The 104,618-nt window shown below is 39.1% G+C and overlaps 2 protein-coding genes across 3 annotated transcripts; one reads left to right on the forward strand and one right to left on the reverse strand.

The window, feature by feature from the left end:
* Window positions 1-25,921: 25,921 nt before the first annotated feature.
* On the reverse strand, window positions 25,922-87,219 carry hs2st1.S (heparan sulfate 2-O-sulfotransferase 1 S homeolog). 2 transcript variants are annotated; one of them, XM_018259548.2, is made up of 8 exons: window positions 86,598-87,219; window positions 72,979-73,058; window positions 45,346-45,584; window positions 37,257-37,342; window positions 36,476-36,614; window positions 34,975-35,072; window positions 29,259-29,416; window positions 25,922-27,456 (listed from the first exon to the last, which is right to left on the reverse strand). In XM_018259548.2, the coding sequence occupies exons 3-8, from the start codon at window positions 45,532-45,534 to the stop codon at window positions 27,230-27,232; spliced, it is 897 nt and encodes a 298-aa protein (XP_018115037.1). In that variant the 5' UTR covers window positions 45,535-45,584; window positions 72,979-73,058; window positions 86,598-87,219; the 3' UTR covers window positions 25,922-27,229.
* A 159-nt stretch (window positions 87,220-87,378) lies between these two features.
* Window positions 87,379-98,484, forward strand: selenof.S (selenoprotein F S homeolog). The gene is given in 5 exon segments (NM_001347150.2): window positions 87,379-87,527; window positions 89,816-89,983; window positions 94,312-94,375; window positions 95,600-95,649; window positions 96,002-98,484. Coding segments are annotated over 5 exon segments (462 nt in total). The 5' UTR covers window positions 87,379-87,479; the 3' UTR covers window positions 96,134-98,484.
* Window positions 98,485-104,618: the final 6,134 nt, after the last annotated feature.

Raw genomic sequence — 104,618 nt, forward strand, 5'->3', positions numbered from 1 at the left:
TTAAACTTTTGGTACTGTTACTGATAGTAGTTCAATAAGATCTAGAGGGCCGTAGTTTCCTATTCTTTCTGTATAGAATGCTGAGCACAAAGGTTTAGATTGATGCTGATACAGATGGGGTCTAGTGTAGCCCTAGTATGTGTGAGGTACCACTTCAAGGACAATATTAATTTGATTCCAGGATTCATAATTGGCAGTGTTACAGTTAACTAGTCAGTTGTTCCAAATAAAGAAACAGGCTAAGTCCTAATACTGTATCACAGTGTATATGATTTGGGTTGGTGGAAGTTACTGAATATAATGAATAAGGGTTATAAATGCACCAAGCGGTATCAGTTTTCAGTTTCTAAGGAAATCAAATGTTCGTGCCTTCATTAGGAGAAAAATAAATTGGGCAGATTTTTCCTATTAATTCCTACTGCTTTCAACATACGCTAACTGGGAAAAGGAGCCAATTCTTCCCTTCCTCTCGAACAGCATATGGCTCTAAATTATAAATAATCAGCAAGCACTGATATTCGCTTTCCTTTTGCACCATCTAGAGGCGAAGGAAAAAAAAGTCTCTCTAATCTGACATCTTGCATGTTCCACGTTGTTCTTACCTGTTTGTGTCTGCTTAAAGGGGACATTTCAGGTATGTCAACACTTACAAAAGGGCAAAGCACTTTAATATATCTGGTACATCATGTAGCGCATCAACATACAGCCGCGCATAGATCAAAATGCAGAAGCCTCTGACTGTCTGAAATGTCTTAGGGGCCGATTCACTAAGCTCGAGTGAAGGATTCGAATGAAAAATACTTCGAATTTCGAAGTATTTTTTGGGTACTTCGACCATCGAATGGGCTACTTCGACCTTCGACTTCGATTCGAACGATTCGAACGAAAAATCGTTCGACTATTCGACCATTCGATAGTCGAAGTACTTTCCCTTTAAAAAAAACTTCGACCCCCTACTTCGGCAGATAAAACCTACCGAAGTCAATGTTAGCCTATGGGGAAGGTCCCCATAGGCTTGCTAAACTTTTTTTGATCGAAGGATTTTCCTTCGATCGTTGGATTAAAATCCTTCGAATCGTTCGATTCGAAGGATTTAATCGTTCGATCGAACGAAAAATCCTTCGATCGATCGAACGAACGTTTGGCGCTAAATCCTTCGACTTCGATATTCGAAGTCGAAGGATTTCAATTCGAGGGTCGAATTTCGAAGTATTTTTTACTTCGAAATTCGACCCTTAGTGAATCGGCCCCCAAGTGTAGTTGTTTATTGTATATCTCTAAATAAAATATTAGCACAGGTATGAGACCTGTTATCCAGAATGCTCAGGGCTTGGGGTATTCCAGATAATGGATCTTTCTGTAATTTGGATACCTTAAGCCTACTAGAAAATAGTTTAAACATTTAACAGACTGCTTTTGATTTCAGTGAGGATTAATTATATACAGCAGTGATCCCCAACCAGTGGCTCGTGAGTAACATGTTGCTCTCCAACCTCTTGGATGTTGCTCCCAGTGGCCTCAAAGCAGGTGCTTATTTTTGAATTCCAGGCTTGGAGACAAGTTTTAGTGCATTAAAACCAGGTGTACTGCCAAACACAGCCTCAATGTAGGTTCACATTCCACATAGGGGCTATTAAATGGCCAATCACAGTCCTTACTTGGCATTTTTCATGCTTGTGTTGCTCCCCAACTCCTTTTACTTCTGAATGTTGCTCACGGGTTGTAAAGGTTGGGGATCCCTGATAGGGATGTAGCGAACGTCGGAAAAAAAGTTCGCGAACATATTCGCGAACTTGCGCAAAAACGCGAGCGGTTCGCGAACGGTTCGCGAACCCCATAGACTTCAATGGGAAGGCGAACTTTAACATCTAGAAAAGACATTTCTGGCCAGAAAAATGATTTTAAAGTTGTTTAAAGGGTGCAACGACCTGGACAGTGGCATGCCAGAGGGGGATCAAGGGCAAAAATGTATCTGAAAAATCTGCCTGTGTGTGCTTGGAAGAGATAGTGTAGGGGGAGAGCTGTTAGTGATTTCAGGGACAGATGATAGTAAGTTTGCTGGCTAGTAATCTGCTTGATACTGCTCTGTATTGGAGGGACAGAAGTCTGCAGGGATTTGAGGGACATTTTAGCTTAGGTAGCTTTGCTGGCTAGTAATCTACTGTTCTCTTTAAACAACTGCCATACGTTGACCTTGTAGGCATTGTTTGCCCAGTTTTTTTGGACGCAGCCACTGAAGCACAGTTGCCATAAAAAATATGCCATATAAATGCTGAAAATAGTAATTTTTCGCCATACGTTGACCTTGTAGACATTGTTTGCCCAGTTTTTTTGGTTGCAGCCACTGAAGCACAGTTGCCAGAAAAAATATGCCATATAAATGCTGAAAATAGTCATTTTTTGCCATACGTTGACCTTGTAGGCATTGTTTGCCCAGTTTTTTTGGTCGCAGCCACTGAAGCACAGTTGCCAGAAAAAATATGCCATATAAATGCTGAAAATAGTCATTTTTTGCCATATACGTTGAGTCAACGTATGGCAAAAAATGACTATTTTCAGCATTTATATGGCATATTTTTCTGGCCTCTGTGCTTCAGTGGCTGCGGCCAAAAAAACTGGGCAAACAATGCCTACAAGGTCAACGTCGTTGACCTTGTAGGCATTGTTTGCCCAGTTTTTTTGGCCGCAGCCACTGAAGCACAGAGGCCAGAAAAAAATATGCCATATAAATGCTGAAAATAGTCATTTTTTTGGTCGCAGCCACTGAAGCACAGTTGCCAGAAAAATTATGCCATATAAATGCTGAAAATATGCATTTTTTTGGTTGCAGCCACTGAAGCACAGAGGCCAGAAAAATTATGCCATATAAATGCTGAAAATATAAATTTTTTTGGTTGCAGCCACTGAAGCACAGAGGCCAGAAAAATTATGCCATATAAATGCTGAAAATATGCATTTTTTTGGTTGCAGCCACTGAAGCACAGAGGCCAGAAAAATTATGCCATATAAATGCAGAAAATATGCATTTTTTTGGACGCAGCCACTGAAGCACAGTTGCCAGAAAAAATATGCCATATAAATGCTGAAAATAGTCATTTTTTGCCATACGTTGACCTTGTAGACATTGTTTGCCCAGTTTTTTTGGTTGCAGCCACTGAAGCACAGAGGCCAGAAAAAATTAAACCAGTAGGGTTTGCACCCTAGTTTGTAACGGTGGCGGAGGGAGGAGGAGGACGCTAAAGGACAGCTGTGTGTGGAGTCATGAGGCTTGAAGAGAAGGACAGCTGCATAGAAGTCAGAACAAGTCTTCCGGCGTGCAGTAACCCTCCGAGATCCACCCCTCATTCATTTTAATAAAGGTCAGGTAATCGACACTTTTGTGACCTAGGCAAGTTCTCTTCTCAGTTACAATCCCTCCTGCTGCACTGAAGGTCGTTTCTGAGAGCACACTTGAGGCTGGGCAAGACAAGAGGTTCATGGCAAATTGTGACAGCTCTGGCCACAGATCAAGCCTGCGCACCCAGTAGTCCAGGGGTTCATCGCTCCTCAGAGTGTCGATATCTGCAGTTAATGCCAGGTAGTCCGCTACCTGCCGGTCGAGGCGTTCTTTGAGGGTGGATCCAGAAGGGTTGTGGCGCTGCCTTGGACAGAAAAACATTTGCATGTCTGACGTTACAGACTGGCCAAAGGGCTTTGTCCTTGCAGGTGTGCTCGTGGCAGGATTACTGGCACCTCTGCCCCTGGAATGTTGATGAGTTCCTGAAGTGACATCACCCTTAAAAGCATTGTACAACATGTTTTGCAGGCTGGTTTGTAAATGCCGCATCTTTTCGGACTTGTGGTATGTTGGTAACATTTCTGACACTTTATGCTTGTACCGAGGGTCTAGTAGCGTTGCGACCCAGTACAGGTCCTTCTCCTTAAGCCTCTTGATACGGGGGTCCTTCAACAGGCATGACAGCATGAAAGACCCCATTCTCACAAGGTTGGATGCAGAGCTATCCATCTCCGCTTCCTCATTATCAAGGACTGCATCATCCACGGTCTCCTCCCCCCAGCCACGTACAAGACCAGGGGTCCCCAAAAGGTCACCACTAGCCCCCTGGGAAGCCTGCTCCTGTTGGTCCTCCTCCTCCTCCTCCACAAAGCCACCTTCCTCCTCTGACTCCACTTCTGGCACCTCTCCCTGCGTTGCAGCAGGTGCCTGGGTTCGTTCTGGTGATTCCGACCAGAAATCGTGCGCTTCCAGCTCCTCGTCACGCTGGTCTACAGCCTCATCTGTCACTCGTCGCACGGCACGCTCCAGGAATAAAGTGAAGGGTATTAGGTCGCTGATGGTGCCTTCGGTGCGACTGACCATATTTGTCACCTCTTCAAAAGGTCGCATGAGCCTGCAGGCATCGCACATAAGCACCCAGTAACGGGGGAAAAAAATCCCCAGCTGTGCAGATCCAGTCCTACCACCCAGTTCAAAAAGGTACTCGTTGACGGCCCTTTGTTGTTGCAGCAGACGTTCCAACATAAGGAGCGTTGAATTCCAGCGAGTCTGGCTGTCAGAAATCAAACGCCTGACTGGCATGTTGTAGCGCTGCTGAATGTCAGCAAGGCGTGCCATGGCTGTGTAGGAACGTCTGAAATGGGCCGACACCTTTCTGGACTGGGTGAGAACGTCCTGGAATCCTGGGTACTTGGAGACAAAACGTTGGACTATTAAATTTAACACATGTGCCATGCAGGGCACATGTGTTAAATTGCCTAGTCTCAACGCTGCCAACAGATTGCTTCCATTGTCACACACCACTTTTCCGATCTGCAGTTGGTGTGGGGTCAGCCACCGATCGGCCTGTGACTGCAGAGATGACAGGAGTACAGATCCGGTATGGTTTTTGCTTTCCAGGCACGTCATCCCCAAGACAGCGTGACAACGGCGTACCTGGCACGTCGAATAGCCTAGGGGGAGCTGGGGGTGCACAGGTGTGGAGGAGGAGAAGGAGGACCCAGCAGCAGAGTAAGAAGAAGAAGAAGACGAGGTAGAGAGCGATGGAGGAGTAGAGGTGGTGGCAGAACCGCGTGCAATCCGTGGCGGTGACACCAACTCCACTGTTGTTGTTGAGCTACCCATTCCCTGCTTCCCAGCCATTACCAAGTTCACCCAGTGGGCAGTGTAGGTGACATACCTGCCCTGACCATGCTTGGAGGACCATGCGTCAGTAGTCATATGGACCTTTGGCCCAACACTAAGTGACAGAGATGCGGTAACTTGGCTCTGCACATGTTGGTACAGGTGTGGTATTCCCTTTTTAGCAAAAAAATTGCGGCTGGGTACCTTCCACTGCGGTGTCCCAATTGCTACAAATTTGCGGAAGGCCTCAGAGTCCACCAGCTGGTATGGTAAAAGCTGGCGGGCTAAGAGTGCAGACAAGCCAGCTGTCAGACGCCGGGCAAGGGGGTGACAGTCAGACATTGGCTTCTTACGCTCAAACATGGCCTTCACAGAAACTTGGCTGGTGGCAGATGACTGGGAATGGGAACAGGTGGTCAAGGTGGAAGGCGGAGTGGAGGGTGGTTCAGACGGGTCAAGGAGAGCAGAGGTAGAGCAGTAAGATGCTGGACCAGAAGGAGTGTGGCTTTTAGTTTGCCTGTTGCCTTTGAGGTGTTGCTCCCAAAGTGCTTTGTGCTTGCCGCTCATGTGCCTTCGCATAGAAGTTGTACCTATGTGGCTGTTGGGCTTACCAAGGCTCAGTTTCTGACTGCACTCATTGCAAATTACAATGCTTTTGTCAGAGGCACACACATTAAAAAAATCCCACACTGCTGACTTTTTGGAAGTGTGCGATCTGGCGGTAACAGTAGAAGTTGGCGGCATTGGCGGCAATGGCGGGTGCGTTGGCCGGCTGAACACAGGTGCCGATACATGTTGTTGCCCTACTGATCCCTGCGGGCTGTCCTCCCTGCTTCTTCTAAGTCTTATTCTCCTACTGCCTCTCTGACTCTCCGTCTCTCCATCTGAACTACCCTCCTCTTGCTCTCTTCTACTAGGCACCCACAAAACATCAATCTCCTCATCATCATTCTCCTCAGATGCATCAATTTCTTCTGACACATCACAGAAGGAAGCAGCAGCGGGGACCTCCTCCTCATCACTCATTATGTCCATCTCTATCGTGTTCTCTGCCAGAATTAAATCTGGTGTAAGGTCCTCATCTCCTTCATCTTCTTCTGGCAATAATGGTTGTGCATTACTCAGTTCAAGAAACTCATGGGAAAATAACTCCTCTGACCCCAGTGAAGAAGGGGCACCGGTGGTGGAGGAAGTGTTACGTGGGGTGGCCATAGCAGTGGAGGATGAGGAGGATGTTGTGGTAAAGTTAGAAACGGTAGAGGATGGGGTGTGCTGTGTAAGCCAGTCAACTACCTCTTCAGCATTTGGGAGTTCAGGGTCATTGGCTTTTTTAAAACTGGGCAATTTGCTAGGGCCACAGGATTGCATAGCAGCACGGCCCCTAGCACGGCCTCTGCGTGGCGGCCTGCCTTTGCCTGGCATTATTTTTAAAAAAAACAACAACAACAACAAAAACTCAGTTGGTTTTTCTGGAAACGATAATACACACAGCTAGATGGCGGGTTGAAGAAAACAGTGTGCAAATAATGCCTACAAGGTCAACGTATACACTACTACAGCGGTGGATACGGATTACGTAAAATATATGAATGCTGCTTTAAAAAAAAGTAACTCAAGTGGTTTTTCTAGAGACGATAATATTATCAATATTTAGACAAAATGTGAACAAGCTCACACAGCTAGATGGCGGGTTGAAGAAAACAGTGTGCAAATAATGCCTACAAGGTCAACGTATACACTACTACAGCGGTGGATACGGATTACGTAAAATATATGAATGCTGCTTGAAAAAAAGTAACTCAAGTGGTTTTTCTAGAGACGATAATATTATCAATATTTAGACAAAATGTGAACAAGCTCACACAGCTAGATGGCGGGTTGAAAGAAAACAGTGTGCAAATAATGCCTACAAGGTCAACGTATACACTACTACAGCGGTGGATACGGATTACGTAAAATATATTATGGCTGCTTGAAAAAAGTCACTCCGGTGTTTTTTCTGGAGACGGTAATATTATGGATATTTAGACAGAATGTGAACAAGGTCACACAGCTAGATGGCGGGTTGAAGAAAACACTGTGCAAATAATGCCTACAAGGTCAACGTATACACTACTACAGCGGTGGATACGGATTACGTAAAATATATTATGGCTGCTTGAAAAAAGTCACTCCGGTGTTTTTTCTGGAGACGGTAATATTATGGATATTTAGACAGAATGTGAACAAGGTCACACAGCTAGATGGCAGGTTGAAGAAAACAGTGTGCAAATAATGCCTACAAGGTCAACGTATACACTACTACAGCGGTGGATACGGATTACGTAAAATATATTATGGCTGCTTGAAAAAAGTCACTCCGGTGTTTTTTCTGGAGACGGTAATATTATGGATATTTAGACAGAATGTGAACAAGGTAACACAGCTAGATGGCGGGTTGAAGAAAACAGTGTGCAAATAATGCCTACAAGGTCAACGTATACACTACTACAGCGGTGGATACGGATTACGTAAAATATATTATGGCTGCTTGAAAAAAGTCACTCCGGTGTTTTTTCTGGAGACGGTAATATTATGGATATTTAGACAGAATGTGAACAAGGTCACACAGCTAGATGGCAGGTTGAAGAAAACAGTGTGCAAATAATGCCTACAAGGTCAACGTATACACTACTACAGCGGTGGATACGGATTACGTAAAATATATTATGGCTGCTTGAAAAAAGTCACTCCGGTGTTTTTTCTGGAGACGGTAATATTATGGATATTTAGACAGAATGTGAACAAGGTCACACAGCTAGATGGCGGGTTGAAGAAAACACTGTGCAAATAATGCCTACAAGGTCAACGTATACACTACTACAGCGGTGGATACGGATTACGTAAAATATATGAATGCTGCTTGAAAAAAAGTAACTCAAGTGGTTTTTCTAGAGACGATAATATTATCAATATTTAGACAAAATGTGAACAAGCTCACACAGCTAGATGGCGGGTTGAAGAAAACAGTGTGCAAATAATGCCTACAAGGTCAACGTATACACTACTACAGCGGTGGATACGGATTACGTAAAATATATTATGGCTGCTTGAAAAAGTCACTCCGGTGTTTTTTCTGGAGACGGTAATATTATGGATATTTAGACAGAATGTGAACAAGGTCACACAGCTAGATGGCGGGTTGAAGAAAACAGTGTGCAAATAATGCCTACAGGGCAAATAATGCCTAAAAGGTCAACTTATACACTACTACAGCGGTAGTAAAATAAAAAAAAGTAAAATAAAAAAAAAATGAATATTAAAAAAAAAAAATTAAAGTTGGTGCTGCTGAACTACTAGGAGCAGCAGATTAGCACACCAGTCCCACTCCCCAACACTGCTAGACTAATAGCACTGGGCTCTTATAGTAGTAGTAGTAGTAGTAGTAGTAAAACAACAAAAAAATAAATAAAAGCAGTCCTTACAAGGACTACTGTTATTGCAGCAGTCAGCAGATGAGATCAGAAGCAGGACAGCTGCCCACTGCAGCTACATACAGAGCACTGCAGTAGAAGGTAGATTACTAGCCAGCAAAGCTACCTAAGCTAAAATGTCCCTCAAACCCCTGCAGACTTCTGTCCCTCCAATAACAGAGCAGTATCAAAACGATTACTAGCCAGCAAACTTTCAACTGTCCCTGAAATCACTAACAGGCAGCAGCTCTCTCCCTACACTATCTCTTCAGCACACACAGGCAGAGTGAAAAAACGCTGCAGGGCTTCGGTTTTTATAGGGAAGGGGAGTGGTCCAGGGGAGAGCTTCCTGATTGGCTGCCATGTACCTGCTGGTCTGGGGTGAGAGGGCAAAAAAAAGCGCCAACAATGGCGAACCCAAAATGGTGAACGTCGCGCGACGTTCGCGAACTTCCGGCGAGCGCGAACACCCGATGTTCGCGCGAACAAGTTCGCCGGCGAACAGTTCGCGACATCTCTAATCCCTGATATACAGTATATAAATAGTTGGGATCAAGTACAAAGTATTTTTTTATTATTACAGAGATTATTTGGATAAAAGGGAGTCTATGGGTGATGGCCTTTCTGTAATTCGGAGATTTCTGGATAATTAGTTTCCAGATAACAGATCCCATGCATGTATTATATAAATATACTAAATTGATATAATTTTAAAACTACTGAGAGTGGCATAACTAATGCACCCTGTGCCCCCCCCAGGGCCATCGTTAGTATCTTCAAACGAAAAAAAAACCCCTCATTTTACGAAGATGAAACTAAACACATGGCGACATTCTGGTGCATATTCTTGAAAACTTTCATCTCTCATTCCTAATATGTTTATTATGTAAAAAATTAATTGAGTTCTTTAGACCTTGTCACATGTAAGCAACCCCTTCTGACAGCAGCATGTACAGTTGCCTGTTTGCATCTCAGTCATCCCCCCATTCCTTATTCAACATTTGTTAAAAAACAAAATAATGCAGTAACATAGGAAAATCAACATAAAAAACATGCATTTACAAAATAGATGTATTCTCTCAAATAATAGAAGTATATCAGCTTGTAGAATTCTAGGAAACAAAGCGCAGTTCTAAAAATATACACAATTTTCACCTGTACATAAGTCAGAATAATCATTTAAACAACTGGCACAGCAAACACGGTGTTTACTGTATACATGCAATTTGTTTCCAGCCAATGCTGGACTCTCTCAGTACTTGGATGAATACAAAAAAAGCCTCTTTATTAAAGGTTACTATAGTGATGCACTCCAAGCATATTCATATAAGCCTTTCTTAAGGATGCTCCATCTGACCCAGCATGACACACAGCACAATGACACAATAATTAGATCATGAAAAGGATGAAGCTGTTTAAGAATTAAATGACACTGATTACACTTGTGTGAAACCTGCACTGCTAAATGGAAGCTTGTTCTTGTAATAAACAGAAACTCTCCTCCTACATTAATATATAAGGCAGTGCTATCCAACTTCTATGGTACAGAGGGCCTGAATTTTTCCAATCTACATGGTGGAGGGCCAATAACGGAAGCCAGTGTTAGCCACTCCGATAATGAAAGCAAGTGTTAGCCACTCCGTTTTTTTATTTTGTTACCGCAAAACCATGTCCACATTAATAGCACACCAAAAAACCAAATGGTTGGTGCTCACTGCAGGGATCAGGGAACTAGGGGTAGGCAGAGTAGGCGGCTGTCTAGGACACCATCATTGAGGGGCGCACTTTTTTCAAGTGTTTATTTAATAATGTTGTACACTTTTTTTATTTAAAAACCATCATGGTAAGGAGGGAAATGGTAATGCAGGACAGGGGGGCACTGATTGAAGCTCTTTTTTACCTGCCCTGGCAAGGATATCACTCATATGTAAAAAAAAGCGAAGTCATATTAAGACATACCCATAAACCCATATGCCTCCTCCTCCCCTGTGTATAATACAGTACCCCAGCATATGATTAAACACCTTAGGGGCCACTAACAATAATTTTCAAATGCTAACAAACCCCCAAAACAAATACCAAAGTATGACACAAAGTATGTACTACATACAGTGACACAGTGCTGGTGCCCCATTAGCATTTTGAATAAAGTGTAAACAGGTGAACAATGTGGGCAGTTCACAGGTGTGAATAATGCAGGGCATTAGTCTGAATTTGAGGTTTAGACAATGCAGAGGCCAGTTAATCTCTACCTTTTAAATCTACATATGGTAAACAGACACAGCAGGCAGACTTTGATGTGGAGGGCCACATGAGGGGGGGTCGTGGGCCGCCAGTTGGACAGCCCTGATATAAGGTTATAACAAGTCGCTATATGAAAGCAGGCCATGATCCTTGGAAGCAGCTGATTGCAGGTATGGGATCTGTTATCCATGAAGCTCTGAATTACAAGGAGGTCATCTCCCATAGAGTTCAATTTAACCAAATAATTTACATTTTTAAAAATGATTTCCTTTTTTTTCTGTAATAATAAAACAGTAGCTTGTAATTGATGGCAACTAAGTTGCATGAATCAATATTTGTGCTAAATCAATTCTTTTGGGTTTAATTAATGTTAGTAGACATAAGGTAGAGAGATCCCCTATCAAGAAAATACCAGGTTTGTTGCCAACCTGGCTGTTTGTAGAGATGTTTTAAAGGGCACCTGCTGCCCTAAAATATTTTCCCCCGATAAAAGTTCGGGCTAATAGAGCCCACACTCCAGTCGGGAGTCTAAGGAACCAGACAAGTCCCTCCCCTGTTTTTCTATATATGACATCATCCAGCCCAACTACAGGCTGGAGAACACCGACTGGTTGAGCACCCTTTGCATCCCTGGAAGAGGAGGAGGACCCAGGGAAGTGCCTGACTTTGGAGCCAAATGCACAGGGTTACAGACAGAGCTGATAAAAGGAGCCCTTGCTGCAGCAGCCAGAGCCAGAGAGAGGCAGCAGGAAGAGTGCAGCATGTAATGGACAGATTTGAGTTTCAGCCTAGAAGGAAAGGGTGCCCTGTATTGTGTTCAGTGGATGAATGTCAGTTGCAACTCTTGTGTGTCCCTGGTGTGAGGACAGGCGTTTCTCATGAGTCTGCCATGTGGGAGCTACAGCCTCTATCCTAAAGGAGAGGTACATTGGGGCAGGTAGCACTGCCTGGGGAATAAAGAACTCTGGAGAAAAGGGGCATTTCATGCGAACTGAACTGTGTTGTCAACCTGGAGTGGAGAGAGACTGTGCTAGTTCCTTAATCCACGTTTCCCCAGTGTAGGAATATTATTGCATTGCGCTGTTTAACCTATTCTCTTATTTATTCTTGATATGAAGTTTCTCTTGGTTTACTACAAACTGTGTGTTTTATTTTCCTAGAGGAATTCCCGTGAGGAGTGATCCTTAGTGCTCACTAGGTGGAGACACTGCGCTGTAAATCCTAGTTCCCAGTATCTTTCATATGCAAAGAGAACTCAGGGCTCTGGATTGCAACGGGTTACTCACTATTTAAAATACAATATAACCATAGGGTTATAGTAGGTTTTTTTAAAAAAAAAAATTGTCACCACCAGTGTTAGGACACTCACACTGGAAGGGAGCTCTCGTTTCAAGCAGCCATGTTGTGCAGTGCACATGTGCATAATGAGCTTCTGATATCACATGCATGCATGTGCCCCAAAATGGCTGCTTGAACCGGGAGCTCCAACCCAGTCACAGATGGAGGGGGGGACAGAACCAGCACTGTTTTGAAATATTAATGGAAATTGTGTTTATTGTCTTGCATTTGAACACTGTCAGAAACATTATAGTACATTTATTTGGCCTGTACAAGAATTCCTTCAGTAATAAAGCTAAATGTAGGGCTCCTGCAGCACATTAAAATTTACACATCAGGGTACAAATTGCACAACTTCCAGTCAGTGCCTATCCTACCTATGTACCTTCAGCACACTAAACTCCTTCCTAATGCCCCTGTGTCTCACCAAACAGTTCCCAGACATCCTCAGGGTCTCAAGCGTTCTTGTACACATTGTTAATTTGCATTCTTTTTCCATTGTATTTTTAGGGCAACTGCAAAACATTCAAAATAGCCCCCTGCCGCATGTGTTAAATTGCCACCACCATTCACTATCAGCACTGAGGCTTGTCAGCCAGTCATAGCATAAAAACACTGAGCAATGCGTGAGCAGGCTAATTCTGGTGTTTGGGCTCTCAGGAGAATGTCATTTTACACTATAGAAGACTGGATGGGGTGATTTTGGGTATTTTGGAAAACACCAAAAACATGGCTTGCACACTCCTGTGAATCATAAGCCAATCTGTAAGTAGCACAGTTCACAGCCCTTACAGCACATTGTGCCCCAAGAACTACTGATGAGTGCACCACTTCTAACCCCTTATACCAACCTTGGTGGCCCTGTAGGTTGGTCTAGTCCCACTCTCTTAAATTGTTACCTGTACAGAAAATATAAAGCAAAATTGATTACAATAGGCACTCGTGGGCAAACCCACTTGGAATTCTTCCTCTCAAAGCTCATCCAGATTGCTATGATTCATTCTGGATGCATTGGAGATGAACACAGCTCTGCATTAGGGTCTGTCTGGCTTGATTGCATTAATGGAGGCGCACATCTAGCTTTCTCTTAAACAGAGAATATGAGGCCAGCTGCTCATGAATTGAAGATGAGCTAAAGTGGGTCAGTAAAGGCCATTGGTATCACAAGGTATCCAATCACTTATTTTTTCCTGTATTTTAAAATGCCTTTTACTGATCTCATCCAACCTAGTGTGGGAGCTTTTTAGAGCAAATGGCACTGCCTAGCAAAGGAATGGAAAGTATTATGCAACTACTTTTTAAAAAAAATTTGGATTTCTCATTAGAGCCGTTATGGCTGACCCCACACATATGAATAAACACAAATCTGGTGATCAATGTTTTTCTGTGGAGAATAAGGTATGCCATTATGATTTACTGAACATTAATAGAAATAAACAGATGCTAAATGCTAATTAAATCTAAAATACATTGACCTTTGCTAGGCAGAGATGGTAATTCATGTAACTAGGGAAATGGAAACTTTTTTTAAATCTCCTATTCATTCTTAACAGTAAGAGTGGCTTATTTTTGAACAGAATAAATGAACGATAAACCAATACCAATAAAGTTATTAACTAAAGCAGCCTGTTCATAGAGTTTTTAATCTGGTCCAATATTTGAGTTTAAAGAAGGAAAGTGCTGCCATTGGCTAAATGATTCCACATGTGATTCTCACAGAGTCTTATTATTGTGAATCTTTTTGCAATACACAGAGTTTCATTTGGGTGATTGAATTGGTTTTGCTTTCTTTTTAATTCAGACATGCATTACAATTGCTATAATATATGTGGTTTTGCCTGCGCTCAGTTATTGTGAAGGGGTCTGTACTCACACAGACGCATGTATGCGCCGAACGCAGATGAAATGCAACATGTTGAGTCCCACCTATGTTTGGCGCTTACATGCGTCATATAACATGTTGCATTTCACCTGCGTTCGGCGCATACATGCGTCTGTGTGAGTACAGCCCCCTTCACAATAATTGAGTGTGTCTACTCCTGCACTCCCCTACGGCTAAATGGAAGAAAGCGCAATGCAGAGGAGCGCAGGCAAAACCGCCCATGTGTAAGAGCCCTAATACACGACCGCCTGGGATACTTTACAAAAAGTCTCAGTGTTGTATAATATGTTGGTTGAATGGCTGCAATTACCAGATTGCATCTTTATGTGAACATGACTGACTGCCCTATGAACACTAGATGGCAATATGTGAATGAAAGAGAAGGTGGATCCCTTATTCAGCTGTTCCCCTGTATATGCAGCTACACCAGTTTGAAGAATCTTAAAAGAACCGGATAAACATATTTTAATCTGACAGATTTTAATGTATTCAATAGAATGGAATGGAAAAATAATGTATATAATAATTGTTCCTCTTGTAGTTTCATTTGCTACTGATGACATCTTTGATAGGACAACTCTTCTAAGATTTCTATATTGCTTGATGCAAACTTTAGTCCTGTTTGATACAAGTGTTCTGTGTGTTTTCCAAAAAAACTGTGTGTTAGTGCCTAGATAGAATAGTCATCCAGTCTGTAAGAGTAACTTTATAGAAATAAAGCTGCTTGTGAATGGGTCCCCTGAGACTCTGTTTGAGGGACACTATGTCACATGGTTTCCAAGAATAGTAGGTATAGGGTCTATGTCAAACAGTGTCAAGAGAACTGAGGGCTACAGACAGTTGAGAGTCATTTCCTTATGATGATCTGTATCCATGTGATGATCTGTTCAGTAAATGTGTGAAAAATGTGTTCTCTGGTGCATAGTGTCAACTTCATGGGCCATGATTGGGTAGCTTCTCACTGGCTAATTAGGTGCTCCCTATCCTCTTTTTGAGAGACGAGAGGATCTAGGAGAATCGGTTGGAATTTTGACAAAAAAGCAAACTAGTTGCCAGTTTCCTATGGGTGCTGCTGGAAGATATGCCGGGATACACTGGGTGAGCGTGCCAAGAATGTTTTTAGAAGGTTATAAGGGGGTTTCTGCTTATGGTTATTTACACTTGGTGTGGTGTCAAACCAACAGGGAAGATTCATGTTCTGAGATTACAAACTTGAAATGGTAAAGACGCAGGAACAGGCAGACTAGCTGCTTAGTGTTTTTTATTAACACGACATGTTTCAAGCACAAGGCTCTTCATCAAGAAGAAGACATCACTTCCTCCCATGTTGGAATCATTTTAATATTTTATGTTCTGAGATTGGTTTTCTGATGTTAATGTGGTCTGAGCATCTGTTTCACTGAGAGTATATGAACTTCAAAATGACCTGTTGTTTTGGACTTGAAAGTCTCAGGTACAATGTGCCATCTGCTCAAACAACATTAATTCCCACAGACTGTAGAAATAAATCAATACCATTAATATATGAATCCATGAACGTGCCAAGCAGCTGCTTTCAATTAAACTGAGGCTGGGTGGAGAAACATTCCACCCCTATCCCTAAACACACCATTCTCTCTTGGAGGGAAATAATGCTTCATTTCGGGTTAAGACATTCTCTACTTGGTGTAGATGCATGAAAAGAAACAAGCAGCTGCATTTACATGGCATGTTGGATCTGTATATATATTTATATCTGTTTATTTATTTATTTCCCAAAAGGAAATGTTCGATTTATCTATGTATCCAATACTTTCCTATTTTCCATGTGAAGACCTTATTTACTGCCTTACTAGGACGGCAGAAATTCAGGGGCGGCAGAAATTCCAGGGTGTCATGCCGCCCAGCCGCATTAAAGTCAGTTGCGCATGTGCAACTTCGCATATTCAAGAAATGGGAGGGAGATGCTGAGGGGGAAGGGGAGGGAGACTTAAAGGGGAGGCAGAGGGGAAAGCAGAAGGGGAGGCGGAGGGGAGAGAGATGCGGATGGGGGAAGCAGAAGGGGAGGCGGACAGGGAGGGGAGAGAAATGCAAAGGGGGACACGGATGGAGAGGCAGAGATGAGCAGAGATGGCCTAGGGGCGCGCCGTTTTTTAATTTGGTGCCTGCCCCACAACTTTGTAGTTTTTGTGTCAAAAAGTTGCACAATTTTATGGATTCAGCCATACACTCAGATTTTTTTCAAATCCTGCTGAAAAAGGCTGAATCCTGAATGTAGTGCATCCCTTATTGCAGTTGATCTGGCCAATTATAAACAAATATTCAAGTTTAAACACAATAAAAAATGCAAAGTTTGCTACACTTCTTATCACATATAGCAACCCATCATCAGGTAGCATTTCCAGATCAACTTTTTCCATGCAAATATCTTATTGGTTGCTATGAGTTACCGGTCCTAAGCAAAAGTTGTACCTTTTATTACACATAGAGCAAAGGGTGAGCTTGCCAGAGAAATTAGTATTCCTTTGTATAGAATTTGTAGGGGGCATCATTATCAAAAAGTGAAAATAGAGTTCACTCTAATAAGTATTCCTCTAAAAATCCTTACACTTTTTTTGCATATCCTATAGGATGCAGGGGACTGGGGGGGGGGTTATAAAGGGGGATTTAAAAGACCAGTAACCTAAAAAAAAACATTTTTAAAAATTAGTTTTTACTGAACGAAAAAAAAAGCACCAAGGCAGTTTTAACTTTAAATGCGCAAAGTCTTTATTAAGAAATTACTTACTGATTCTCTACTTGCAGTCCTCTTCAGAAAGGCGACAGGGCGACAATCCATTGTGCGGCGCTCGGTTTCTTTTCCCTGCCATCTATAGGAGATAGCCAGGTAGGAGAAATCGAGCACCGCACGATGGATCGTCACCGTTTCTGAAGAGGAGTGCAAGCAGATAATCGGTAAGCAATTTCTTAATAAAGACTTTGCACATTTAAAGTTACAACTGCCTTGGTGGGTTTTTTTTTCGTTGAGTAAAAAGAAATCTTTTTTAAAAAAAATGTCATGTTACTGGTCCTTTAAGGATCGAGTGCCTAATTCTATAGGTGTCATTCCTGTAGGGCCAGTAACACTAGAAAAATTAAAGTGCCCTATCAGTATTTGCTTACTGCCTTATTTGCCATCATTTCTCGGAAGCGAGACATTTGTATTTTAATATAGCTTTTCTGGCAGTTCATATATATTTATTTTGAAGACTCCATTAATATAATAGACTGAATAGGATTTTGTGAGTAAATTGGTAAAATATATCTTTAGGGAAGGGTTGCAGTTTTTTTGTCCGCCTAATATCCTTTAACTCTAAAACAAGTGAGAACATCTGACTGGAAGTGAAGGACGTCAAGACATCCAATAATAAGTATTAATGTATCTCCTCATACAGCCCTTGTTGCTATTTGAATACAATTTTAGCAGGAGGACAATTTATAAGGGTGAAATATTGATTACATATAAAAATTCTGAGATGAGCCAAGAGAAAATACTCAGCTAAGTGTGACTCTCCAGTCCAGGAGATCAATTTTTCATCTGGAATGATCAATATTGAAAACAGAAGTTCGGCGGCAGTTTGTTACTCTGAAGACTTCGGCTATTACAGAGATATTACACCTTAATGCAGTTGTATATCAAATACACTTTTATGGATCACTGCATTCATTTCATGAACGAATCCCAATTTTAGAGCATTTTAAAAATATATTACCTTGGGGGGTCATCCTGCTGTGAATCATTTGTTCTATTTATGGAGAAATGCTACGGCGTAGACGACTACTGGAGAGGACACAGAGGGAATCAAAGGAGGGAAAGTATCTTTTTGGTGGTTAACGGTCATAGTGGGAATTCTTGAGTCCTATTTTTAAGAACTGAACTAAAGCATAATGTTTGGGGCTGAAGATGAACCAGAATTTAATATTAGAAATCTGTGGCTAAACTGCTTTCATTTTTATACAGTTCCGATTCCTTTGTGTACTGGATGTGTCCAATGAAAATGTCATCGTGGATAGCTTAAGTAATTGCAATGACAGCACTAGTCTCTATCTCTTGGCTGCAGGCAAAACATGCATTTGTATAAGTATCCGTATAAATGCCACAGACCATCAGCAAGTATAATGAGAGTCCATTGGGTCCCTTGTCTTCAGTCTCCATGTTTTTTAAAGGGATACTGTCGTGGGAATTTTTTTTTTTCAAAACGCATCAGTTAATAGTGCTGCTCCAGCAGAATTCTGCACTGAAATCCATTTCTCAAAAGAGCAAACAGATTTTGTTATATTTAATTTTGAAATCTGACATGGGGCTAGACATATTGTCAGTTTCCCAGCTGCCACAGTCATGTGACGTGTGCTCTGATAAACTTCAGTCACTTTTCTTCTGTACTGCAAGTCGGAGTGATATCACCCCCCCACACACACACACACACACAGCCCAACAACAGAACAATGGGAATGTAAACAGATAGCAGCTGCCTAACACAAGATAACAACTGCCTGGTAGATATAAGAACAACACTCAATAGTAAAATCCAGGTCCCACTGAGACACATTCAGTTACATTGAGTAGGAGAAACAACAGCCTGCCTGAAAGCAGTAGCATCCTAAAGTGCTGGCTCTTTCTGAAAGCACATGACCAGCCTAAATGCTAAATACACTTGCTGGTTCAGGAATGACATTTTATATTGTAGAGTGAATTATTTGCAGTGTAAACAGTGTCATTTAGAAATAAAAATGACATCTAAAAATCAATCCTTTAAGGTTCCAAGTCTCACCCTCATCTATCCACACTTGGCAACCAGTCTCGCTGCAGTTTTAGTTATTTTTCCAGGTGAAGTCATAACCCCCAGGCAAGCAATAATATTTACATGTGTGCCAGGACCAATCAATATGCAAAACAAAAATTGTAAACTGTTTGCCAAAAGAAAGAAAATGGAATTCTAGGCAAATTTACACATGCACGAATTAAACATTTTTAATGGTTTTAAAGTTTTTTGTACATGTATATTATACCTGTCTTTTGTCTGGTTCTGATTTTTGAAGCATTGTAGCAGAAGACAGTTCTCCAGGTCTGTTAATCAGCTGGCTTCCGCTATATTTTATTCTCTGAGAATGCAGAGAATAAGAACAGCTAGGCAAAGACGTGATTTTATTTACAAATACTGTAAATGCTAAACCATATATTTTCAATGAATGTATAGTGGAAAGTTGCTTAGAATTAGATGTTTCACTATTCTTAATAGAGTAATTGGGGTGGAGATTCCCTTTAACAGCTAGACTAACTTACCTGGTGCTATAGAAACACTATAATAAATATTTAATGATGGCACCTGGGTCTGGGCGGGTCACAAAAGGGCTGGGGCCCACTGGGTTTTTCCCGCTATCCCGTCTGCCCAGACCGACCGTATGTTGCACTAAACAGCTGCCATATCATCGGATCATACCTACTGATCCTGAGACCCGTAGGATGAGGATGATGCACCAGGTTGATACCTTTTTCAATGAAAATGAGTACGAGCTTGGGGTGTGCGGTAAGCAATTATAATTAAGGCAGATTTAACAAACTAGCAACCCCTCAGGGATTAAACATTTCATTCTCCTCTAAATATATTATTAATAAAAACTGAATCTAAGAATTAATCTTCTTTCTGGGCATTGATGACCTTGAAATTAAGAAGCATTTTCAATTTTAAGTCAGGAGTCAAGGAGAAGAAAATAATTCAAAATCCCAAATATTTCAAAAATATATTCGTACAGGCATGGGATCCGTTATCCAGAAAGCTCCAAATTATGGAAAGACCATCTCCCATAGACTCCAATTTATCCAAGTAATCCAAATTTTTAAAAAATAGTTTCATTTTCTCTGTAATAATAAAACAGTACCTTGTACTTGATCCAAACTAAGATATAATTAATCCTTATTGGAAGTAAACCCAGCCTATTGAGTTTATTTAATGTTTACATGTAGTAGACTTAAGGTTTGAAGATTTAAATTACAGAAATATCTGTTATCCAGAAAGCCCCAAGTCCTGAGCATTCTACATAACAGGTCCCATACCTGTATACCACTGTGTACATAAATAGCATGACCAAAGGATCTGTTTTTCTTAAAATGAGACAAGTCTGTACTACTGATCTTTTATTACCATTGTCATTGCCTTGAAAATGAAATCCCGAAAGGCTCTTGATGTGATTCAGCATAATAGGATACAGTTATGGGATCCGTTATCCAGAAAGCTCTGAATAACAGAGACAGACTCCATTTTATCAAAATTTTTGAAAAAGGTTTCCTTTTTCTCTGTAATAAAACAGTAGCTTGTACTTGATCCCAACTAAGATATAATTAATCCTTATTGAAAGTAAAACCAGCTTATTGAGTTTATTTAATGTTTATATGATTTTCGCTAAGGTATGAAGATTAGTGATGGGCGAATAAATTTACCAGAAATTTGCGGCGAATTTCCGCATTTCACCCACGGTGAATAAATTCGCAAACTGCAATGAAAATTTGCAAACTGCGGCGAAAATTAGCTGGTCGAAAAATCCGCTGCATCAAAAATCAAAGAATAGTCGTGAATAGTGGTGCACAAAATTATTCAGACGCCCATTGACTTTAATGTATTTAAACAAAAAAGGCGTGCGCATAACAATTGATGCGGGCATCAAAATAATTTTGACGCTCATTGACTTCAATGTGTTTTATGAATTTTTCGTGGGACAAATTCACCCATCACGAATGAAAAGCCAAAGTACAGAAAGATCCGTTATCCAGAAAACCACAGGTCCTGAGCATTCTGGATGACAGAATTTTGGCTGTTGTCATACTCTTGTCTGACATTGTAACATATTGTAAGAACCTTACAAATCACACATTTCGGAGCAATAACCAGCAGAGCCGCCAGTTGGATATCCAATTCATTTGACTGGGAAGTAATTTGCAATTTTTGTACAAACGAGTACGAAAATAAAAACATAGAAAAGCCTGATTGAAATCACTAAGTCCATGTAGATACATCTGTGCATTATTTACAGCTTTTTTATTCCGGTTTGAAATGCTAATATTTAAAACACATTACAAAGCACTTTAGTAAAAAATATCCTACAAGTAAAAGTGTGGAAGTACGAAACCTTATACCACAGCTCAACTGGATTTGCATTGAATTGCTAAACACTGCGATATACAGAGATAAAAGCAGGGACCCCACAAAACCAACAAAGGAACCAATCATGGCAATGGCAATATTATGTGTTTTCATCCCTGCAATCCTCTATGGCAGCAGTTGACAGTTTTAAGTTTCTTCACTTGCCTGATACAGCTGGAAAGAAAAATGAAAGGGAACATATTACAGTTCAGAGACCTACCTCTGTGCTTTGGTAGTTGTAGGTAGTAGCAGACTTGGCTTTACACACAGAATGATTACCCTAGAGGAGAATATGGTTCAACTGTATTGCACGACTTTGTGCTACTTGCAAACGTTTTCTCTGGAAGCTGAAATGAAGTGAGGGGAATCAGCTTTGTGACCCAAAACTTGGTTCGTGATCATATATGCACATTATCTTAATTACTATTTTCTATTGTAGGAAGAGATATTACATTACTAAGGGGGGGGGGCTTATAGGAAGCCACCCAGACAGCATGGAAACCCATTTTGGGATCCTGACCGACAGCTTAAGAATTCTCTCACTGTTGCATGAAAGATTTTCAGCCGTTTTGAAACCCTATATATACAGGAAGCATCTCAATTATATAAGCAACTCCAGATAGATGGAAACATTGGGCTGAAGAAGCACACTCATTATACATTGAGGGGCAGATTTATCAAGGGTCAAATTGAAAATTTGAATTTTTAAATTTTATATTTTTCGAGTTTATTTTAGTGTAATTCGACTAGGGAATAGTCCAAATTCGATTTGTCTGTTTAAGAATTCGAATTAGACTATTCATCGTCTAAAACCTGCCGAATTGGTGGTTTAGCCTATGGTCGACCTATGGTGGACCTCCTACAATCAAATTGAAGTGGTTTGGTGGACTTTTGAAAAAACAATTTTTGAAAAAAAAAAATATATTTTTTGGTGAAAATTCGCATTGAATTTGATTCGAATTTACAGTTCGATCCTATTCACCGTTTTAAAAAAAATATATACATATATTTTTTTTATAAATTTTTCAAAATTCGAGTTTATGAAAACCCTTGATAAAGGGTTGGTTATGAAACCCTTGATAAATCTGCCCCTTAATATTTCATCAATTTAATCAATACAATAAAAATGACAATATGGCAGATTCTCATTATATTTAGAAAGTAATTGTCCTGACAGTACAAGGCTTAGGGGCAGATTAATTAAGGTTTGAATGATAAATTAGAATTTTCAAAAAAAAAATTTGGGGGTCAAAACTCACAAATTCAAAAGTCACCAACTCGAATTTGAATGTGAGATTTATCACACCTTGACCCTGGAAACAGTTAAATTCAAAAATTCTCCAGCTAAAACCTGATGAGTTAATTTACAAGTCATTGAAGAGAAAAACGTGCGTTACCGCTCCTTCTCACCGCATGTTATACACACAAGAAACTGTCAGCTTGTAAAATGTTGGGTGCTGGAATCCTTCGGCGTCTCAGGCTGCATTGGTTTGTAGACAGAAAGAAGAGGTTCCGCACACCAGAGTAATATAAAAACCTCAAAACTTGATTCATCCATTGGTAAAAATTGGCACATAACAGACGTTGCTTGACGCGTTTCGGGCGCATGCGCCCTTAATCATAGGCATAGAGGTTTATGAGGTCTATGCTTATGATTAAGGGCGCATGCGCCCGAAACACGTCAAGCAACTTGCCGATTTTTACCAATGGATGAATCAAGTTTTTTAGTTTTATATTACTCCGGTGTGCGGAACCTCTTCTTTCTGTCTTCATTTACAAGTCAGTGGCAGAGGTCTGATGAACCATTTGAAAATTTGAATTGCCTGACAAGAGTTTTCTTCAGAGAAAAAACTGGAATCGATTTGAATTTTCAGGTTGTTCATATTCTATTGAATATTAGACTTTCGAGTTTTCTTAAATAATCTCCCATACAAATTGCAAGTACCTTCGAATGTATTAGAGTTAAATAAAATTCACATAACTTCGGAATTCCTCCTTTGATAAATCTGCCCCTTTGAAAAATGTGATTTTTTAAATAAATTGTGATTGGTTGAATTTCGAGTTCATTGGAGTTATTTAAAACTCCGATAAAAATTGGACCAATCTAAAGTTATTTAAGAAAAATCTTACAATTTTTCAAAGTTAGGTAAATAGGATCGACTCGCAAACTCAAATCTTGAATGTCAGGAAGGCTGCAAATAACTCCAAATTTACCCCAGAAAGTCTTCCATGGGCTTAAACAGCAATTCGGCAGGTTTAAGGTGGCGGATAGTCTAATTCTTAAAGCACCAGTGTATAATAAATTTCGATAAATTGAATTGAATCTTAATAATTCCCTAGACGAATTTGACAGTTTTGGCCATAAAAGATCTCGAAATTCGAATTTTCACTTTGAACCTTGATAAATCTGCCCCTAAGTGTGTGCACAACCTCTAACCCCCTTGGGTTAGGCCTTGATACTTGGGTTTTCAAGCTAAAAGCTGCATGCCCTGTGACAAACTGTTCAATTCTTTTGTGCGCGGTTGTTAAAAATGGTGTACTCAGGTCAGATTTGATAAAAAAAATGTTGTGTTTTCACACAAAATTCTTTGTGTGCACCACAATTTATTATGTGCGCTGGCCTCAAAAATTTTCTCGTGCACACACCTTAGAGCGAACACTGCCAACTGCCTGCAGTGCCAACAACCCAATGTATTAGGACAGTGATCCCCAACCCATTGTATGTTGCGCTAAGTGGCCTCAAAGCAGACGATTATTTTTGAATTCCAGGCTTGGAGGTAAGTTTTGGTTGCATAAAAACCAGGTGTACTGCCAAATCACAGCCCTTATTCAGCATCCCCAGGGACTTTTTTTCATGCTTGTGTTGCTCCCCAACTCTTTCTACATTTGAATGTGGCTTAAGGGTAAAAAAAAGTTAGGGAACTTCTGTATCAGGGGAACAAGCAATTAAATCCAACTGGTAGATCTCTCCTTGCCTAAAGCTGGCCATAGACGTGCAAATTTACCTTCACATTGGACGAACCATCTCCCGACCTGCCACTAACCATTCAGATGAAATAAAGTAGAAAAAGAACAGACTAGATAATGTTCTGCCCCTGACAGCAATCGTACAAAAGATAGGTCCCACAAAATCTGGTGACAGTCTCACATTGATATCGTCAGATATGCAGAGATCTTATTGGCTGACAGAAATTTTCTAACCTGTCTGATTGTCTGAACGACCAATCTCCACGAAGAATGTCGGAACAACCACACATGGCCTGAAAATCGCACAAATCAAAGATTTGTACAATCAAATCTTTGCGTCTATGGCCAGCTTTAGCCACTATAGTCTTACTGCAGATTGGCAACAAGAATTTAGAAAACAGGGGACTCTCTAAAGTAGCCGCAATCTTCCTTTTCTCATAGGCGGATACAATCTCTCTGTACAATTATGTCCGCATAGGTATTCACCCTGCATTAAGAGCAATTCTGTTGCAGAATTTGTGGGCTTACTGCCTCTATAAAGGGAAAATAAAAATCCAATTTCTGGACAGTGAGAGCATCAGATACTACTTTGCCTGAATGTGCAGAGGATACACGAGTGCTCACAAATTGATTTACATTGTGCAATATACCAACATGCAATGTTCCACATCTCTGGCATTGTGCTATTTATACTTTGACATGTAGTGGCTTGGGCACGATTCACACTTATGCATTTTGAAATAGAACACAAATGAGGACCTTGACTGATTGCCATGATGCCTCAACAGGGGAATTATTATCTAGCCAGCTATTGATGCTTAGGTTCTCTAGATAAATGGAGCGAGTACACAGCAATTTAGAGCTATTTTATTATGTACAGCAGTGGGATGGTCAGTTTCTAGCAAGTGACTATTAATTATAGCAACTAAATGAATGTGAGTACAGATAAATGCTTTTCCATGCCCAGCTGCTGCTGATTACTCTCTGCAAGTGAAGTAAAGAAAGATACGCAGAATAATGGAGAGGTATGCATTCTATTTATAGGATAAAGGAACAGTAGCCTTACAAGATAGTAAACTACATCTCTAATGGCAATCAGATGTGAAAGAAATAAAAAAACTAGTATTAAAAGCAATTGTATAAAGGTTATGGCACTTGGGGCAATTGAGTGAGTCTTGTCACCTGAGCGGTTTCCTACTGACTGGACAGGTGACCACTAGGATTCACTACCCTTTCATTACTTTGGTGATTATTTGCACCTTACGAATGAATGAGGGCTGGGCTGTATTTGTAGATAGCAATTGTTCCTAGGGTGGCTGTTTGAGGAGGTGGCCCACAGATGCCAATGTATAGTTAGTTTTCTGGCCAAAGATCTATGTGACACTTTCATACAAATACTTCAGTGCATGTGCAAACTTTATCTGCAACCACAACCCAAGTGAAAGGATCATGACACTAGATGCTGGTTTTGTGTGCAGACTCATAGTGGGAAAGTTACATTATGAGGAACCTTGAGCATTCTTGACTTCAGTAAAAGTAGGCTCCTCTTATAAAATGTTATCTTTGTTAGGGTTGGCATGTCCTTTAATCCGATGGCAGATTTGAGTAGGAGGGGCCTGTATTGTGCATGTATTTATTGGTAAATGGGGAGCATTCAGCATTCCAGTCCCTAAAGCAGAAGTGGCCTGAAATACATCCTGGAATGGGGGAGATTCTCAGTGCCTGCCCAGAGGGGGGAAAAAAACTCAGGCAACAAAACATATGCAATAGAACTGTATTCAATTAACCTAAGTGTCGGTAATATCAACACCTAAAAATACAACAGTGCTTTTTGGTGCAAGTAAGGTTTTATACATGTAACTAATCCCCGTGTGGTCTGGCATTGGTCTCCAGGACCCCTTTTAACTAGTAAAGTTTCCTCCTAATATAGAAAATGGTAGTTAAAATTAGGCACATAATTATTTGGTCACAAAGATGAACTACACATTCAACCTGGGTACCAGTAGTAAAGGTTAAAGAAAAACTACTACTCAAAGTGGGCCCATCAGCCCAATGGGTGCTCTTTTATAGAAATGATAGCGATTGTGAAGCAACATTTTTTTTCAAGGTACAGTTCACTATATGAACCCCTTTCATTTGGCATTTCTGGCCTTTTAATACTCACCTGGTCTGCTTTAGTTTATTCAATTAGTTACAATCAAATCAGCCCATTGAGAAGGAAAAATAATAATAAATTGCAGAGATCAAAACATTCAGTTTGCTATTGCCCCTAGTGTTTTGCTTACAGTATGATGGTAGTATTTATTTGTGATATTAATAATTTCTCAACAGCAACCCTTTATCAGAATGCAAACAATGGTAGAGCAAAAAACTGTAGAGACGGTGCCATTGTATTGACCTGTAAATGTACACAGTGCTAAAACCCAGGCAAGCAACCCAGCAATCCCCACACTGTGTGTATAAGTGTTAACATTTCCAGGAGTGTCCCATGTACACAGTAATATATGCCACTACAATTGGGGTCTGTTTATGGAAAATAAACTAGAAGATAAAAATTGTAATGGGGTATATTTCCCTTCAATTGCAGAGACAGTCTCTGATTGGCCTAACCCTGTAAGGTGTTTTGAAAACCCGCTACAGATACGACCAGTCTTAATGACAGAACCACCAAAGGGTTGTTCTGAAGCAGGTAGAGGACATGATCCCCAGAAATGAGAACACCACCAGCACATCATTCAATCCTAAACCAGTCTCTCTTTAAATGAAAATAAAAAGTGACTTTGTCTGTACAGTGTATATCTGGCATTTTCCAGTGTTCATTTGCTAAAGCAAGTCCACGTTTGTTTCTGCTCATGGATGTGATCTCTTGGCAGAGTTGTTTAGCTGGATATCCCGTGAAGGTCACAGTTCCTTAGTGGTGAATATTTGATATGGCTCATTTGATGACAACCATACCAAGCTACCAATGAACCGTCTCAGCGGCACAATTGCCACGTCTGTAGGCATGAAATTAAGTCCTAAGAACAAATGGTGTAGTCGATTAAACATATACTGTGCAGTGTCTTCCTTAGTTCGACTTTGGGTAAATCTTTTCATAAAAAAAGTTCTGTGCTAGAACATACAGTTCTCCGTCTTTTTCTCGTACTGCATGTGCTCTGACAAACTGGAATTGCTCTAGAGCAAATTCATAGAACTCATTCTCCATCTTCCATATGTCGGACTGCTGCAGCTTTGCAGTTGTCTCTTTCGAAGGGGCCTTCTTTTCTGTTGTTTTTCGGAGATGGGATTTCTTCCCTTGAGGACATGAGAGAACAGAAGAAATAGTTAGAAAAGTGGAGACATATCCTGGCTGAACATCTAGGCCAGTGATCCCCAACCAGTGGCTTGTGAGCAACATGTTGCTCACCAACCTCTTGGATGTTGCTCTCAGTGGCCTCAAAGCAGGTGCTAATTTTTCAATTCTTGGCTTGGAAGTAAGTCTTAATTGCATAAAAACATGTGTACTGCCAAGTAGAGCCTCCTTTAGCCTGCAAGTCCTCATAGGGGCTACCAAAAAGTCAATCAAAGCCCTAATTTAGCATGCCATGGGATTTTTTTCATGCTTGTGTTGCTCCCCAACTCTTTTTGCATTTGAATGTGGCTCATGGGTAAAAAAAGGTTGGGGACCTCTGATCTAGACATTCAAAAGTATTTCATTCGTGGGGTATCATAGTTCTAGTCTATAGCTTTTATTGTCATTTTCATTTGTCTGAATGGAAATACCAGGATTTCCTTATGAATAATGTTCACATTTTTAATCCAATAAAACTCAAGAAGTTAGGAATCTGCTATCTGTAAATACAGTAGTCAGTCTGAGCAGAAGTAGACCAAAATATATATAGTTGAGTAAACAGGTCCTCACTCAGTTGCTTAGAGGAGCCCATGGGTGTTGAGTGTTAAGAGATGTTATTAAGCTTGGTAATGGCCAACAGATGACCACTCCTATTTGGTTTTTAGGCCTAATGAGATAATTAGAGACACAAAAACATTGGACATGTGAAAGGGTGTCCAAATATTTGAATAAGGGTTTCCGGATAACAGATCCCATACCTGTACTATCTTTGTTCCTGTGTTTTAAAGTCTAGGAAATAAAATGTAACTATAATTAACATTTGCAAATATGTTGTTGGTTAAGCATATCTTGGGAGTCTACTTTTCACTGACAAAATTAACTAAATATGTTATTTGTCCAAACGTGCCCAAAAATTTGCATTCAACTATAAGTAGCACATGCAATCCTTTATGCTGGGTAATAATGCAGAGAAAATGGGTTGTTTTTGCTGGTAACATTATAGCAGAAAACCATTATGAATTGTTCCTTAAAAATAAAATTAGGATTAATGCACTTTTATTACACAGACAGATATCTATGAAATGTCAGTGGAATAAATTAGAGACATTAATGGAAACGAGTGATACAGGCATAAAAACACAGGCAAAAGCAATGTAAATAAAGAAAAGGCCATGAATAAAAAAGGATCAGAGACATTAAAACATTTTTAAAATGGGATTTTTCTTCCAAATGTTTTAACTGAATTATGGCTCTCCTGTGAGTGAACAGGGATACGCTCCAGTATTGTTGGCAAAATGCCCTAGTCCAAGACATTGCCATGACTTAAAAACACAAAAGGGAGTATGAAGGGGTCTTGTCTGTCCGAGACCAAGGCTTTGAAAAGGAGAATGATAACATCATGGATGCAAGGACAAAACACCTCAGGCCAAAACAAAAATAGTACAAGAGAAAAACTGGGTAATATGCAACAAAAAGTCTTAAGTTTGCCTGCAACTAGTAACCAATAGTAACAGCTGATCAGTAAATGCTGCCTGTTAATTGGCTGCTATGGGTTACTACACAAACAGTAAAACACAAGACCAATTGTTACATTACCACTACCTTTTATATCTGCTGTGTGGTCAGAACAGAGAATTTGTTTTTCCCTAAGACTGCAATTAGCATACATTGAACAGCTGAACAGTACCCTATCATAAATCCAAGAAGTGCCTTGTTAAAAACATTAAAATGACAAATGTATGTAAAAGTATTGTTCCATGTGTACCTGAACGATAAAGCTCTGTTGCACCCCTGAAGAATCTGGGTAATGCTGCTTCTAATAACATGATGAAGTCTTCAAGTTCCTCTGTGACTCCTACTAAAAAGTATTCATTTACAAGGTTGTACTTGGCTTGCTCCAAAGCCCATCTGCTCCCCACATTCCTGAAATGACAGTTTATAGAGATCTGTTCAAACATAGGGAAAATGGATTTATAAATCGACAATTTAATATGCTGGGCAGTCGGTGCAACAGAAGAACCTATTTTTCTCCATTATTTTGCATCTCCATAACTGTTACTATGGTAACTGTTGTACTAAAATAATACAACTGCTAGGACAGATTTTTTTTCCAGTGATAAAAACAGAATCAGAAGAATAGCTGGTAATATTATTTTATACGCCTGCTCTCTTGTTGGGTTTGTTGTGGCACAAAATATTTCAGCACAAGGGAAGCGGACACAATTTCATTTCCATTATCATGCTAGCATTGCATGGATTGGAACAACACGCTTATAATAAGCAGCTGAAATAGCTTTTTTTAGGTATGAAAGCAGCTTTTTATTTATTTATTTTACTAATGCTTTGATTAACCTTCCACCAGAAAGACTGAGAAGCTACCATTCCAATCTGACATTCAAAATTAGTATTCTTAATATGGCACGCAAAAGTATAAAAATAAAATACATTTCTTATCAATGTTGCAATAATGAAATCTATATAACTATCTATCCAAGGAATATTTTTTTTTATTACTTTTATTTTACACACACATGTACATAATTGTGGGATGTGATTAAATGGCTAAATGATGCAGATGTGTCTCTTTCTCTCTATCTGGTGAATGAGGACCGTGTTCATATGACATATTGTAAACCCTATTATACAACGGGGTAAATTAGCATCTATAGTTCTTATTTATTGAATTCCTAAATATGGGCCCCACCATCAGAATAACAGGAAGTAGAGACAAGCTCTAACCCCCAGGATCACAATATTATCTGTCCATGTATAAACAGATGGTTGGACAATGGTGTCAAAATCAGATAGACATCTGCGCATGCATGCCACATTTTTTGAGTAAAATTACAAGGCCTTATTGGATGGTGGTATTGGTCTACAAAAAAAACAAGAAAGCAAGTAAAATATAAGGTACTATTGCTCTGCACTGGTAAAACTGGTGTGTTTGCTTCAGAAATACTTTTAAAGTTTATATAAATAAGCTAATGTGTAGCTAAGGGGCAGACATTCAAAAGGCACAGGATACATAGCAGATACCAGATAAGTTCAGTAGGATACAATTGTGCTCTACAAAGCTTATCTGTTATCTGCTATGTAACCTGTGCCTTTTTTCTAGATAAAATGGAAACCCCAGTGGCTACACATAAGCATATCTATATAAAATGTAGCAGTATTTCTGAAGGAAACACAAAACTTTTACCAGTGCAGGGTTAAGGTGGCCATACACAGGCAGATAATGCCAAAATCGGTCGTTTAGACCAATTTGACAGCTAATCTGCCGTGTATTGAGGCTTCCGACAGGTCTTTCCACTCGATATCTGGACATGATATTGATCGGGAAGGTTTGATTTTTCTCCTGACCGACCCATTGGAGCCCATTGCGCTCGTCGTAACCCGATCGTTCGGCCATGGGGCCGAACGTTCACATTACCACCGATACAGCCCTGCCGTTAGTGGCATATTGGGGAAAAGATCTGCTCGTTTAGCGGATCTCGTTTGGTGGCCACCTTAACACTACATTATATTTCAGTTACTTTTAAACACTTTCATTTTCTAGTGTTACTGTTCCTTTAAGATTGATTGAGAAGGGGACTGCTCCCTGAACTCAGCACTTATGGGTTCAAATGAACTGATCTGATAAAAACAGGCTAGCTTTGCCTTGCTAGCTTTAAAACAGTTGCCTCCAGATGTCATGCAGGAACCCATGTGAAACAAACATGCAAACAATACTCATATGCAATATTGACAATGTATTCTTTTGTCTATAGGATACCAGTTTGTGACTTTATAAATTGCAATCAGCATTCCCAATTAGCCATTATATTAGATGCCCCAGATACTCAGGCTAGACCTAGCCATACCAGCCTTTGTTCTACTTTTTTCATGGCATGACAAATCCCACTGCTTTATGGTTGTTACTATTGACTGCCCCCACCATACAGACATAGTTGGGGAGAACTAAATAACAATTATTTGTTTCTCTGTGTAAGATCCCATAGACAGCTGCATAATTAAACCGTTGTTCACAGAACACCACTGTTTTAGATGGTGGGCGGCTGAAGGGTCACAGAGAACCCTCCTGTGTCTGACAGGGAGTTCCATGCGGCTCCAAGAGCAACCCCATATTAACAGACTATTCTACTTCTGTTTCAGGTAGATCAGTACTAATTTATCTATTAGCAGATGCAAACAACCAAGACAAGTGTAATTTCCATGCTATGGAAGAGTGACACACAGCCACGAGAGTGCCGTTATTAATTCAGCCTCCGCATTGGAATAGTCTGCACACAGCTGGATACTAAGCAGTAAAACCTTCCCACTTATTGGGAGTCTAATGAGCTCCTGATCTTTCATAAATATTTAAATGAAAGTGTTAAAAATTCATTAATATCCTGCTGTCTGTTTACAGAGAGTTTGGCTAATTAGTACATTTCCAGCTCACAAAAAAAGATTCGATTCAATCCTGTCTCAAGCATTTACTTAAGGGCCTACATTCTGTTTGAAAAGGGGCTAGGTGATATTTTATTTTCTAAGCAGCTTGTTCGTTTTGAACAAGCGAGTCACTAAAATCAACAGTTTGCTTTCTGTGTTCAGAACTCAACCATGGCAGCATGTGGAAAGAAATGCATGAAATATGTATTATTCTTCCAATCACAAGTCTAAATATAAGGGGGAGATAGAAGCAGCTTATCTGCCGCCCCCTGTTGATCGATTGAATCTGCTTTGCCCACAGAACTTTAGCAATACAAACACCAACAAGGCATGTTAGGATCACATCATAGGGCAAAGCAGAGGACAATAATCCAATCCATAAAAAATACTGAGACAGGACCCTAAGAATTTCTGGGGAATGATAACTCTAAGTAGCTCAGAATCCTCTTTTATGCCAACTGCAGTACCTTTGGCATGGGTCATCTGGTATTATTGGTGTTGCCATCCTGGCTGCAAGTGAGCATTAATGACATCTGTTTAGTGAAGGTGAACTAACCCTTTAAATGTGCAGCAATTTGTTGCACCCACCCATGTGACATATAAGTAAAAAACAAAACAAAACACAATTCAACACAATTTTGGTTTTGGAAACCTTAAAGAATGCTAATAATGATAAACCTTAGGGAAATTAATGTAAATGTATTCCTGAGACGTTAATTATGTAAAGTTAATTACGTAAAGTTAATTACTGTTTTAATTTAATTATTTTGCCTAATTTGAAATATTAAGTCAAAATGATTAGATTTTCTTTAATGCTATAGAGGTGTTATAACTCAACTTAAAGGGTTGGTTCACCTTTAAGATAACTTTTAGTGTTTTATAGAATGGCCAATTGTAAGCAACTTTTAAATTGGTCTATTATCATTGTTTATTTAATTGTGTTATAGTTTTTTTTAATTTGCCTTTTTCTTCTAACTCTTTCTAGCTTTCAAATATGGGTCACTGACCCATCTCAAAAGAGAAATGTAAGGCTACACATTTATTATTATTGCTACTTTTTATTACTCTTCTTTCTATTCAGGCCTCTCCTATTCGTATTCCAGTCTTTTATACAAATCAATGCATGGTTGCTAGGGTAATTAGGACCCTAGCATCCAGAACGCTGAAATTGCAAACTGGAGAGCTGCTGAACAAAAAGCTAAAAAACTCAAAAACCATAAAATAATAAAAAAATTAAAACTAATTGTAAATTGTCTCAGAATATCCCTCTCTATGTCATACCAAAAGTTATCTCAAAGGTGAACAACCCCTTTAAAGATTCAACTTAGCCTGCAGAGACAGTTATTTTCTCTCTCTTCCAAGATCAGCGGTTTCTACTCTAAGTGCAAAGGCACACAAGACAATTCCATGCAGTATGATTCCCAGCCAGAGGGTGGCCAGCAAGACACTGGGAATAGCCCTTCCAATGGCTTCAATGGTTATTGCCTGGACATTGCCAGTGAACTCATGAGTCAGACAGTTATTATACTGGGAATCACCGGGTGTAATTTCCCTAAAAGCTGTCATGTTGAAAAAGAATGGCTTAAGAATGACTTAGCCCATGGGACTGTGCTCTGAGGCCAAAACTGAGCACTTAATAGCCCTGGACCTAGATCCATACAGCCTCAATAATTTAGGTTACTAAAATAAGACATGTTTTTATCTGTATATTATTTATGTATGCAATTATTATATATTTTGAATTGATTACTCTAAATAAGCTGCTGCTGAGTCCAACTGTAGCAGAGTGGTGTTCTCAGTAAAGAAATGTTCCTTTCTCTTCACATAAATTATTATGTATAACAGATACTCTAGTCTAAGGCAAGTTTAATTGTTAAATTGGCAATGTATGTTTATTTCCTAAAGGGAATCAAATATATAGTATACTAGTGGTTCGTGAATCTGCCAATAGAGCCCCTGATTAGCCTCCTGATTAGGGCACACGTTAAGATTCGGGGAGATTTAGTTGCCCGGCGACAAAGCGCCTAATCTCCCCTTCCTGCCGGCTAGAATCAAAATCGCTGGCGGGATGGCACTCTAAACGATTCGTTTTCCAAAGTCGCCTGAAGTTGCCCCACGAGGAAACTTTGTGTGCCTTCGGAAAACGAAGCGCTCAGAGTGCCATCCCACCGGTGGTTTAAATTCTAGCCAGCGGGAAGACTTTTTGGGGAGATTAGTCGTCTGAAGAAGAGGTGCTTTGTAGCCGGGGCGATTAAATCTCCACGAATCTTAGAATGTGCCCTTATCCTAAAGTGCCTGGAATCGTCCCCATATAGGAAATCACAGTTGTAAATAGCATTCATTTACCTAATAACGGTGCAACATTTTATCAATGTTGTTTTAGCCCCAGCAAGCAACTATACAGTCACATAGAATAAATCTATTAAGGCCTCACTAGGTTATAGTGCTTTAAATGTTAGCAATGGAATCCAGAAAATATAGCAGGATTATTGATCCTTTATCAGCACAAGTCCTATATACATGATTTATGTATTGCAAGGAAAGATACTTGCTTCTTCATACAAGCACAAAAAGTGGTTAGAACTCTTACATGAAAGAATATAAATACATATCATTTTCTTGCCTGAAACTGCACTTGTTTGAAAAAGCAAGAACACGGTTCCCACAAGAGGTTACACATGCTTTTGCTCGGTGATGTAAGGCTAGACATTGCACTGCATGACAATGTATGTTGCCCACATTCTACCCCGTATGCCTATATCACGACAAGTGGAGAAAAATCCTGAACACGGGAAAAACAAGTCATCTTGATCAATTTTTTTCCTGCATCAAGCATGGTCTCCGCTTCTGCGGGAACTCATGGCCATACTGTGGAACAAAAACACATCACAGCAAACGCATGTCTACGCGCTTGAATTTACAGAGCCTACTGCTTGATGTAGCACTCCCTAGCAGTAATGCTAATCCTCAGAACAAATGGAGACTTGTTAAATCCAGATGATTGTGATAAGGTGCTTAATTAACAAGGTAAGCCAGCTTTATCTTCCTACCAGCATTCTGAGCTGTGGCCACAGAAGAACGGGATCTGAAGCCAAAGTTTCTCTGGAGCGCAGTCAGAGCCTCCAGCTGCTACGCATTCATCAAAGGTCTGGAAGAAAGATAAAGATGTACCGTGAGATAGATATTCAAGCCTGACACACATTTAACCCTCTCCAGATAAAAATGTTTACAAGCATAAATGCAGCTCCCAGGAAAGACAGTATCAGAAAGACAAGTGTTTCTCAAAGTTCACCCAAGGGTGGGTGAGTTTCTGTAGCAGACATTAGGTCACAGCTACCGAGACAACACAACTACACTGCAGCTCTCTGCGCTCCCTGGCAACTAATGGCTAGGGATGTTGGGAATCTGTAATCACAACAGCTAGTAGACTATTAGAATGAACTTCCTGTGTTGGCATATTACAGGAAGAAAATATGTCAACATACCCACTTAACCTTGTGATAGTCGTGACATATCTCCATTTCTATAGGGAAAAAACACTATATGATTTATGTTCATTGGTTTGAATTTGTTTTCCCATTTGGTTTGTCACTTTTGTATTGAGCTTTTCATTCATTGGCTAAAACTAAATGTGATGTATTTTATGTATTTTAATTGGTCGACACCCCTTTATAAGGATTGTACCAAGGGGAGACCTGTAGCCTATGAGTACGTGCCCATTTAGGCACGAAACACATTAGGCTTCTTGTATGCCCTGATAAAGTCTTTTTATTTGATTAAACCTGAGCTACTGATTTACTAGCAAATGGACCTCACCCCACTTTGAATTCTACTGGGGAAGGGGCTGCTTTGCGGCGTTTATACAAGCCAACAATCGTCACTTCTGGCATTAGCCTTAGGTTTCCCTAAATGTAAACTCTACTTACAAGAAGACTATTGTTTACTTTTAATGGTGTGAGCCATCATCATCTTGTCAGTAATAAATGATCCTACTATATAAAGTGCAGTGTGGGGGGGGGGGTCTTTGTAATATTTAGCCCTCTGTACCTGAAAAGTAGGTGCAGAGATTCTGCTCTGAGCCCTAATGAAAAATGAGGAATCAACTGCCCAGCTTTACACCAAAAAAACCCAAAAAAACTCATAATTCAAACACTCGGTTATGGGTAAGATCCTATAGCTCTTCAGCATTGCCTGCCTCTTTGCTTGCACTCATTCAGCTTAGTGATCTATCTAACCTCAAGATACCAGCAGCTATTAAAATACAACTACAAGTCTCTTTCTAGCTGAAGACTTTTGGGGAATGCTGGGAGTTGTAGTTTAACCAATCCTGGAAGGTCATGGGACCCCTCTATTTTGCTTGTTTCCACTAACATCTTATAAGGTAACAATTTCACATATCAGATGGACATTGCCAGGTGAGAAACATTGGTTTTTCATTGATGCTTTCTTTCCAAAAAGAAGGACTGTAAGCAGAAAATAGAGGCTACATAGAAAGCCGACAGGCACAAATATCAAGTGGTTAGACTTTATTGTACAAGGCTCATTAAATACCTTTTTATCTCCCTGCTTACGCCTCCGTAAACCTGGTCGATAGTCATCACCAAAGCGCAGGAAATAGTAATAGGAGACAAGTCTTTCGATAGGATCTCTAATCACATTTATGTAAATAGGTTTCTTTTTAACGCCAAATCTAAAAAGCACAACAAGACAGGTCAGTTAAGGTTGAGAAAGCAGAAGACTATTAGGTTCCTACTAGGTTGTTATTATTTTAACTTCTATACAAAGCACCAGCTTATTCTGCATCACTGTACAATGGATTAGGAGAGAAGTACAGACACTACAATAAAATAAAACAAACCTTTTTGCAGGCAATAGGACAAGAATAAACAATGCCAAGACATGAGGTATCTAAAACCTTGGCTTCACTGTGAGAAGCAACCTTTAGCTATAGATTACTTGGACACTGCTGCACAACAATGACATTAACAGGTATACTGTAGGTGGCTTGAAGCTAGAATGCTAAAAATGTGATGTGACAATTATTGCTAAACTACATCTCATGGAAGTCTATGGAGGCCTTCGGCTGTAGGGGAAAATGGAGTATTGAAGTTCAGCAGATCAAGAGCACCAGGATATACGCATCCTTGTTTTAGAAAATAATTTATTATACTGTATTCAGTATCTCATTTTCAGAAGCTGAACACTAGAGGGCACTGGGGTGCAACATCAATGGCCATTAAACTGAGTGTAGCAACTCCCCAAAGTAACAAAATATTAGCTAAAGTCTTGCAAGCAAGTATCCAGCAATCTCTTACAAGACATAGTTACATACTTTGTAAAATCCAAAAAGGAAATGTGTCCATGATAGAAGCCTGGTTTCATCTCTCTCCAAGAACTGACATTCTTCACAAAGCGCATCTAGAAGAGGCAAGAATTGTTTTAATTCCTTGGATGTAATACTGCATTAAATGCTTACCTGAACATATGCAAACTCATGGCTGTACTTCTAGGTTTATATTAGGATTACAATATTAATGGGGAAAGAGATATTATGGGGTGAAATGCAGTTGGTCTTAGTGTATATTATGAATCTGATTCCAGTATACCCAACTGGGGTATGTACCGAGTGTAGAACTGCCTTCATATTGAGTCAATTGATAAGAAAGCACAGCAGTAGGTATGTTCCCTCGGGACCCCCAACTTCCAAGGACTGTCCTGAACCTGTGGATAAGCCATTACCTTAATGCACAGCGGTTAAATGTGCAACAGAGTAATAATGTGACTTCACTTCAAAAGCCTACAAGTACTGAAGAGGGCTGAAGTCAATGATTTGTTTTGGGATACATTGGAAGCTTGTTTGGTGAGGTCGCCAAGTAATCATATGCCCGATATGCCCACCAAAGGCGGGCCCTAGGGCCAATCGGATTACAAAGAAGGAAATAAGCACCAGTGAAACAAGCACTAGTCGATGTGGTCCTCAATTGGACAGGAAAGTCCAACCTTCCCGATCAATATCTGACCAATATTTGGCCAGATATCAATCGGGGAGGCCTGCCAGAGTCCACCATACATGGGTAGATAAGCTGCCAAATCAGTTTAAAGGACCTGATCAGCAGCTTAAATCTTTTGTATGGCCACCTTAAGGCGAGCTAGAGGGGTTGCTGGGAGAGGGGGACAAGTTAAGGGCCAGGGTACATTGGAAGCCGGCCAGCGGCAGAGGACAGTTCAATACAAAGTACATTGCCAGTAAATTGAAATACAGTGAAAAACCTGTGGGTGGCAACCCTAATGGCCACCACTGTTTTCAATGAACTTGGACAGTTATCTCAACATTTGCAATTTATTTATTGAGATTTTAACACAGTAATATGTCTCTGTGAAAGAAATATAGGAATATTTTTAAAAGGAAAAATGTTGGAATAATCCCATATGAATTGAGCTTCATTTGGGGTTTTGAAAAAAAAAATCTTACATTTAATCCTTCCTCCTAAAAGACATTCCAATTTTATTTTAGACATCAAAATGAATTATGAATTAGTAATTCATAATTTCCAGTCTCTGCGATTATAACGGTTCCTCTCTTATACAAATGTCCAAATTTCCAATAGCAGGCTCAGGCTCTCATTAACACGCCTTGGTCTTCCAGCACAGCCTTCCTGTCCAAGTGCACTCACCAACCTGGCATATCTTTTATATAGTACAACATTTTAAAACAACATTCTTCAGGTGCGCTATAGCCCTGGAAACAGAGGGCCACACTAGAGTAATGTGAAAGGCAGGTTGCTGTAACACAGTGGTTGTCAAGCCACTTCACAGCTCAAGTCCCACTTGAATGTTCAGTCTTTAGCCAGAGTCCCCCTTGAAGATCCAACCCCTTAGCTAAAGAAATTGATACAAGGTAGGGATGCACCGAATCCTGGATTTGGTTCGGGATTCGGCCTTTTTCAGCAGGATTCGTAATTGGCCGAATCCTTCTGCCAGACTGAACCGAATCCAACCCCTAATTTGCATATGCAAATTAGGAGTGGGAAGGAAATCACGTGACTTTTTGTCAGAAAACAAGGAAGCAGAAAATGTTTCCCCCTTCCCACCCCTAATTTGCATATGCAAATTAGGGTTCAGATTCAGTTTGGTATTCGGCCAAATCCTTCACAAAGGATTCGGGGGTTCGGCCGAATCCAAAATAGTGGATTCAGTGCATCCTGAATACAAACATAAGAAAGTACTGGTATATCAATGATTCAGCCATTGTCCCAAGGATATCTAGGACAGCAAATACATATTCACTCCAAATCTCACTCTGAGGCTGAGTGATCATGTATATGGGTGAATCTATCCCTGTTTTGCTTCATTGAAAAATTTGCGAAATGGTGAAAATTCATGCAACGCTTTTTCCAATCCACACAACTTCTTTTGTTTTTTTGTTTTTTTTACCTATCGCCAATAAACTTCAATAAAAAAATCTATACATGAAGGAAGTAAATGAAGGGCAATTTCACTGCATACAGACAGGTTTCTTATAAAAAAAAAAAACTGTACAGATTTTTTAATTGAAGTATATTGGGGAAAGGTTTCTGTTTTAGTTAATAAAGTAAAAATGGAATTTTATTTTTGCCTTTACATTATCTTTAATGTTTCCAATTCCAGCTGCAGGGACAAAGATCATGGAGTCAGATTTAAACAGATAAACTGGGATTTGGAGGATTTTTGCTGCAGCCACTGGTTCTGGAGAGTTGGAGAAAGTTTGTATCAAACAATACAAAAACCACATTAGATTACATGCCAACACAGGACCCAGTGCAGTCTGCATATTCTGATTAATCAGTTTTGCTGTAACTGCTTCTATGGCAGATATAATTTGATTTGTGCTGTTTTGATAATTTATGACGATCCCTAAGCAGCCCAGACCACACTGAGCATGTGCATGGTCTTGGTCTTGCAAAGATGTTTAACAAAGTTACAAGATGGTGACCCCCCTGTTGCCAACTTTGAAAGCATAAATAATTTGTTTAATGAGGCATCTGGTGCAGAAAGTTCATATTTATGTTTAGTATGCAAAATACAGCATTTCTAGCATTATTCTATTTTAGACTTTAGTTTACCTTTAATCAAGGTTTTACATGCCCTTTATGGGAGCTGTCATTTGTTTATGAGCTGTAAAGCACATACGTGTACGCACAGGTTAAACTGCACAGCATACAGAGGAGAAACTCTATAAAATCCCGTTATATTCTACAGAGCTTATCTACTATGAAACATGAGATTTTCTGCTTTGAATGACTGCCCCATGGCTACACAGCAGTTTGTTTATATGAACTATAGTAGTATTTCTGAAGAAATCACTTTTACCAGTACAGGGCAACACTACATTATATTTTAATTACTCTAAAACACTTGTAGATTTAGATGTCGCTGTTCTTTAATGGATAAGCTTAGAGCAATAGGAGTCACCCCAAGGATATCAGTACATCAAATAAGGTAAATGTGTTTAATAATCTATTTTCGATGTTATTTCAGATCTCACATTTATGCAATGAAGAGATGCAAATCATCCCTCCCAAACCCTCCCTCTGTCAACAAAGTTCCTCATGAGTTTCTTAAACTTAGCAATTGCCAACTTGCAGCCTGTTGCTCAACTGCAATTCTTAGCATTGAAAGCATATCAGAAATTGCAGCTGAACAGAAGCATGAGGGAGGAGTACATTTTGGCCCAACAGGACAACTGGACATTTGTTACCTCTTTGAAAACTATGAAACTGTAACTTGAGGCAAGTAGAGTGGCAAGGCAGAGGTTGTGCCGGATATTTCTCTTTTCCTGTTTTCTGAACATTTAATTTTGTATGTTTCCTATAAAATTATCTACACCAGATGACGTTTTCTCATAAATTATTAGGTAAAAGTCACAGCAGGAGAACCTAAGAAAGATAATTGCCTGCAATATTCTACCAAACAGAAAAGTCCAGTACAATAAGCAGGACTACCAGAAATGGGAAATATTCTAAACATCAACAAAAAATAAATAGGGATTGTGATTATTGATGAAACCCCACTATATATAAATCTTTATGTTGTAACATCACCTGCCCATTCTTAAGAAGACCCCCGACCAGAACTACTGAGCACTGCAAGTCAATATACGTGATTTAGTAAATAAGAGGAAGGAAAGTGAACAATCTACAAATGCAATAGGAAATATGCATATGGCCAGTACCATGGAAAAATTGCAAAAATCCGTGAGAAGCAAATGTGAATTAAAGCAGCCAGTGAAGAAATGGCATCACTCAGTCAGCTCCAGACTTTAGAACCTACTGAATTACCACAAGGCAAACATGTAATTGTATAAAGCTTGCAAACTGTGAGAAGACCAAGCACTCTGAAGTAAGACATCCTTATTTATGTCACGTACTAGAACACAATGTGACTGAGCTTTTTTTATTGTGAGACTGACAATATGATAGCAGATGTTGGGACAAAGTCACTACCAATATCTAAAACTGAAAAAAGGTCAAAACAATGGTGGGACACACGTGAGAGAATTTGTTGAAATTGGGTGTTAGACTAGTGTGTGTATATTGTCAGTTAGCAACAAAAACCTTCTCACTTGTATTCTGTGTTCCTGGAAAGTCTCCAAAATGTGATATCCTTTCCTCTGCTTGTTGTAAAGAGAATAAAGTATCAGCCATGCTTGCAGCAGCATCTCATTGCTCCTGACTATCCTCGAACCTTTAATTTACCCCCACACTCTGCTAACAGATTATAGGTCCAGATATATATACCCTTTTTCATTTGTTTGTTGTAAGGAAAATAAAATATGAGCCATGCTTGCAGCATCATCCTGATGGACCATGTCTGTAATGGCACCTACATATTATCCACATTCTGCTAACACTATGTCAAAAAAGGGTATTGCCAACACAGAAGTACTGGCTTGTTCCAGTCCAAACATTTTACATTTCCGTTGCGCTTCACACTGGACCACTGTATCAACTGTATTGAGGAAACCATGACTATTTTACGAACCATTTCACAACCTCCCTCGGGCTCAGGTGGCTACAGATAATATTGTACAAAACTTATTTTCATACGATATTCAGTGTGTGACAAGCCGGGCATTATCAACAAAAGACTTGGATACAGGCCCGGATTTGTGGAAAGGCCACCTAGGCCCGGGCCTAGGGCGGCAGGAATTTAGGGGGTGGCATGCTGTCCAACCACACCACATTGGTTCAAAAACACTGGGAATGCGCTGGAGATACAATCATTTTTAAAATTTCCTTTGCACCAATCCCCATTGCTCCTGTCCTCCTAGAGGGGAAAGGGGCAACGAACGGTAGTGGGCCTAGGGGCGCCCACTATGTAAATTCGGCCCTGCTTGGATATCGGCTGGCTTGTCGATTGGACTGGCCAGAAAATTTGGATCTGAAGGCACCTGAACATTGGCCATTGTTAGTGCTGAATCATCAAGTAGAGGTAGAATTCTACTGTTTCTACCTATATATCGGACGATTCAGCTCTACATGTGTGTATTAAAATGAACGATCTTTCTTGCAAAGGTAATTGTAACATCTATGGCCACCTTTACACAACCACTCCACCACCTTGTTCCTATGTGCATACATGCACCGATATTATTGTACAAAACTAATTTTCATACGATATTTGGGATTTGTATGGCAGGAGAAATGCCGACCAAAATCATCAGAAAGCTGGTATATCGGTCGGCTTGGCGGTCGCCCAAGGCGGAAAATTTTGATTGGGATCCTTTAAAGGCACTTGAACATCGGCCACTGTTAGCTTTGAATCGTCAGATACAGGTAGAAATTCTATTATGTCTACCTCTACATCTGACCATTCAGCTCTACACGTGTGTATTGAAATGAACAATCTTTCTTGGAAAGATCTATTCCAGGAAAGATCGTAATTTTTACGTCTATAGCCATATGTAACATGATGGATTCTGGCAGGAATTAATGTACTACTGCTTTCTATAGGTGGTGCACAAATATTCTGGAAAGCAGAGAGACTTGAAATCCCAGAATTTATCACTTCACAGTGAAAGAAGGTGATGGAGTAGTTGTAATACTGTCTAAGGGGGACAGGTTAAAGGATCAGTAACACCAAAAAAATGTAAGTATTTTAAAGTAAATAACATATAATATACCGTTAGCATGCACTGGTAAAAGCTTTGTGTTTGCTTCAGAAAGACTTCTATAATTGATATAAACAAGCTGCTGTGTAGCCATGGGGGCAGTAATTCAAGCTGGAAAAAAAGGCACTGGTTACATAGAACATAGCAGATAAGACATGTGGAATACAGTTTTATCTATCTGTTATGTAACCTGTGCCTTTTGTCCCTTTTTCCAGCTTGATTGGCTGCCCCATGGCTACTCAACTATAATAGTCTTTCTGAAGCAAACACTACAGTTTTCCTAATGCAGAGAAACAGTATGGTATATTATAATTACTTTGATACACTTTCAGTTTTTGGCATTTATACAAGCCAATCTGAGGAATCAGGTGTGTTTGATGTTTTTTAGAAAATCGTGTTTCTACACATTTTCTACATAACCCCAAATGAATGATCTCATGTCATAAATGTGGTATATTTTCTCTTCAAGGTCCAGCAGATAGTTTGTTTTTTTAGGAAGGAAAGGCTAAAAGTAAGTAAGCTTTTTTCAGAAAGGTCTATATAAATACACCAGTAAACCCTCAAAGCAATGCTGCTCTGAGTCCTCTGTCAAAAGAAATACAGCTTTTCTTTCCTTCTGTTGTTTACACATGGGCTTCTGTATCAGATGTCCTGTTTTCAGCTTAAACCTCCAGGGCTAGGGCTTGAACATGTTTAGTTTGCTCCTCTCTCCCCCTCCCTCCTCATCTCCCTGCTGTAATCTGAGCCCAGTGCTATGAGTGAGCAGGGAGAGACTCGGGCAGGAAGTGATGTCACTACAAGGTAATATGGCAGCTGCTATCCTAAACAAACAGATATAACTTGTAGAGCTTTTTACTCAGGTATGGTAAAGCATTCTGCAGAATAATTATAGTGTTACAGTCTATTGGCAATAAACTGCCTCCGTAGCTTTCCTTCTCCTTTAAGTGGTACATAAGACCTGGTTAAAAGGAGACATATTGTGTAAAAAACAAGAATAAGCCAGTGCATTATATTTGTTTAAATCTAGGAGGAAAGTGGTTTAAAAAGTGGTGTTTGGGTAGATTTATTAAAAATTACTGCAAAACCCCTTCTAGTCCTGCCCATCTATTCAGCCTCTTGCAGCCTCCTTTTCCAGGCTATGCAGGGAGCTGGTGGCACTCTGCACTGAGCATAGGAACCAAACAGAAACTAGACTGACCTGGTTTGGGAACTGAAGTCTGTTTTTGCTTGTGTAAATGCAGGGCTGTGATTGGCTTTTCCCTTCCTATTATGCTTCTGGGAGGGTCTGTTAGGAAATACCAACCCCTCATTTAAAACATTTTGAAGATAATATTAACTTTTTAGCTCAAAGTAAAACCAGCACCATATATTATTCATTACCTACAATATAAGGTTTTTTTTTTACTTATGCTATAGGTCTCCTTTAAGGGCAATGGGGTGTCCCTCTGAACAGTTAAATAGTGTTTTTCTTAGATACACAAACACACTTGAACACTGATAAATCAGCAAATCCACTGACAATAGCTTAAGTTCTACAAAGGCATGAACATTTTAAATACATATTTATGAACTTTAAAAAGCAATTTCCCACAAGATCAATATGTACATTAGCTATATTTGGACTGAAACTGGTATTTTATAAATTGCTGATGTAAGAAATATGTGCCTGAGATCTGTGGGGAGTGAACTGTAGATAAATGGTTTATTCGTATTACTTCAGGAGATGGGGAAAAGATTATGCAAAGACATCAGTTAAATCAGAACACTGGATTTGCTATATTGTGTCATCCTTGTGGTTAGTGTTCTTTGGGTTGCTGGATTATTACATACTGCAAGAACACAACAGGGAGGTGAATAATGTAGCAGTTGAATGTGTGCAAAATGTGTGCAAAGGAAACACAGAAAACACATTCATTTATACATAAAAATTAAGAATTTGACCAATTTAAAATAGTTACCAACGGTGAACTGCCCACACCACCCCCCATGGTTAACCAAGGCTGGTTTTGCTTCCAATACAGATTAATTATATCTTTGTTGGGATCAAGTACAAGCTACTGTTTTATTATTACAGAGAAAACAAATTATTTTTAAAAATTTGGATTATTTGATTATAATGGAGTCTATGGGAGGTGGCCTTTCTGTAATTCGAAACTTTCTGGTTAACGGGTTTCCGGAAAATGGATCCCATACCCATACAGACGTTTTTCACCGGCAGAAAGGAGAATCCACTTTGTGTGACATCCCCAACAATATTACATATTCATCTTACCTGATCTTGAAGAGACATGACTGGATTATTTTTCGTAGTGTTTATGTGAAGCACATGGTATTTATTTTTTGCACACAGATCATAGGCAATATTTGTAAAGGAAGTGCTGGCAGTCTTTGGAACTCTGTTGTAAATTATTAAAAAATCTTCATCATCATCAAGCACAATTTCTTGTCGGGTGCCATCCATTGAATGCCGCTGCTCTATTTCTCGTACTTCATGACGTGCGATCGCCCTTTCTGAAATGAAACCAGAGAAATTACAAATCTAGTGTGATAATGGTTTAAATGAGAAATTTTACAACTGTATTTTGTAATTTTTTTAAGATGGCTATTAACTTTATGAGGCAACATCATGGCCTTGTTTGGCCATTCATTTGATGGGTCACATCAGGCTGGTCCGATTGCTGGCCTGGGTAGACTTTTGGATCATATTGTTGCCCCTAGGACACCTGCCGAACAAGAACCGCACCAATGGGGTCCTTGTTTTAGCCTATACTAGTTGGGTAGGTTCTACAGAGGGCCCCTTTTACAACCCAATAATGTGCTGAAATTAATTGGGGAGACTTAGATGCAGCTTTTATTATGGCCATCTTAACCGACAGCACTAGGGACAAGTGAAAAAATGCCCATATACTTTAATGGATAGTAAAAAAAAATGTTGCACAAAAATTGACGTGGAAAAAAAGCGCCCATTGACTTCAATGCTTTTGTCAAATTTTTTGGCATTTTCTGGAGAAGCAAAATGGGAGCAATTCGCCCATCACTAGACTGTATGTAAGCGTTCAACATGATAAAATACATTCAGTATTGCAATTACATCTTTGTACATGGTTTGCAAAACTTTATTAGACATGTACATTTTTCAAATATTTTCTTTTATTTATTTTAAGTAAATGCAGACAAACTATAATCCATTTTAAATCATTAAAGTTATAATCCTAAACAGATTATAATTGAATTAAATAGGGAGCTTGGGAAAACATTTCTTGGCATAATTAAGTTACAACATTACATTACAAAAGAGCGTTTTTAAATTCAGTGTTAAGAGAATTTATTTTTACTCTAAAGACTGTATATAGTTAATAAGCTTTTGACAGTATAGCGCTCAATTAAATTTCTGCTTTGCATAAAGCAACACAATATTGAGACAAAGCATAAGTCAGCGCGGGAGAAGTGGATAATTAGCTTTATTTGGCAACACTTGGCACAAGCCCTGGCAGTTATTTCAGGCAGCTACCTACATTTTGCTGTAATGCATTCATTTTTTTTGTTACTAAAAAGTCAGTTGAAGTTTTCTAAATTGCACCCAGCTGAGCTACAAGTATTTTTTTCTGGTCATTAAAACAAAACAAATCGTAAAAACAAACTCCTTGATTTCTGAGCCAAGAACTGTAATGTGGGCTGTAAGACATCTTTAGGGGACAGTGTTCAAAGCATGAATTATCTTTTATTTTTTAAAATCTGATAAGAACAATGAAGTGTAACTGTTTACAGAAAACGAGGACATGGAATGTGCATAATTCTGCCTATGGTGTCAGACACACAAGCTATCACTCGGTTGTCTCAGGTCAAGTTTGAAGATGTTATAGATGATTCTTAAAGGGATACTGTCTAATAACCCCAAGAACAAACCCCTAACAGGCTTACATCCCACAGGTAGCATAGGGCAAGCAGAGAATGGCACACCCAAGCAGCACTGGGCAAGCAGAGAATGGCACACCCAAGCAGCACTGGGCAAGCAGAGAATGTAACACCCAAGCAGCATTGGGCAGAGAATGGCACACCCAAGCAGCATTGGGCAAGCAGAGAATGGTACACACAAGCAGCACTGAGTAAGCAGAGAATGGCACACACAAGCAGCACTGGGCAAGCAGAGACTGGCACACACAAGCAGCACTGGGTAAGCAGAGAATGGCACACACAGGGTGGGAAGGCAGAACAGATTGGGAAACAGGGAAAGCTATCATTCTAATATGTACTACATACAGTGACACAATGCTGGTGCCCCATTAGCATTTTGAATAAAGTGTGAACAGGTGAACAATGTGGGCAGTTTCAGTCTGGGTCTCAGGTGTGAAAAAGTCTTTGATCCACGGAGCACTAGACCAGGTCGGAGATTAAAATATTTCCATTTATTGAAGATTAAATGACATACATGAAAATCCACTAACAGTGCATCAAACACAGTCCATTTTGGGTCTCAGGTGTGAACAGTACAGGCCTTTAGGATATAAACAATAGAGGTGTCACAAATGTGAACAATACAGGGGGATCACAAGTGTAAACAATACAGGGGATTAGAGTCTGAATTTGAGGTTTAAACAATGCAGGGGGCAGTTAATCTCTGTAGTGATACCTTTTAAATTTTACATATGGTAAACAGACACAGCATGTGGGGGGCCACAGAAGGGGGGGTCGCGGGCCGCCAGTTTGACAGCCCTTGTCTATATCATGAAAACTCTATTATGTCTATGGGGAGAAAACCGGAACTGAATTAGAACAGTTTTGTCTCCTTAAATAGTATTTTGCATATACATATTTTTTTGCAATCAAAAAATAATGTTTTCTTGTGCAACTGAATCTGGCTCAATATCTGGTACCAACATCGCTATTAATAAAGAGGAAAGATGTCAAAGACAGGAAGGCTGGTATAAGTGAATAACCACACATGCCTCTATGGCTGACCATATGTGTCCAGATTTGGATGGGAAGTTTGGCCGATTTAGACTATGCTGCTTTACCATCAGGGCATGTATTACCAGTCAAGAGACCTATAATCCAGCAATCCTTGTGGATCAAGGATTATCAAGCCTGATGAAAAACTTTTATAAACCAGCCTCAGCTTTGCAGCAGTTGGTCTGAAAGTAACACACAGGGCCAGTGGATCAGAGTACTGTTCAGGTCACCCTTTGTATGGCCACCTTAAAGGAACCGTAACACCAAAAAATTAAATTGTTATAAAGGAATGACATTGTAATGTACTTTTGCCCTGCACTGGAAAAACTGGTGCATTTGCTTTAGAAAGACTACAGTAATTTATATAAACAAGCTGCTGTGTAGCCATGGGGGTAGCTATTTAAGTTGGAAAAAAGGAGCAACGGTACAGGGTACAGAACAGACAACCGATAAGCTCTGTAGTATGCAGTGAGATTCATCAGAACTTATCTATCTATTGTGTATCCTGTGCTTGAATGGCTGCCCCCATGGCTAAACAGCAGCTTGGTTATATAAACTATAGTATTTTTTCTGAAGCAAATACACTGATTTCATTTTTTGGTGTTACTTTTCCTTTAAAGGGACAGTTCCATGTAAAAATAAGAATTGGGTAAATAGATAGGCTGTGCAAAATAAAAATGTTTTTAATATAGTTAGTTAGCCAAAACTGGAGTGAAAGGATGTCTAACATACTAGTCTGAACACTACTTACTCTTTGGCAGCTAGCAATTTTATTGTTTGCCCAGCTAGACCAAATCATGTTTTGGTCATGCAGTCTGAACACTGCCATGTTTTCATTTATTTACCAAGGTATAAAAAGATTCAACAGAAGTTAGGTTGATACTACAGAATAGTCACAGAAAGAAACACTGTACAAATCTTTCGCAATGCACATGAATAACATGAAAGCGGTCACATCAAGCAAACTAACAGCACATATTCTCCTTTAATGATAGTGAAAAGATGTTTGTTATTGTTAGTGACTCTACAGGAAAAATAATTCAATTGTTATAGTCAGGCGTATTACTACTCCAGAGAAAGATGGTGACATAAGATTGGGTAAGTTTGTCAGCAATATAGCATCTCACTGTGGTTTTCCTGATTTTGTACCCATTAAAGAGTTTTCTCTCAAAGTTCAAGTTTAAAAACAGTGTCAAATAAATTCTGTAACAACAATTATTTCATAGGACGTAGAATGCCACAATGGAGAAAATGTCAAACCTTGAAGGGGAAATTATGATTCAGGGGATATGGAAATAGGACATTAAACATCAACTTTTTTAACAAAGAGAGCAAGAACATGGTGACATTTTACCCAGTAATTTGTATCCCACAGGATTGCAGATTGCTTTTATGTGTAGCTTGATGTCCTTTAAAAAAACAGTTTTTCATATATTTTGATTGGCGTAATGTAACAGGAAAAAATGTTAAAATATAATTCATACAAAGGTAGAAAAGGAAGAGGTTTCGCACAAACTGAAGATACATGGAGCATAAAAGTCACTAAGAAACAGGCCTGTGAAGAAATGAGGCACACAAGCTCCACAGCAGGAACAGGAGTATTAGAAATATGCAAAGCTGGCATTTTTTTTTTAAACAATTAAATTACTGTATAAACAGATACATTCCGGTGAAATTGCATCATAGTTGATTGGCCAGAAAGTAAATCTGGTACATCAGCTGACCAAGAACTGCATGTGAGAGAGGAATTATTAAAGAAAAATTATTTCATAGGAAGCAAAATGCCTTATCACACTAAACCATACCAGTTATGATAACTGGTTTGGGGAGGAGTAAGTAACTGGCTTAGTCTGGTTTGTCTATCCATTTAGATGGATATCCATTTAGATGGGGAGGAGTAAGTAACTGGCTTAGTCTGGTTTGTCTATCCATTTAGATGGCCAGATTGGACAAAGATCTACTAGTTTGGTGGCATTTTTAATTTCTACATTCCATTTTTGTATGTTCAGTTAATGAGCCACGTTTACAAAGCCTGCAACTCTAAGAGAATCTCAAATGTTATACAGATATGGGACCTTTTAAAGAGAGAGTGCCTGGGACCGGGTCATTGCTGATAACAGATCTTTCCATAATTTGGACTAAAATCATGTTCCAATAAGGATTCATTATATCTTATTTTGGATCATGTACAAGATACTGATTTATTATCACAGAGGAAAAAGAAAATCATTTTTAAAAATTGTATTATTTGGATATATATGGGAGACAGCCTTTGCATAATTCGGAGCACCATACCTGTAGTTCTAGATCGCCATCTCAAGGGTTGCAAATTGCCTATCACTGTTTCATACATCAATATATTTAAATGGATAATCAAACCCTCACATTTCTTTGTAATGTTTACTACATGTATCGGGATACTTCAAATATCCATGGATGTAACATACAACCTAACCGTTCCAACCTGCCCTAGGAAAGTAAAGTTACACTGAGACACACCCTCTAACTCACCAAACAGTCTCAGCCAAGCCACACCATTCAAGGGTCTGCAAATTGAGAAGCATCCTTATTTTTTTATATATATATATATATATATATATATATATATATATATATATATATATATATATATATATATATATATATATATATATATATATATATATCATACCTCCCAACTGTCCCTTTTTCGGAGGGACAGTCCCTCTTTTGACAGCTCAACCCGAAGTCCCTCATTTGTACTGGAAAGTCCCTCTTTTCTCTGCACTGAACAGCCAGAAAAATAAACAAAGTTTCTCACTCAATTGGCTTTTAGCAGAGAGCCCAGAACAACTAACAGGTGCAAATAAGATACTTTGTAACAATTTTGAGACACAAAAACACAGTTTAGATAAGGAGAAATATTTTCAAACTTTCATAACCTGCCAAATTTTGTAAAACAAACAAGGTAATTAGGGGGTGTGGCCACAGAAAGGGGTGTGCTCAAAAAGGGGTGCGCTACGTGCGGAAAAAAATTTTTTGTCCCTCTTTTTAATTCCAAAATGTTGGGAGGTAGGATATATAATTATGCATACTTTTTTGTTCACCCAAGCCACATGTGCAAAGATGGCACCCATGGTAGACTATTAAACTATGACATTAGTAACTTGCCTTATGGAGAAGATGGCCAAGAAGTATGGAGCTATAGCAGGTATGCGTCTGGTACAATGGTGCAAACTAAAGGGTCTTCCGCTATACCTACCGCTTTGCTTTCTCTTTTGTCTCTCCTTGTTAAAACTACAGGGGCTCAGTAAAAACCTGGTACATTTAGTCCTTTTGCATTATTAGGATTTATTAGAATGTTTCTGTTCATGCGATTTCCTATTCCTTTTTATTTCAAATTCAAATCACCACTAACCAGACCAAGTTAAAATTTCTATTATAGTCTTGTGGATCAAAAAATATTTCATTCACAAACAACTAAAAAGAAAGACTGCTATTTTACTCTGGTTCCATTAAGCAAATCAATAAAATCACTAGCAAGACCTTTTTTGTCTCTACATAATTTGGATCACCATTATTTTATACTCCTCAAAAACATTTCAGGGTTGGTCTGCTATGAAATTAATTTATGCTAGCTAAGCTACTGTGAAGAAGTACAAGTACTATTTCATTATTACAGGAAAGAAAATTGAAGATTGTATTAATAGGAATTTGCTGTATTTATGCATTTTCTAAATAACTGGGGTAATTTAGGAGCGTGGGCAAAAGTGGGAGAGCACGCCCCTTAGTGCTCATTTGCTAAGCACTTGCACCCTCTCTGCCTTCGGCACACTGCACTGAGCGTCAATGAAAAATCTGATACTCAGAGAGAGAAACCAGAGAGCAGCACTAGTACATGCAGCTCAGCCCTGTCCTTAAAGGAAAACCTTACCCCCAGCGTACCCCAGTGTAGCGACAGAGATCTGCCTCAGAGATCACCTGACCAGAAATACTGCAGCTCTAACTGTAACAGGAAGAAGTGTGGAAGCAAAAGACAGAACTCTGTCTGTTAATTGGCTCATGTGACTTAACAAGTCTAGTTTGTTAGGTATGTTTGTGTGCACAGTGAATCATACGATCCCAGGGGGCTGACCTTATTTTTTAAAATGGCAATTTTCTATTTATGATTACCCAATGGCACTAATAAACAAGTATATTATTATGAAAATGGTTTATGTACATGAAGCAGGGTTTTACACATGAGCTGTTTTATATCTTTTTATAGAGACCTACGTTGTGTGAAGGGTATTGTTTTCCCTTAAAGGGGAACCATCGCAAAAATGAAAATTTAATATAAGAAACTTTCTAAATATAATCAATTAGAAATTCGGTACCGTTTCTGAATCAAGTTTATATTCACATCTTCATTTAAAGCATCGGTCTCTATTCTTCTGTTTTCTTACAGAAGTTGGGTGTCTGATTTCATTGACAGTTAAATCCAATATCATTTTTAGGGAGGACTCCCTTTTCTGGTAGATGTGTTAGAGCTCACTCAAAATCTACCAAAATAACTGACTTTGGCACAAATGCTGCATGTAGAGAGGATGTATTCCTGGTGATTTCAAAAGAATGAGCTCAAATACATCTTCTAGGCAAAAAGAGGCTGCATTGGACCCAATTGTCATTCAAAATCAGACTCCCAACTCCGGCATGAAGAGAGAATGAAGAGAGACAGATGCTTAAATGGGGAGAGCGAAGATTAACGCAATGATTTCAGAAATGGGCCAGAATTAGTAACTAATTATATTTAGAAAAATCCTATTTTAGTATGATGAATCTTATATAAAATTTTCATTCTCACAATAGTTCCGCTTTAAGTGGAAGCCCCCTTGCAGGAATCCTTTCGCTGCACCTCTGAATGACACACAAGGTTAGGGCAAGTAGGGGGTGGGTGAGAAAATGTCTATTTGCCGCCTTCTTTCTCTAGGGGCAATATTTATCAAAGGTCAAAGTTAAAAAAATGTCGAACTTCGAATTCAAAAAGACCAACCGAATGGTCGAAGTTTTTTGGGGTCGAAGTGGGCCTAATTAGAATCATACGATTTGAAGTAGCGCTACTTCGATTCGAAGTTTTTTTTAACTTCGACCTTCGATCTCCCAAACTCCCCCAATTGCCTCGTTACAGGTTCTAGGAGGTCCCCCGTAGGCTAGGCTAAAACAGCACTAAGAAAGTACTTAAAAAAAATTCGACCTTCGAATTTCAAAGTTTTTTTTCAACTTCGAATCGAAGTTGGACTATTCGATAGTCAAAGTACCCAAAAATGACTTCTAAATTCGAAGTTTTTAACTTCGAACCTTCACTTCGACCTTTGATAAATCTGCCCCTTAGATCCAAATACCATGTTGCAGGTCTCAGCCGTCCAAAATAGAGTGCATAGGCCTATGGCCATTTTCAGACAGCCAAACACAGCATGCAAAGTGCAACAAAATGGCCAACTGTGGCCTGTATAGTTTCTTAAAAGTTGCCCAAAGTCCCAGGAATACAAAACAATTACAAACAAAACAGCTTGCTTTCCAATTGCCTTATGGTTAAATACTGATCAATATATTTTATCATCCTGCCCAGTGGAGCAGCATGGCTAAGATGCACCCAAAACTGAAAGAATTCCAGTTGGGGTTCTCTGTATAGTTATCACTGACATTTACTCAGGGATAGTAATAAATGTGAGGTGGGTAGCAGCAGGGGAGGTAGAAGTGCAAAAGCTCACAGATATTTCATTGTACCCCTCAAGGCCAGTCACATTACCAAAATTATCGGAAGTCCATGATATGATTGTAAGAGTAAATTGCAAATGGTAAAGAAAGCCTGTGCAGAAAATGTGGGGTTATCATGTAACATACAAATGAATGTCAAATACGTTGAATAACCTTTTTTAGATATGCCATCTCCAACAGAATAATTCCAAAGATTTTAGGTAGGAAAAGAAAGTGTTGCATTTATAACATCATTCTGCACACAGTAAATAATCTTCACCAGCCAAAAGACACACCTGGTGATCTGCGCTACTGGTGTGTGAGAAAAATGAGCAGCGGGCAGGATTGAATTCCAGCTGGGCAAGAGATCATTAACCAGAATCTAATGCAGCAGCTGGCTGAAAAATGTTTATCTAGTACTGCTGAAATGCTGCCACTGATTCATTCACCTTTTAGATTCAGCACAAAATGTGATATATGCTAAATAATCATCACTTCTAGCAAAGCGTTGCCAGGATTAAGCCTAGAAAAACTCTGAATGCCAGGTTTGCTGCTTGACTATTCAATTGGTGTGTGCTACAGTGATAGGAAATGGAAACACGAGAGGAGATGCTTTAACGCCATTTACATTGATTACTTTATTATAGTACAGCTACAGCACATGGATTATAAAGGCATGTGAACACTAGGGTTGCCACGTGTCCGGTCTGATCCAGACAGCCTGGTTATTTGAAGAGCTGCCCGGGTCAAAACTGCCTGCCTGGTTTTCCAAATTAGGAAAACTGTCAGGATTCCTAATGACTGAATCAGCGATCGGCCAATTGCCATGTCATAGCCCATCCCCAAGATCACAACCTGCCCCCGGCACGTCACTCCGCCCCCCTGCCTGGAATCAGATCAGGGAAAAGGTGGCAACCATAACAAACATATAATACATATTTATATAGATCTAGAAAGTTATTAGATTATTCATCAGCCCTGGTAAATCTTAAAATATCAGATCCATTCAATGTACAGATGTGCTACAATCCATTTCACCAGCAGCCACTATTATTAAAATAAAATGACAATATCAAGAATAATCCTTAAAGGGGGCCGGTCACTGCGACATACAAAGCTGTATAATAAAAGTCCTTTGCAAATTAAACATGAAACTCAAAATCTTTTTTTTTTTTTTCTTTTTAATTAAAACATCCATACCTGTTATAAACATTACAGCTGTCAATCATAAATTGCTCTACTCAATGCTGGGGCAGGCAATTCATTTCTATAGTGCACTTCCTAGGTGTTACTGCACTTCTCACATTTCCCCACCCTCCTCACCATGTAAATGTGTAGCTTGTGCATGGACATGAGCATCTAGTCCTCCATTCTGGCACAAAAAGAACATATTTTGCATGATACAAATCTTGCCTTAACAACAGAGTTGGGCTCCTGTCTGTTTGCCATGACTGGAAATTCCCAGACTGAATGGTATAAGATTTTAATACATTTATATAGTGTAAGTAAAGTTTATTTCACTTGACTAACATGACAAAAAAATAAATTGTAATTATTTCTTAGGGAAAGAGGTCCCCTTTAAGTACTATTAGTGAAAAACATAACATATATAAAAAAAAGAGCAGCAGCTAGCTGCACACATTTAACAGCTTGCTATTTTGGCAAATGCAAAATATATATGTTAATATAAGGGGCACTTTGTGAGGTACAATCTAATTACAGTCGTGATTTTGCATTTCACAATCCATAGCAGAAGAACAGATAAGACGTTTTATCTCCAAAGCAAGTTCTCTGCTTGTTCCAACTGCATGTCCTATTTTTACTACTGATCCAAGTAAGTTAACCACGTAGGACTAATTGCATGTTGCAGTGGGTTTCATATTATTCATATTCTATAGAAATCAGCAAAAAAAATATATGCAGATTTGCAGGTCTATGTCTAGTAAGTAGCATTCTTACATAATAGAGAGAAAACATCAGCTGTCACATTTCAGGTAATATCATTCGTATTTATGTTGGCCTCTTCTGGCATTTCCCTAAGGATCAGTCCACACTAACATTATATTTGTTGTCATGTTCTGCAGTAGCCAGGGCTATTTCCAGGACATAAACATAAACCAAGCCTTCGGTTATAAAGATAATTAATATTATTATTATTTTGCAATAGCCACATAATAGGATTGTTCACTGTAAAAATAAATCTGCAATTTTTATAAAATAGGGAAAGCAAATCAATAAGATGTCTCCTGGATTTACTTTTAAATGAATATAGTAGACAATGTTGTATCTCAGGTTTTATAAACCCTTGCAGATTCTGTATTGGGTTATTTCCTAGCCAAGAAGCGATTCATCCAGAGTATGTTGAACAGTTACTGCTTCACTTTAAATCATGGCCCGCTAGGAAATGAACTTAACACTAATAGGTTAAGGAATAAGCAGCATGTCAGTTATAAGTCATCAGCGATTAGAAACTCTGGTAGTGATGCATATGCAAAGCCAAGTGCATCTTAACCTGCACAAGCTGCACCACTTAGCAGGGCACACATAATCCAATAAATCGCTATTGCTTACTGCAGGTGAATGAATAGATTTCTTTCCCACGGGAGTTCTCCCTCTTCTCTTTCTGGTCATTTGGGCTAATGTAGAGAATCTATACCAGCTGACACATTCTGATAAAAGAAGTCTTTTTTATTTTAAAGTAATTTTAAAGAATTATAAAAGTATTGTAGGTTGGTCATCCCAATACTAAATATTCAGTATGACTTTCTGCTGTAAAGCTTTTATCAAAAGGGTTGTATCTAAAAGTATTAAAGTTGCCACCTGACCCGGTTTTTTGAAGGGCTGGCCTGGTCAAAACTGCCTGCCCAGTTTTCCAAATTAGTAAAAACGGGCAGGATTCCCTATGATTGACGCAATAGCTCTGCCCCTGATGTCACAGCCCCACCCCCTTGTGTACGTCCCTGCCCCCTGCCTGTATTCAACTGGGCCAAAAGGGGGCAACCCTAAAAAGTACATACAGCACAACTAGACTATAATGAGTTTCAGGACAAAGACACACATAGCATTTTATCATGTCAACAAAACTGCATAAAGTTCTTTGCCATTGCGGATGCTAAGATATATCAGATAAGATATAGCACTCAAACTTCGGATTAGTATAAAAATATCATAAAACATTTTTCTGAAGATAATTCGGCAATTTGTTTTACCTACAGCAACTCTCACCGTCTGTAAAGGCAGGGAATTTTATGCTATTTTGTGGTTGAGACAAAACAACAAGTGTCATTGCTCTTAGTGGTAATTCATTGTGGATTACATGAGGTTTATTTAAAGGGGACCTGACACCTAGACATAAAAAAACTGTATAATAAAAGTCCTTTTCAAATTAAACATGAAACCCAAATACTTTTTTTTATTAAAACATCCATACCCGTTATAAACTTGTCTTAAAGTCTCAGCTGTCAATCATATATTACCTGCCGATCCTCCATGTCTTATGCAGAGAGGCGGGGCAAGCAATTACTCTCAATTTCTATTCTGCACTTCCTAGATGTCACTGCACTCACATCCCGCCTCCCCCCTTTTCCAACTAATTGTGTAGCCAGTGCATGGACATGGGTATCAGGTAGGAATGCACCGAATCCAGGATTCGGTTCGGTATTCAGCCAGGATTCAGGCATTTTCAGCAGGATTCGGATTTGGCCGAATCCTTGTGCCTGGCCGAACCAAATCCGAGTCCTTAAAATCATGTGACTTTTTGTCACAGAACAAGGAAGTAAAACATTTTTAGCCGCACACTTCTCTTTTTCCCTCCCCCTCACTAATTTGCATATGCAAATTAGGGTTCCGATTCGGCCAACTCTTTTACAAAGGATTCGGGGGTTCGGCCGATTCTGAAAAAGTGGATTCAGTGCATCTCTAATATCAGGTTTCTCATTCTTTTGGGATGATGCAAAGCTTGCCTTCTTAACAGCGTCTTCAAAATGGCACCTGCCTGTCTGCTGTGACTGAATTCAAAGACTAAAAACACAAGATTTCAGTAATTGTTATAGTGTAACTGAAATGTATTTTGCTTTACTAGCATCATAAAAAAGGATTTGGAATTATTTCTTAAGGGAACCGGCCCACTTTAATGGTGGTAGCCTTTACCATATGAAATCATATCACAATTTACATGGTTACATAGTATGTTCGGTTTAAAAAAAAAAAAAAACATGTCAATCAACTTCAACCTTTTATATCTATATAAAAACTGCCAAATTGCATCTTTATAGTTTTCTGCCGTTAGGAGCACCAGCCTAGGGTTACAGGTAAGTAAATATAAGCTCCTAGCCTTTCCTTCTCCTTTAATAACTTGGTTTTTGATTGAATTACTTAATTGAATTAAAATGTTAAAAAAAACTTGTACTGCATATTTATTGTATCTTTTCTCCTCAGGCTTTTTAGCAGCTCTCAAGATCAGTAACAGCAGAAGCTTATTTATATGCCTCCAGCTAGCAGCAGAAATTGAACAAACACAGGGTTATGTACCATGGAAAAGCTGGAGCCCCCACCTTAATTCCCAAAACTCAAGCAGTTTTGTTTGTTTCCCTGTACAGCAGCCAGTGACCATGTAGATTTGTATCCACAGACCCAGTGCAGTCTGCAGATTCTTTCTGCAGTCTTGCTGCATAGGCTTCTATGGCAGAAATTATTTGATTTGTGCTGTTTTGATCCCTAGGCTTAACCCTTCCAAACAGAAGCCCAGACCACACTGAGCATGTGCGTAGTCTTGGTCTTGCAAGACAGTTACAAGATGACACCCCCCTGCGGCCAACTTTGAAAGCATAAATCATTTGTTTTATTACGCTTCTTAATGTTAATGTTTATGTTTAGTAAACAAAATACAGCATTTATACATTATTCTATTTTAGACTTTAGTTCCCCTTTAATGTGTTCAGACTAACACCTTGTCTGTCCTTAGCCCTCCATTAATTATCTGTGTCAGCCAAACACCCCTATTCATCTACAAATGCTGCAGCAGTGTCCTTGAGGGTTAAGCATGTAAACATTGCCCAGAGGGTTGGGTACTTGTCTGCCCCAAGCAAGAAACAGGTAGGTCAGGGCAGGTAGATATATAATTAGTTTCTTGATAAGTGTAAGGAAGCCTTTAAAATGGATATTGACGTTCTCCTGTAAAAATCTGTACTATGTCAGTATCAATTTAATGTTTCGGACAGCTCCAAAGGGAAAAGGAAACGAGGCAAAGTGGCATTTTGAGTAAATCAGTCTATTATTGAATATTACTGAGTGATGATTTCATTAGGTATAGTAGGAGAATCTGCTTAAGTCTGGGCCCTACTGCCAAGAATGACCTTTTCCTCCCACCCCCTCCTTTGTATTGATATAAATGATTTAAGTATTTGCTGATCTAAGACAACTTATTATCTAATAAAATGGTGAAGCATCTATCTAAAGATAAATGTCGGTATTAAACCATGAACAGTTTTCAAAACGCAACATTTAATTTGTTGTTTAGCACTTAATCAATAGCAAATAACTCATGGCTGTGTTTATTGAGAAGTAGTCAAACATTTTTTTCTGACAATGTGGATGGCTGTTCTACTTTGGCTGCACAGGCAAAGGCAGTTCACTTTTTCAGTTCACAGTTCTTTTGTTTAAACAATTTTTAAAACCCCCACCACTACCCACCCACCGTTTCCTAATTCCAGCTCAACAAGCCTAGATGCAAAATGTAAAAATGATATACTGTACATTTATGTCAATTAATAGCGATAATACTCTGCCATCTCTGTAAAATTTAGCATTATATCCTCCTGTCCCATTGATGAAGCCAATAAATACTAGGGGCATGCTTCTCCAACAAGGCAACTAGAAGTAACTGTACAAAGAACATATATAAATGAATCAGATTTGTTACATTAATTTTAATGAGCTACACTATGAAAGAGAACACTACTATGTCCTCTAAACACAATCATTAGGTGTTGGACGTGTTATCCAGAATGTTTGGGACCTGGGGGCTTTCTGTAATTTGGATCCTCGTACCCTAAGTCTGCTAGAAAGTCATGTAAACATTAAATAAACCCAATTAGGGTTCGAATAAGGATTGCCTTTGGTTTTGCAAAATCAGGCACAATGCAAATGATTGATTTCTAAACAAACTAGGTCCTTAATGCATTATTTGCAACTATTACAAAACCAATTAGGCATTTAAAGAAAAACATAACAGTTCTTACCTAAAACCACTTTTAGATAACTGTAATTCAACATGAAGACACGCTTGTCAACAGAGACATAATTGTTTTACATAACACTGAATCTTGCTGAACACCTTGACAAGCCATTATCAATTTGAAGAAAATAATGAACACTTGATAAACTCTCTTTCATACATTCATGACTTTACCAAGTGGAATTGGAAAAAGAAAAAAAAACTGGATTAAGACATTTTACAAGATAAAGCCTGTAAGGGCTCAGAGCTCTAAATGAGAAAAAAATATTATCTTGCCGAGCTGAAGATTTGCTTGCGTGACCATTTTTTCGGTTTTACAGCAGAGGTAATAAAGTGGGCTTAAAATAAAATGACATTATTCTTAAAATGAAGATTGCTTTTACTGATGGAGGAAAAAAACTGCAAATAGAGATGACACACTTAACTGGATGACAAATAGGGCTGCGGCTATGTTAGACGAATGAGTAGGGGCGATTTGATGGCTTTGGCATTTCTATTGCATTTTTATATGAACTGGTACAAGAGAAAAAATGTTGTGACCATTTCACATTTACAAATAAGAACTCTGCCAGCTGACAAAGGAAAGATTCAGCCAACAGTATGTGAAATAACAAAACATACTAACTTTGTAACTCATTACCGATTAATTTCTGTGCTTAAAATGTGTAATATTCTTTCAAATGTTGTTAATAAAATAACATTGTCTTTACAGATTTTGTACAATTATATCTACTGTAAAAGCAAAAGTACCAACGTGTCCATGAAGGGTGGCCTGAAGCATCAGAAAAAAAAAAAAATCTTTCTTGCACTACGGACAAAGAATTCTAGAGGGATAACTATAGTAGAAAACCTACTCATTGGTCAAAAGAGAAATGGTGTAGCAAGCTGGACGTTTACTTTTTTATTCTTTAACTTTTGACACATACTCCAAATATAACAGGGCTATAAACAGGGCCACTCCTGCCATGAGGCAAGGTATGAAACTTGCCTCAGGCAGCAGCCAGTTACAATATGGGGGGGGGGGGCACCGTTTAACTTCGTTTAACTTTAGGAGCTGAATTTCTGGCTTTAACCTGGAGAATCGGCTCTGCTAGTGCAAAGAGCACTATTGCACTCATTGCACTAGTGATGCTGCCCCCTTTGACCCACTCCAACGTGGACGTTTTAAGCGCGGAGCGGAGAGATGGCATCTGGTCTGCAACCCCAGGATTGCCCTTGCCTATAAATTGCCACCAGCGCAGTCAAATGCCTGAACATACCTTTGCTTTGGAGTCAATCTGAACCAATGCCAGTAAAACCATTGAAATTTTATATTTGCACGGAATTATCCTGTGTGATTCAGATGTTAAGGAACAAATGCTATGTACTATTGCAATAATCTCTCTATTTGACCAGACTGCTAAATAATTGAACTAGTTATGTGTAAGTCAAGTTTTTCTAGACCCACACCCAACCCAGACTTCCCCAATGATGTCACAAAAGGGGTGTGCCAGGCGCAAGTCTATAAAACAGGAAGCCAGAAGTAATGAGCAGGGAGAGCAGGCAGAAGAACTCAAACCAAAACAGCCCGCGACCCACAAGAGGAGCAGCGAGGTTGGTCCAAACCAGCCCGACCCGCTGGCCTGCACATGACTAAATTGAACCTCATGTATACAGAGGTTTAAAGGGCAAAATAAATGTACTAGATATGTATAAACAAGCTATTTTGTGTTTTCCATCCTGCAAGAAGATAAAGGGATTAATAAATGCACAAAGCTTGCTGCAGTTCTCGAAATGCAACCAATCAGCAGGTAGCATTTAATGGCTTCTTTCATGGCAAATATCTGATTGGTTGTTGTAATGAAAATATACACGTTTAATCTACATTACCACTTTATTATTCATAACTTGATACTTTCAGGAAATGAGAGTAAATCAAATACTTGATGCATCTATTGCAGCCTGCACGTGTTTTTCCCTGAAAGCAGTAAGTGCTAAAATATTCCTATTATTATGCATCACTCCCAGGGGAAAGAGGCTGGTATGATTTATCGGTTTCTTCATGTGTATATCTAATAGAGGTTTGACAACTTAAAGAGCAACATCACATTCTATTTAGAAGTTTGGGCTTCTGTCACACTGTAATTACAAGGACAAGAAAGCATATCATACTCCCTGTCAATCTATATTTTGACAGAACAAAATGGACAATTATTAAATTTGTATAATATATATATATATATATATATATATATATTTATTATAATATAATGCTGCAATTACCCATGTAAGACAATTTGTTGTCTGTCTACTACAATTGTCCAAGCATTGCAGGCTTCACACCACTAACCAAATATATGTCCTTGGATTCCTCTAGGGTTTATCAAGGTTTGGAACTATGGGCTATGCTCAAATGGTTAAGGTAAGCAATTATAAATGACATGCCTAACATTTTGGTACCCCCAGATATTATACCTTTAGTTCTCCTAAAAGGGCGAGTCACCATGTGCTTGGCCTCTTTGGATCCGACTTTTGAAGTAGGAGTCTGGAACGGAGTCTGAGGTGGAGGTAGGCCTCAGTAGGAGCAACTAGACCTTATTTTATCTTGCTGTAGCAGAGTTATGATAAGGTTAGCTAGTGAAAAGCCTGATGCTCCAACAATTAAAGTAGAAGGATTAGGAAGTCCTGAGTACAACCTGGCAGAGTAGAGACTCAAGTGTACAGACTTAGGGGCAGAGTTACAACACAAAGGATTACACTTGGAGGCCTTGTACTCAGAGTTTGGACACTTTCGAGTACGCTACCCTTTCTCTACTAATACAGCGAGGGCCCATGCTGAATGAGTATGACCATGAAGAGAAATTGATAAAGACCTGCATCTCCTACAAAAACACACATACAAAAATATCAGGGCATTTGCAAATCAGGGAATGTGTTTCCAAGTTTTTCAGTTAAAGGGACACCTTATTTTAAATGTCAAACAGAGAGGTTAAGGTGAGGAAGCCCTTCACATGTCTAATAAACCAGTGGCCATTTTAATTTGCATGTCTCCATTATTCTTTGAGCCAAAGTAAAACATTTCATATTTGGTTTTGAGGAAATGCTATTACTGCATTCATTGCATTATTTTATAATACCGTTTGTTACACTAGAGTAATCAGTGCAAAATGATCTGGAGGTAACAGAGCAGTAAATATAAAAGAGCCTTTCAGATAAAGGGTGACAGAACCTGCTTCATATTATATGACATCTATCTGCTACAATGACCATATATGTACACTCCCTTCCATGAAGCAAGAAAGAACTGTGGATTTTTCACAAAACAGGAGGCTCAAAAAATTGTTGTTAAATAATAACTATTTAAAACTTTTACTGTATATCGTATCTGCAATTGCTGCTTTTGCATTTTTGTGTTGCACCTACTTCTTTGGCCTTTGTTTTATACAAAATGACCTTTCTTTAGGGTACCCTTTGACATATCATGCATATTTCAACTAAGGTTTACCAGATGAAAAATATGATTACATAGAAAACATTTCTGGCTATAATGTGATGTAAAACATAAAATACAAATTTGCTTATAAAATAAAGGGAATCTTAAAGAGGAATAAAGACTACGATATACTTTTATTACACAATTATGCTTTCTGGTAACAGCTGGATGAATATTTGTTCTACAAAAGTAGGACTTTCATGTCCATCATGATACTAATGAACACTACTGGCACATTGTAAAGCTGTGATTAGACAGAATGCTCAAACACCTCACCAAAATGCACACTGTAGTGTCATCACAGAAAGCACTCAAGCTCTAAACAAGTCTGACTTGGGGTTATCAGAGATAATTCTGTACTTAACAAGTGTAGCCTTTTTATGTAAAGACTCAAATTCAATTTCTGCCTTGAAAAGCAAGATTCTAATTGCTATGACAGAGGCCAAAGGGATTTTTCCTGTGTAAGTATAAATGCAGCTGTTTTATTCTGCTTTTTACAGTGCTTCTGCTGGAAGCTAATCAAAAGAATTGCTGTAAGGTCTGTTCCAGTGAAATAGCCAAACTCACCCATTTTCATCCATTTCTATGTACTCTGCATGTCATAATGTTGTTAAAAAAATGAATGGATCCATTTGAGTGATACATGCATTAAAACATCTTCTGGATCACTTGCCATCCTCAAGAACAGCCATCCTAGGCTCAATATTCATAGGAGATGGTGCAGACCTCTTAGCATTACAGTTTTACAGGCCAATGCATTTCTATTAAATGGTTTCTGAGAACTACTTTTAAAAGTATCTTAGCAAACATACCCAAGTCATTTTGCCTAGCTCCCAGCATAGAATATTTGGACAATAAATAAAAGGCATTGTTATGAAGATGGCAGTTTACATCCATTAATGCTTGTTATGTATTTGAGGGGCTACTTTTGATATTCCCGTTTAAAATATCAGAACTGATGGCAGTAATTTTGTCCCTAAAGTCCTAAACATATGGACAATGCCGGATAGTGATCTGCTTGCCGGGCCTATACCCATGGGTCAGGTGAGTTTGGGCCAACCTTGATGCACCATTTGCTCAGGTTGAGCTCTTCTGCCTGCTCTCCAGTCGGTGACCATACACTGCAAGCTTCCTGTTTGCAAGAGAACCTGTTTCAGTCTACTCATATACTGAAGCCTGGGCCAAAATTCATCTTTCAACAGGGCAATAATCCCAAAAACACAGCCAAACAGTGGGAGTTGCCGAAATGAAAACTTTACCCCCTAAATAAATAAACTAAATATATATATTTAAAGAGATACTGACACCAGAATATAACCTTTTTTTATACCTATCATAACATTGTCTTTGAATGCTATTTATAATTGTGCCATAAAAGTATTTGCCTGATGCTTTTACATTAACTTTCTTAACCTCATGTTCCTCTACGAGTGTGCTGCCATATTTGTGCAGCAGTAGAAACTGTTGACTCACTAGGAAACTTCGGGCAACTTCAGAAAACGAAGCGCCACATGTGCTTTAGCGCAGACCACTTTTCATTATAGCGGATGGGAAGACACGCAAAGGCAGTTCGGGGAGATTGTCGCCCAGAAGACGAGGCGATTAGTCGCCAGGTGACCAAATCTCCCTGAATCTGCTCATGTGGACTGACCCTTAGCAGTGAAGGCCTGTACCTCCATCTTCTTTTCTGCTGATTCACTGCACATGGTCTGTACTAATGTCAGTTACTGAGCTCAGACTGATGTCAGTTACTGAGCTCAGGGACCGACCGACTATACAGTACACATAGAATACAAATGTTGCAATATAAGGCAAATCAGTAATTAATTCAGATAATTACTACATGACAGCCCAGAAACCATCGGACTTTAATAAGCAGTCCATAGATTACACTCACCGAGCATGTGAGTGTCGCAGACACTTTCCAAGATGGTGACCCCCTGTGAAAAGTTTGAAGTCCTGGATCATTGCTGCTATTGAGATGCTGAAACTTTAGGCTGGAGCAATAGGTTCAGTATATTAAATAAGGCATTTTTAGCCATATTCATTTTTAGGGATTAGAAAGAAGGAACAGTCTGGTTGGCAAAACAGTCAGGTTTAGGAACTTCAAGTACCGTAACAATTACTTACAAAAGCAGAACTATCAAAGAAAAACAAATCAACACAACCTATAGGCAAATATTGCCCTTTTACATCGCTTACGTGGAACCCCCAGAGTTGTGATGGCCTGTGTGCTTACCCAAAGAACACCTGACCAGAAATACTGCAGCTCTAACTGTAACTTTGTCTTTTTTCAACCCAATTTAACTATGTAACAGGAAGAAGTGTGGAAACAAAAGACAGAATTCTGTCTGTTAATTGGCTTATATGATCCAACATGTATGGCTTGTTTGTGTGTACCGTGAATTGTAGGATCCCAGGGAGTGGCCCTTAGTTTTTAAATGGCAAATTTATATTCAGGATTAGTCAGCACATACTACTAAAAAATATTTTATTATAAAAATGGTTTGTTTACATGAAGCATAGGTTGACATTTGCAATATATTTTTTATAGAAACCTACATTGTTCAGTTGGTACATGTTTACCCCTAAAAGTATAAAGATGTAACTGCTGAAAAAAAGGCTCATCCCACAATTCAGATACATTTTAAGGACAAGTTAAGAAAGTAGCTAAAAGACTAAGATTTTCTTCGGAATAGGCTCAATAGGTATTCCCCTGTGCCAATTAAAAATAATAGAAGCAAATAGTGGCAAAGCCAAGCTTTATCTTTATCTAAAAGATGGAAAATTATAAAAAGGATCCTGTAGGCTAAATGTGAACATTTAACATGCAAAAGAACTTTTCTTGTAGCATTCTGAATTGCAAATAACCAATTGCAATTGTTCCATTAGAATGATTTCATGAAATTACTCTTATTAAAGTAATATTTTGAAAAAATATAAAAGAATGCAAACATTATGGCAATGGCCCAGAAAAAAATTGGATACAGGAAAAATGAATGTGATCCCACTGCCTTTAGATTTCCAAGTAATGCAGTAGCTAAGGCCAACTGGGTATTATTAGCAGGAAAGAGGCAGATTACTGGCAAAATGTCAGCTGCTAACTCCAGTTCTACAGGGAACATTTCCTGAAAGACAAATGTAGTCTGTACTAAATAACTAAACTAAACATTGGGACTCTTTAAAACAGGACAGCTGGGGGTGGGAATCAACAATTTAATCAATGAAGAAAGATCTTATATTTTACCCCTTACAGCTGAAATTATCATCGTAAAAACAACCATGAATAAAAAAAACTTACAAAGATAGATATATATAGTTTATGATAGTCAATGATGATAGTGTATTGTGTAAAATTTCAAAATTTTCAAGGCCTTCTAGAAACCATTTAAAGCAATTCATTTTTAAAAAATAATTTCCTTTTCGCTGTAATAAAACAGTAACTTGCACTTAATGGTACTTAAAGGAACAGTAACACCAAAAAACTAAAATGTTTTAAAATAATGGAAATATCATGTACTGTTGCGATGCACTGGTAAAATTGTTTGGTTCACTACTATAGTTCATTTAAACAAGTTGTTGTGTAGCAATGGCGGAAATTGAAAAAGGCTATATGGCACAGGTTAAATATTGGATAACAGATAACACCATTATGTTCTACAGAGCTTATCTGCTATCTGCTGTGTAACCCGAGCCCTTTCTCTTTTGAATGGCGGCCCCCATTGCTACATAGCATCTTATTTATACTGAATAAACAATAGTAGTGTTTCTGTAACAAACACAGCAGTTTTACCAGTGCAGGGTAACTCTGCATTATATTTTTATTACTTTAAAACACTTACATTTTTTGAGTTATTGTTCCTTTAAGCTGCATGAATCCATATCAGTAGCAAGTTCTATTAGGTTTACATACCTCCCAACTGTCCCGTTTTCAGCAGGACAATCCCGCTTTTGACAGCTCAAACCGCAGTCCCACATTTGTACTAAAAAGTCCCAACTTTCTTTGCACTGCCAGCCAGAAAAAGATACAAAGTTTCTAACCTGTATATATGTAACAAATACCACTATACTTCTGTTAGTGACAATTATTTATATGATATTAGCCATCTCTGGTAGCTGACCTCAATTTATATGTTTGTTGAAAGGGTTAAAGGAACAGTAAAAAGTCAGCACACTTGTGCCCGAAAATGCCACATTTTAAGCAAATATTCCCACTTGTTTTAATTGGGTAATTGAGGTCAAATAGTGACATTAAAAGAGGCACAAGCATCTTAAAAATGCACGCTACTTTACAGATCCTCTGGAATGAAAGGGGTTTCCCCAATCAGGCAATCAGCAGGGCTCTCCTCCACCCTCAAAAAATGACAATATCCAAAAGAGATTGCTGTATTCCTCAAAAACCTCAAGGTTTTGAGGGGGAATAAAACAGATAAAATAATATATAGTGCAGTATTTCAAAATAAATGATGATATTTTTAGTGAATTTGCTATGTTCGATAATATTTAACTTGTGTAAAAGTTCGTAACTTTAGTGGTGCTAGAGGTATATCGGCTATAGTCCTTATTTATATATCCAAGTTTTGACGCCCGTGATGTTTTAGAGTTCTAGTTGCATAGAAGCCCACACGCTGATCCTAGTGTGTCTGGCAGGTGTTTATACTTACAAGAAGTAAGTTGATACAGGCATATGAAATTTGAGCGTCTTAGTCCGCTTTCATTCTTCTTAAAACTTTAGTGGATAAAAAGCGCTCATTTGGATGAAGCCATTCGGCGAAACGCGTCAGAGATAGAACGAGAGTGTGGAAGCTTAGATATATAAATAGCCGAAATACCTCTAGCACCACTTAAGTTACGAACTTTTACACAGGTTAAATATTAACTCCTGATGGTGGTGATTTTGATGGTGATGATTTTTTATTCACGTTTGTTTTGATTTTTTTTAAAATCCATTTAAAAAACATGAAAGCGAGTGTTTGGTGGACGACAGAGTATGCTCTACAAAAAAAGTATACAGTAATGTGGTTAGCGATCAATACAGAGACAAAAAAGAATGTTGCTTGAAAGAAAATACCTTTTTTTCAACAGACAAAAATAGGATCAATACACCTCTTCTCTTCATAGCTATTCCAAATGTGACCATTCAAACAAGCACTTTTACATGCATTTTCTATTCACTAAGCACTGCCGGGACAAAACTCACTGCAGATTGTGTTTGAATGCTGACAAAGTGTTATTTAAGCTGCTTTTGGAATGAAACCACAGAAGAAATCTGACTCAAGTCAAATAGGCCATATTCCATCTCCCTTGATTAGCTTTCATTTTATTTATTAAATAAGGAAATTAGCATTAAAAATGTTGCAGTAACTATTTTCTTAGGAAAAAACATATTCTGGGACTGTTTGATTCTGCTGCACTACATGTTGGCAGTTTATATGTAGGTCAATATACCACAGCAAACTGAAACCACAGCATTATGGTACTTTAGAGTCAGTACCAATAATTTTATGATGTACAAGCACTTAAAGGAACAGTAACGTCAAAAAATAAAAGTGTTTTAAAGTAATGAAAATATAATGCAGTGTTGCCCTGCACTAGTAAAACTGCTGTGTTTGCTTAAGAAACACTACTATTGTTTATATAAATAAGCTGCTGTGTAGCAATGGGGGCAGCCATTCAAAGGAGAAAAAGATCAAGTTACACAGCAGATAGCAGATAAGCTCTGTCTGTCTAATGGTGTTATCTGTTATCCATTAGTTAACCTCCACAGCAGCTTGCTTATATGAACTATAGTAGTGTTTCTGTAGCAAACACATCAGTTTTACCAGTGCAGTGCAACACTACATGTTATTTTCATTACTTTAAAACACTTAATTTTTTTGGTGTTACTGTTCCTTTAATGCGTTATAACAAAACCAATGTTATTATTTAGATTTCACTAAATTGTAGTCAATACTTTATAAATCACACATAGGTGTAGGGAATTTGTGCAAACTCCTTGCTCTTATCCCTGTAAGGGCAGAAGCACAGAGCCTGTGTCTGTGTGCTGTAAGCTGTTACCTAGCAACCAGCGATTCAGTGCAGTATGAAGTGACAGCAGCCAGTGAGTGGCAGGCAGGAAGAGGAAGTCACAGATACTGGCAAAAGAAGAGAGCCTGGCATAGAGAGCCGCATGGTGTACAGAGAAAGAGTCCAGAGAGCTGCTGGTGGGCCCAGAGAGCTGAGAGGCTGCACCAAAAGCATTCGTTTGCATATGGTTGGCACAGGGAAGCCACATACTTTGTCTGGAAAGACAGAGTGTGAAAGGAATACAGACTGGAGGAACAACCAGCAGGAGATTCCTATCCGAGCATCCAAAGGGGCTGGTAGTTGCACTGTATGCTGGATTCGCCTGAAGAGAGCTCTAAAGTATCCAAAGAGGATTTGGAATGAGTATCCTGTTTAAAGGGACAGTAACCTAAAGAAGCCCTTGAAGATAAAGACACTGTTATTGAAAGGACATTAAAGGACTGTATCTTTTTAGTTAGACAGATTGCGCTAGCAAAGTTAGTTAGTTAGTTAGGCCCTATTGCCAGTGGTTAGGAGTGCTGCATGTATTAGGTGCCCATTTATTTTAGATAAACAGTTATTCAGTTTAACCAATAAGGTGTGTGTGTTATTACTGTATTCCTAGTGGGGCCACCCATAGGTGCAATGCGCTAGTAAGTACCAGGTATCCATTCTCTTCCCATACCACTGCAGAGTGGCTCAGGCTTGTCCCGTGCCATGAGGTAAGCTCCACAAATGGAGTGTAACACCGACAAAGGGGTGTCAAAAGGGTTACATAGGCTTTATATTTTTAATACAGACACATATATGCTGTGAGTCGCATTTAAAGGAAAACGAACCCCCTGAACAATGTAGGTCTCTATAAAAAGATATTGCATAAAACAGCTCATGTGTAAAACCCTGCATCATGTAAATAAACGCAATATAACATAATGTACTTTTTTAGTAGCATGTGCTATTGGGTAATCCTAAATAGAAAATTGCCATTTTAAAAAATAAGGGCTGCCCTCTGGGATCATAGGATTCACAGTGCACACAAACAAACCAACCAAACCATACATGTTAGGTCACATGAGCCAATTAAAAGACAGAGTTCTGCCTTTTGCTTCCACATTTCTTCCTGTTACAGTTAAAGTTGTAGTAATTCTGGTCAGGTGATCTCAGAGGCAGCACAGAGACCATCACGAAATGGTGATTCAAGGCAAGAGATGTAAAAGGGCAATATTTACTTAAATATATATTCCAGTTTGGCAATATGTTGGCGCTATATAAATACATGTTAATAAAACTTCAGCAAAGAAACCCCATACTTTGCATTTTGTGCCAAAAACAGCCAAGTGTGTTCTCACCAAAAAGGGGGGGGGGTTCCTGCCAAGAGGCAAGTGCAATAAGGTCTACCTTTGGGCCACTCTGCCACCAAGTGCAAGAAAGGCTACTTCAGAGCAGAAAGGACACCTGAAACGCTGTTGGTGCCGGAGAAGACACAGTGGGTCTGGACGCAAAAGAAGGAGGGTACTGCCTGTTGTAGGGGCTGAAATTGACCTGCGGATTTCAGCAGGCTGATTTTGGCCCTGTGAGGCCATAGCCTTTAGTAAGTCTGTATAACGATGCACAAAAATCAACCAATGCCTTAACAATCATGCAAGCGAGGCAGACCTCACCGTTTCATAAACACTACACTACACTACATGTATCCTGCATTAACAATGCACCTAAAGACTCCTTTATGTGTTAGTGGGTTTTGGCGTGGATTTGACTGAATGTTCTGACATATAAATGATTTTGATTAATAAGAGGAGTGTTCAGGGCTAACATAGCAATTGACATACGGTTGAACACTAATTTTATGTTTCCCGTGGGGATCGCTTCAAAACTGCATCAACTCTGGGAAACAGTTAAATTCTGGGGCAGGTTCTATTGTATTTATAGGTGTAAAAAAAAAAAAGCCACTGATATTTAGGTAATGCCCCATAGAGCTGATGCACAGCCTACAGAAAAATGCAGGGATCTGCTTTCTTCCTTGCCTGGAACCAATGCATTGGCTCAGGCACACATGGCAAATTTTAATGTGGAAACTGCGAATATGCATTTTGGTAACAAAACCCCCAATGTGTAAGGGTGATGCAATGGTTTTGGGTGCAGGCAAGGATGAAGCCCATTGCAAGAGTAGGGATTAATTTAGCCGGTGTGGCATTATCCTAACATTCTGTTAAACTCATTAAACACATTGCCTAGTTGCTGGGTTTACCTCTATAAGAGAAAATGAATGAAACTCTCGCTGGATTAAACCAAAATGCTGCACACAACAACCCTTTTTGAGTCACAATGAGACAGTAAGGTATGTATGGAGCCATATGTCCTCCATAGGAAGGCATGCATTTGCTCAAATTAATTACTCTGGAAACTTAAAATAACCAGCAGTATTCATTAGTCCTGCAGGTAAAAGTTTTACATTTTAATTAAAATCCAAAGTCCCACATTTTTAAAAAGCTTTTTACTTGGGCCAATTAACACCTTTATTCAAACATAACTGGGAGATGCTAGAATAGGTTCTTGGTGTTCATATGAATGCCATTTTAAGCAGTTATTTATACTAGCTAAAAGAATAGCAGCCCTTGGCTCCACAGTCACAAGCTTGAAATAATTCACCCCTGGCAGTCCTTACAGTGCTTATGAAATACAGTCAAAGAAAGAATTGAAGGTAACAGCTCTGCTCACATCTGAAGGAATACTGATGCTGCTAATTGAGTATGGGTCTGTGTGAATATTGACGGTCTCTATAGATGAACATGATTTGAATATCTGTGTGCTCGAATCTGTCTGAAAGAGGATTGTTATAATTAACGGATGCCAGCCCTGCTGGCATGTTTTGTATAGACTTAAAGGTGCTGTTCACCTTCCAAACTTTTTTTTTTAAAAACATTTTTCAGTGGACGTTACTCTGTAAACTGTTCTAATTTTCTACATTAGTTCATACATTTCTTATGTTTGACCCTGCTGGATATAATCTCTGAGTATAATTAAAATCAATGGTTATATTAAATAATGGTTATAATGCTGCTGGGAAATGTATCAACTAATGTAGCAAATTGTAACAGTTCAGAATCTGCCAGACTGAATTATGAAGAACATCATGCAGACAACAGAAATAACTCACTGGTTACCTATATGAAATGCAGAAGTGGTATCCTCACTTATGTAATTTACTCTAGTAATAAAACAAATCTGCTTCATGCAGAATCAAATTCCTCAGCTCAAGTCCTGACTTGTTAATTCATGTGCAGTTCACAAACCCTGCATTTCATCTAAATGAGCCAGTGGAACACAGTGCTGTATATATGCAAGGAATGCTTTCCCCTTGAATTTCTAACCAGCAGGTTAGTTGAGTTTAGGTTAGGTTATCTGTTAAACAGAAAATATTACACATCAGAATCACATTAAAATTATGACAAAATATATCCACCACTGTCTGAAGTCTGTCCTACTACCTGGCCAAACTCACACCTGGGGCGCAACGCCTTGGCTTGAACACATCCAACTCGCAGGTACCACACCTTTTTTGTCAATTCTGTGTATTAGAATAAGAAATATAAAATAAGAACAGTAGAGCCACAATAAAATTATTCCATGAACGTAACAACATTTCCAATGTAGCAGAGGATTCCAGCTAGAGTCCTGCAGTGGGTCAGGTACCCGCGAGTTACCCACAAAAATCTGAGGTACCCTGCGGGTGCACTTGCGTTTTAGTGTTCACAATTTTATTTTGGAGCCCATTCAGAAAGGAGGATAGCAAGGAAGCTGCTAATACTAATTCACTTAAAGGACTTGAATCACCACGTAAAAGCATTAATTTATTTATTGCCTGAAACTGCCAACTCTGTCTGAAAGAGCTCAATTGGCAGTTTAAATCTGCCCATGTACGGCCAGCTTAAAGGGGACAGAGTTACTACATGAAGACAACAGAAAAGCTACACTGATTGGAGGAGAGAGAAAAAAAAAGAGTACTAGGTGTAAGAAGTTGGATGGTAAGCAAGTACAAAGCAAGCAAAAAGCAAGCATCTGTGCTAAAGCTATTAAATAGGAAGGGAGATGAAGAGGATGATATATTGTAGGATAAGGACAAAAGTTGCCTTAGGCTGCACAATGGAAAGAGGGCAGAGAGAAGCAGAGGCTTGTGCATTGGGAGCTGTAGTAGTAAATATTCTTTCCAGCTGCCTTACACTGCCATGTGCACATCCAGACAGCATCTTTTTTTTTTTTTTTTTCCTTTTCCACAGCACCAGCTTACTGTGGTCTGGACCAAATAGCACAGTATTACTGCACTCCAGATGTATGCACGTCAGTCCTCACAACACCATTAAGGAGTTTTCTTCTCACCAAATAAATAGCCATTTCAAGTATACATTATCATTATTAAAATACAGAAAATATTTTACAGAATCACATTAAATTATGATGAAGTATATCCACAACTGTCTGAAGTCTGTCCTACTACCTAGCCAAACTCACACCTGGGGCATGAACCCACCCAACCCACAGGTGCCACACCTTTTATCTCAACCCATTCTTCAATACTTAATCTCATCTGTGTATTAGAATATGAAATATAAAATGAGAATTAACAGTAAAGCCACAATTAAAATTATTCCATGAATATAACAGCTTTTCCAATGTCAGGAGACAAATTAGCTCTATAAAATTGATCATAAGCTCAGTATGCCTAAAAATGTTTAAATGATTGAGGTGAATTCCTACATTCGGGCCGTAGACTTGCCCACACTTGTTATAGTATGCCACTGTGCTATGTGGAATAGCTTCCATACCCATTCGTGCAGGCTTGAAAAGAGCAATCAACTGTAATGGAGGTACTTTCCAGCTGTCATCTTGCAGCATTTATACTTTAGATAACAAAGCTGCATTTGATACACTAATTACAATCAAGTAAATGGGTGTTAAATGTACTTGGCATATTGGTTAAGAATTCATATATTATATGCACAACAAATAATGTTACAGATGCTAATGTAAATGCAGTATGTTCAAGTGTATTAAGTGTAATTTAGTTGAATGTGGTAGTAAAGTCATTAACCTCAAATTCAAGGGAAAAAGAGTAATACAAAAGCTTCCAAAATGAGACCATATCTAAATTAAAGAAATACCCTTTGCATAGCAGATAAAGGCATTTCAGTAACCTTGGGAAGCTCTCAATGCACTTTATTCAGTATTTGCTTTACCTATCCTCACAGATTCTCTGCTGTGGTGACATCTTTCTTCCTATCCAGTCATTTTTAAATTGTTACCAGTCCAAGTCAGAAAACACATTACATTATTAGCATTTCCCGTAACAGCTGATAATCAATATGCCATATCTGACAAGATTCACGGGATTGCATTCTAACCAGGCAAGGCTGTTTTCTCCTCAAAGATTGATTTACGTCAGGCTGCTTTCTAGAGACAAGCAGAATGTCTCTTTGTGAAATCAATTATTTTAATCAAGGTCTCTGTTTGTGCAAAGTTAAATATACTCCAAAGGGGGCTTGCTGGACACAAACTGGCAAAAAACACATGTCAAGCAAACAGATTGCAAAGGTTATTCTGCATCTGGTCACTCTGCAAAGAAGCAGCACGTTTCAAACATGAATTCACGTTGTGAACCACAAGTATTGTGGGAAGAATACTACAAAAGGTATTGAATTAAATATGACATAAGGCAGGTACTGTGAAACAAATACATATCTTCCAAAATGAGCCTGTGTCATGACTAGGCTACTAAATCACAGATGGGAGGAGTGCGGCCCATGGTGTGTTAGGTCCGGAGAGCCCAGACACCGCCAGTCTGATGCTGGTCCGAAGTATATTCTTTATGGTTTACTTAGACCAACTTTACTGCATACTTAAGCTGCCAATAGACACAAAGATCCGATACGGATAAGATTTTCGGATTGTGTGTGGAGTGTCCCGACATCTGTCGTGCCATGCGATCAGACAGGTTAGAAAATTTCTGTGAGCTACCGATAATATCTCTGCGTGTATTACCGATCTGACGCTCTCCAGTGGGAGACTGCCGGTGGAAACGGAGAGCTGTAGTTGAAGTGCAGTGAATGAGGTGAAGGCTGAATTAGGTGCAAGTCTCTAGGGGGCGGCGCACTTTCATTCCCGTGGGGTCCCCCGTCTCTCCCCGTCCACTATTGTTCCCCGCGACCCTACCTGCAGCGCCATGGAAAAGCTAAAATAAAAAAATCGGGAATACCAGGACTGCGCTTGTTCTCATTTTATAGAAGGGACGGTGGAGGGCTCCCCTCTGGGTGATCCTCCATCCTGACCTCTAACAAATCCCCTCACTAGGCCTCTGGTAGAAGACACGCATCCCAGTACACGGAGAAAGTCTCCCCGGTGCCAGTCAGATTAGAAGCCAGGAAGTATATTATCCCAAAACGCTCTGCCCGCTTGGTTCAGGAAAAGGGTGCAACTTTCCTCAATCAGGTCACCGGTATCCTGATATCTATAACTCGATTTATAAAGAAATGAGGAGAGCACTCTGCAAGCAATTAATGCTGTGGTTATCCTTTTATTAGTCGACTACTTGTACACGACATGTTTCGGGCCTATATGCCCTTTATCAAGTGTTTCAGATTAGAAGCCGTCAGCAGGGAGATTGAGCGGCCGGTAACTTGTCATGTTCTAACATCGTCTGATCTGTTCTTTTTTAACTGAAGGTTAGTGGCAGGTTGGGAGATGGGGACGTCCGATCGTTCGATGATTCGAACGATCAGATCTTTGTTTCTATGGCCAGCAATAGTACTCACTACTTTTAAAAAACACATTGCCCGGCAAATTTTCAGTGCACAGTGTACAAAAGAAAAAATGCAAGAGATTCAGGAAAATACAGCAAACTACCTGGGACATTGTGTGCCGGATAACTGTGTTTACAGCACTGGGAATAATAAGCACAGCATAATAAAAATAATTCACAATGATGAAAGGCAGTGCCAATAAGAAGAGACGGTTGGAGCTAAAGCCAAATAACAGCAGAGAAATGAGGGAAGTCCGTCTCCCATAGAATCCATTTCTAATTTGTAAAAAGTATTTCATTTTTCTCTGTAAAAATTAAACAGTACTTTATACTTTATGTTATGGTAAGTATGCGGAAACAATCCATATTGCTGGCAACAATCCTACTAGTTTAATTCATGCTTAAGTGATTTTAAGCAAACATGGTATAGAAATGCATATTATGGAAAGATCCCTTATGCAGAAGGTCCCCAGGTCTCAAGCATTTTGCTTAATAGATCCTATTACTGTATTAATTAGACTAACATTAAAATATAGAATATGTTCACATTCACAATGCAAGCCAGACAAGTTAGAATCGGTTTTGGAGGCAATCAAGCCCTAACTCCTAAAATTGATGCCACTTGGGATCTTCATCTTGCATTCAAATGTTCCTAAACACTTCCACAGGCTCAGCTTTTGTTATAAAATATTGTACAATTAGATTGTTGTAGTTATCCAAATCAGATTAGAATGAGCCATTTGTTACAACTTACAGAAACAATTCTACTAACTATGCAGAGCGGTAGGAAGGAGCTTGCTATACGGAGCTCACTTTTTATTCTTGCACTAGGACGGAGCGTATACAGCTTATAAATAAGCACTCATTAATAGGGACATTGGATCAGTCCAGCACACTTTCCATTCAGCTAGGGCCTAAATGTGATGGCACCATTTTAAATATATAAATGCTTGAATATTTTATGTAATTCAGAGTAGAGCATTTTATTGGATTCATTAATTTCTTTTATAAAGTTTGATCCTTATCACTAGAAGATAAAATTAAAATAGAAAAAAATTTCAACAGCCCATATATTTGATACTTTCTACTAAATATTTTCTAAACCTATGATTTACAGACTTCATAAGGCCCGTCTGTTTTTATTCGTTTGTCTTTAAGTATCTAAAAAATGATACAAAAATCTGCAATATCTCAAGATGCAATAAAATTTGAAACAACTGATCAAAATTATCACATAAATGAAGGGCCACTTCAGATTATGGTGACTATGATGGTGTGAGATCCCAATACATTCCCACAGTTTTGTTGCTTTTAGAGTAAAAGGCACATCATGTGTCACCCTTACATTTAGAATAAGTGTAAGTTCCTGAGCATGGGTTGAAGTTGTTCGGCACTGTATGCAACTGTGATGTAGTCAGTTTCCAGCATATAATTAAATATATTTAATTAAGCAGCACAGAAGTTTTCCTATAATGCAGATTGGAATATATGGAATCCAAGGGAGTAGAAATTACCAAAGTATCAATGTTACTTTAATGCAGTTTGGCAGGTATAAGCATGAAGGGGCACATCTAAGTAAAATCCTTCGACTTCGAATATCGAAGTCGAAGGATTTTCCGTTATTCCTACGATCGAACGATCGAAGGAATAATCGTTCTTAAATCCTTTGGATCGAACGATTCAAAGGATTTTAATGCATTGATCGAAGGATATTCCTTAGATCTGGAAGCCTATGGGGACCTCCCCCATAGGCTAACATTGGCCTCGGTAGGTTTTAGGTGGCGAACTAGGGGGTCGAAGAATTTTTTAAAGAGACAGTACTTCGATTATAGAATGGTCGAATAGTCTAACAATTTTTAGTTCGAATCGTTCGATTCGAAGTCGAAGGTCGAAGTAGCCCATTCGATGGTCGAAGTAGCCATATTCGACCATTCGAAATTCAAACTTTTTTTCCTCTATTCCTTCACTTGAACTAAGTAAATGGGCCCGAAATGTTACCTTTAGATGAACTCTATGTAATAACTATTACTTAAACTGTAATAGCTCTACAGGGTAGGGACCTCCTTCCCACTGTGTCCCTTACCACATAGCACTCAATGTCCTTATATGAGCTATGTGTATATTTATTGTACAGGTATGGGAGGTATTATTCAGAATGCTTGGGACCTGGGGCTTTCCAGATAATGGATCTTTCCATAATTTGGATATTCATACCTTAAGTCTACTAGAAAATCATTTAAACATTAAATAAACCCAACAGGCTGGTTTTGCTTCCAATAAGGATTAATTATATCTCTGTTTGGATCAAGTACACACAGTACTGTTTTATTATTACAGAGAAAATTTTTTAAAAATTTGGATTATTTGCATAAAATGGGGTCCATGGGAGACGGCCTTTCTGTAATTCAGAGCTTTTTGGATTACGGGTTTCTGGTTAATGGATCCCATACCTAAATACTTATTCATTATACTGTACTTTTAAGCATTGTATGGTGCTGTGGCACCTTAACAGCGGCTTATGAATAAAGTTATACATACAGACATACATTACACGCATTTAATTTGTACACATTTTTCAGTGAAATCATCATAAAAGTGAGATGATGTCTCTGCAATTTGTTTGTTTAATAGTGACCTCAATATAGAATATGCACCTGTGATGTTCAACAGCACTCAACTGCACTTGTGCAAAGTTATGAAAGCCTCAATTACACCAAATGAACATTCCTCGCTATGCCTAATGCACATATGACAGAGCCTTCTGAACTGCTAATGCACGGAGATAAATCAACAGCTGCAAACAGAAAGGAACGCAATGCATCCACCTCTTTCCATGCTAGAGTCAAAGATGTAATGTGCCTCTATAGGAACAGATAATTCATTTCATTTAGAATTTCAAGGGGAAGTATTCACCTTTTCAACATTAGTTCAACGAATAAGGTTTGTGGCAAGCATACAATATTTGCCTATTGTTTTAATTATGAAATATCTATTTTTTATTTATGGAGTTAAACATGGACAAACTGAAGCTATTTTGCTTTTAGTCCTTGTAAGGAAAATAATGATATTACCTGTGTACAGACAAACTTACAAGAGATGGTTAAGGGAGTGGGTAGTGAACTGGCAGTCGAATTATCTACTGCACAAGGACCTAATATGGTGTAGTTTTAACTCCATGTTTGCCATTTTTAGTGCAGGAAATGACAAAAAAGATTTTTCATGATTAAAACAATAGGTAAAAAATATATTTGCCACAGGCCCTATCAAATTAAGGGTCAATAAGAAATAAAAGTGCCCCAAAAGCATTTACATTTAATGTCCTTTAGTATGAGTTCTATAAAACTCATGACATAATATGTTTGTTTTGAAATACTGATATTTTGTCTGGTAGGTCTTTTATAGTCAGTTAATGAACAAGATAAAATATACATAGACTTTCAGATAAATGTTTTAAAATAATCCTCCTCATATTATCCTTGTTTTTGGTTATTGCTTTCAAAAGCAACAGCCAGGGTGGCCAAATGACAACTGCCGTACAAACAAATGCACACTGGTGTCATCAGGGCGGTATTTGCCAAAAGGGCTCAGGACAGCTTGTGACTGAGGTGGCAGCTTTAGTGAAACTGCCTTCAGATGCCTATATTGTAAATAAAATTAGTGTATGTGGGGGGCCTACATTTTTGCCAACTGGCACATGCACAGGAAAGTCAAACAAATGGACAGGCCTAAAAACAATTCTGGGGCTTAACATTAACTATAGGACAGAAAGCTTTAAAATTGCGCCATGACTTTACTCTAAGGCAAATTCAGTAAATACCTGTACAACTATGATGCATGGAAAGACATTTGGCTAATCCTTGCTCAGAACAAACCCACACCCAACAACCCATTCAATTGGGGACCCACAAGGTTCCAAACTTCGGGGGCCCCCATGCGAATGTGTGAACACCATGCACGAAAGCAGGCGCCTGCACAAATGCTGGCACGCCCCCACAGATTATTGTTTGGTTTTGGGGGCCGGCAGATCAGAGGAGTGGGTCTGGGCTGGGCTTAGCTCCATTAGCTTTTGAAAGGCATATTGTGCGATAACATACATTTTAAATCACAACAAAAGTAAGTATGTATATGTATAGTTTTCTGGACTTTTTTGCACTAAGGTTAGTATATACTGTGCTGCTCACATAACATTCAAATAGTCTAAAATGAAATTGCTGTAAATATAATGCATGAATTCCCAGAGGCTCCTGGAATGCCACTTAAGACGCAAAGATAAAGTCAAAATTTTTTTTTGTACGATCGTACCATGTTCACACTTCTTATTACCCTGAAGTCACTATAAGGGTGAGAAATCACAGAGCTACTAGTAGCAGCTACTTCTTGTTGCTACAAACTGCAAAAAAAATTAGCCATAAGACAATCCTGAGAAGTGCCTTTGCTAAAACACATGCAGTGCCTTAATAAAGCCAAGTATAACTATTGTCTATTTTTTAGTCATGATAAGTAGCTGCTGGACTCTTACTGATTTAGTCTTGTCACTATATAAGATCATGCACAAGGCACAATTGGTGAACAATGTCAAATCACACCTATATTATTAAAGGGATACTGTCATCAGAAAACATGTTTTTTTCAAAACGCATCAGTTAATAGTGCTACTCCAGCAGACTTCTGCACTGAAAACCATTTCTCAAAAGAGCAAACAGATTTTTTTATATTCAATTTTGAAATCTGACATTGGGCTAGACATTTTGTCAATTTCCCAGCTGCCCCTGGTCATGTGACTTGTGCCTGCACTTTAGGAGAGAAATGCTTTCTGGCAGGCTGCTGTTTTTCCTTCTCAATGTAAAGGTGGCCATACACGGATAGATCCGCTCGTTTGGCGATGTCGCCAAACGAGCGGATCTCCCTCCGATATGCCCACCTTGAGGTGGGCAATATCGGGCTGATCCGATCGTGGGCCCTAGGGCCCAACGATCGGATCCTTCACGTTCGCAAACGGGCGGTCAGATCGCGGGACCGCATCAACGAACAGATGCGGCCGCGATCCAACGGGATTTTTAACCCCATCCGATCGAGATCTGGCCGACTTTCGGCCAGATGTCGATCGGGGAAGCCCGTCGGGGGCCCCCATACACGGGCCAATAAGCTGCCCACTCGGTCTGTCGGCAGCTTTTATCGGCCCGTGTATGGCCACCTTAACTCAATGTGTCTCAGTGGGACATGGGTTTTTACTATTGAGTGTTGTTCTTAGATCTACCAGGCAGCTGTTATCTTGTGTTAGGGAGCTGCTATCTGGTTACCTTCCCATTGTTCATATGTCTGGCTGCTGGGGGGGGAGGGAAAGGGAGGGGGTGATATCACTCCAATTTGCAGTACAGCAGTAAAGAGTGATTGAAGTTTATCAGAGCACAAGTCACATGACTTGGGGCAGCTGGGAAATTGACAATATGTCTAGCCCCATGTCAGATTTCAAAATTGAATATAAAAAAAATCTGTTTGCTCTTTTGAGAAATGGATTTCAGTGCAGAATTCTGCTGGAGCAGCACTATTAAATGATTCATTTTGAAAAAAAAAATTTTTCCCATGACAGTATCCCTTTAAGAAATACATTCTTGCTGCCCAGGTAAGATAGCAGTGTACTGTGTCTAGTAGGATTGTCTGTTTTTGTTTTTTTTTTAATTTTTATTGAAACTACAGATTTAAGCACATCCATTAAAATAATGAAGTAGTGTGGTATTCAGAAAAACTAGACTCCATGGGGCAAAGAAATTCATCAGGAAGAAATGGTTCAATACTGATCAACCTAAACTGACTTTTAAATCTATCTCAAGATCTTAATATATTTCTGTACTAATGAAATTAAACAGCTGCTTCAGCAAGAAAATGCAAATATAGATGTTAAAAAGCTCAAGTGTAGCTGCCAATAGCAACCACTCAGACAAGACGTTGCTTTAATTTTCTAAGTAGTAAACTGCTATTGGCAACTGCACTTGTGTAATTTAGCACCTATATTTATAAATCAACCATGCAAAGCGAGTGTCCGGCACTAAACTCATGTGGACTGAAAGGCGACAATATAAATCGAGCAGGCTTCAATGGTGCATTTTTTTCCTGCACAATGTAACACATTGCAAAGGGACAGAATATTTTTTTCTGTAAAAGGTGGGTCTGTTTACACTTGCATAGCTTTCTAATGAAGATATTACAAGGCAAATGTGTAATTGACAGTTAGCAATTTCAACCCTAGAAAGTTTTTGTCAGCTTGCGGTTTGAATGATGTATAAAACTGCTGTTGTCTCGTTCTGTCTGGTTAAAGCCCTTGTAACCACTCGCCATAGTCCATTTTTTGGGTTATAAAAGCGTTAAAATAATCTGGGGAGTGTGAAGTATGAAATCACAGGAACATGGACAGTTGTTGCAATTTTGTCACCCAGAACAACACTGGCTCCAACGCAGGTATCAAAATACCAGAAAACACTGTTCAATGCAGGTCACTGAAATTACAGTTTGCTAGTCAAGTGAATTGCTCAATCACTGCCTCCTTCTGCATTTTAGTGTGATAGTATGATACAAATGATTTACACACAGCTGTTTCAGTGACCTGTTATGCATAGGTATTTGTCACCCATGCAGGAGCCTATTTTGTAAACATGACAAAACATTCCACACAGGATAACCTGGAGACAGACTCTAAAAAAAATAGAAATCTTAACATTTTTCTGCCAAATTGAATTTAAAAGTTCACTGAGCATAAAGTGGTGGTTCACCTTTAAGTTGACTTTTAGTATGTTATATAATGGTTAATTCTAAGCAATTTTCAGTTGGTCTTCATTATTTCTTTTTTTATTGTTTTTGAATTATTTTCCAGCTTTCAAATGGGGGTCACGTCACCGATCCCATCTAAAAACAAATGCGCTGTAAGGCTACAAAATGTATAGTTATTACTACTTTTTATTACTCATCTTTCTATTCTGGCCTTCTCGTATTCATATTACAGTCTCTTATTCAAATCAAAGTATGGTTGCTAGGGTAATTTCAACCCTAGCGTCCAGATTGCTGAAACTGCAAACTGGAGAGCTGCTTAACAAAATACTACATAACTCAAAAAACACAAATAATAAATAAATTAAAACCAGTTGCAAATTGTCTCAGAATATCACTCTCTATATCCCTTTAACCCTTTGCCTATCATTTTGTCAGAGAAGAAAAACTAAATATTCTATATTCAACAGCGGTAACCAACCAACAAAACACTATGCCTTGGATGCAAAGGCAGCTAAACCCTTGACACAGGTCCCAAACAATGACCAATATAACAAAAATACTGAATCCGTTAAACATAAAGTAATATAAATTAACAGTATTCTCTAGTGTTAAAGGTGCAGTGTAGCCACAGCTAAGAAATACAAGACTAGGTATACATTGCACAACTTTAACAAATAGATTACAACATTTTGATCTAACAAAGGGAGCTTCCAGCTAAATCATTTGAAACTGGACATAGAAGGGTTATCACATCACTTGATTATTAAACTCACAATTAGAAACATGCCATTAGTAGGGCTGTTGTAGCTGAACACACATATGTAATCAAACTGAATTAATTAATATTCAACAATATAATATTATAAGCAAAGTTTAAAAAAACCTTATGACCATCAGATTCAGGGCTTTGATCATACAGTTAATGCATCTAGCCTTTTCTTGAAACAATTCAAAATACCGGACGGAAAAAAAACTCCTTTTGATGGTTATTTCCACAGCTTCGTTGTTCTTACACTGACTGGCTGAATATGAAACTTCCCTTCGTCTCAATGTATGCCTCTTTTCCTCTAGTAAGATGCACTGATGTATAACAACTGAAGTGATTTATGAATAAAGCCCTTAAATAGTTTAACACTGATAGAATTCTCTTTAAAAACCTGTTATCTGGGGGAAGCAATCCCAAATTGGCCATCCCATTATCATAGGCAAGATCCTCCATTGCCTTACAGAGTAACTTTTCTCTGGACTCACTCCATATTGTGCTCTTTGCCTGTATTTTAAAAAAATAATCTATTTGAAAAAAATGTTTCTCCAATCACCCTTTATAAGACATTATTCTTATTAGGATTAATTTCAATTGAAAAAAAGACAACTGTCCATCAATTCAACCCCTTCAAATGATTCACAGCATTCACAACATATAATGTAAAAGTACACACACATACACTCATCCAAATATTTGGAATTAATGGAATCTGTCATCACATTATCACTCGACAGAGCATTCTGCAGCCTCGCTGTGAAGATCCATTTGTATTACTTCAAGTGAAAGTTTAGTTCATTAAGTCTAAAGGGGTGTCCTCTTTGTGTTCTGTTCTTTTCGATATTAGTGTGTCTAGAATATCCTCTAATGCACTAAAGAGTAATCTTGTCCCCTTACAAATGCCACAATGAACACCTTTTGCAACTCTCAGACTCAAAGCCTAGGACATGTGCTGTGCGAGTCAATATCATCATACTCCGTGCACATGTGCATCAGGATGTATGGGGTGTAGGTTGGTTATAAATTAGCCAATACAAAAAATATTTTATGAACTATAAGCGGCGACGACCATCACCCGTATAACACAGTGCTTTTCAGTATATACAAAACTATAGCGGGTGGGGGACCCAGGAAGGAACAGAATATAACCAAACCACATATTTTTCTTTAGAAACCCCTTCCATTCAACAGGGTCAAAACAAAGGTAAGTATAAATAGGCATTCTTTATTTTCACAAATATAGCCATAGCCAATAAATAGACCAAAAAATACAAAATATAAAAACATTTAAAACATAACAATACGGCACCACCCACAGGTTACCATGTACTTGTTCATCAGAAATAAAGATCTTTTCTAATTACTTTGTATTTTTTATCTGTGAACTTTTTTCTAATATTGAAGTATAAAGTTTCATTTTTCACCTTCTGAAGCTTTAGGAATCTAGGAAGGGGGGGGGGGGTCGCCGATTCTTTAGCTATAACTTGATACATTCAGTTGATACATTTGTTATCTTTGTCCCTGAGTTATATTAAGGGTCTGGCCAAACGAGCAGATTAGTTGCCCCAGCGACAAATCTCCTCTTCTTTGGGGCGACAATCTCCCCGAACTGCCTTCCCTCTGCCCTCCGCTGGCTAAAATGAAAATCGTGTGCTTCTTCTTCCAAAGTCGCCCGAAGTTTTCTCGTGAGGCAACTTCGGGCGGCTTCGGAAAACGAAGTGCTGTGTCTGCCTTCCCCCAGGTGATTTTCATTTAAGCCGGCGGAGGGCAGAGGGAAGGCAGTTCGGGGAGATTGTCACCCCGAAGAAGAGGCAATTTGTCGATGGGGCAACTAATCTCCCCGAATCTGCTCGTTTGGCCAGACCCTAAAGGCATTGATGCAATGATACAATAGTTGCTAATATTGCGCAGATACTGCTGAGAAATGTATCAACTAATTGTATCAACAAAATGTAGCAAATTGTAACAGTTCAGATGCTCCTGGATCACTGAGCTGCCAGACTGAAATGCCAGCGACATGATCATTAAACTTTAAACTTACATTTTGAAAAAATGGTAAAAAATAATAGATGGAAAGCAATTGAAAAAAGTATTTGTTTGTGGAGAAAAATCTGTAAACTGAACTGAAAAAAAAGTGTCTCTCCGGAGGTTCATTTTACTTATCCACACAATTTGTTGAGGTAAGAATCAGAAGGGGTTTTCCATATAACAATATGAACACAGGTATATTTTCATAGTCCATACTAGTTTTTCTGTGGTACTTATAAGGTTTGTTTAACAAATAAATAAAAGGTTGCCTGGTTTAAAACAAACAGTTCTGAGCAACTATTCCATATAAATTTAATTTAATTAAAGGCTTTACGTTATTCATGCATTGAAAACAGTATTTTTCTGCACTGCTGGCTCTGGCGCTTGAAACAATGTTAGCAGAAGGAAGCCTTCCATGCTTCTTCATAGGTCTGGTGTCTTCTGCTACATTCTTTCAAGAGTCAGAACCCCAGGGACAGACGGATACTAATTTCAGTAGCACATACATTACACATAACTTGAATAATTTCCTTTTCTTTAATGAGGCAACATTTTATTTTTGGGGTATTGTGATGGTGCCATGTGTGTCAGTAACAATGCTGCCCCCATACGGCCCTCCAGCTGTCGCTCAATTACAAGTCTCGCGACTTTAGGCAGTCGGGGTGCAATTGCCACTTTACAGCTGGAGGGCTGCAGGTTGGACACCCCGAATAAATGAAACAGGGAAGATGCATTCCAATCATCGCGTGTGCTCTTACCAAGCTTCACCCTGGAGTCCTCCAGCTTCTGGATTTGGTTCTCCAGGAAGAACATTAAGACCCCAAAGGTCAGCACTGCCAGCAGCTGCAACTTGGGCGGCATCATAATCCGTAAGAGCCCCATCAAATTGATCTATGGCACCATAACGTGGGCATCAGGAGTGAGGCAAGAGCGCTGCGCCGATATTCACACAGACTTGATACCGAGGCAATGACAAAGAGCAGCGTGTGCCTCAGTCACCATCAGCTTCAAGCATCCCCGCTCCCAACCTACAGTCAACACCCGCCGCTACTCCGGCGCTAAACTGCAGCACAAGCTGCGCCAGCCCATTGCGTTGCACGTCACCAAGCCCCGCCCACAACGTTTTACGTTTGAAACGCACAGTCCACCCAGTTAGTAGTCCTTCCAGGTGGTTGTTGCTAAGCAACAAACAACAGCACCCTTCTAGTTTTTCATTGGTTGTAGCTGGGCAATAGCCGACTGCCGGAATTCAAGTTGTTCTCAGACAGATCAATGATAGGATTGGTAATGGTTGCCTAAAGCTTAGGACCCGGACTGAGGTAGAGCTGTCCAGAGTATGCCTGCAAATGTCTTGTCCCAGCCAGAGAGCGATGCAGTGTAGCAGTACTGTCAGCGTATTTAGACGTTCTGACTGCTCTATTACTCCACATACACATCTTCCGCTCGTATTATCTGCTACTGAAAGCTGTAGTTTTACTACAACTGGTGTGTCGACTTTGTGGCCACGTTCTATACCTTTCCCTGCTGTGTTAAATAAACATGAGTCGTGCCAGGGTTGAGGTCAAGTAGTAGTTCCTGCTGAACAGGCGCTTATAAAAGCTGCAACTTGTGGGAGGGGCTTAGCAGTGCCTGCTGGGAAGATGGCGGCGGAGAGGATGCTGCTGTGGCTGGTGGCTGTTCTGCAGGCGGTAAGTGCTGCAGTGTTTGGCCGATTTCTTTCTTTGCGGCTGAAGGGTTTACGCATTTGGGTGTAGAGCTGCAGTCTCCGCGGTGCTGAGGCACGTTAGTGGGCGCGGAGCCACACCATTGAGGGAACTTCGTGAGGTGACGTGGCCCAGAGCTGCTTCCTGTATGTACCGGCTGACCACGGGTCTCCATTCTCACACGCTGCTTTATATTGTGTGTGCGCAGCGCGAGCAGAGAAAGGGGCTCTACTTTCTTTCGGAGCAGGGACAAAGTTAGGTGTTCTACCAGCCATAAACACGTATATGAAAGAACCAGTAACACCCCAACAATGACATCGTTTTCTATGCACCTTAGGATAATGTTGCCCTGCACTGGCAAAGTATGTGTTACTTCAGAACTGCAGCTTTAGTTTATACAAATAAGATGGGGTGTAACTATTGGGGCAGCCATACAAGTTGACTATATATATATATATATATATATATATATATATATATATATATATATAAAGAGAACCCTCATTCATATTCATATAATATAAATATGTATTAGGTGCTGTATCAACAGACACAAACGTTTAAAAAAGATATTCTCTTTGGTGTTATATTGTAACATACAGTTACTTATATTGCACAACATTTGACTGACCGGATGTTGGGAAGATGGCAGAAGTTGTTTAACAGTTTGCAGTTGGTCATCATTTATCCTTTTTTAAAAGTTCTTTAGCTTTTTTTCTTAAGCCAGCTCTCCAGTTCGGTATTTAAGCAACTATCTAGTTGCTAAGGTCAAATCTACCCTAGCAACCAGGCAGTGGTCCAAATAAAAATCGTAATAAAAAAAGTAACAATAAAAATGACATTCCAATGTCCCTTAAAGCGATACTGACACGTTCCTATGAAAATCAAGTAAATGATGCATCCGGAATAGTTTACCTCAAAGCCCCCCGTAAACCTGCGTTCACCCGACCCTCCGACACTGCTAAATGATCTTATGTACCGTTTCAGTGACGCTGGGCTGGGGGTGATCCTTCCATAGGATGATTACGAATTACAACAGGAATTCAGCCTATGGAAGGATTGCTCCGCCCCCAGCCCAGTGTCACTGAAGCAATACGGAAGATCTGTTAGTAGTGTCAGCGAGTCGTCTGCACACAGGTTCGTGGGGCTGGGGCGGCTTTGAGGTAAACTATTCTGGGTGCAGCATTTACTTGATACTGAGACGTTCCTATGATTTTTATAGGAACGTGTCCGAATCGCTTTAAAAGGATACTGTCATGGGAAAACATGTTTTTTTTTTTTCAAAACGCATCAGTTAATGGTGCTGCTCCAGCAGAATTCTGCACTGAAATCCATTTCTCAAAAGGGCAAACAGATTTTTTTATATTCAATTTTGAAATCTGAAATTTTGTCAATTTCCCAGCTGCCCCCAGTTATGTGACTTGTACCTGTACTTTAGGATGGAACTACTTTCTGGCTGGCTGTTATTTCTCCTACTTAATGTAACTGAATCAGTCTGACTTGGCTTTACTATTGAGTGTTGTTTTTAGATCTTTTAGGCAGTTATCTTGTGTTAGGAAGCTGCTATCTCGTTACCTTCCCATTGTTCTGTTTTAAGGCTGCTGGGGGAGTTGAGGGGTTATATCACTCCAACTTGCAGTTGGTGACTGAAGTTTATCAGAGCAGAAGTCACATGACTGGGGGAAGCTAGGAAACTGCCAATATATCTAGCCCCATGTCAGATTTCAAAATTGAATATAACAAAATCTGTTTGCTCTTTTGAAAAATGGATTTCAGTGCAGAATTCTGCTGGAGCAGCATTATTAACTGATTCATTTTGAAAAAAACATGTTTTCCCATGACCATATGTATTCCTTTAAGGAACATGTCTGAAGCCACCTTGATCCCAGCAGTACTCAGCCAGTCCCAACATTATTATTATGGTTGCAAGTCACACTGGGCAGGTGGCAGTGTTATCTTTCCATAGGCTAGAGTACTGTTTATATTTATATTCTAACATATAGCAAGATCCTTCCAGCAAAGTTTGAATGAAGGAAGAACTACATTGCCTGCAAACTATGGGGATGGTATAGGTTCTGCTGGGCTGGTGGTGGCTTAGGGGCATTATAGACTGTGTGTTCTGCTGTGTGATTAGTAATTCTGACCCATTCTTTATAGTTTTAGGAACATGTTGGCATCTCTTTAATTATTTTTATGAGAGAGAGGAAAAAAACTTGACCTGAAAACGCTTTAATTCCTTTAAATATTAAATCTACTTAATATTTTTTTTTTAGCTGGCCTCTTATGGTGCAGAGCTCTCTTCAGAAGCATGCCGAGATCTTGGCTTCTCCAGCAATTTATTGTGCAGTTCCTGTGACTTGCTGGGACAGTTTGGTCTAAATGAGGTCAACTCATTCTGCAGGCAGTGCTGCCAGGAAGAAGTACACCTAGAGTCTAAAAAGGTATTATTAAAACCCTTTGTGTACCCTATTAAATATGTTTATATTGCATGCTGAAGGAAACTCTGGGCTGTTCTGTTTTGCCCACCCCCATGGCCAAATATAAGCAACTTTGCGATAAATAGCATGATACGATAGTTGTAAAATAAACTTTTGGTATCGGGATCTCTTTTAAAAAAAAAAAAAAAAAACTAGACAACGCTGCTTCTAGTGGCCAAATTAAATAAAGAAAATGTGCAGAGATCTGCATATTTGTGGTGCAGCATCGGACTGACGTCTCTGGGGCCCACGCCCTTAGTGCTGCAAACATTATACTGCCTTCCTCCTTAACAGCTGCTAATGGACTGAGGGAGTGTTCACAGCATCCACTGGTACTGGGTCAATGGGGCCCACAAAGGCAGTTTTTATTTCCTGGTGTCCAGCCTGCCCAGTCCAACCCTGTTGTGGTGGTTTGAACTCCACTGTATTCTGCCTGATGATAGCAGTGGTCAAAATTGCCACTCAGTAGCTTAAATGAATTGTTCAGTATAAAAGTAAAAACTGGGTAAGTAAATAGGATTTGCAGAGTAAAAAATGTTTTCAATATAGTTAGCCAAACATGTAATGTATAAAGGCTGGAGTGACTGGATGTCTAACATAATAGCCAGAACACTACTTCCTGTTTTGCAGCTCTCTTGGTTTCCACTGATTGGTTATCAGGCAGTATCCAATCAGTGACTTAAGGGAAGGCCAAATGGGCCATAACTGTTTGATTTTGAATCTGAGCTGCATGCTGGGGATCAATTGCAAACTCACTGAACAGTTATGTCCCAATTGGGCCCCCTTAAAGGAGAATTCAACCCTTACATCCACCCCACGTAGACCTCCCCCCCCCAGCCCTACTGTCCCTCCGGGGAAAGCCCCATACCTTATACTTACCCCTCGGCGCAGATTCAGGCATCTGAGTTCCACGCAGCCATCTTCCGGGTCTTCATGTCTTCTTCCCGTACTTTGGCGATTTTCGTGAGAATGCGCAGTTGTCGCAAACGGGCAAATTGCTCCAACTCCCAATCAGTTTACCGAAGACCCGTAAGATGGCTGGGTGGAACTCTGATGCCTGAATCTGCGCCGAGGGGTTAGTATAAAGTATGGGGCATTTCCCCAGGGGGGCAGTTAGGCTGGGGGGAGGAGGAGGGAGGTCTACCTGGGGAGGGGGGGTAGGGTTTTTATTTTTTTATTAAAGGGTTGAATTCTCCTTTAAAGTCGCTGACTAACTCAGAGTTTGAGCGCTCAAAAGCAGGAAGTTGGGTTCTCTTATGTTATACATCTGTTCACTCCAGCCTTTATACATTACATTTTTGGCAAACTAATTATATTAGAAATATTTGTTATTTTGCACAGCCTATCTATTTATCCAGTTTTTATTTTTATACTGAACTGTTCCTTTAAAAGTTGCAGTTGAACCACAGGTGCAGAGCTCTGAGTTGGTAATCAATACATTTCACATACTAGAATTTTATAACAAACGTTTTATTTTAGGGCTAATTAAAATAATATCCCTAATTTGTCTGGTATGATCCATTAGTTCATTATTGTATCCAAGCTTGTTTTTAGCTAGAGATCTAAGAATTCCTTAATAGCCACACACACAGCCATCTGTTTCATTTGCAGCATATACATGCTATTGTAACATTGCTGCTTGAGCACGTCTGTGCCTTCTTAGCAGACAGGATGGTTTATTCTGCACATTTTTGTCATTGTTATGTGATGATGTGGTGGCAACAGAAATGGGCATTCACAAGTGCACTATTGTCTGTGGAACTAGTAATATAATTACATTTCATCTAGTAACAGTCAGCCATTCACAGTTCTAAATAAAGCTGATTGAATCCAATTATATTGAGTGTAAAAAGCGCAGCTGCTAGTTGTATGAATCTCTGCCATTCTTGTTATGGCACAAGTACACTTGATTATCTATAAATACCAGGGACAGAAGGAGAAAAGAACCACAGAATTATTTTTCACATTTGAGACTCTCTCCTGTGACACACAAAGCACTGAACACATTTTAAACACAACACTCTTAGCACATGTGTTTTATCTGGTTGTCTGAGCATTTGAGTGTCTTGCCAAGCAAGTGTAAAATGTTGCTTAGATTTATCATAATGCAGTTTTTATTCACAATACAACTATGCATCGGAAATGGAAATATACTGCTGGTTAGATGTTCAAGTATATTGATTTTTAATTAATCACTGGTTGTCTTATTGAAGAACAAGTCCCTATTGGAGGATTTTTTTGTGTTAAAGGGGTGGTTCACCTTTAAGTTAACTTTTTAACGTTTTACTTCTGATTCTTTCCAACTCTCAAACCCCATTTAAAAAACAAGTGCTCTTTAAAGGGGTGGTTCACCTTTCAGGTAACTTTTATTATGTTATAGAACAGCCAATTCTAAGTAACTTTTCATTTGGTTTTCATTATTTATTTTTTATAGTTTTATAGTTATTTGCCTTTTTCTTCTGACTCTTTGCAGCTTTCAAATGGGTGTCGCTGACCCCCTTCTAAAAAACAAATGCTCTGTAAGGCTACAAATGTATTGTTATTGTTACTTTTTATTAATGATCCTTCTAGTCAGGCCTCTCCTATTCATATTCCAGTCTCTTATTCAAATCAATGCATGGTAGCTAGGGGAATTTGGACCCTAGTTACCAGATTGGTTAAGATGCAAATTGAAGAGCTGCTGAATAAAAAGCTGAATAACGCAAAAACCTTCAATAATAAAAAATGAAAACCAATTGCAAATTATCTCAGAATATCGCTCTCTACATCATACTAAAAGTTATCTCAAAGGTGAACAACCCCTTTAAGGCTACAATTGCATTGTTATTGCACTTTTTTATTGTTCATATTAATATTCAGACTCTCCCCTAATTATATTACAGTCTCTTATTCACATCAGTGCATGGTTGCTAGGATAAGTTGGGCCATAGGAACCGGATTATAGAAAAACAAAATTAATGTACTCATGCATTTAAAGGGATCCTGTCATTGGAAAACGTGTTTTTTTCAAAACACATCAGTTAATAGTGCTACTCCAGCAGAATTCTGCACTGAAATCCATTTCTCAAAAGAGCAAACAGATTTTTTTATATTCAATTTTGAAATCTGACATGGGGCTAGACATTTTGTCAATTTCCCAGCTGCCCCCAGTCATGTGACTTGTGCCTGCACTTTAGGAGAGAAATGCTTTCTGGCAGGCTGCTGTTTTTCCTTCTCAATGTAACTGCATGTGTCTCAGTGGGACATGGGTTTTTACTATTGAGTGTTGTTCTTAGATCTACCAGGCAGCTGTTATCTTGTGTTAGGGAACTGCTATCTGGTTACCTTCCCATTGTTCTTTTGTTTGGCTGCTGAGGGGAAAAGGGGAGGGGGGGTGATATCACTCTGACTTGCAGTACAGCAGTAAAGAGTGATTGAAGTTTATCAGAGCACAAGTCACATGACTTGGGGCAGCTGGGAAATTGACAATATGTCTAGCCCCGTGTCAGATTTCAAAATTTAATATAAAAAAATCTGTTTGCTCTTTTGAGAAATGGATTTCAGTGCAGAATTCTGCTGGAGCAGCACTATTAACTGGTTAATTTTGGGGAAAATTATTTTTCCCATAACAGTATCCCTTTAAATAAAAAAAAACTGAATTTATTGGCACATATTAAAATCCATTAGACCCCACAAAAAAAACAACACATTTCATGCCTACCCAACACTTAAATCATAGGTCACTAGAGGTCACTCATGCATTGATCTATATTTATAAAAGGTTCCCTGATTGGCTACACTGTGTTTGATTTTTGTTCCTAGGAACCAGATTGCTGAAATTGCTAACTGGAGAGCTGCTAAATAACTCAAAAATCACACATAATACAAAATGAAAACCAATTGCAAATTGTCTCAGAATATCACTCTCTACATCATACTAAAAGTTAACTTAAAGGTGAGCAACCCCTTTAAGGGGCCTTCTAGTGCAGGAGAGATAGGATAAAGTTTGCCAATCGGTTTTGCAGAATTCAGACCTGATATTGCTTAAATGCATCTTCACCCATGGTTTAACCCTTGTGATGTGTGTGTGTGTATGACTTCCTTGTCTCAGCTGGAGCTGGCATTCATTGGGTAGAGATTTTTTTTTCGCTAAGTAAATAGTCATTAGCTACCAGTTGCATGCAATTTAGTTTCCAGCAGCCACCTCACTGGAGACACTGGAACTAAACGGATGTGGCCTTGTCTGTTAATATTTACTCTGTCACAATGTATACATCCTTTCTTAAGCTTGTTGTTTTATTTTTATTCTCTAGAGATATCCAGGTGCTGTACTTGAAGTCTGTGGATGAAAATTGGGACGGTTTCCGCAAGTCCAGGGTATGTACAGATGAAATATTTGTGTAGCTTGAATGGAAATGGTGTATTTGATTTCCCTTAAAGGGAAGGGCTAGTCGGTGGCAGTTAGTCAAAACCAGTAACAGGAGAGGATGGGCTTCAGATTCAGGCTTGTAAATGGATAGTTTGTGTTAATAGATTATTAAAGTGATACTGACACCAAAACAATTTTTGTTTCAAATATTAATCTACAGTAAAAGTTACCTATAGGTCACGTTGATCCTTTTTTGCTGATTGTTCTGCTTTTGTAAGTAATTGTCACTTGAATTTCCTAAACCTGACTGTTTTGCCAACCTGACTGTCCCTTCTTAATCGGTCAGTTAGCGCTTCTAATACTAACGGACTCCTGCTGCACAAATATGGCAGCTCCCTCATAGAGGAACACGGGGTAAAAAAAATGAAATGTAAAAGCATTGGACAAATACTTTTATGGCAAATTATAAATCGCATTGGAAGATAATGTTATGATAGATATAAAAAGAAAAGGTCATTTTCTGGTGTCCGTATCTCTTCAAGCATTGTTGCAGAACTTAAAACTGTGGTCGGACTACCAAAATAACTTTGTAATTAAAAAAAGAATATTGATTTTAAAAACTTTAAGATGGAAAATTGTCAAGGTGACATAAAAAATGTAGTTGAAAATACATCAGCAGCACTCCGATTATGGTGAAAAAATAGTTGCTTTATTTGTGCCTCAAGCTAAGCGACGTTTCGAGCTTTTCCAGCCCATTATCAAGCTCGAAACGTCGCTTAGCTTGAGGCACGAATAAAGCAACAATTTTTTCACCATAATCGGAGTGCTGCTGAAGTATTTTCTTGTATGTGAATCAGACCTGGGCAGTCAGGGTCACAGACGGCACCCGACACTGCAAAGAGCGGTGAGAGTGTGTGTGTAGCATTACTTTGTGTTTGTTGGATAAAAAAATTTAGTTACTCTTTAATACAAATGTAGGTGTTTGTTTTTGTTAAGAATATTGGAATTATAATTGGATTACTGTAAACTTTGACTATAAATTGTACTTCTGGACACCACAAATGATCTGGGGTAATTTGGTGCTCAAATTTTAAAGAGTTTGCAGTGAAAGCCGTCAGTGGGTAATAATTACCCATTGTATACCTGAAATATAAGTCACTGGATGCATATGTCTTTTTTTTTTTTTTTTTTAAATGTAATCCTTTTGAATGTGAAATCCCTTTGTTTTGCAGCTTTTGTCAGGAGCGAGAAACCGAAACTTTTTAAGGGTCTGCAGATTAAGGTGATTATTCTTAGCATTTCCTCTTTGTAAATTTTAAAACAGGATGTTTTACTTCTACAATGTGACCATTTCAGTACCATACATGGAAGAATCTACAGTGCCGGTATAAAAGTACCATAGTGCTGACACTGTAGATTCTGTTACCCGCTTTCATGCTCCATGTTTACTAGCAACAGGATTAAATAAGTCACCAAGAGATTAAAGGGGCAGCATTCTGATTTTCAGAAAAGCAGTGCCACCAACACTTGCCAGTACGATGCTGCCTTGAAAATGTTCAATTAAGTGGAGCAAAATGGCAAATTTCTGTTGATTGTGGGCTTATTAATAGTTTGCACCCAATCTTTTTCTACAGTATGTACGTGGCTCCGATCCTGTTCTAAAGCTTCTGGATGACAACGGGAACATATCTGAAGAACTGAGCATTCTGAAATGGAATACCGATAGTGTGGAAGAATTTTTAAGTGAAAAACTAGACCGAGTATAATTTTTTAGGTCTTAAGTTTAAAAAGTTTCATCTACAATTTCAACTTTTGTGCTCACAAAATTTAGCATCATTTTGTTTTGCAATTCTAATATTAACTGGCGACGTTCTATTTTTAAATGATTAAGACTCTGCCAGTTAAGATTTACAATTGCAGCTGTCTATGTATTGGAAGTTTGCTAGTGATTAGTAGGATACGACTCTTTCCTCTGGAAGCCTTCTTGCATAATTCTTATTATATCAAATAACATTTTTAAGTAGCCAAAATATGTAGCGTTAATGTGCTGAGAAACGGACACCCCCCACTCTACTCTGTAGCGCTACTTGGTAGGTGATAGTTGTAAGATGAGCCTCCATACGCTTTTCCAGCCAACTATCACATAACCATCACTTGCATGAGTGCATATCCGGGGCTTTCAGGATCTATTACAGGCACTTTAACACCACTTTTTTTGGCTTTATAAATATGGGTATTAAAAGCACAAGATAAAGAACCACATGACATCATCCAAGACTGTTTATTAAAGGAGAATTCAACCCATAGTTTAAAAAACCCTCCCCCCCCCCCGGGTAGACCACCCCTACCTCCTCCCTGGCCTCTGAGTTCATAACAGCCATCTTCTTCTCCGGTAACCATCGCGTATTGACGCCATTTTCGGTGCATGCACAGTTGGAGTAAATTTCCAACCCCGAACCACTGCATATGCGCCGAAAGTCACGAAAATTTTGAAAAAACTTTCTGAAATTTTTGTGACTTTCGGCGCATGCTCAGTGGTTCGGGACCGGAAATTCACTCCAGCTGCGCATGCGCCGAAACTTCCAAAAAAGACCGAAGAAAGAAGATGGCTCCCGTGGCCAGAATCTGCACGGAGGGGTGAGTAAAAAATGAGGGGCATTTGCCTGGGGGGAGGAGGGAGTGGGGTCTAACCAGGGGGAGGGTTTTTTTTTTTTATTACGGGTTGAATTCTCCTTTAAAGAGACCACATACAGCCCTTTTTCAACTTTGGTTCAAAGCCTTTTTTTAATAGGGATTTTTTTTTCTGCCGCTGAATAGGCAAAAATCTAAAATAGAAAGTCTCATTCCACTTCTTGGTTTACAACCTCCCTTTCCGCATTAGAAGCCTGATAATAGGCTTTTGATAAAGAGAAGCTCATTATACAGCAAATTCTTAGTAGACTAAACAGTTTTCTCACTTCATACTTTAGATATAGTAAATAGATTCCAGCATACTTCTGCTTTGGATATTAAAATACCCTTTATAAAGAATTCTAAAGGAATGTTATAAATGTTAAGCTGAGAAAAATAGAATGCAAAGTGCACAACTAGCAGATTTTCCAAGATCATCGTCTGCAAACTGTAATGAAACTTTTTGACCTGTTTACCTATTTCTATGATTGGACAAATTTAGGATAAAGTTGCCAAAGCTAGTCTGAGCTTGCACCATTATCATTTTTTTTCCTTTTTTTTGTATCGTGCTTTTCAACGATGAGAGGAAGTCATTGTATTTGCACCATGACATAAACACAGGGTGGGATACAGTAACAGTTATTCCAGCACAGCTCTCTTTCTAAACACACTTGTCTTGTTACAATTATACAAGCCTTAAAGCTGGATAATATTTAGTGTTAAAGGGGAAGCAAACGTATCAGATTTTTGCCTCTAGCCCTAGGGCACATTACCCTGATTAATGTTTCTTCTAATTTCCTTTCTGCCATGGACACAAATTTGGATGGATGATTCCCCTTCTACTTCCATGAGCCACAGGTGTCGCCTCTTTCATTGTTGCATGTTCAGAGCTGCTTGACAGACACCATTTTTGGCTGCATCACTGTTCCAGCCTTGGGCTCCATGACAGGAGTATGTGCCAGGTCTGCACCACTCACTGAGGGAAAGGCTGGGAAAGTGACGCTGCCAAAGATGGTGGCTGCTCTTTTGAGTAAGAGGGGTTGGATTATAGAACTATCACTGTGACTGAAACTTTGAGACGGGACAGAATGACTGTGAACTTGGGCTAAAGGCAAATACTTTTATATGAATTTCACCCTGTCCTTTTGGTGCTGTTAATGCTTCCATGTGCATTTTTGTATTTCTGGATTTTTCTAAATTTTGGTGTCTTGCAAATGCAGGACCCACAGTGGATGTGCAGATTTGTTATAAAGAAAGAACTCCTGTTTGTTGCATTAGGTGTAACTCATTCAGGCCATACACATTTGTGAAGACTACACAGAAAACCTTTCGTGGGCTTGTGGATGTCTGATGTTTTGTGTAATGTTCCTGGATGTCTTGCTCTATTGCAGCAAATCTGAGTTAGAATAGCTGATTTGTTGCTGAAAGAAGTAATAAAAACAAGTTTCTCAAATGCTGAATTTTCTTTGACTTTTTTTTAATGGGTTAGTTTTGTGGGACAATTTGCTGTGCCAAAGCTCTGTCACATAAATTAGAATCCATTTAATCTACTGCAGCAAATACCATTATCCAATGTATAAAATCTCTCAAGTGCTCCCTCATATGCAGGAAACACCCCTAGATGCTTCTCTGCACAGCTCTCTTGCTTCTCATCAGTGATTTTAAGGGTGGTGGGTGGCACACGCTGCTACTTGGGGAGATTAGTCGCCCAGTGACCAAATTTGCCTCTTCTTCGGGTGACTAATCTCCCTGAAATGCCTTAGTTTACAAACTAGGTTAGGGTACAATTGAGACATTAGGATTTTAGAAACAATTTGTGATTTTTGATCAGCAATGATTGATTAATTAAGGTACATTGAATAAGCTTCTTTAAACAGTGGGTCTTAAAGGAGCGCTTGAAAGTTTGGAAAGATGGAGAAAGTCTGACAGCTCGAGGCAGAGAGTTCCAGAGAAAAGAAGAAGCCTGAGAGAAGTCTTGTAGATGAGAATGGGCAGAAGTGATGAGAGGAGAAGTGAGGCGAAGATCAGAAGTAGAGCGAAGGTTGCGTGAAGGAGTGTTTTTGGAGATCAGAGATGAAATATAGGGAGGGGCTTCATTATTGAGGGCCTTGAATGTGAGCGTTAGTGATTTGAATTTGATTCTAGAGGAAATTGGGGCCAGTGAAGGGACATTGGGAGCAGCTGATGTTGAGCGGTGAGATAGATGAATGAGTCTAGCGGCCGCATTTAGAACAGATTGGAGTTGTGAAAGGTGACTGTTGGAATACCTGTGAGGAGTAAGTTGCAGTTATCAAGGCGGGAGATGATGAGAGAATCAGTGTTTTAGTTGATTCTGAACTGAGAGAGGGTCGTATTCGGGCAATGTTGCGCAGTTGAATGCGACAAGATTTTGCAAGTGTTTGAATGTGTGGTGAAAAAGACAGATGTGAGTCTAGGATAACTCCTGGGCAGCGTGCTTGTGTGGTGGAATGAAAGGTGGTGTTGTTTACTGTGAGTGATATCTGAGGGACAGGGGAAGATCTTGGAGGAAATATAATGAGTTCTGTTTTAGAAAGGTTCAGTTTCAGGTGGCGCTGTGACATCCAGGAGGAGACAGCAGAGAGACAGTCTGTAACTTGGGAAAGGACAGAATTAGAAAGATCGGTAGTAGACAAGTAGAGTTGGGTGTCATCAGCATAAAGGTGATACTGAAGTCCAAACGACTGAATAAGTTTTCCTAGCGAAGTTGTATAGAGCGAGAACAGCAGAGGGCCTAGAACAGAGCCTTGTGGAACTCCGACAGAGAGAGGGAACATAGTAGAAGTAGAGTTCATTGTTTTTCCGAAGCTGCCTTACGAGGAAACTTCAGGCAACTTCAGAAAGTTGAAGTGATCCGCCTAGAATACCAGAGATTTGGAGGTTATTTATCATGCATTCAAATTATGCCTTGCAAAACTCATATGTACTATAATGAATAAGTGCAAAAAAATATATAAAAAGTCACCATCCAAATAGAGCTAAGTTTGTGTAGAGGTCAATGGGAGCCATCTATGGCAATTTTAAAGCATTTTTTTTTTTTTTTTACAATGCAAGTTTTTCAAATGTTTTAACCCACTGAAAATGATTTTTCTCACCAAATTATATTTAATTTTTTGTTTGGAGTTGTTATTAATAAGCATTACATTTTTTAAAGTTCATTTGAAGTGGGGGGAAAATGTTATTTTACACAAACTCAAATTTTGATAAATAACCCATTTCCTGGAGCCACACTCCCAACATAGCCCCTTCCCCTGTTCCATCTGGAGGATCCCCCAGAAAGCTTTAAAAGCCAGCCCTATCCCATCTTTAAAAAAAAAAAAAAACTTTTAAGAAGGGGCAGAAAAATCAAATAAAATAATTTTCCTTGGATCACTCCATGTCCGCACAGTCCAAGATCTAGCAAGCTACTCTGTCCACATTGGAATGGTAACTTTGGTCTAAATAGACTCTGGGTTAAAATTGAAGAACCCCCCCCCCCCACCACAGCACAAACCCATCATAGGAGACTAAAGCAATCAACTCCTAGTAATGTACAGGGAATGCTTTAAGAAAAAGGATTAGATCCAAAAACAGCACGGAGAAAACTTGACAGTAAAGGCCAGAGAATGAGGTGTTATACTCGGTAACTGCCACGGAGCATACACTAAAGCCCTGGTACCTTCTCTGCACTAAGATTGTACGTGGGGGTCACAAATGGCATGGGCACAATTTCTTTTGTGTGTGTGTAACAAGCACCTACGTTTAGGAGCTGCAGCATTCCATCTGCTGATGCACCAGGAAATAGCCAACATAGTAAATCAGCACACAAATTTGGGGTAAATTTACTAAGCGGCGAAAATTTGGCAGTGACGACTTTCGCAGTCATCAATACACTTTGCCAGGAAAAAATTCGCTCAGAAAACGCTAATTGACTAAAATGCGAAGTTCGGCCAGGGTGCCGAACACTGGGGAATTTTCGCTAGCGTTACTTTGGCACTCAAAGCGAAGATGCACTAGCGTTCAATTCTGCCTTGCGCAACTTCGTTTGAGATCTTCGCTCAGGCTAATTTGCATACGGTGGGAAATTAATGTTGAATGGATGTAAATGTTGCAGCAAATACATTACATTACACAAGTCCAGGGAACCTTAATAAAGAAAAGGTGTTATAATGCCCTACACATGAGCCTACTGTATAGTTAATGTTATTAAAAAAAATTGAAGGACTTTTGCAGGCAATCACTCTGAAAAAAGACAAGACGCCAGTGTTTTTTGGGACCTTTTCCCACTAAAAATATGATGTAAGTAACAGAAGAATGAGGATCTATGCACTTCACCTGGTCTGAGCCGGCGAAGGCAAGCCTGGTGAAAGAGGTAACGTTTGGTAAAATCCACATTTTAGTGAAAATTCGTCTGGTGATAGAGTGTGAATGACCGCTAGCGTCTGTCTCTTTCGCTAGTGAAGTTATGCCTGCGCCTGTTCATAAATCAGCAAAGTGCCTGAAAGCAGTAATGCTGTGAAATCGTTCGCCAGCGTTACTCACTTCGCCCTTTAGTAAATCTGCCCCAAAATCTTCAAACCTACCTTATTCCAGAACGTAATGATATCCATAATACATGTACATGTGTAGATAACAGGGTTTTAGATTAATTAGAGGACAACATGGCTGTAGGTGGGGCAGCACAACAATTACAATTAATAGTATGTGTATGGCCAGCTACGGGTATCTTCACATAAAATAGCAGACGAGAAGCACCTACTGGGGAGAGAGAAAAAACTTGCAGTGAGCCATTACTAGGATGACACCTGCATGAGACCATGCAATGAGCAAGGAACATATCCAACAGAATGAACTACTGCACTTGCCGCAAAAATAATCCAATGTGGAAATGCTCTGCAAACACTACAAACAGAAACAGCAAGGATTGAGGGAAACAAAGTGGCAAAGAAACAGCACGTATCCTGCTGGCCTAAAGGATTGTGAGAAATCTACAGAGGGAGCAAGAAAGGTGCTACTACTCTGAGAAACAAAGAGACTTGTCTGCAGCAGGAACATGGCATCTTGACATTCTGTGTAGACAGAAATCCCCTTAAAATTCATCAGAAACTCAAAAGCCTATTTGTTGGGAGCTGTTTGGGTCTCTGGCAAGAAAGGTTTTTTTAGTTACTTTATAGTAGATGCCACATTACTCTGTGTCATAGATTTGTCATGCACTGCACCTCCATTGATGTTGTTTCCATGTAACGCTGATTTTGATTGGACCGATGTTTCATGAGCCATAACCCTAGTAAGCAGAAATCAATGTGACTTTCAGCTATAGACTTGATTGCATGTTAGAGACCACACTCCTTTAGCATTCTCTGATGTAAAAGGGCATTCATGGTTCCTGCAGTAATACTGTTTCCTGTGGCTGCAAAACATCCCTCAAGCATCACAATGCAACCAACTTCATTATCCTGTTTAACACCACATCACCTTTATTTACATGTGATTATCATGATCTTATTATCATTATCTCAGCCAGGAAAGGAGATGAGAATAAGAGCAATATTTCCTTTGTGAGCAGACATTGATATACCACAAGAATGGACCAAACGATCTGACCAAATATAAATACAAAGCAAAGACCAATTGGTCCATTTCCAACCACTGTCTTTTTGGATTGGCTGTATGGTACATGTTTGTGATTGGTCCTTTTTCATTTAAATAGGACTACATGGTTTGATGCTTGTCAGCCTATGACTAAGTGACCCTAAGGCAAGAAACGCCTAAGGCTTTGCTGTGATGTTTTTTGCTAAATAAATACTTTTTAACTACATCAACTTACATGGTGTGGTCCGGTATGTGCCAGTCCTTCATTATCTATTTGCATATTATTTGCCTCCCTGAACTGAAGGTCTGGGGCTTGAACACCTGGACCCCCCTTTTTTCTGGGTCAATAAACCCCTTTACCTACTGCACTTGACATTGAGGGGCCCATTTACTTAGTTCGAGTGAAGGAATAGAAGAAAAAATACTTGAATAGTTGAATTGGCTACTTCGACTACTACTACAACTTCAAATCGAATGATTCAAAGTAAAAATCGTTCGACTATTTGACCATTGAATAGTCGAAGTACTGTCTCTTTAAAAATTTCTTCAACCCCCTAGTTCACCAACTAAAACCTACCAAGGCCAATGTTAGCCTATGGGGAAGGTCCCCATAGGCTTCCTAACAATTTTCTTATCGAAGGAATATCCTTCGATTGATTAAAATCCTTCGAATCGTTCGATTCGAAGGATTTAATCATTCGATCGAACGATTATTCCTTCGATCGTTTGATCGTAGGAATATCGCTAAATCCTTCGACTTCGATGTCGAAGGATTTACATTCGGCAGTCGAATATCGAGGGTTAATTAACCCTCGATATTCGACCCTAGGTAAATCAGCCCCTGAATGTTCCTTTATAAGCTACTTGTTTCTGAATTGCTGTTACATTTCCTATAACGCAAACAGCAAAGCCCCGATTATAGATCTTAATTTGTATGTAAAATACGTTTGCAGTTATTTTTCTGTCTTGCACATGGAAGCTGTTAAATTCTAAGCATGCTGATTTGGAATCCATTAACATAACTGCAGCTCACATATTTTTCTAAGACTTATTAGACATATTTTAGAAATGTATCTAAAATATCATTTACAACAGCCACTGAACAATCCCGGTAACCTAATAGCAAATACAGACATTTAAGTGAAACTGCCAATTAAAAGGGACTTATTGAACAAAGGTTTGTAAATACATCAGAGAGTATCTGGGGCTTGGGAAGTGAACTAGCATACATGCGTGTGGGTGGCAAAGCAATCCTAGTTTTTTGAATGTTCAAAGATATACTGTCATGATTTTTATGGTGTAATGTTTATTTCTAAATTAAGCCGTTTACATTACAAATAATTCACTTGAGATGTTATTCTTGAACCAGCACATTTATTTAGTTGTAATATTAGTGTATTAGCAGCCAGCTCAGAAAGAGCCACTGCTTCACAATGGATCTGCTTGCAGAAGCGATTGTTTCTCTTAATCATGTACAGTGTTGCTTGAAGGTTTGTGAACCCTTTAACAATGTCTACATTTTTATATGAATGTGACCGAAAACATCATCTGATTTTCAAGCAAGTCCTAACAGTACATGAAGAAAACCTAGTTAAACAAATGAAACAAAAATGATTATATTTGGTCAGGTATTGAAAAAAATGATCCAATAACATATCTGCGTGAGGCAAAGGTAAATGAATCCTTAGGATTATCATTTCATTTGATGGTTGAATCAGTCTGGTGTGAGTGAGACCCTGTTTTATATAAAGAACAAGGATCCAGCAAAGCCAGATTACACGTACACAACACATGTGTGGGTGTATATCATGGCTTGAACAAAGGAGGAGTCTGAGGACCTCAGAAAAACAGTTGTTGGTACACACAAGTTACTATAAAGAGTTTGGGCTCCACCCACCAGATTGTGTACAAATGGAGGAAATTCAAGATCGTTGCTACCCTACCCAGAAGTGGTCGACCATCATAGATAACTCCAACTGTAAGGCGTCTAAT

The sequence above is a fragment of the Xenopus laevis genome, chromosome 4S (assembly GCF_017654675.1).
Source record: "Xenopus laevis strain J_2021 chromosome 4S, Xenopus_laevis_v10.1, whole genome shotgun sequence".
NCBI lineage: Eukaryota > Metazoa > Chordata > Amphibia > Anura > Pipidae > Xenopus > Xenopus laevis.

Bases quoted from the DNA above. Each gene is read 5' to 3' on its own strand.
- hs2st1.S (XM_018259548.2), bottom strand. From the start codon at position 45,534: ATGGATGGCACCCGACAAGAAATTGTGCTTGATGATGATGAAGATTTT. The intron at 37,343-45,345 runs GTAAGATGAATA...TGCCTCTTCTAG, and splicing joins TCATGTCTCTTCAAGATCAG to ATGCGCTTTGTGAAGAATGT. The intron at 35,073-36,475 runs GTATTTAATGAG...TCTTTCTTCCAG, and splicing joins GTAAGCAGGGAGATAAAAAG to ACCTTTGATGAATGCGTAGC.